The sequence below is a fragment of the Dermochelys coriacea genome, chromosome 19 (genome assembly GCF_009764565.3).
Source record: "Dermochelys coriacea isolate rDerCor1 chromosome 19, rDerCor1.pri.v4, whole genome shotgun sequence".
NCBI lineage: Eukaryota > Metazoa > Chordata > Testudines > Dermochelyidae > Dermochelys > Dermochelys coriacea.
In genome coordinates, this window is record NC_050086.2 from 6,956,406 (window position 1) to 7,096,999 (window position 140,594).

Genomic DNA, 140,594 nt, shown 5'->3' on the forward strand with positions numbered 1-140,594 from the left:
GGGCCTTTCCAGCAGCAAAGCCATTTTTATCAAGAAAATAGTAACCCTGGTGAAGGAAGGTATTTTGTTGACACGTTTTTTTTAAATAACTTAACCCTTTCTTCTCCGATTCCTAAGAAGCTTAAATGTATTTTCAGGAGGCATCTTATATTGACCCCTTTGATTGATAGGAGAGCCGTAATTCTACGGCGCCTTGGAGAAACTGGAAAGCTCTCCAGACCTGTAGCTGAATATCTGTGTTTAATGGACACTGCTTCAGATTTATGCCACTCCTAAAATACCCATAGTTACTGTGCCCTGAGTTTGGGCTGTGGATTCAGAGGCCTTAGTCATCCTAGAAAAGTTTGCTGGGATAGCTATATCAGTATAGCTGTACTGGCAAACCCACGTAGTATAGACACTTTATACCGGCATATGCTTCTGCCGGCATAGTTTAAACCAGTTGTCCAAGAGACATAAGCTATACTGACAAAAGGTCTTTTATGCTGGTATAAGGGCATCTACACTATACTGTCATAGCTTTATTGTTAAAAAAAAATCACACTCCTAACCATGCTGGTATAAGTCTTACATGTTGACTAGTCCTAATGTGTTTCCAGCGTGGTTGCTGGCTGCAACCCTGATCTGAAATCTTCTTCTGAACATGTAAGGTGTATTGTAAAAGTCCAAGTAGCTCAGTACTTCTGCCCACCAACGTTTTTGAAAATGAAACAAATATTTACTATTTAAATGCTTGTAGCCGGAAGGTATAAATAATCACATCATGGATTCTATCTATCTAGGTACTATATGGGCCCAATCAGTGAGGCATCTGACTACCTGTCCTGACACAATAAAAGTTCAGATACTAAGTCTGAGCTCCAAAATACCTACTGCCCCAGGGCTAAACCCTTGGACCCAGCCCTAAATGTGTAGCCCTATGACACAGCAATTGCTTGCTCCCTGGGTTACAGAACAGAACTCTTCATGCAGGGGACACACATGTATACAGTGCTAGCACATCAAAGGACTTGACCTGAAAGATAAGCATCAGGAAACCAGAAGAGTTTAAAGACTGTGAGAAATCCCTTAATATTCAAGAAACAGTCTACGTTTCTCAGTGTAACTGGGAGCCAAAAACCACCAAACCCCTGTTTTTTGTGAAGTTCCCTAAAACTGAAATAATTTGAGTTTTGTCTGAGTGCTTGAAAAAAATGCACCTTAGAATGGAAACTCTTCTTGGCAGGGAATCTGTTCTTTCAATGGCATATTTACAATGAAATATAAACAAAAAATTATCAACAAGTAGTAATTATTCAAGATTAGCTAATGTGGGAGCGGAGGTGCTTGGATATCTGTCAGGTTCATTTGCTCTGTATTGGATCTTAGGTTTATTTTAACAGCTGTTATAAGCAATCATGGAGTTAAAGCATTTAGTAGAACCTTCAGGACTGTTTAAATGAAATCTAATATAAATTCCCAAGGCTTCTATATGGGAAACTTGGGCTAATTGGTTTCACTTTCTTCCAAACCATTCAGCTCTTTTTCTCTCCTATCCTAGCCTATCCCCCCCATTCTTCTCTCTCTCTCTCTCTCTTAATGAAACATTTTCTCTAAGTTCTCCCAGCCCAAATGAAACTCTTAAGGAACTTTCAAAATAGGAGACCGGTTTGCCAAATCCATTGACTAAGATGACTATATTTATTATCAGTAAAAATGAAATTCCAGGTACGTTGCATCACATCAGCTACTGAAGAAAGGCAAAGCTACATGTCACAGCTGAATGGCACCTGAACCAAACGCTTCTCTCACCAGCTTTGGGAACTGTCTTAGGATTCCTGCTGCCTGCAGGTTTGGATACAGAGCATGTCATAGAGTCCTGAGGGGATAAGTGTCAGTTACATGATCAGGAGGAGACTGGCGAGGTTTGTCAATGGAAGGACAGCGAGAGCGATATCCCCCGAGCCCAAGGACTCTCCTTGTCAGAGCAGTACCCGTTCTGCAGCGCTGACCCTATTAACGCCTTTGCGTTGGGTCTCTGGGGCCAGGGTAAGTCTCTGGCGTTACTTGCTTGCCCTTAGACAGGACGGGGCGGCTGCCGTCCTTGGCAGCTCCTGGGGTACGGCCTGGCACATGGAGCAGAGGCAGGGCAAGCCGGAGCAGTGTCTGTAAAAGGGGCCCAGGGGCCCCGCTGCCGTGCGGTGAGTCTCTTGCGGAGCCGGTCGGCAGCCCAGGTACCCAGCTGCGGCTGCCAGGGAGCAGGCGGGGGGCAGGCTCTGCGCCCCGGCGGCAGGGTGCATGGGGCGGGCCTGGGGAAGCGGGTGGCTGCGGGGCCCGGCGTGGAGCTCGCTCAGCAGCCGCCTCATCTCCTGCAGGGAGCTGCTCAGCGTGAGGATGTAGTTGCGGGCCAGCAGCAGGGTGGCGATCTTGGAGAGCTTGCGCACCGCCGGCCCCTGCGAGTAGGGCATCACCTCCCGCAGCCCGTCCAGCGCCTGGTTCAGGTCGTGCATCCGCCGGCGCTCGCGGCTGTTCACCTTGAGCCGCTGCTCCTGCTGCTGCTCGTCCGACTGCTCCTGCCTGCTGGCCCGGGGCTGCCCCCCGGCCCGGCCGCTGGGGCTGGGCTCCCCGCGCCCCCGCTGGGGAGCCCCTGGCTCTCGGCAGAAGGCTTCGAACACTCGGCTGGGCAGGAGCTCGGGGCTGCCCGCTTCCTCCAGCTCTGGGGACGATGCTCGGCTGGACGTGGAGGCCACATCGGAATCCATGGAGCAGCCAGACGTGCCACCTGCTTCCCCGCAGCGGCTCCGGGGTGGGGCTCCCCACTGCTGGGGCAGCTGCTGCCCGGCGCAATCACAAGGGGCCCGTGTGCGCTGGGGCGGAGACAAACTTCCCTGCCTCCCCCCGTCCCCCTTGTTGGCTGGGCGAGTGTAGCCGGCTGCCCGCAGGGCCGGTTATTTATACAGCCCCCGTCACAAAGGGAACAATGGCGCCCAATCACCAAAGAGATTCTTCCCCTAATGCGGCTACCGGGCCGCCACTTTCCCCAGTTACCACCCTTGGCTGCTTGACTCTCTGCAGCGGAGGGGTCTGATCAGCCCCGTTGCACGGAGCGTGCAGCCCGAGATCTCTGCCATTTGTCCTTCTCCACCTGAGAAACCCCTGGCTCGCTCACACACACATTCCCCTCCACCCATGGACACAGTGGGCCACAGCCACACCGGGATATCGCCCAGAGTCTCTGCATCAGGGCCTGGAAGGTCCAGAAAACGCTTGTGTCAAGGGGAGCAGGGATAGGGCAAGGGGCAGATTGAGAGCTCACAAAGTGTCTGGAGAAGGCGTGGTGGGCATAGGACAAGGGTATCTTGGTCTTGAAACATGGGCCAGAGCCTCAGAGGGTGGGTGCAGTCCCATTGACTTCAGGGAGGTACGGCACTTTGCCCCAGCTGGGGACCTGGCCCACTGTTTGCTGGGAAAGCAAAGCTAGGGATCATCATTGTTTCCTCTAAACGGCACATTTCTTCATTACAAAGACTATAAGGGTGCTCCTGAAGAGGATGGCTGTGCCAGGGTCAGGAAAGGGAAGGCATCCTGCAACTGGGACTGTCACACTGCACCATGGTGTCCTCATTTGTTATAAAAGAGACAAGGTGTGTGAGGTAATATCCTTTATTGGAGCAACTTCTGTTGGCGAAAGAAACAAACTTTCAAGCTACATAGAGCTAGAGAGCTCTGCTTCCAGTCTGTGAAAGATAAGCAGTGTCACAACTAAATACAAGGTGGAACAGATTGTTAAGCATATGAAGTTAATCATGTTGCAAGAGACCATGCCAAATGCAATGGGAAGGTAACAATCGCTTAACAATCTGTTCCACCTTGTATTTACCTGTGACACTCTGATTACCTTTCCCAGACCTAAAGACAAGCTCTGTGTAGATCAAAAGCGGATCTCTTTTATCGGCAAAGATTGGTCTAATAAACGATAGTCCCTCACCCACCTTGTCTCTCTCATGTCCTGGGACCAACAGGGCTACAACAACACTGCAAAAACTGGTTTGTTATGTCAGTTTCACATTCATGCTATCTACTCTCACTCCCCTTGGCTGTGGCGGTAGAATGCAGCAGTATCTGTCCTGCTGTTGAAATGTACAAGAATACATCCCTGGGGTATACTCTGTTTTCTTATTGAGCTTGCAGTGAAGGGAAAATAATTCACCCATCAATGAGTTTGTTGGAGTCCCTCCATGCAATATAGAAAAAGGACAGTAAAGATGGGTCTCAATCTCTTCTGGAAAAGCAAGGGAATCTCATAACGTTTGTATTGCTTTGGAAAGAATAAACCACCACATGAAGTGGATGTGTGTTATAAACAGACACCTCTCCCCTCCCAACCCCCTTCTCATTATTATTTAAATTACAGTATCATCTAAAAAGAAAAGGAGGACTTGTGGCACCTTAGAGACTAACAATTTTATTTGAGCATAAGCTTTCGTGAGCTTGATGAAGTGAGCTGTAGCTCACGAAAACTTATGCTCTAATAAATTTGTTAGTCTCTAAGGTGCCACAAGTACTCCGTTTCTTTTTGCGAATACAGACTAACATGGCTGCTACTTTGAAAAGTATCACCTAGAGGCCCCATTGTGCGAGGCACTGTACATTCACAGAAAGAATCCCAAAATGCTTACAAGACAAAGAGAAGGATGGGAAATAGGCACAGAGGCTTTCCCAAGATCAGACAGCAGAACCAGGACTAGAACCCATGTTCCTTCCACTAGACCATTTGGCTGCCTTTCCTTTGCTGAACGGTTCACTTTGTCAAGTTCAATAGGTTTTGAGTTTTGTGAAGAAGGAAAAAAAAATCTTACAAACATTTTACAAGAGAAAACCTGTTTTTACTCTTAGGTCAACATCTGAGTTTGGAAAGCAGTTGGGGACCTGTGTGAAAGGAGGTTCAGTTCAGGTTGTCAGTTCAGTTCTTAGTGAACAGGTGTGTCCACATCACAAAAATGTCCACAGTATCTGGCACTAATCCATATCTTAGTTGGTAGCCTCAGTAGAACATTCAAGAATGAATGGCAATGGAGGCTGAAGTCCCTTCTACCCCTTGAAATGGTCCTTTTAGGTTGTTGCCCATTAGCAGGGCCGTGTGGGGAAGTTTGCACAGGGTTAAACCTCTTCTGTGAATTAATAGAGGGCTTCAGTCTCCAGGGTTTCAAAGCAGCACCTTCTACATCAATTAATTCAGATGAATGAATGAATGAATGTAGCTATGGTCACAAAAGTGATGGCAAAAGCAATGGCAACTTTATGCTCTATTATTTATTTCCTGTCAAAGACCCACTGGATTAAATTAAATTACTTGACAAGTCAACAACAAATCTTACTAGTTGCCATAACTTAAAGTGTTTCCTGGTCTCTGAAAATCAGTCTGGGCTCCTTTGGCTTCGAACATCATCTTCAAGTGGAACCAGCAATAACGATTCTGTAATAAGAATTCACCTACCACTTTGCTGATGTCGCAGGAAGGAGACCAGAATTCATCTTGTTCTTTGGCAGCAACAGTACACTAGCTCTGGAGTGCTGAAGACAATAAAATCTTCTTGTTAGTACATTAAGCATATCTGGGTCACATTTTATATTAAGATTCCATTTTAAAAAAGAATTAATAAATAGTTCACAGATGTTTTAATAAATCATTAATCAATTATTAGAGTGTTCAACACATCAATAAGTTACTAATAACCATGGTTTAAAACAATCTCTAATACCTTTATTGATGTGCTTATAACCATGTATAAAATATTCCACTCGTGTGCAATGCGCTTATAACATCTATTAATCATTTATTAACCCTTTGTAAACCATTTATAAATGGGATCATACTACAAAGTGTGACCCATATATGACGTGAATAACAGACAGGGGCCAGGGGCCAGTTTTACCCTTTTCTAAGCATCTCCGCACTTCCAGGCTCTTACAACTCCCCTTTAGGAATCATTTGGAAGATTTTAGTTTATTGGCAGAGGACATATGACACAGACAGTAAACTATCTAAACCTTGTCCATTAAAAAACAAAACAACACAGATTTAGGGGCCCATCTTGCATGAAGCTTTGATTGAGCAAGGTAGCTAGAAGCTTTTAATTCTATATATTGCTGTTTATATCAAGCTTTTCTTCTGAGTTCAATCAGGACTAGTAAGGTCATAGGATTGACAATGATAAACCAGAGATTAGCTTGTTGAGGAGTCTCACTTTGAACACCCTGAGCTTAGATCCTTCCTAAACCTAAAACAAAATGGGCCAAATTCATCCCTGATGTAATTCAATTCACTTCAGTTGGGTGACACCAAAGATAAAACAGGACCACAGATTTTAATTTTATTCTTGCAAAGTCCATAAGGAAGAATTTTGCCAGCACAGATTTTCTGGGTGTCCCCTTTAAATACATGACCTACACAAATACACATCAAAGATCTTTGCGCTTTTGGGCTGTTGACAAAAGACTTTATTGGCCCTCTTGGAAGCAGTCATTAATGTATAAAGACAAATTTCATGGTTATTTAGAAGCTGAATTTCTCTCCTTCCAAAGGTTTTATTTCCCCCTTTCATTTTGATTTGTAATGACTAAACTTGGTTTACAGGTGGGGATTCTGAAAGCCCAGGGTTTATTTCACACAGCTGCTTTGTGGGCATGTGTAATATGGAGTGATATACAAGCCTAATTAAGGTATAAAAAACAAAACAAGATCAGACAAGTAACAAAGAAATAAAGCAAAGATTCTGAAAGCTGAATGTACCAAAAGCCTACACTGGTAATTCAAAACGTATTTTAAATCCATTCTTCACTCCCAGGTAAGGATCCCAAGAAAAGCTGATCGAACAGATCAAAATGAAAGGAAAGCTCATGAGTGCAGGGGAACTAGCTGATGTGCTATTGGGGTGTATATTAATTGGGTAGTATCCCTTTAATTATTTATGAGCCCTCCATGGCCCATTAAATCCTTACTTTTCAGATGAGACTTCCAGCAAGAGGGCAATCAGAATAAATGTGGTGGTAATTTTTGTGATGTGGACACTTGTCCACTGGTAACTGGACTGAAGCCACTAACTTGTTTCATACAGGTCACTGGATAGCAATTCGGTGATAACTTGAAATCACTACTGACCCAGGCTATATGTGAACCAGCGACATAATGAATGCAAAGCTCTATATACCACTTCTAAAACCCAGAGCTATTCAGTTCTTAGATATCTTTTAGACTTCTAATGCATAGCTTTGAGGATACTTTCTAGTTATACTTCTTATAGAAAACCCACTTAGATATATCTGTATTTATTAAGTGCTGTTTTTCAATAAATATAAAACAATCAGGAATTATCATTGGAGCTATTTGTTACATTTTGAAAATAGATAATGAAAAAGAAGGAAATTTAGTCTGTAAAATATTTATGGTGAAGCCTTTCTCCCCATTTATATCTTTAATGGATTCATTCCACTGAGGGGCCTTAGCTTCCATAGATGAAGAATGCAAGTTAGTTCTGTGGTGCCGATATAAGGAGAAAGTCAGAATAGAGGGTCTGATTCTGCACTCCTTATTCATGTTGACGAGTCTCACAGTCAATTGAACTATTTGCATAAGTAAGAACTATTCTGCATAATTAGAAGTTGCTGAATCAGGCCCATAATGAGAAAAGTGTTTTGCTTCATGTGGCCTTTGACAAAGGGAGCTGAGTTATTGCTCCAGAGTAAGCTCTCCAAACTGCCCTGGATATACGCTGTCAAACTCCTTCCTCTCTGGCCTCATTCTTTCATGAGTGTTCTTGTGCTTGAAGTCGTCTTTCCTTTCAGCTCATTAAGATCACTTGATCGCATTTGTCCTAGCAACCTGTGCACAATGAAATCAACACATCTGTGAGTTAAGGATCTTGGTTCTGACATCTGTCCTTTGTCATTGGTCATGCTATGCCCATCATCCTCTGCATATCAGTGACCTAAGGTCATCCCTGTACAAACATGGTGTGTTGGTGGTCAACCATACTTTTGTTAAACAATTAACTGTAGCAACTGTAGGGTGCACAAAGTTGTCCAGAGACAGTCAGTGTATGCTGCATTAAGCCTACAGCTCTGAGAGATCCTCCTGGTGTTGCAGAAATACTCAGACAAGAGATTCCAGGCCATATGAAATCCCAGCTCTGGAGAAGAGTGGAATGGAGTCACAGAGGAGATAAAATATCCCCTCCAAAATATATTAAAACAATTCTGGAGACTTGACTAATTACATTATGTTTAGTTGAAAGTGAACTTTCCAAGTGTAGGAGAATAAGCCTTGTCTAATTCTATAACATAGCTCCTCTGATAGGATCTGAAGGGATTCTTGGCCTGTTCTCATTGTCCAACAGCAATATTAGGACCTTTTGGGAAGAACAGGTCATAAAAATGGGGAAATGGTAGGAATCCTCAGAGCTCCCATCTAGGGAACAGAACCACTCCAAACCCCCTGCTTTCTAAAAGGCAGAAACTAACCTATTATATGATTTCAACCCTCTAAGATCTCAGAATCTAATGAAACAAGAATGAGAGGACTCTGGATGTTGCAGGGTCAGGGACTATAAGGCAGAAACTAACCTATTATATGATTTCAGCTTAGTCCTGCCTTGAGTGCAGGGGACTGGACTAGAAGAATTCTCCAGGTCCCTTCCAGTCCTATGATTCTTTGATTCCTAACATACTAACAGTTGTATTTCCAACTGCATGTGCCTGTTAGCATTGAGACCCTGTGCCTTAAGATGTACTCAACAGAGTTGGAGCTGGTGTTACCCTTGAGGACTGTACATAGAAGAACTATGTTCTCTGCTAGAATTAAATTAGGTGAATTTACTCCAGACGCAATCTGGAATTTTCCCTTGACTCCCTTTGAACAAAGAGGTAATGAATTGTAACATCCACTCAAGTCAGGTAGATGAGCACTTTTGATTGTAACTCTTCGAAATATCTCAGAATCTAATTAACCAAGACTTGAGTGGACTGTGGATGTTGCAGTGTCAGGGACTAAAAGGCAGAAACTAATCTATTATATTATTTCAACCCTCATTCTTTTACTCTTGCTGCCCTGCAGTGGATCCTTCCCCCTGGTATTGAGATGTAAATACAAAATTAACAATTACAATAAATGTCTGCCACACATCCACCCTTGATTCAGGCACTGTAGCTTAGAGATGGCTGGTATAAATCTTCATCTATCCATAAAAAAGTGACAACAGATTGTTCTTCAGCCCTTATTACTACAGGAAGACTTGTGTGGAAAGGTGGGTTTTTCATTGTGCTATGAAATGAGTCAAGTGAGGGCTCAATCTGATCTCTTGTGGCAATGAATTCCACAGCTGAGGAAACCACTGCTCAAATTATTCTGTTCTCAGATCCTGGAAGTTTCACTCTGGCTTCCAGAGGAACAGTGGCAAAACATGAGGGAATGAGCATTGGGCCATTAGAGTTGCTTCCATTTTCTTTTTTTAGAACAGTAGCAATTTCCTTCTTTGAAATCATCTGAGCAAGTTTAGTATCTGTGAAAGGTATCAGAGACTCCAAGAGACTTAATTTCTCTGTCCACAGAACTGGCGCAGCACAGCCAGCAGCCGTGCAATCTTCCTCATGTAGCCACATCAATATCCCCCAACTTTGACTTGCAGTGCTCAACTCTGGGGTCTGAAAAAGATACTAGTTTAGTTTCCATCCCCATTCAGTTCTTGGCCACTCTGTTGAACCTAACAATAATGTTTACGGAGAGCAATTGTGAGGGTGGTTCTGTGATGTGGACATTATTCCCCTAGGAACAGGACTCAGAATACCAGCTCATTTCTGGTTGTTTTGGGATCCCTGAGGAGGGAAGAATGTTACTGAACTGAATGTTACTGAACATGTGCCAAAAGAATTGTGCTGTCCATGTTGCTGGCTTGGCATCTCTGCTCTTCTCCAGAAGATCCTCCTCAGAGACTATTGTGACAAAGTTCCTGCTCTACCTCAATGGGTCTTGTGCTTATTGGTGGATTTGCTTGCCTTGGAGCTTCACGGCAGCCCTCAGCTTGGCTGTTTTTCTGAACCCACAATCCAGGTCGATTCCTCCCATGTCTGACCAGGAGTTGGGAGGATTTGGGGGGAACCCAGGCCCGCCCTCTACTCCAGGTTCCAGCCCAGGGCCCTGTGGAATGCAGCTGTCTAGAGAGCCTCCTGGAACAGCTGTGTGACAGCTCCAACTCCCTTGGCTACTTCCCCATGGCCTCCTCCCAACAACTTCTTTATCCTCACCATAGGACCTTCCTCCTGGTGTCCGATAATGCTTGTACACCTCAGTCCTCCAACGGTCCGCGTTCTCACTCTCAGCTCCTAGCACCTCTTGCTCCCAGCTCCTCACACGCACACCACAAACTGAAGTGAGTTCCTTTTTAAAACCCAGGTGCCCTGATTAGTTGATTGGCTGCAGGTGTTCTAATCAGCCTGTCTTAATTGTCTCCAGAAAGTTCCTGATTGTTCTGGAATCTTCCCTGTTACCTTATCCAGGGAAAAGGGACCTACTTAGCCTGGGGCTAATATATCTGCTTTTTATTACTCTCCTATAGCCATCTGGCCCGACCCTGTCACATTTTGTATTCTGCAGCAGTATGAAGGAACAACTCTTTCATTTCTACAAAACAAGCCAAATTAAATGCTTCCAGAATAATCTCTTTTTTCACTAAATCCTGCCTGGGACCTAACCCAATCTGTTACATGCTGGAGTAAACACTGATATTTCCAAGTTGTTCACAGACTGGGCTTCACATGCGAGTTTTGCTGACAAGGGAAGAGGTTAAACACTGCAAGGGTATTCTGAGTCAGGCTGCCAGTTAACAACCAAAGAAGAGGGCTGTGAAGCTGGAAAGTGTGTCTTTTTCAACAACAGAAGTTAGTCCAATAAAGGACACTCCGTCACTCACCTAGCCTCTCTAATTAACAACCTGACAACCATAGTGCCCTCCCCATTTGGGGAAATGGAACCAGATACTCTAGTGGCTCCCAGTTCACTGGGAATGAGGACCAAAGAGGGAAATTCACAAAAGAAAACACAAACGAGAAATTCCTTAAAACTAGCCAAACTGTGGATGAAGTAGTTAATGAGCTCTGATATGACTGTATCAGGCTAACAAAGGCCTTGTATTCCCAGATGGCTGCTGCTGTAAACTGGCTGGCTACTGTCAAAGCTGAATGGCTGAATGAAGACATACGACTCCCTGCTGTGTGTCCCCTTCTGGCATATACCCTTTCTTTTAAATCAAACACAACCAGGAGAACAGGGTAACTCTCGCAAAGGAACTCCAGCCAGAGGCATGTAATGGCTGGAGAGGGGGCTGGTGTCACTTTTCCTGCCAACACAGGGATGCTCTGAGGCAAGAAATAGATTAAGAATTCTTTAACCAACTGGCCTACCACAATTATCTTTTGTTAGGGCAAATCCTACCTGTTTTGTGGGGAAAAGAACCCCTCATTTATTGTCATACATCCTTATTACTGTTTTGCAATAAAATAGCCTTTCCATTTTAAGTGGCCTCATGGCTTGCCTATAAAATTAGCATTTCTGTGGGGCTCAGTTTCTCACTTTGCAAACCTCTTCTTTCCTCTCCCTTTTTTCAGAGTAGCAGCCGTGTTAGTCTGTATTCGCAAAAAGAAAAGGAGTACTTGTGGCACCTTAGAGACTAAGAAATTTATTAGAGCATAAGCTTTCGGCATCCGATGAAGTGAGCTGTAGCTCACGAAAGCTTATGCTCTAATAAATTTGTTAGTCTCTAAGGTGCCACAAGTACTCCTTTTCTTTTTCCTCTCCCTTGTAACACTTTACTGCACTTAGCCAAGGGAGGCTCAGATTCAGAGCAAGGGAAAAGTTAGCCTGAGATAAATGGATCTGATGAGGAAAGATATATTTTAACTGATTTTGGAGACACATCAACTTCTGATATCCATGAAGGAGGCATCCTTAAAATGTTCGACATCATCTCATGATTATTCTGCCGGATGACTTTATTGTACTCCTGAAGAGCAAGTTTTTGCCTTTGGACTCCCCCGTATTTAAAATGCATGTAATATGGTCAAAACCAAGACTGCTCCCTATAAAGGATGTATCCCTTCACTACCCCGTGCAAAAATTACTCCGTTTATACTCTGGCCCAGGCATCCATGACAGTCTCAATCTGCATAATCATTCTTCATTTTTGCTTTATTTTGTTAATTTACAGGTCAATTCTGTTATTCAAGAAACTATTCTGTCCTCCTACCATGGCACCACTGCTGTAGCACTGCCAGAGGGGAGTGGAACTGAGCATTAGAAGATACCTCTCCACAGAAAATGAAGGTGTGATTGTAGCACTGGTAGCATACCATATAATCTAGCTAGCACAGGTAACAGTAGAAGCTAACCCACCTCCCAGCAAAGAATTCAGTGCAGACTAGCAACCTGAGAACATCCCCCAGAGGCCTATATTGGGGCAGCTGGCCCATGCTGAAGCCAGGGCCACCAGGGCTTCACTACTATTGTTACACACATTAGGTAGATTAAAGCTAATGCTGGTATACTTACTGTGCTACAATCACACCTCCATTTCCTATGTAGATATACCCTAAGCTCCAGGACAGAAAGATGCAGTTTGGGAGTGGCAGAAATAGATCAGTGGTACTAGCTCTCCTGTAGCTGTCCCTTGCTAGCTGAGCTACTTTGATTTAAAAGAATTTGCTCACCCTGGGCATGATCCTGCTCCCTTTCAAGTCAACAGAAAAAATCCTGTTGATTTTTAATGGAGCTGGATCTAGTCCTTTGCGTCCCTAACTAAGTTTAGACAATTTTAAAAATGAAGAGAAGGGCACTAATGATGATTTGGCAAAAAGAAAATCTAGAAACTCCATCAGGTTCATTGCAGGGCAGACGAAACACTGCAGACAAAGTGGAATCCATCCTGGATAAGCAAGGCTCCAGAAATGCAATTAAAAGACCGAAAATAATGGTGCTGCAATTGGTATCAAGCAGAGAATGTTCCTGCAGAGACAGCACCAATTACTGACTGAAGCAGACCTGTAAATACTGAAGCTAATTTCTGGAGACAGGCAGTATGAATCTCCATATAATTAAGCTCTGACTCCCCAGAAATTGATCATGAATGGCATTTAATAAAGAGCTTGTTAGTGCATGAGTTAGGTAAAACTGGTTGTTAACAATGACGGATTCTGAGAATCAGAGACTTTTGCCCTTGCCTAACACAAAGCAGTGTTTAAAAAGAACAGAAAAGAGCACCTGTGGTGGAGTGTTGATAATCTTGATGATGGTTTTATGATTTTCAACTATTTTTAAAATATATACTGCAGAAAAGGAAAAGGAATAAAATAGTATCTAGTGTATAGAAAATGCTTTTCATCCTGAAGAATCCAAAAGCTTTTTAAAAATCAAATGGCATAGGGATCACTTCACCCATCAGTGAATGCAGTCACTTTTGGAGTGGAACTTTGCAGCTGTTTAACAGCGCAGAGCAATACTACCTGACAATTTAGGACAGCAAGTGAAGACACTATCCAAATAATATTGTAGGGAGATTTAAGTAGTAAAATTGTACAGTAGAGATCCAGGACAAGATCCTCAACTGATGTAACTTGTCACATCTCCACTGGCTTCAATGGAGTTATGTAAATTTGCACCAACTGAGGATATGACCCCCAAACTTATATTTGATGAGGACACTGCTTAACATCTCTTCTGTTGCAAAAATACAATGGAATTTTAATAATAAATAATAATTTTCATAACCATACACAGTCAGGAACTCAGTTTTGCTTCTCATCTGAAATAAGGCAGTTCCCACAATGTAGTACCCACTAGCACCAGGATAAAAGTTTCATTCCGTATTGACTCAGTGCTTGATCCTGCATTGCTGTCTTTGGAGTTAAGATTGCACAAAGAATGTAGAACTGAACCCTAAGTGCAAAGAGTGCCACTTACTGAATCACTAAGTCTGTTTCTTGGAACACCATGGCTGGGTTTTCCTTGTAAATCTCCCATCCAAATACTGACCAGCCCTAAACATACTTTTGCTTGTGAGATCTGACAAGATCAAAATAAAATGATACATACTTTCTTCAAAGCATGTGCAGGTATCTTTCACCTTTGTTGCTAGCATGGATCTATAGTATATGTTGCTTGGGCTTGTAATTAGTAAAGTGTAAAAAGGTTTCCTACTGCATGAGTGAACCCATCTTTCATAAATCCAGGGGTGCTTTTGAAATGTTAAAATATATTTCAGTGATTGCACCAACACCAAGAGTGTTAAGCTGATGGAAATTGTGTTCTCTAGAGGTATAATCAGCCAGTGAAAGTTTAATCTAATGGTGTAATGTTAGTAATGTGATAGCCTGGTGGAGAGCCTTGGGGGGAGGAAAGGTAGAGTTTCTATGCCATTAGAACCAAGTGAAATTATCTCCTGCCTGCTTGTACAAATATATGTATCCCTCTTAATAAACTCACTTATTATTTTTTCTCCAGACTCTCTTAGTAACTCTTACTGCAAAACCAAAATATACCAATTAATGTATTTTTAATATAATGGAATGTAAAGCATGTAGAGGCTGTAGTTTCACTGAGGATTCCCAAAGACATAATAAATAAATATTAAATATTTAGAGTTTGGAGATGATAACAGTTTCCAAAGCAGTTATACGTGATCATATATTGTTGGGAATATTAAAGTAAATTTAAGTCAATGATGACTTATTAGCAGGTAGAGTTGAAAGGTTATAAAGAGGTCATAGAAGGTCACAGACTGATTCATTCTACTTGTAGGGGGCAGCATGTAGATTTTCACAGGAGAGAAAGTTTCGATGTTCTTTTCCATTATAGTTCTAAACCATGCTAGTTAATGTACCACTCTGCCATGCTGGGAGAGGATGACTGTTAATAACTAACATATAGAGCACCAGGAAGAATAATCATCTAGACTAGAGACAGACAGAGCACATCCGCATTAGAATAGACACAGTGGGTACTAGCAAGATAGTTAATATAAAAGAGGGAGGAGAGAATCATTTTGTATTAGACTTAGAATGATTCTGTAAGTAGGGAAGAATTTAAGTATGCTGGAAGCTATTCCATATATAAACAAATTAACATTTGCCCTCAGATTGGTTTGTGAGTGCTCCAAAACCTTTTAGGACAACAATCTCCCATCCCATTATCAGACTTCCAGGATAATTATATGATTTTTCAGAGAAGAATTTTCCATGTGAAGTTCTTAAACAACTAGTCTATTTGTCCTGAATGAACACCCAGAAAAAATGCCTCCTGGGTCAGAAGGAAGGCCGACTAGTTTGGGGGCAGCGAATGTGCTTTTATGGAATTCAGATTAACTGCACAGTAAAACTGAGGAGGCTCTCAAACTCTGAAAATCTGGTGTCTAACAACTTTAGAGACTACAATTCTAGTCAGCTGCACTTTGAAGCAATGCGGCTGGCCAGGAGAGCTGGTAGACTTCTTTTTAGCCAATGGGTATTCTGTACCTAGCCTAGCGTGAAGATTAATAGGGATCCAGCTTTATTGTAATATTATAGACCTAAGATTTATGTTGTATGGATTCAGTTGGCTCCACTGATCAACTATTTTGCCACCAATCTTATGAATTTTCATCTGGCCTACCTGAAGATATGGCACATTTTACACTTCCCGAGATAGGATCGCTGAAGAGTAAAGCTTTCTCCTTTATAAGCTCTATTTTCATAAAACTTTTTGTATTAAAATCCATTGTATTTCTAAATAAACAAACAGATTGGTGGTAAAGGAAACATTTGAAAAGTAGCAGGAGTAAATAATGAAAGGGTTAAGAATGCTGATGCTGTATTTGGAAAGATTTTTTGCAGAGGAGCAAGGGCTGAAGTCGAGACAGCACACTTAGGCCTTTGTACATATAGATACAAGATCAACAGCCAACCATCGATATGAGTTATTGTGAATAGAAACCAGGACCTATCTATCTAGGTCCATATTCTGTACCCATTACTGTGGTATTTAACCTTCTGCTTCCCAATAGACCTCTGTACAAAGTGAGCTACAGCTTAGCTAGTAGAGAAAGCTGATAAACATTTGAACAAGAGTCTGATACTATTTGGAGGCTTGGAGCCTGTTAATGATGCTCTTTAATTGGTAGGAGGTGTCACTGATTTCCCATTCAGACTGTAATTAACTAAAGAGGACAGATCCTCAGAACCAACCATTTGGAATGGGTTGTTGCTAAGAGGGCTGGGGCCTGTAATGCCATCTTTACATTGTCAGGTTTCAGAGTAGCAGCCGTGTTAGTCTGTATTCGCAAAAAGAAAAGGAGTACTTGTGGCACCTTAGAGACTAACACATTTATTTGAGCATAAGCTTTCGTGACCTACAGCTCACTTCATCGGATGCATTCCGATGAAGTGAGCTGTAGCTCATGAAAGCTTATGCTCAAATAAATGTGTTAGTCTCTAAGGTGCCACAAGTACTCCTTTTCTCTTTACATTTTCCTTATCTTCAAGTTGTTTGTCCAGTCCCAAGGAGGAATTTAGAGCAGCCTCAAGCCTACCAGCTGCACAAATTGCAAAGTGACCATTCCAGGGCACAGTAGTGCTCTGACCACACCTTAATTTTCCCCAGCCTCACTCATTATGCCAGGGTAAATCAGTTAAACTGGTTTGATAGCTGCTTTGCACCTCCGGAACAGTGCAAAGAGCACTGTGGGCCAAGATTTGGCCTACTACTTATTATTTGAATAGCAAATCGTTGGTATTTTATAAATGAATAATAATAAAAACAACAATAACAATAATGCGTTCATTAAAATCTGAACAGAAAATCAGTGGCTCTTCTTACCAGTCAAAATTGTGTCCAGTTTAGTCATTGGCGAGATGAAGGATGGTTAAGTTGTAGGGCTTCAGGGATGGCACTGTCTGGGCTGACGGTGTTGTGTAAGAAACATTTGGTTTTCCAGCCAGAGAAGGAGGAAGTGCAGAAGTGGATGTAACTTTGCATTCTCTTAAGGTCAGTCATGGAGTGATTATGCAGCCGAGGAAGTGCCTGCTTGCTTGCTTTCTCAACTACAGGAGTGAATGCAGAATTTATAGGCAGCTAAAATGTGAACATTTTATAATTTTAAACAAATAAAAAGAAGACAAAAAAGAGAGGGTCCCTGGAATCATTATGACCCCTACCCTTCGTGAGCACGGAGTTAGAGTGGGCCAGAGTCCTTATTTTCAAACTTCTGAAAGGTATTTAGAGTTTTCCCCACAGGACATAATCGACAACCCAGGAAATGTAGGGACTGATCCTTCATCTTACTCATGTAAATAGTCCCATTGGGACTACTCTAGTGAATAAGGGCGCAGGATCAGTTCCTTAATTTTTAAATAAATAGGGAACTCAGACAGAATTACTTTATACAAAGGATAATATATTGAATAAGTTACTGGGCCAGAAAAAAGAAACAAAGAACACAGTTTATTTTCAGAAGGGATATAAAACTTTATACTTCAGCACATAAGACGACCAATAATGGATGGCATTTAAGAAGAAACGTCTCTGGATGTTTTGCACTCTCCTATGAAGCATCTGGCCACTGTCAGAGACAGGATACTGAACTAGTTGGACAACTAGTCTGATCTGGTATGATAATTCCTATATTCCTGTGATTTGGGAAGGGTAGTTCATGAGAGTCATACGTTTCAAGATCAAAGTGTTGATCACATGGATGAATCTATTCCTCTTTCACAAATAAATTAGTGCAAGTGAAGAAATACATGAAGAGATCGAGGTTTTGTAAAGTTTTTAGTTATGCTGCATCATCCCACTGGATACAAGGGACAATGGCCATGACCTTCAAAGCACATATGCAGTATTGTTTTAGCTGTGTTGGTCCCAGGATATTAGAGAGACAAGGTGGGTGAGGTAATATCTCTTATTGGACCAACTTCTGTTGGTGAGAGAGACAAGCTTTTGAGCTTCAACAGGGCTCTTCTTCAGGTCTGGGAAATATACTGAGTGACAGCTAAATACAAGGTGAAACTGATTATTTAGCATATGACAGTACATTTCCCAGACCTAAAGAAAAGCTGTGTGTAAGCTCAAAAGCTTGTCTCTCTCAGCAACAGAAGCTGGTCCAATAAAAGATATTACCGCACTCACCTTGTCCCGTCAAAGCATGTGTACGTCAAGGATGCGTATTTAACTTCAGAGTAGCAGCCGTGTTAGTCTGAATCCGCAAAAAGAACAGGAGTACTTTTGGCACTTTAGAGACTAACAAATTTATGTGAGCATAAGCTTTCGTGGGCTACAGCGCACTTCATCGGATGCATAGAATGGAACATATATTAAGAAAATATATATATACATACAGGGAACATGAAAAGGTGGAGTAAGAGACTAATTAATTAAGATGAACTATTATCAGCAGGAGAAAAAAATCTGGCAATTTTGCAACAGAAAAGCTTCAAAAACAGACTCCAAGGAGAAACTGCTGAACTTGAATTAATATGCAAACTAGGTTTCAGAGTAGCAGCCGTGTTAGTCTGTATTCGTATTAACTTGGGTTTGAATAGAGACTGGGAGTGGCTGGGTCATTACATGCATTGAATCTATTTTCCTTTGTTAAGTATCCTCACACCTTCTTGTCAACTGTCTAAATGAGCCATCTTGATTATCACTACAATAGATTTTTTTTCTCCTGCTGATAATAGCTCATATTAATTAATTAGCCTCTTACACCACCTTTTCATGTTCCCTGTATGTATCTTTACATATCTTTATATATCTTCTTACTATATGTTCCATTCTATGCATCCGATGAAGTGGGCTGTAGCCCATGAAAGCTTATGCTCAAATAAATTTGTTAGTCTCTAAGGTGCCACAAGTACTCCTGTTCTTTTTGAAGATAACTGCTGAAATCCTGGTGATCTCAGACAATATGTGCATGTCCTTGTCTCCCTGCACTGCCCTCTGAAAATGGCAGCAGAGCTAGGTCACTTGCTGCTCTGCTATTGGTTCCCTGCCTGCTGCTGCATGCTTCTCCTCTCTCCACTGGGATTTGGAGGCCGCGTAGGAGAATTTGAGCAACATTAACTTATGTGGCAAACAGTGATGTGATTTCTTACTGGGAAACATGCCATGTAAGAGCATCTGTACCCTGCTTCATTTTCCTCTTCCCGCTGGCTTAGCTCTCCTCCTCTTTCTTGCAAAGTCCCAGAACTCTACAGATTTTCTTCATTGCTGAGTGACCAGTGTGTATTCTGTGAAGGGTATGTTGTTTACGCATTGCTTATTAGTGAAGGGAGTTCACAATTCATCTTATAGCAAATTCATAAATTCATTTATCTGCTTAGTGGAAATGAGGAGTGTACAAAATTCTTGCTTATTAATTGAAGGGTAGATGAAGATGCAGGAAGATGGGAATAAAGTAAAATAGTAAAGGGAAGGTAGAGAGAGAGAGAGCTGAGGGACTGTGGAGAGGAAATGTGCGGGGGAAGTGTGAGAAATAAGGGACTGGAGCAGGAGCAGGAAATTAGGTCTGTCAGGGAAGATTACTGGAGTGGGTGGGGAGAAAGAAGAGGAATTTGGCAAAGACTAATACTGTAGGAAGGTATAGATTTGATAGGGAGAAAAAATTACTGGACTACAAAAAGAAATAATATACTGAGGGAAGTATGAAAACTGATGGTGAGGAGAAAAGTGATTATATATGGGGGTAGGGTTGGCAGACGTCTGGTTTTCCCATTTCAAAAGGGGACTCTGGCGGCTCCTGTCAGCACTACTGACTGGGCTGTTCAAAGTCCGGTCACCGGTGCAGTGGGGCTAAGGCAGGCTCCTTGCCTGCCCGGGCTCCACGCAGGTCCCAGAAGTGGCCGGCATGTCCCAGCAGTCCCTAGGCACAGGTGTGATCAGGGAAGCTCCGTGTGCTGCCCCCGCCCCGAGTGCGGGCTCCGTACATCTCATTGGCCAGGAACCGCAGCCAGTGGGAGCTGTGGAATCAGTGCCTGAGGACGTGGGCAGCACACACTGCGCAAAGCCGCCTGGCCACGCCTCCACCTAGGGGCCGGACATGCTGGTTGCTTCCAGGAGCAGCGAGGAGCCAGGACAGGCAGGGAGCCTGCCTTAGCTCTGCTGCACCACAGATGGGGGGATGGGAGGAGCAAAGGGGCAGTGATGTTAAAGCGCTGCCACGGCAGCACTTTAACATTGGCTGAGTACAGGCCGGTACTGGCTTCTTACCAGTACGCTGTACCGGCCTACTTCCACCCTTGCCTGAACCCCTCATTTCTGGCCACCCAGGAGCCTGTACCCCCAGGTGGAACCCTCACCCTCTCCTGGGAGAGAGCAAGCAAGGGAGGGGGGAATGGAGGGAGTGGGGGCGGGCCCTCAGAGAAGGGGCGGGGCAAGGGCATTCAGTTTTGTGCGATTAGAAAGGTGGCATCAATCTATATGGGGATTGATGTGTGTGTAGGGGACAACTGACATTTGGTGGCTTCATGAAGCAGGACTCTAAAATCCCCGTCTATAATAGTCTGTATACGACTATTTTCTTTTTTCCTTTCATTTTCTTGCCGGTGACATTTAGCCAGGTTTGGTGCATCGGGATGCACAGCTCTGGGCGCATCTATGCTTTAGGCTCCCTGGGGATGAAAGGGAGGTGATAGTCAGTCCTGGTGATGTAAAGAGCACACCAGGGAGACTGAGGCCACTCCCCAAACAGTCATGCCGCCTTCCCCCATCCATGCATGCTGGGGGCCCCTATACTCCATGGAATCATAGACTATCAGAGTCGGAAGGGGCCTCAGGAGGTCATCTAGTCCAACCCCCTGCTCAAAGCAGGGCCAATCCCCAATTTTTGCCCCAGATCCCTAAATGGCCCCCTCAAGGATTGAACTCACAACCCTGGCGTTAGGAGGCCAATGCTCAAACCACTGCGCTATCCCTCCCCCCGCAGTGCTACTGGTCTGCAGCGAACCCCCAGCACCCCCAGCCTGCAGCCCAGGAGACCGGGCCCTCGCGGTGCATGCTGGGATGTGTAGTCCCTTTCCCTGGCCCCTGCCCCGCGACGAGAATCACAGCAGGGCACTCCAATCCCGGAGGCGGCCGAGGCGAAGGGCGCATGCTCGGCAGGGGGTGCGGGCGGGTGGCCGGGAAGTGCGCACTCTACCTTGCTGGGAAGGAGGCACCGCCTCTTGGCCTGTCCCGCCGCGGGGTTGGTGGGTTGGGCTCGGGAGGTGCGGCGAGGAGGCGGGCCTGGCCCGGCGCGTGCGTCAGGTTCGGTAGCGCTGCGCGAGGGGCCGGGTAAAGGTGAGGGTGAGGGTGGAGGTTCCCTTTTTTCATTCGGGAGGGGACGGGACGGGGCAGGTCGGTGCGGGGCGAAGCTTCTGCCGGGTTCGGGGTGTGGCTGGGGGGGGGTCGCTGAGCGGCATGAATCCCCCCCCCCGCACTGCACAGAGCTGGGGGCGGGGCTGCCTAGGGGCCCCAGCCTCACTCCTTTCCCCGCAGGGAGAGGGGCGGCAGGGCTCAGTCCCGGGGGGGGTTTCCTGGGGGGGGGGGAGGCGACGGACCCGAGACAGCACCGACCCTGCGGAGTCTGCTGGGCTCCCCATCCCGGGGGGGGGGGGCTGCAGGGACTCGGCCCTGCTGAGATGCCCCATGGGTGTTTGTTCTGCTGGGGTGGGCAGGGCTGGCTCCTCTCCAGCAGACTTGGCGTTTCCCACTTTAAACCAAGGGGGAGACTTCTGCTCCAAAGAACATAAAACCGGCAGTGCCAAATCATGCCCATAGACTGCCAGAAGAGCGCCTGGCCGAAATGCAGGAGCGGGAGTAAAATAAGCTGGGTTCCTAGCGCTACCACAGACTTTCTGTGGGATGCTTAAGCTCAGTTCTTCAATTCCCCTACCTGTAAAATGGGGATAGCGCTTCCAGTCCCACAGGAGCATTGTGAGACTTCATGCTTGTAAAGTTCTCTGAAATTCTCAAGCGGAAAGCCTTAAATAAGTAAAATGTATTGTTATGTTTAAGCCTTTCCAGTTTTCTTCAGCTTTTCCACCAGAGGTGCTCCTGAGCAACCAGCCTATGCCAGTTTCACCCTTGACTGCAAATATCAGAAAAATAATAGCGTCTGCTTTTTTATAAAGAATAAGGGATTAATGTCAGTGGCGGTGCATGTAATCTCATCCAATGAGACAACTAGTACATAAGAAAAAATGTGAACTTTGATAACTGAATCTTCAAAAACTGTTCTCAGGGCAGGTTGTAATTTTACCCTGGAATCAGTTTTACTGAAAGCATTATTAAAAGCAGATACCATTTCAGACTATCTGAAGTTTAGAATTGTTCTGACTCTTTGGAGCACTGTACGCAATCACTGCATCTTTGCAATGTGTCTGTGATAGGTTGGCTGAGTTGGGATATAGGATACTAAATTTGTCAAGCTAGTGCGTTGTCCACTAAGAAATGACCAAGGCTACTCTATTTAAATTTCAAAGTAGCAGCCGTGTTAGTCTGTATTCACAAAAAGAAAAGGAGTACTTGAGGCACCTTAGAGACTAACAAATTTATTAGAGCATAAGCTTTCGTGAGCTACAGCTCACTTCATCGGATGCATTTGGTGGAAATGCATCCACCAAATGCATCCGATGAAGTGAGCTGTAGCTCACGAAAGCTTATGCTTTAATAAATTTGTTAGTCTCTAAGGTGCCTCAAGTACTCCTTTTCTATTTAAATTGTAAGCTCTTTAGAGCAGGGACCATCTTTTGTTCTGTGTTTGCACAGTGCCTAGTACAATGGGCTTCTGGCCCATGAGTAGGGCTCCTTGGTGCTGTGGTAATGCTAATAATAATTGGACGTGGACTGTTGTAGTTGGAATGTTACAGTGACTTCAGGTTTAAAAAAAATTATTCCAGTTTTCCAGAGGCTGAATATGACTATAGGCCAAGTTGTTGGGGAGAGGGAGGGAGGGAAAACAGTGATAGGCTTTAATTGATTCCACAAAGGGAGAAGAATTTCTGCTCTAATGTTCTCTTTGTTTCTTCTTGTCAGTGATCAGAAGCAGCAATAGGAGAAATGGAGATGCAGTCATATTACACGAAGCTCTTGGGAGAGCTCAATGAGCAAAGAAAGAGGGACTTTTTTTGTGACTGCAGTATTATTGTGGAAGGCAGGATCTTCAAAGCTCACAAGAACATTCTGTTTGCCAATAGTGGCTACTTCAGAGCCCTATTGATTCATTACATTCAAGACAGTGGGCGACACAGCACTGCTTCTTTGGACATTGTTACTTCAGAGGCCTTCTCCATCATCCTAGATTTCCTTTATTCAGGGAAGCTGGATCTTTGTGGGGAAAACGTTATTGAAGTCATGTCAGCAGCTAGCTACTTGCAGATGACTGATGTGGTCAATTTTTGCAAAACTTACATCAGGTCATCGCTAGATATTTGCAGAAAAATAGAGAGAGAAGCTGCTTTCTATCAGGCTGATAGTGGAAGCTCTAGTTCTGCCAGAGAGGGCACTTCTTATGGTACAAAGAGCCAGTGCTCTGCCTCCATCTCTTCTCTGCAAGAAAAGGAAAGGATTTCTGATTGTCAGAGAGATCCTCCCTGTGGTGAATGTAGCAGCTGCCACCCAATGGAACTTGTGGTGAGAGACCCTGTAAGCAGTGATTCTCCAGATGACATTAATTCTTCTCTGCCCAAAGGGGTAGTAGAACCAAAAGTAGAATTTGATTCTGATGAAGTGGAAGTAGAAGTGGGTGAACGACTACAGCAGTATCCAACTCCATTATCTCTTGAGCAGATGGAAGAGGGGCTGCACAGTGGCCAGGCAATGGACTTGGCCTGCAATAACTACCATATGAAACAGTTCCTGGAGGCCCTGCTACGCAACAGTGCAGCTCAAAGAAAAGATGATGTGGTTCATCACTTTGTTCGGGGCTTTGAGGGTAGGCCAGAAGATGCAGGGGTGGCCATGAGTTCCATGATGGACATTCACAGCGACTGGTATGGTGAGGATACAGGTGAGATGAGAATTCACGAGCTGTAGATAATGATTGTATAACAGATGAGGAAGCTGCTTATTTGTATCATTTTCTATGTTAATTGAACGGTTATTCTCATTCTTGTTCAGTATACTTCACAGGAAAATATTGCTGAATTTTATGCAACAGCAAAATAAACTATTATTCTGGACTTCAAAAGAAAGCTGCACTCATTTTGTTCAGTGCAGCATTTGGAAGGTAAGTATTTCTGATCTAAAAACTTGTATTTGAAATAGGTATTTTGGAGTCTAATGTTGGTGACCATTAGTTTAGTAAATGGTAGCATAATTAGGGACAACACTGGAATGAAGGATGAATGTAAGAAAAGCTTTACCTCTTATAACTGTTAGTATTATGTGTGACAGGTTCGGTCACAGAGACCCCTTTGGGACTTTCATCTGATGTGCTGAGATTTACCTCTGAGCTTGTTTTCCCTGCCAGCTTGGGACTCCAGAACCCTGCCTTGTTGAGCCACACATGCTAGCCTGCTGCAACACAGACCCAGGTCTGGTCCATGCCCCCCCAAAGCTGCAGACTTTAACCAAAAACTGCTCAGCAGATCACCTATCTCAAGCACCCACACACCCGGTTCCCAACGGGATCCAAATCCCAAATAAATCCATTTACTTTGTATAAAGCTTATACAGGGTAAACCCATAAATTGTCTGCCCTCTATAACACTAATAGAGAGATATGCACAGCTGTTTGCTCGCCCAGGTAGTAATCACTTACTCTGGGTTTATCAATAAACAAAAGTGATTTTATTAAGTATAAAAAGTAGGATTTAAGTGGTTCCAAGTAATAACAGACAGAACAAAGTAAGTCACCAAGCAAAATAAAACAAAACACGCAAGTCTAAGCCTAATACATTAAGAAACTGATTACAAGTAATATCTCACCCTCAGAGATGTTCCAATAAGCTTCTTTCACAGACTAGACTCCTTCCTAGTCTGGGCCCAATCCTTTACTGTACTACAGTCCTTGTTCGTTCCAGCAGGCATCTTAGGTGGAAACTAGGGGTTTTCTCATGACTGGAAGCCTCTTTGTCCTGCTCCACCTCCTTTTATAGTTTTGGCAGAAGGCGGGAATCTTTTGTTTTTCTGGGTCCCCATCCCTCCTTCTAAATGGAAAAGTACCAGATTTAAGATGGATTCCACTATCCTGTGACCTGGTCATATATCCTATGTGACCTCATTCTTCATTACCCATGGGCTGGCACACAATACACAGGAATTTTTCAAGTAAACAGAGCCATTTACAACCAATTGTCCTAGTCAATGGGACCCATCAAAATTCTAAACTACCATTAATGGCCCACACTTTGCAAAATTACAATAGGACCTCAGAGTTATACTTCATATTTCTAGCTTCAGATACAAGGATGATACATGGCATACAAATAGGAGGAATATATTTAATAAGTTAAAACATTTGTTATGATACCTTACAAGAGACCTTTTGCATAAAGCATATTCCAGTTGCATCATATTCACACTTATAAACATATTTCCATAAAATGTATGGAATGCAATGTCACATTATGAACAAGAGTTGTTATGGATTGAGAAAGAAAAACTGATAGCCCCATGTTGGTTATGCTATAAACACTGAGAGGCAGAATATTAACTACACTGCATATTTTCCCTCTAGAGACTTCTCCATTGCTGATCATTGGGGCTTCTGCTTTCACTAGCCCAAATGCATGCTGGGATTTCTCAGCACCAGCAGGAAGGCTATGTGACAGCACCTTCAGGGACCTGAAGGAGAAAAAGCTCATGTAAATATACACATTTCCTAAAATGGCCATTAACAATTTTGGGTCTTCATCTGCTTGTAATAAAGTTGGAGGACTATTTCTTTTCCCGAACACTGTCTCTGTTTACCTTTCAAAAACTGTCCTTTAAGGTGGGCTCTACTCCTTGCCTGAAGTACACCTCAGTTCTCATAGCCATTCATAATTCGCCAAGTTAAAAAATAATGATGCAGGCAATAGGAGTTATTCACAAAGATAGTGTATGCTGTAGAAAGTAAAGCTATGTTTATGCCATCACTAGCTCAAGCATACAAGTGTGTTCTTAAAACTACTTAGATTTCAGTGGGTCCGTAAGGAACTCTTACTGTGTAGTGAATCAGTGTTCATCTGATAAAATAATTAACTATTAGTCAGTTAGCCTAACTGAAATATTTAATGGCAGTATTCTGTTACAATAACATCTACTGCTTCCAAAATGCTGTAGCATAGCAGACATCTAATAGGATAACATTATGTTCCATTGTGGTTTTTTTTCAAATAAAACTCTTCAAATTGTTAATCTAGCATTAAAAGTGAAAATACACATAAAACCTGATAAATCATCAATAATTAACAGAATTTGCTAGAAACTTTAACACTAGAAATATGTATTTTAAATATGCATTCAGGGTTCTATGTTTCTCTTAAAAAAAAAAAATTGACGTCACTAGCACCTAAAGTAGAACAGGAAACTATTCTTTATGCTGGTTTAGGTTCTTGTGATGTATTCAGCCCTTTCAAGGGAGAGACAGAAAGCTGATCTCGGGTCCTGGTAGCTAAAGTTACGGAATGAGTCTCAGATATCTTGTTTTTGAAAGTGTGTGTGTGTGTATTTATATGTGTACACATGAATTATTAGGATCTTACTGATTTTGATATTTATTGAAAAAGATTTTATTTAATCTTTGAGATGCCAATACAGCAAAGGACTATGTGTATGCATAACTTTAATCATGCACTTAAGTCCCATTGACTTCAGTGAGGCGCCTGACTTCAGGGGGGCACTTTAACATTAAGGATGTGTTTAAAGTACTTTACACACTGATTCAGGAAAGCAACACACACTTTTTAGTCTCTTAACATCCTAGCCATGTTACAAAGGACATCTCTTGTCAGTCATGTATTGGCTACCATCAAGAAGCTCAGTAATGCCAATTTTTATTTAAAAATGTTATCTTCAAATACAATTCTCAATTTTTGCATCTTCTCACATGAATTTTATCAATGTTTAATTGTATGTGTATATTCTGAATCTAGGCATATTTTACTGGACAAACAAACAAACAGCAAATATATTGGAGAGAAAAGACTCCTGTTAGTCCCAGTAGAAAGCCTACTAAGACTTGAATGGGGACAGAGGCATAAATTACCTCTAGGGATGGTCCCTCTATGTCTAAATTGAGGCCCATTATTATAGCATATTGGAAAACTTGATACTGTCTGTGCACTTTTCTGTGGCTAAATTAAAGACTTTAGTTTCTAGTGCTGTTAATATAACACCTTTTTCAAAAATAAATATGAAAATAACAAGCTTTCAATGGCTCACATATTGAGTATAGTCTAGCAAACACATCACACCAGAAACCAATTTTGCCAATTTATTAAATTTATTTTAAAATTGCCTGATTTTCAAGGGTGCTAAGAACCTGCAGCTCCATAAGCTTTTAAAAAAAGACCATAAAATTAAAAAAAATAAATAAATCATCCAAGTAAGTCAAATACAAAGAGGAAAAATATGTGAGTATTCTGGCCCTAGCTTGCAGGCAAGGATTGTAACGAGCAACCTAGCTAACTTTGTTGAATTGTCTAAAATATATTTTCTTTTTAAAAGGTGATGTGTTAGTTGTGCCAATCAAGCTCCACAAATGCCCGTTCTGTCCCTACACCGCTAAGCAGAAGGGAATACTAAAACGGCACATTCGCTCTCATACAGGCGAGAGACCCTATCCCTGTGAGACGTGCGGCAAACGCTTCACCCGGCAGGAGCACCTTCGGAGTCATGCTCTGAGTGTAAGTTTGATGAAAGCAGATATCTGTCAGAAACAGATTTAAAAATAAATAGTAAGCTCCTGTGTTCAGTGTTTCTCAGTCATTCTGCTGATGTGTGTAAAAAATGTATATGTATCACATTTTGATTTAAGGCTGTTCTAAAGTACAGTAGAAGATAGAATGATTCTGCTGCCAATATATAAGGTTAATTGGGCAGTGGTTAAGACTTTGAAATTGACATTTAATGCAGTACAACTATTTTAGTCCGAAACCTTTGTTCTTAGAAAGGCGATGTGATCATTTGCCCTGCAAGTCTGCTAAATGCTGCTGTGTGTTTCACCTTGGAATATGTTTCAGAGTAGCAGCCATGTTAGTCTGTATTTGCAAAAAAGAAAAAGAGTACTTGTGGCACCTTAGAGACTAAATAATGCTCAAATAAATTTGTTAGTCTCTAAGGTGCCACAAGTCCTCCTTTTCTTTTTTACCTTGGAATATATGGAAGCAGCATCCCCAAACAGGGTTAAAGCAACAAGATAGGCCAACTACTTTACAATGATGTTTTATTTCTCATTGATCAGGTGCACCGATCAAACAAGCCAATTATCTGCAAGGGTTGCAGAAGAACGTTCACAAGTAGCCTATCGCAGGGATTACGACGCTTTGGCTTATGTGACAGCTGCACTTGTGTAACGACTACGCATGAGGATTCAATGCCCATTAACCTCAGTCTGATGGAACCTTCATCAGAAGGTCAAGAAAAGGGTGATACAGACAATGATTGGCCTATATATGTCGAATCTGGTGAGGAAAATGATCCAGCTGATGACGATGATGCAGATGATAAGCAGGAGATCCATAGAAGCTTATCAGACCGAGAGGCACTTATGTAGTAACAAAAGGAGGGTGGGCAGATTTAAAGTGTCTCCCCTGTGATTGGTCATTCTACAGCAGAAAACTGCATATTTAACCAGTTTTGTGGAACTGTGTGTTTTTATTACTAAATTCCAGTTTTGATAGAACTGGTGGGAAGAACTGGATTTTGGAATATTGAAATATTTTTTAACTTTTCAGTGCTGTGCACTAGAATTCTGAGGGAATTTCCTGTCCTGGGTGAGCAGAGGCTGTCTCCTTGCAATCACCTGTTGTGCTTCTGTACCCTGGCTATGAGGGAAGGATAACGCTCTTTGCAGGTGAAGGATCATCATGATTGTTTGATACTGAGTTTCCTCCCACAATGCTGCCATAGTCCCTCAATCCTGGTCTCAAAGGGGCACCATCATCTTTCTAGGAAGAGATGTGAAGAAAATAAATGTAGTTTTCATCCTTAACCTTGGACTTCTCTAAACTATTTTGCATTCTCGTCCATCTTATGCTAGGAAAGTCCTATCTGAAACTGTAAATCCTAACTGTTTGTTTAATTTTAAAAGTTTAGAATAGGATTTGACCTGGAAACTATGGTAAATTACCAGGATAACAAATATCCTACAGAGGGACGCAAATTCAGTAGAGAATCTTCACACGTGTGTGTTTGTTCCTATATGTACTATAGAGAGCAAGCTTCTATTTTTGGGCAGTTTTCACTACATTTCCATCCCTGGAGAACAACAGAGCTTGGGCTATGATTCTTCTGGTCTATCTTTAATGCCCATTAGACAGTAGTCCAGGCCTGAGAACTACACAGAATACTTATTCTATGATCTAGTAAAATAGTGTCCAAAGTGCACCGGTCACTGAAGCAAGACTAAGTGCACTACCCACCTCTTTTCATAGAATCATAGAACTGGAAGGGACCTCGAGAGGTCATCTAGTCCAGTCCCCTGCACTCAAGGCAGGACTAAGTATTTTTCAATCATTTAAAGTAGAAGTTATAACCTAGCAATCTACAAAAGTGGTTTCTTTGGTAGATTCAGTAGTCAGATTTACTGCTGATCTAGCCGAAGTACAATTCCAAAGAAAAATCTGGGCTACGTATATAACACCATCCATGCAAACTATTTTTCAAGAAGTCAGGTGAGACCTCTTGTAAAATTAGAGACTTCCTGTATGCAAATCCCTTTTCCTAATGAGTTTTCTTCTTATGTAGTCAAAAATAGTCTTTGGTGATTCCTATGATGGTTTGTACCCTTTCATTGTCTTATGAAATCATCCAGGTACTGTCTCTTGTTAAAATTCCAACTTGGAGCCTACATTTTCCTGGTTGAATAGATACAAGTTGGCTTTTGAAGGAGGTGAGATTACTTTACTTTATTTAATGTACCTGTCCAGTACCAAATTGCTGTAAACTATGAAATTAGCTGGGAAACTGTAAAGAGCTCTTGGTAAGCTACTGCTAAATTTAAGACTAAAGAAGATACAATACTGAAGGATTCTGTGAAGTGAAGGTGCATACTGTATGTAGATAGTACTTTCTAACTTTGTAAATGTTCAGTGAAAAGCACTGTACTTGAGCCTCACTTTCTAGATCAAGAGCTAGAACAGAAGATTGCAGACAGACATCACTGACAAAGAAGATCGTCTCACTTAAAAAGACAGTTTTCATTTCTTATATTTTACAGAAGACTTTACACTGAGCAAACATAAAATGGAACATTTTTATATAAAAAGCATCTGATTTAATCAGTCATTTTCTGTATACCTCATGCAATTATTTCACATATTGAATAAGAACATTCTGCCCCACAGTTCAGCTTTTTTATTTGCTTCATCCTGTAGTAAGACAATAATCCTGGTGTGATATCACAATCTACTTGTACAGAAGTGATTCTGATATCACAAATGCAGCATTATGACTTCATTGCAAGATCAAATAGGATGAATAAAAATGAAACAAGCCTCTGTTTTTCTTTAATTACTAGCAAAGTAGCAAAACAAAACAAAACCAACCCCTCCTCCCCCCCGAATCAGAGGTAGATAGAGTTGTTTGAAATGTCTCCCCAAAACTCGAAGTCTGTCTTTAAGTGCTATCTTTCTGGAAGATATTGTATTTCTTGCTGGGTTTACTTTCTGTAACTTAAATTGAGAGGAGAAACGCACCTTTAAAAATAAGCTATTTATATTTGTTTTTTAGTTTGTTACAAAACCTCTCCAATAGTCCTTATTTCATATTGTTTGTAAATTGGAGTTGGTGTCTGAACGATAATGTCATAGTTTCATCAGCATAGCAAATTAGTATGAGGGCCAGATTTTCAAAAGCAACCACCAGCAACTCCCATTTAGGCACCTGAATGAGTGTCTGGATCTACAAAAGAGCCCTGGCCACTTCATTTAGGAGCCTAAATGGGAACTGAGCTCTCCAGAACATCCAACTTCAGTTTTGGGCGCTAAACACTTTTGAAAATTTGGCCTATAGGGTGGGCTTCTAAATCACATAAGCGCTTTTGAAAATCCTATGTATAATCTCATGAGGGTGGTCTTTTCAATAACTTCTCCGTTACTGCCCAGCCAACCCAAGTTCACGATGGTATTCTCTATCTGCTTATCAGTTGAGCAAAGGACTTTGTGTAAGAACATTTTAAAAGGAGTCTTCATACTTTTGACAACTGAAGACTGAGTTGCATAATGAAGGTGGGGTAGGAATGTAAATAGTCATCCTAACTTTTCATCAGCATGGCATCCTGATCTCTATGGTCATTCTGGCAGAGAGGTGCCACTTCAGTGTAAATATTAGAGGCCAATAGACTTGGAATATTCATTGGATATGGTGCTGGATAGTGTATTACAATGCATCTTTCTGGTTATTTAGCTTATCAGAGAAACACTGTAGAACTATGTTGAGGCATGTATTAGTGAACTCTGAAATTATGAAGACCTTCAGAAGAGGAAAATCAGTGCTCTTGTGAAGGCATGTATGCAGTGGATTTAAGAGCTGTGGGAAATACTGCAGTGACCTTCAGCTGTTTGAATTCAGCCTGCTTCATTTGGTTTTAGAAATTTTTCTTGTGTGTCTTGTGCATAGAAAATGGAACTGTGTTAAGTTTTGTGTAACGTTGGGGCAAGGGGTGGGGTGGGGTGGGAGAGAGATTCCTATCACGTTGCAGTTTGAAAGTGACCAGCAAAATTGCAATTTCTGTTGATCTGTCATAGCGTGCCACTTTGTTTTTCAGTGGGTCCTTAATTCAGCCTCGGTGTTTAGTAGAAAAGGTTACGCTTTATTCAGTTTCTTGTGACAGATGTTAATGTAGATCTATGTTTGCTGTGCTTCCCACCCAATTCCATGATGTTTCCCTGAAATCTTCCATGTAAATCCAGCCTTTACAAGCTTTGAGCAAGTGACACTGCTGTTCTAAAAGAATATTCATATGGTGCTGAATGAAGAATCAAAGAAAATGTCCTTAGTCTTGTTTCTAATGTGATCTTTTCTCTCAAAGTTTTTAAAAGGCCACGAAAACTACATATCTTAAATTCTTAGCTCTGCATAATTTACACTGTTTAGGAATATACTTAATTTATTTGTTTGCACATAATTGCACTGTTTTTCACTAAAGAAATACATGCTGCAATGATATTAATGGTGCATTGAACTTGTAAATATTAATCTTCCGAACCTGAGTCATTTCATTTGTCTGAAATTTGAACAGTAACTCTATAGCTGGAGTCCTTTAACTTAGTCTACCTAATTAACAGACACTCTTATGAGCTGAGCCTTATTTGAACAGCTGATTTAACTACATCAGTGGATACCTGGAGGAGTCTGGAACCTATTGGCCTTGTGTAGAAAGTAAACCTAGTTCAGGGAGGTATGCTTTATAAAACATACACCAGTTGACTAAATTGAGGAAAGTTAAGGCTCAATACTCAATTTTTAATTCCGACATTCAATCCATCCACTGCTGGCAATGGGCCCTATGCAAACAAAAATCAAATTAATGGCAAGGAAAGATTAAAAGGATGCTATCAACTTTAAAATCTAGTCATTTTTTTTACAGGTTTCAGAGTAGCAGCTGTGTTAGTCTGTATTCGCAAAAAGAAAAGGAGTACTTGTGGCACCTTAGAGACTAACAAATTTATTAGAGCATAAGCTTTCGTGAGCTACATCCGATGAAGTGAGCTGTAGCTCACGAAAGCTTATGCTCTAATAAATTGGTTAGTCTGTAAGGTGCCACAAGTACTCCTTTTCTTTTTTCATTTTTTTAAAGAGTTTTCAGGTACTACTGATTCTTCCTAATAACTTTTATGGTTTTACAATCATAGTTTCGTTTTCAATTTTTATTTTTTTAAATAACTTTTCTTTCCCCTGTTGCTGGGGGGGGGGGGTGCAGGAGGGAAGGGATCCTGCACAACCCTCTGGGGAAACAGTGAAACTGACTGTGTTGTCAAATGCACATAATAAACTGCAAAAAACAGATAAATAGTTTCCCTCCTAATCTCTTTCTGTGATAGTAACCTCTTGGATGTTACTTGTAACAATAATAGGTTTTAAAAAATCCAGATGAATCATTGATTTTTAAAAAAATCAAGAGTATTTGGTCCCTTCGATTAAGTGAAAATTTAAGAAACCCAGTTTACTTTTTACATTTCTCCCAGTTTAGACAATGAAAACTTTTGTTTATTTGGTGGTCTCAGTGCTGCAATGTTTGGGTTTCAAACAGTGCACGGGAATTGTTAAAAACATAAGAATGGCCATACTGGGTCAGACCAAAGTTCCATCTAGCCCAATATCCAGTCTTCCAACAGAGAGAATGAATAGAACAGGCGGTCATTGAGTCCACTCCCAGCTTCTGACAGAGACTAGTGACCCTCAAAGCATGGCATTGCATCCCTGCCCATCCTGGCTAATAATAGTCATTGATGGACCAATCCTCCAGGAACTTAATTAGTTGTCTTTTGAACCAGTTATATTTTTGGCCTTCACAACGTCCCCTGGCAACGAAGTTGTCTATACATTGTGTGAAGAAGAATGTTTTTTTGTTTCTTTTAAACCTTCTGCCTACTAATTTCATTGGATGACCCCTAGTTCTTGTGAAGGAGTAAATAACATTTCCGTATTCACTTTCTCCACACCATTCAAGATTTTATAGAGCTCTATCATATCCCCTCTTAGTCGTCTCTTTTCCAAGCTAAAACGTCCCAGTCTTTTTAATCTCTCCTCATACAGAAGCTGTTTCATACCCCTAATCATTTTTGTTGCCCTTCTCTGTACCTTTTCCACTTCCTATATATGTAGAGAGAGAGAGAAAAAATATTTTTTTTTTTGAGATGGGGAAACCAGATTCGCATGCAGTATTCAAGATGTGGGTGTACCATGGATTTATATAGAAGCATGGTATTTTCTGTCATCTTATCTATCCCTTTCCTAATGGTTCCTAACATTCTGTTATTTTTGACTGTCACTGCACAGAGTGGATGTTTTCAGGGAACTATCCACAATGACTACAAGATTTTTTTGAGTGGTAACAGCTAATTTAGACCCCTCATTTTATATGTATATTTGGGATTATGTTTTCCAATGTGCATTATTTTGCATTTATCAACATTGAATTTCATCTGACATTTTGTTGCCCCGTCACCTAGTTTTGTGAGGTTCCTTTGTAATTCTTTGCAGTCTGCTTTGGACTTAACTGTCATGAGTAATTTTATATTGTCTGCAAATTTTGCCACCTCACTGTTTACCCCTTTTTCCAAATCATTTATGAATATGTTGAACAGCACTGGTCCCAGTATAGAGCCCCGGGGGACACCACTATTTACCTCTCTCCATTCTGAAAACTGGCCATTTATTCCTACCCTTTGTTTCCTGTCTTTTAACCATTACTGATAGATGAGAGAGCTTTCCCTCTTATCCCATGACTCCTTACTTTGCTTAAGAGCCTTTGGTGAGGGACCTTGTCAAAGGCTTTCTAAAAATCTAAGTACACTGTATCCACTGGTTCACCCTTGTCCACATTTGTTGACACCCCCCCCCCCCCCAGATAATTCTAATAGATTGGTGAGACATAATTTCCCTTTACAAAAGCCACGTTGACTCTTCCTCCAACAAATTGTGTTCATCTATGTGTCTGATAATTCTGTTTACTATAGTTTCAACCTATTTGCCTGGTACTGAAGTTAGGCTTACCATCCTGTAATTGCCAGGATAGCCACTGGAGTCTTTTTTTTTTTTTTTTTTAAATTGGTGTCACATTCACTATCCTCCAGTCATCTGATACAGAAGCTGATTTAAATGATAGGTTACATACCACAGGTAGTAGTTCTGCAATTTCATATTTGAGTTCCTTCAGAACTCTTGGGTGAATACCATCTGGTCCTGGTGACCTATTACTATTTAATTTATAAATTTGTTCCAAAACCTCTTCTAATGACACCTCAATCTGGGACAGTTCCTCAAATTTGTCACCTAAAAAGAATGGCTGAGGTGTGGGAAATTCCCTCACATCCTCTGCAGTGAAGACTGATGCAAAGAATTCATTTAGTTTCTCCACAATGGCCTTATCTTCCCTGAGTGCTCCTTTAGCACCTCAATCGTCCATGAATATTGTTCAAATGTTTAAAACTAACTTTTATCATTGAAATTCTTAATGTGAGAAAACATTTGTTGGTCACACTGTAAAAGTTTCTTTGCAAACTAAACTTTGGAACAAAATTTAAATCGGGTGTCCCTCTTCACTTTGATGTACATTATAAACTTAAATGTATGTTATGTTTATTTTTTATCTTAAAGCCTTACTAGAAAGTGTAAAGTACTGTTAACATAATATGCCATAATCAGTTCACTGTGTCAATTTTTGTCTGTTTCAATCAGTGTTTGGACTGTTGCAGACTCTAAATAGGTGGAGGTGTTTAAAAACATGTAATGGAGCCTAAGATTGTTCTTCAATGAATGTAGGTAAGTAGTGAAATATAGTTCCAATCCTGCCAATGGCTCCATGCAGGCATACAAGCCTGCCTAAATGGATCTTGTTATAAGGTCAGGGCCAGAGTTACTGTGTTCTCTGCTGCCAGGGTCAAGTCGAGCACTCTTTAAAACACAGGCTCTTGACAATGACTGTAACACTTTGTTTCTTCTTAAATTTTTGTTTTAAGATGGTGTATACACAGGAACAGAATAAAAACAACAAATACAGTATGTCGCCACTTAAACATTCATCCCAAAATACCCAGAGGCAGTATTCCACATCTTAAACTAAGGACCTGCAAAACATGATGCAGAATTTTTTTTTTTGACTTACAAGAAAACCATCGAAGTACATGAAACCATACTTTTTTCATGCTTGTAACTTAACTGCTAAGACTCAGATCCTGTAAAGACTGACACACACATTTAACTTTATGCACATGCATGGCTCTATTCGCTATGAGACTAGTAACATGCATAAAGCTAAGCATGCATGTAAGGATTAGGGTCCAAATCCAATTGAAAAGTTCTCCAAGCTCTTGAATGGTGAGACTGAGTATGCATTGAACTTTTAGTTATTCAGCACCTCTGAAAACCGAAGTTTATCATGTGAACACTAAAACTTAATTTTAGTGTAATTGACTGTGTCACTGATATTCAGATCAACTTTCTTGTTTGAGCACAAATAGCTAATGGGGTGGCGGGGAACCAAAAAACCCCAAAAACCCTAAAACACACTACGTATTGTTCACATGTAAACTTTAGAAAGTTTGCCTTAGAATAGCTAAGATGTTTTAAACTTTTATTGCTGGGTAAGGTGGATAATGTGACATCTAGTGGATCAACAGATTTAGAATACCCTAGCTTTTGGGACTCAGAAGGTCCTATCGGCAGGTATTAAACCAAAACCTAGAATGTTCACTAAATCAAGAAATAATTAATCCATCAGCTTTTGAGCCTGACATTGGAACTTTTTTGGCTTGAAAGCTTCTGACTCTAGTGCCAATCCTATAAATTCCTCTGGGTGCACATGAGAGCCTCGGTGGGTCAAAATACTCGGGCAGAAGTCTGTCCATTGCATCCTATGCTGTAAATTACTTTTTGACCCAGTAAAGGTTGTTTTGTACCTTTTCCACTTTCCAAGCCCAATATAGCTGCAAACATTTTCTGCAGGTTACTGGGTAATGCATCATCTTGAAATTGATCAACTGGTTTAACCAGAAGTAAACCTTATTATAGTATTAATTGCTATAAAGAAAATATTTTGTTTATATTCTGAATCTGCTTGGTGCCTGAAATTCTTCAGTTATCTCCACTTTCTCTGTAAGTCTGATTCTTGGTATATTTTTCACTGTTTAACTTGTTTTCTCTTGAATTAACTGTTAAATTAAGAATATAGGAGAAATTTGACTCTTGTTTTAAAAAGTTCTGTTTCACCATGTATAGCAAATAAGGTGCAAAATTAAAAAAAAAAACAAAAAACACTAAGGCAACCTTTTTATCTTGGAAGTGGGAGAACTGACATCTTATCTCCTGGTTCCATAAGCACTGAGGGACAATAGTTCTATGTGGGACATGAGTCTCACTGTGTAGATCTAAAGCTAGGGTCTTTTCAGTGTCTGACTAAAGATACCAGCACACTATCTAGAAAATTCAGTGTGCTATAGATGAAGCAATGCTAGACAGGCAGAACTTCAGAGATTTATAACTGGCCATTTTCCATGAGTTGCTAATAGGAAAGTGGCTATGATATTTTGTCATTGGCTGCCAGGTTTCCAAGCGTATCTGAGACTTGTGTGTATGTCAAGGTGGATGAGTAAAAAAAAAAAAAAAAAAATGAAACCAAAGTTAAGAATTTATGTAAACCACCACCACAGCAGCAATTTACCCTTGTTAAGGGATGGGGAACAAATCTTTAAGTGCTTTTTGTAACTTTTTTTTCTACAGTGGTGCATTACTGAATGTCCTTATGGTATGTTAAATTGTATATGTACTATATATGTTTATATTGTTGTATGTAGTCCAGTTCTTTTATAGCTAAAGAACAAATCAAAAATTAAATATTATGCTAACAATGAGAACATAGTATGATTTTGTTCCTCTTCCCCTAGATATGTTAGGTGTATGATTTAAGTAGATGGCTTGCTGGTGCCCGGTGGGATTTTCTGAATCGGTGCTAAAAGAAAAGGAGTACTTGTGGCACCTTAGAGACTAACAAATTTATTAGAGCATAAGCTTTCGTGAGCTACAGCTCGCTTCATCGGATGCATTCCGATGCTGTAGCTCACGAAAGCTTATGCTCTAATAAATTTGTTAGACTCTAAGGTGCCACAAGTCCTCCTTTTCTTTTTGCGAATACACACTACCACGGCTGCTACTCTGAATCAGTGCTGTAATTTGTCACAGTGCTTTTCTTGAGGGGTATAACGTTTCAGTGGGAATTAGAATGGAAGACACAGTGAGACGATAAACATTTAATTATCTAATTATTTGCAATTCCCAGTTCAAGGGAAGTGACACCATGACAATCCGTATCCCAGCCATGCTAATAAATAGCTTCCAAGAAAATGAACGGACAAGTTGACTTGTGTCCCCCTCCCGCTCCGCAATCGTAGGCCCTGCAGGGAGAGTCTAGAGTTGGGGGCGGGGAGGGGGGAAGAGTTGCCCAGTCTCTACAACGGTGAACAAGAGAGGGCGTTTCATTTTGAAAGTTGAAAGGGACCCTCCCGCTTCACATCCAGCCACGGAGCCTTTCGCCGGTGCCCTAAAGCGCTGCCGGGGGCTGCCTGTTGAAAAGGAAACACGTCGCTGTCCCGGGAGAGTCTCTCTGGAAGACTGGGCAAATGCAAAAGCACCCAGCCCCTTGCCGGGTGGCAGCGCGGGCCATGCTGGGCACGCTGGACGTTCCTCCCCTGCGGGGGAAGGCGCATGGGGCGGAGGGTGTGTGTAAAAGGGCCCTTAGGCAGCGCCTTCCCCCCCGGGCAGCCTGGGGGACTGCGGGTGCGAGAAGAGGACACTGCAGCCCACGCCGGCGGGAAGCCGCTGGGCTGGTGCCTGCCGCCATCGGAGCGTCGCCCCTTTCATTGTGCCCCCAGCCCCCGGGCGTCTCTGTCCGGCGCCCACGTCAGCAAAACCCCTTTTGTTTCTCTCGCGTTCGGGCTTCCGCGGTTTGGGGCGGCGGGACCCGCCGCTCGCACGGAAGCGGCGAAGAGCCCGGCCCGCGGGTGCGGGGATCCCGCCTCCGGCTCGGCGGCCGCCGCCCGCGGAACCCAGCCGGTAAGTGGCGGCTGCGCTGAAAGGGCCCCGGGCCCGGCCGCGGCGGACCGGAGGCGGGCTGGGGCCCTGAGGCGGGCGCTCCCCGCAGCCGAGCCGAGCCGAGCCGAGCCGCGCGCGCAGGGAGACCGAGGCGGGCGCCATGTGGCGGCCCGGGCGCTGCTGTGAGGGGCCGGGAAAGGCGCGGGGACGGGGACGGGGACGGGGAGCGGGCAGGGGCGGCAGGTCCCGGGCGGAGCCGCGCGAAGGGAGGCTGCTGACCGCGGAGCTTGGAGCGCCCCCGTCCCGAGCCGCCGCTCGAGTCCCCCCGCGGGCACGGACGCTCTGTCCGCTCCAGCCAGGCGGGCGGCAGCGCCCGCCCTGATCGCGGCCCGCGGGCTCTGACGTCCCACGGTACCGGCCTGGCTTGGCGGGCGGGGCGAGCCGAGCGCCGTCGGGCGTCCCTAGCGCTGCCCTCCCGCCCCGTGGCGGAGCAGCCGATTCATAGAATCATAGAATATCAGGGTTGGAAGGGACCTCAGGAGGTCATTTAGTCCAACCCCCAGCTCAAAGCAGGACCAATCCCCAATTTTTGCCCCAGATCCCTAAATGGCCCCCTCAAGGATTGAACTCACAACCCTGGGTTTAGCAAGCCATTGCTCAAACCACTGAGCTATCCCATTCCGCCTGGGCGCGCGGGTCAGCGGCAGCCTCCGTCCCCGGCGCCGTGGGGCGGGGAGCCCGGGTGTCCACTGGGAGTCGGTGCGGCTGCCGCGCTGGTCCCCGCGGCCAAGAGAGGGACTGTGCGTTGTAGCGCCGCTGGTTCCTCGGCGTGTCCCTGCAGAAGGCGTCTCCAGCCCAGCCCAGCCCATCCTTCCTTCTCTCCACCCGCTTCCCTGTGGCGGGGGACAGACGGAAATATCCCCCCCTCCACACCTCACCGGGGTCTTACACATGCGGTTGAGGGAGCTGGAAGAGAGCATCTGGACTCCAGTCAATGTGAGAGCGCCACAGCCCTTCAATATCTGCTTGTTGATGGTTCTGATTTATTCTGCTGTACTTGTATATCACGAACATTTGCGAGCAAGCTACTTGAGCCTGCTCAGGGATGTCTTCTTTGCTCATATGCACGTGGAATACATCTAGCTTCTCGCTAATAAATGTGTTGTTCATTTCTTACATAGAAAGGCAAGAAGGCTGAAATGGGATTTTTAAAACGTCGGTAATAAACAGGTATGTGTTTCAGACTTCGAAAGGTGCTTCCCAGACACAATAAAGTATGCCATCTAGCCTCTTCTGATTTGAAATTCGTTTTTAAGGCGTCTGATACAAATATTACTGACATCTGGACAAATCCAAGGTTTTAGTTCAAGCAGTAGTCTAAGGATAAAGAGGTTATAGCATCATCGGTGCAGTATTATAGCCTCTTCAGGACAAAGACCTCATCATTTTGTTGCCAAAGATTTCTGTTTCCAGCCACCAGTGAACATCACCACACATGTTTAGCAAAAGCTAGCATTATGTTTCTCCATCTTCAGGTAAGGAATCCATGTTGCACCTGCCATGCATTGATATTCATTCTGTTGTAATAGTAGTTCATCTTCCTGTTGTGTGTGGGTGAGTAGGGGGTTGCTTATTTTCCATTTGTGACTTGATTAAAAATCATTGTCACCTTAGGTTCTTAAGTCTTCCAGATATTCTTATTGGTTTTCTTTTTTGTTTGTGTTCACTTCTATATAATAGAATAAAATATTTTTCTTGATTTAATATGATTGTTCAAAAATAAAATTATTTGAAATTTTAACCATGAATATCTGCTTTTTATGTCTCTTTAGATTTAAAATAGAAATGTTATGGAGAGTATTCTTCACCTAGCTTCCGTTTAACACAGTTACATGGAAGTAAAAAATCTATACTTTCTCTTTTGCATGCCTCATTGAGAGAAGAGTACAGTAGTCAGGAGAATACTTGTAAGTGTTGAAGAAGAACCATTCACATCACCAGCATCCCATGTAATGTATAGTACTATATAGTCTAGTCACTCACTAGATGATCATCCCAGTTCTCTGTACTACCATGCTAGAGTTGCAGATTCATCTTTTCTGGTCTGACTCTCTGGATTAGTAGAGAATGGCATTGTGGAAAGAAAAAGGACCATTTAGACTCTGTCAGAGATGTGGAGAGCAACTACTTTATCCAGTGGGGGGGGAATAGGAGATAGTGCATGTGCACTAAAACAGTAATCTGACATACTGCTTTAATTTCCTGATCATTGATGTCTTCTGAACATGCATTGTGAGATTCAAAATACATTTCTGAACTGTGACGATCATGTTCATAGTCTGTCTTGTATTACTTAGTTTTCATGATAGTTTGTGATGACTGTCATTAATACACTGCTGTTGAATTTCACTCTATTTTTAAGAGCAATAAATTCTAGATTTTTTTCAAACACTACTTCATAAAACTTCCAGTCATTCAAATTTTATTCCCAGTATGCTGCGGAACCTACAAATTTATACAGTACCCCCCAAACTGTACTATTCCATCATAGGGTCTCTTCTGGCTTTTATATTTTTAAGGGATAATTTCATATCTGTTCACTAAAAATATTGGTGTGGGGCAATCAGAGTAATCCTGTAGATGACCATTTAATACATGTGTTGGATTTACAGCACCTATACCTTGCTTTATGAACTGGTCGGACTGCAGAATTTGCTAGCTCCTGGTGAGAGAGCACCTTTCATTGCTCTGCAGTGATCTCTGTGTAACTGAGAAAGGAGCAATGTTGAAAAATACTAAAGCCAGTCCTATATCCAGCCCTTTTTGCCAAAGAAGGTAGCTCTGACATGAGCTCTTGAGGGACTGGGTAGTGGAGAGAAAATTCTGGTGGTAAGGACATAGTAGACTGCTACTTATATTTTCTTTCAATATAAATTGATATTAGAGTACCTAAAATGGGATAGTGCTTTTAAAATATTCTATTTCAAAATAACGATATTAATTTCAGTGGCTAAATGCTGACAGTTTTATGTTCCAGCATCGCCCACCCTGTATAAAAGACTCTTCACTTTGGACACTTCTGAAAAACATTACTCAACTAGATTTTTTTGGTCTCTTCTTAGGCAACGAAGTTGAGAAATTACTAGTTGTGTATTAAAAGTTACGTTTGTGTAGCGCCATTCATCCCACAGGAATCGATAAGACCTTTCCAATTTATATATTCAGGAATAACTTAACCCGCTGGTAAGTGTTACACAACAACTTTTTACAATACACATCAATAATGCATGACAATTTAGAATAGGAATTGAGCAATAAAATTATCCACTGAAATGGAGGGTGACTTTAGGAAGGCGGAATGTAAATATCCCAGTGGGAATGTGACATGACTCTACGGGCTAGGACAATTTAATTCCTACAAAAATGGAATATTAGTGATCACAAATGGTCGGGTTCTCTGAAAGGCAACACCTTCCACAGAGAGTCCCATAGCATCATGCTAGTGCATTGTTCATTATTGGTTTTGAAAAAAGATTACCACTTACTGAAATGACAACATCACTTGTGGCAGTACCTGGATTTTCCCCAGTTTCTTACCAAGTACTGACAAAACCCCAATCCTGCTTAGTTGTGAAATCTGTCAAGATCACATCGTGAGGTGGAATGGCTACTGGAATACCCACAGAGGTAAAATCTTTGCTCTGCCAATCAGATTACTTCTTTCATACTGCACATTTTATAAATATAATTTTCAATTTTTTTTAGAGTAGTTCTTGTTTGCCCTTCTCTGGAATGGATATTTCTTCTCATCAATCTCGCCTCCTACAGCAACTGAATGAGCAGCGCAGGCAAGACTTATTCTGTGACTGCAGTATCCTGGTTGAGGGGAAGGTCTTCAAAGCACATCGAAATGTGCTGTTTGCCAGTAGTGGTTATTTCAAAATGCTCCTTTCTCAGAGCTCAAAAGACATGAGTCAGCCAACAACTGCTACCTTTCATATGTTCTCCCCTGATACTTTTATGGTCATTCTGGACTTTGTGTATTCAGGCAAGTTATCTCTTACTGGTCAAAATGTGATTGAGGTAATGTCAGCTGCCAGCTACCTGCAGATGACAGATATCATTAGTGTTTGTAAGACTTTCATTAAATCTTCACTGGACATCAGTGAGAAGGAGAAGGATCGCTACTTCAGTCTTTCAGAAAAAGATCTGAACAGTAATGGAACTGAGAGTCCATGCTTATATAGCACAGAATGGAGAGTAGAAAGCAGTCCCTCACATTCTCAAAGGGACTCTCACGTAGGAGTATCTATAATGGGTGGAAATTCCTGGAGTAATTGCACCTACTACTCAGCTTCACAAAGGAACACCCAACAATCTCACTTGACCAAACAGACTCAAAGACGGCATTCCATAAAAAAACGTATCAGGCAGCTTGGATTGCCACAGTCCACTGATGTCCCCCATGGTAAATCAAGGAAACTTGGAAATAGAGCTTCAGAGCCTATTAACCACATTTCTCAATCTGACGAGCAAACTCAGCTTGATACAGAAGTTGACTTTGCCCATGCTGGGTATCAACATGGTCTGGGGTCAGAGGTGTTGCCAAGGAGCTTGCTAGAGACCCAGCAGGAGTATGAATCATCTAGATCAGCCAACAAGTCTAAATCATCAAAAGCAGATGAGCTGTATGCAAGTATGCCCACAATTTTAGGTGTTATGGGGAGTTGGATTGAAGGTAAGAGTGAACTAAACATTTATTCCTTCACTATCAGGGGTTCTTAAATGTTTTTTTCTGCTGAATTTTTGGTCCAGAAATTGATTGAACATTTAACTCAATAAAAATGATCAGCTCTAGAAACTGAAAAATTAGTTACAGTTATGCAATGCAGTGAAATCTGGAATCACCTTTTTAACTAATGCCCGATAGTAACTCCATGGTTATATTTTCAGATTGCAAATCATTCAGACATTCCCATATTGATAAATCATTGTAATGGCTTTGAATTCCTGATAAATGAGGCTCCCAATAAAATAATTAAAGTTGCATTTTATATTGTTGCTATGAACAGATTTTTATTTATTTGTCCATATTAATTTATAAACTCTGTCAGGCTCATTTTAAAAATTGCTATGAATCATCGTGTGATAATTCTTACAGTAGCAGCGGCCAGTCAGTTTCTCATTCTAGAAAGACATTATTAACTTTGTGTCTTGAATTCCCTTTTAAGGAAGTGCTGTTGCCTCACTGAAAACTTTAAAAATTAGTTCCCTATAGAAAGGATTATTCTAATAACAATTGTCCTGCATTTGTTACTTCTAAGGACAGATACAACAGACCTTTACCAATACTGAAGGCCATGATTAGTTAGCAGTGCTAATGGGGTGCTGGAACTAGGGGTGCTTGGGGTGCAGGAGCGCCCTCATTGCTTGAAGTGGTTTCAGACATATATAGGGATTACAGTTTTGTTCAATGGCTTTCAGCACAACTATTACTAAAATTGTTCCAATGCCACTGAGTGCTAATACCAACTTCTACATGAGGAGTTGTAAAGTGATGGACTACTACGTGGAACAGCCTCTATCAGAAAGATGATCCTATCAGAAGACTAAACATCTAGTTGATAACAATGAGTGAAAGAGTGCATTGTATTAAATGTAGCTGATATGTGTCTTTGACTAGAGCAGAATGTAAACTGGCCACTAATTAGTTTAAAGAGAGTCTTCAAACTTGTAGGTTCTCTCAGGTATGCTGTAAAGATACTGAAAAAATACATAGCACTCCTTCAGAAAAGAATATTTCATGTTGTTGTCCTTAATTTCTTAACAGGATTCTGCAAATGTATAGTTGCCATGGTGAAAACGCACCTTTCAATTGTTATCAATGCATGTACAAATATGTTATTATATGACCCTTACAAGCAGAAAAACAACTATACAAGATAGTGCAAAACCCTGTTGTGATTCTTTACTGTTTAGAGTTTTATAGGCTCTTTTTGACTTCTTAATTAGACAAGATTTCCTGCTAATTGTTTGAATTTGAGGAAAAATTAATAATTGTTTTTGACAAATCATCCAGTTTTAGCAATTAAGGGTGGACTGATCCTCCAATCTACATTGTCATATCTCAGTGGATGACTGCTGCACTTCACTGACCTTGGGTTCAATAATAAAAATGAATTTAATCAATTTTTTAAAATTCTAAAGTACACTATATATTTTTTTTAAAATTCACACAAATTTCCCTTTAGGGAGAGAAAGGGAGAATGAAAGAACCATACGTGATAGATGCTAGTCACATCACTTAATGCGCTACCAGAAGGCACATACACCACAGTGATGTGTGTGATATAAGAACCTGTATAGGTGGAGCTGCTACTTTAAAGGCATAAAGTTCTGTTCTACAATTAACTGAGCACATCATTACAGGAAAGGCAAGTCTTAATAAGGAGATCAAACTACTGTACCTTTGGTTAGAGTTTGTAATACCATATCTAACTTTCAGGTGCTAAAACTTGTCAAGTCCTAGGTTTTTTTAGCTTTTGTTGCTTTCAAAAAGGGAGTACCATGGAGTTGCAACAACCTATGCCCAACTTATAAAGAGTTCATTTGTCAGGTAATTAATACATTTGAAAAGATTATATATAACGATGTCTTGATGAATCCTTGCATAAGTCATTCCTTTGTCTTTATATATTTTCAGGATTTTTCCTATTATGTAGCTTGAATTTCCTTTGATAAGAAATTAAGGGTGTGGACATACAACTCCAGGTAGACCTTCTATATACTTCCAAAATTTAAAAACCACTATATTTAATAAGATATTGATGTCTTCTTTGGCACTTCATTCCCCTGTGTATGTGACCTCTTTTGCTAGACACTGCCTCCTAGAAATTGACCAAACCTTTTGCAATGAGAAAGGGTTCAGTCATACTCTTCTGTTGCAAATATGCATCAGGCTGTTCTTATGACTGATATATTCTAAATCCAAAGTTCTCAAACTGTGGGGCGCGCCCCCCTGGAAGTGTGGGGGGACAAGGAATGTATTCTGTAGGGGCATAAGAAGTTGCTCTGCCTTCAGAGCTGGATGGCCCGAGAGCAGTGGCTGCTGGTGGGGCACCCAGCTCCGAAAGCAACACTGCCACCCAGCGGCAGTGCAGAAGTAAGGGTGGCAAGCTGCTGGCCAGCTGCCCAGCTCTGAAAGCAGTGCCACTGCCAGCCGCAGCAGAGAAATAAGGGTGACAATGTCATGCCACCCTTCCTCAATAATGTCCTCTTCTGCTGTAATGCAATTTGTGCATCTGCGTGGTGTACTGAACTTTCACAGTAGACAGAGCTCCAGAGAGAATGACACTAGCAAACTGTTTCTGATTTGATGGGCAAACTCAGGAAAGTGGTACAAAACTAAAACTAACTTGGCTGCAGAATAAAATGGGCTTATGTTTTTTTATAATGCAAAGTTAGCAGCCATTTCACTGTTGCCCACCAAAAAGACAAAAAGGGAAATATATGTGTTATTGAATATGCCTGGCAATGCTGTAGTTTGAATTACTCATCTGGTAAGACAGAGAACAAGCTGTATAGAACTTCTCAAATAGGACAGGAATTGATCAGTTCCTTCTCTGTCTCACCTGCTAGCAGGAAGATAAGTACATTTTTCAAAGTTTTCCATGAACAGTCCACAGTTCTTTTAAAAAAATCAAAAGGATAATAATAGTCTTTTCCTGTTCATTTATTCTCTCATTCTTCTTTGGCATGCAGAGTACTAAAGCAAGATTTGTCACTTAAGCTGCTTGAGCTGGTAGGGACTGGCAGCATTGCAGAAGCAGCATGTTCAGCCTCGGGGCTACCCTCATGACTGATACAGTAGTGTCTGACTCGAGAAAATTCCTTCTGCCTTAGTTAGTGTTACAGGGTCATCTTAGTCAGACCTCCATCAGATGCATAACAGTGCCTCAGTTTCCTCTCTTCTGTGCCTCTGGGATAACCGCGCAAATAGAATTTCAAAACAAAATCTCCCTTCTGCAGTCTGGTTTATTAATATACCAGTTGAATTCCAGTATTTGCACTGGAAAGTCTTTCCTATCCACACCTCATCCTCTGACTTCTACAGCCCTCCCAGTGAGGTCTGTGAGTAGTTATTCCATTTTAACCAGGTTCTCGACAGCCTTTCTGCCAGGGTCTATGAAAAGTTATTTCAGTCTTTCTTGGCTGCGGGGGTCCACAATATTTCTAAGCAGTCCCTGCCCCATTCAGGCTCTTTTCCAGGCCCTTGGCAGTGGAGGGCTTAATAGCTATTCCTCTTCAGTCTGCCAGTGAAGAAACTTCCTGATCCCCCATCCAGATCTCTTTCAGGCTCTTCTGTCAAAAGGACTTGCTGTCCTCCTAGTCACAAGTCTCCATACTACCAAAGGGACTGAAGCCCTGCAACAAATGTGCTTGCCCTTAGTGGCCCACCATGATGCTACACTTGGCTATAGAAGTTTGCCATTAGGTATATCTTGAGATTAATTAAGGGATGGATGGCAGCAGGGAAGTCTTATACTGAGGATTGAGAGACAGAGTTTCATGATTTAAGTATTTCAGAGAAGACAAAAACTGTCATTATCTTACTGGATTTCTTTTTCTATCACTTACCATCACCAAGACTTTTCTGTGTGAACAGAAGCTATTCTTTATCTATTTTATTCTGTTTGCTTGATTCATTTACTGTTGTCACTATCTAGTGTTCATGATATGACGATTGCTTCTATAGTAACAAAATCCAATGTCAGAAACCTTGGATTGTGTCAACACTACTGTACACAATACAGCAGGAGAGTAAGACTGTCTAGAAAAAAGACTTTCTGTGTACAAATATGCTGGTAAAACATGATGGGAAAATATCTGATTGGTATGTGACTAGTTAATGAGAGTTTTGATAAAATATATTATCTAAAGGTATGCAAGTAAGGCTGTGATTCTTTCATGCTGTGGGTAGTTATGTTAGAAATTCAGTGTTGATTGGAAAGATCTGCAATTATTTCAGTTTTAAAAAAAAGTTGTTTTCCTCCTGCTGTTTATAATCAAAATATCATTAATATCAGAAAATCTGATAAATGTGGTAAGTCTGATACACTTCATTAGGGTTTTGAACTTTAGTTATTGCTTTTCTCCCACTACTAAAAAGAGCATGAAACTTTTAGAAATTAACAGGACTGTTTTGTAACAGATGATGTGAGGTTCAAGTGCCCATTTTGTACCCATATGGTGAAGCGGAAAGCAGACCTAAAGCGTCACCTTCGTTGTCATACAGGGGAGCGACCCTATCCATGTGAGGCATGTGGGAAAAGATTCACCAGGCTAGAGCATCTGCGTAGCCATTTTCGAACAGTATGTATATTTTTTTAACATATAACAGATTTTTTAAAAATGTGTGTAGCATAAACCTGCCAGTCACTTCTGTAAATAATCAATAGGGTGACCTTTAGACTGTTTGCTTCTAAACATTTCTAAATAAACCATTGTGTTGTGATTATTGCTTGGATTTGAAGAACTCTGATTATTAAGATGAGCATGGTGCTTGTTTCAGGAGTAGCAGCTGTGTTAGTCTGTATTCGCAAAAGAAAAGGAGGACTTGTGGCATCTTAGAGACTAACAAATTTATTTGAGCATAAGCTTTCGTGAGCTACAGCTCACTTCAGAATACCATGGTCAATTATTGTACGTTATTCAAATACTGAAAAGAATATATTGAATAACTAATGCTCAAATTAAATGATAGACTGTTTTCCTGTTCCAGTCTGGTATTTTAAAAGGTTTCCCAATGTTTATCTTTTCTCCCTCTTGCAAAATGTTATGTCCCTGAAATGACCCTGTTGTGGGCAAACTCCTTTTAAGCTTCTCTGCATCATCTGACAAAACACCTCAGTATCAAAATCCTGTTATTACGTTCTCTGTCTCGTTTGAAGAAAGACCACTAATTATTTATAACTGTGAAGTTGTTTGTGAAGTGGACATTTTATTTTTTTTATATGGGATTATGATGAGACTACCAACAGGGAGGGATAGCTCAGCGGTTTGAGCATTGGCCTGTTAACCCAGGATTGTGAGTTCAAACCTTGAGGGGGCCATTTAGGGATCTGGGGCAAAAATTGGGGATTGGTCCTACTTTGAGCAGGGGGTTGGACTAGATGACCTCCTGAGGTCCCTTCCAACTCTGATATTCGATTCTATGAAAAAAAGATTTAATTCCTAGTTTTCATAGGGGGAAAAAAAGCACTGAATGTTGTTGACTAGCTCCCATCTCTTTCCAGTAATTTTTGCATTCTCTCCCACCTGAATCATGTGGTTCTAGTAACAGCCTTTCATCTCTACAACACCAGTTCACATCTATCTCATTTTGATAGTGACCAAGAAACATACTATTCCAAAGCTGTGTGGTGATCTATGATTAAATGAACTGATTTTCTCAGTACTGTTCACAAAAATCAAAACCAACATTTGTACTAACTGAAAATCTTGCTGGAAGTCCCAGCATAGAGACTGAGGACTTAGTAAGTATGGAAACTGAGTTACTTTTTCAGTCTCAGAAATAGTCTCTCCAGGCCAGACTCAAGAGCTTTTATTACTGGATTGTCTAACCTTACAGAAGAGTTAGATGACATAGCAATAGAGATTCCTATCTGCCTAACCCCACTTCTACACCATAGTTTCTGTTGTTGCTACAACTGGTGTAACTCACCAGTGGCAAATAAGTAGAGTCCGTCGCGGATACAAACTTATATCCTGGAAGGATAATTTGTATCCACGCAGGACTCTAATATGAGCCCTAATTTACCAAGTGTAGACCAAGCTATTGGCAAGATGAGTAGTGCTGGGAAATTTGTGCCACTCCTGTTTTTGGATTAATAGAGGACTTATATCAATAGCGCTGACAATCTAGCATTTTTTCAGAAGCTCTACATCCTATTTAGAATGTTCAGCAGATATCTTTCTCAACTTAGATGCAAATATAGTACTGTGCAATTGATATTCTTCTCAAAGATTCTTCCCTGAATATGTAACAGATTTATTAAAGTACATGATGTAGTTTGTCTCTCCTTATGAAAGGAAACTGGTTCTATTACATCACAGAATTGTTAAATTTAAGATATAGAATCTGAAAAATAATGTGTATTTTTGTGCTGCTATTGGATAATATTTTTAATAAATTTAAATTTTCAGATTCATCAGGCTTGTAAACCAATATGCAGAAAGTGTAAGCGCCACGTGACTGACATGACAGGGCAAGTGGTGCAAGAAGGAACAAGGCGCTACAGACTGTGTAATGAATGTCTGGTTGAAGCTGGCATAGAAAGCATTCCTATTGACTTGGAGGCTGAACAATCACTTGGGTTTTCACCAGAAGAGGACAAGGATTCTAGGTGGCACTTTGGTGAAGAACACAGAACTAAGGAAGTTGTGGAGGAGGACTCTGTTGGTTTAGTCATCCAGGAAGTTGATGATAGTGAAGATGAGACTGAGAAAAAGGAAGTAAAGCCAAATATTAGTTAGTTGTGAATTAATTGAGAATTAGTAAATCTCACCATTACATTAATTTCTTGTGTCTTGCCCAGGAATCCCCATATCCCCAGACTCTTGTTAACACGCAAAGTTCTGTCATTATGACTGTGATATGATCTTATTTGCATGCTTTGTATTCATCAAGACACCAACATCTGTGACACTGGAAAGAATCCCAAGACAGAATAATGAGCAATTCACCTTTGAACTACTAGAGGGATGAATAACTTTTTTTTATTAAAATATTCCTTAAAGACTTTAAATGAAGGAAAAAAAACATTAATTCTCACCAATACTTGCTCTCTCTTTAAGAAACATTACACCATTTAAAAAGCAATAATTTTTGCACAAGTTCTAAGTTTAGTTACTCTTGTTTATATTTTTTCATTGGATGCATTTTTCATCCAGCAAAATAGAATAAGAATTAAAATACTCTGCCACTGTGAAGCAGGAAGGGAATTAGAGGTTTCAGAGTAGCAGCCGTGTTAGTCTGTATTCGCAAAAAGAAAAGGAGGACTTGTGGCACCTTAGAGACCAACAAATTTATTTGAGCATAAGCTTTCGTGAGCTACAGCTCACTTCATCGGATGCATTCAGTGGAAAATACAGTGGGGAGATTTATATACAGAGAACATGAAACAATGGGTGTTACCATACACACTGTAACGAGAGTGATCAAGGGAACTGTGTTACTCAAACTGCTCTGTAGCCAAGGGATCCATTAAACTTTTCTTATGTTTTGTATTTTGAAAGAATCTCAGTATAAGCATATGGTACTTTTATTTTCTTATTTTGAAAAAATCTGTTACAACTCATCCATCAAATTTATCTTTCAAATAAATGAGTTTATATTAGTCTTCCTTATTACAGCAATTTGTGTTTGTATTATTAGCTGCACAACTTTTATTTAACAAATATTACATAACATTTAAAGAAAAAAATATACCGTATTTGAGTTCTTGGATTTTCAGGACAAATATACTTTACATAAGGCAGAGCTCTTTTAACTTTTTCTGGTGTTAATTCTACTTTTATGATACCTAAGTGAAACCAAGAAAGACACACCTTGTAAAATGTATGCTAATATTTTTTATATTAGCAGCTAACTGAAGAGAAGGAGATTTTAATCTCCTTTTTCTAGAGCTAGTTTACAAAGATAAGACTATCTGTCTGGCCTCTGAGCTACTACTCCTCATATTGTTGCAAGTAGTTCCACCCCCAGCAGAGCTCTTCCTACCGATCAATCCTCTCTGGCTCCCAACTCCAGAAGAAATTTTCTTAGCCTGAAACACTAACTCAAAAACTGAGAAATATGAGACCTGGCACTAAATAAAACAACTATACAAATTAATACCTACGTGGTTTCCTTTGCAGAAAATGTATGTACAAGTAAGAACAAAAATCTCCCTGTCTGCAAGAAGCCAACAGTTCAGAATGTGGGCTATTCCTAGCAGTATCCCAGGTGAAACCCTTAGCTGGTTTACTGAAATAAGAGATCTGGGAAAGATCATAGAATCATAGAATATCAGGGTTGGAAGGGACCCCAGAAGGTCATCTAGTCCAACCCCCTGCTCAAAGCAGGACCAAGTCCCAGTTAAATCATCCCAGCCAGGGCTTTGTCAAGCCTGACCTTAAAAACCTCTAAGGAAGGAGATTCTACCACCTCCCTAGGTAACGCATTCCAGTGTTTCACCACCCTCTTAGTGAAAAAGTTTTTCCTAATATCCAATCTAAACCTCCCCCATTGCAACTTGAGACCATTACTCCTCGTTCTGTCATCTGCTACCATTGAGAACAGTCTAGAGCCATCCTCTTTGAAACCCCCTTTCAGGTAGTTGAAAGCAGCTATCAAATCCCCCTCATTCTTCTCTTCTGCAGACTAAACAATCCCAGCTCCCTCAGCCTCTCCTCATAAGTCATGTGCTCTAGACCCTAATCATTTTCGTTGCCCTTCGTTGTACTCTTTCCAATTTATCCACATCCTTCCTGTAGTGTGGGGCCCAAAACTGGACACAGTACTCCAGATGAGGCCTCACCAGTGTCGAATAGAGGGGAACGATCACGTCCCTCGATCTGCTCGCTATGCCCCTACTTATACATCCCAAAATGCCATTGGCCTTCTTGGCAACAAGGGCACACTGCTGACTCATATCCAGCTTCTCGTCCACTGTCACCCCTAGGTCCTTTTCCGCAGAACTGCTGCCGAGCCATTCGGTCCCTAGTCTGTAGCGGTGCATTGGATTCTTCCATCCTAAGTGCAGGACCCTGCACTTATCCTTATTGAACCTCGTTAGATTTCTTTTGGCCCAATCCTCCAATTTGTCTAGGTCCTTCTGTATCCTATCCCTCCCCTCCAGCGTATCTACCACTCCTCCCAGTTTAGTATCAGATGTCTTAGTATTAGACAGTATTAGATGTCTTAATCTACAATCCCTGGGACTCTGCATTCAAAGGGTACAGATGCTAACATCTATTCTGCAATGTAGAGTGAAAGTGTGGATTGATCACCAGGGTCCTGTCTGACAGATTAGTGCCATGGAAAAAGTAGTCATGCTTTAAGGAGAATGGAACCTTGCACCCAGAAAGCAAAAGTATTCCCAAAAATCTTCCTGAATATTCCAGTCAGGCACACAAGCACTAGTTCCTCATCCCCACAACCCTTGCGATCTGTGCACAACTATGTGATTGGATTTTCAGAAACAGTTAGACACAACGTGACTCTTGAAAATTTAACCAAACAACATGTAGATATCTATGTGCTTATCTACTGGTTTAGATGCACCCTGTTCAGTTCCTGATAAGTGAATGAGCACCCAACTCCATTGATGTTTGATGTGAATTCTGGGTGTTCAGCATCTTTCCAGATCTGGGCCCAAGTACTAGGGCTTTGAAAATTCAGCTGTTAATTTCCAACCTAGATTAAACCTATATAGAAAATATTGAGTGTACAAAACAATTAGTTTCAGAGGGAAGTTTTCCCTAGATGATGATTTATTTTTAGCACAGTTTTAAAAAAGAACTAGGTAAGTTCACGGAGGTTAGGTCCACCAGTGTCTATTAGCCAGGATGGGCAGGGATGCAAAACCATGCTGAAGTGTTCCTAACCTCTGCTAGCCAGATGCTGAGAATGGGCGACAGGGGATGGATCACTTGATGATTACCTGTTCTGTTCGTTCCCTCTGAAGCACTTGGCATTGGCCACTGTTGGAAGACAGGATACTGGGCTAGGTGGACCATTGGCCTGTCCCAGTATGGCTGTTCTTGTGTTCTTAAAAATATCAAGGTATCATTTAGAAAGATGAGTACTGCTTACCTAAATTTACAGATTAAATTAACTGTAGAAAAATGAACTCACATGCTACAAAAATCTGAGGACACATAAAAAAACGGTTTAAAATTTGAATGGATAGGAATGAAAGATTCTAAAGTATTATACTACCTTTCACATGTTGAGTAACCTTTAAATACTATCACAAGGTGCCCCAGTTTTTGTGGAAAGAGAAAGCTTATTCTTCCTGTTCTATGACATTACTTAGTTTCTGCTGCATAATACAATGGTTCTTTTGTTGCAAGTATAGTTGAGACTTATGGTCCAAGGCCCCAATCCTGCAAACTGCTCTAGGTCTGCACAAAGCCCCGCAAAAATCAGGAGGCTCCTGATGGGTGCAAGGGGTCTACATGCACAGAACAACTTGCAGGATACAGGTTTCAGAGTAGTAGCCGTGTTAGTCTGTATCTGCAAAAAGATCAGGAGTACTTGTGGCACCTTAGAGACTAACAAATTTATTTGAGCATAAGCTTTTGTGGGCTACAGCTCACTGCATCGGATGCATGCAGTGGCAAATACAGTAGGATGATTTTATATACACAGAGAACATGAAACAATGGGTGTTACCATACACACTATACGAGAGTGCTATTAGCAGCAGGAGAGAAAAAAAACCTTTTGTAGTGATAATCAATATGGGCCATGTCCAGCAGTTGACAAGAACGTGTGAGGAACAGTAGGAGGGAAAAATAAACATGAGGAAATAGAAAAGGAAGGACTTGTGGCACCTTAGAGACTAACAAATTATTTGAGCATAAGCTTTCGTGAGCTACAGCTCACTTCATCGGATGAAGTGTAAATTTAATCTGGTATTTAATTTAAGCCTAATTTAATCTGGTATTCCTTCATTTGTATTATACAAATATTTATGATGGCACACTACAGAACCAGGAACTGAAGTTGTGGAGAACAGCAGTTCTGTTAAAGCTTCCAGTACTACTGTTTTCTTGGGTCTTATCGTTTTTTTTGGCACTTGCAGATTGATTATGCAGATGATTTTTGACCTTACAGGGCAGATCCATATTCTGCTGTCTTCACTCGTAAAACCCCCCGTTTGAGTAAAACGTGAGTTGTTTTGTTGAGAAAATTTGTGAAGATGATACTAATCTAAGTACTTGGTGTTAATTTACTTACCACAAACAAAGAATTATTTCTCCTTTTGTCACCCAGCTGCCCATCATTTACACATACATACAAGGACTCACAAACCAGTACCCCAAGGGTTGAGTTAGCCACTGCAAGTTGTGTTTTTTAAACAGATACAGAAAGAATGTGCTCTGTAGAACTAGATATATGATTCTGCATATAAGGATTACAAGGATATGTCCAATAAATTTAACGTATGTACAGTCTCTGTGTCTTTTCTTTGCCAAACAAAATGATATAAAATCTGGCCCTTCTGCTGGCAGCTAGTGTTTTCATCTCATGTACAAGATCATATTAAGCTTTTATTATGGCAGGAAACTGGGGCATCCCGCCAACCCTGGGGGCTCAGCTAAGAGTGAAAAGTAAGGATGGGGGCATCACAGATTCTCCTGAAGTGTCTGGAGTATGGGAAGGATGTAAGTAGACCAAGGTTTCAGAGTAGCAGCCGTGTTAGTCTGTATTCGCAAAAAGAAAAGGAGGACTTGTGGCACCTTAGAGACTAACAAATTTATTAGAGCATAAGCTTTCGTGAGCTACAGCTCACTTCATCGGATGCAAGCAAGGGGTGAGAAAGGACAGGGCCTCAAAACTCTACTGAAGAGCATGTCAGGAAGAGAAAGAAATGGGACATCAGGGCCTAAATCATAAAGTGTGTGTGTGTGTGTGTGGTGGGGGGGGGGTTAAGGACCATTTGAGGCATTTTGGGGCCTTGAGGGGCAAGTGGGTGTGAGGCAGGACAGGGCATTACATTCCCTCAGGGGAACACGCCGGTGTGTGGCAAATGGATCTCGGGCACCCAAACCCCAGTGGTAGGCAAAGGTGTGAGAAGGAAGCATCTGGGGCATCACGTTCCCTCCAGGGGAGCATGCGGGGCTGTGGGTGTGAGAAGAGGAAAGCGCCACCCTGGAAGGGAAGCTCAGGCAGCGGAAGCTGCTGGGTTGTGCCTGCGATCGGAGCGTTGCCCCTTTAATTGTGTCCCCAGCCCCCGGGCGTCTCTGTCCAACGCCCACGTCAGCAAAACCCTTTTGTTCTCTCGCGTTCGGGCTTCCGCGGTTTGGGGCGGCGGGACCCGCCACTCGCACGGAAGCGACGAAGAGCCCGCCGCGGGTGCGGGGATCCCGCCTCCGGCTCTCTCCGGCTCGCCGCCCGCGGAAACCCAGCCGGTAAGTGGCGGCTGCGCTGCCCGCCGGCCTGGCGCTGGGGTTCGGGGGCTGAAAGGGCCCCAGAGCGAGCCGCTCCCGCGGGCTCTGACACGGAGCGGGCCGGGGCCTGTAGGTGGGCGCTCCCGGGCCCAGGCGGTCTCCGGGCCGAGCTTCAGCCCCGCGTTTGCCGAGAGACCGAAGCGGGCGCCATTTGCAGCCCCAGGCGCGGCTGCGAGGGGCCGGGATGGCAACAAAGGGCTGGTGGGAAGCGGGTGCGGGGCGAGAGCAGGCGGACGGGGAGAAGGGTTAAGACGCAGGCAGCCAGACCGGGATCGGGGCCGAGGCGGCGCGGGCAACGCCGGGCGGGCGGCAGGTCTGGGTGGGTGGGTGGGTAGGGGGGGGCCGCACAAAGCGGGAGGCTTGAGCCTGAGGGGAACCCCCGCCGGGGCGAGCGGGTGTGGGCGCTGCAGCCGCCCGGGCAGCCCACAGGGCCCTGCCGGGCTGGAGCCCCGCGGCGGCTGGCCCGGTGGGGGCCGCCGGCTGCCCGGAGCTCCTGTGGGGCACGGTGCGCCTCGGCCCCGGGGAAGGCGGGGCGGCCGCGGCCCAGGGCACTGCGGTCTCCACTCGCTGCTGCCCCGCTTCGCTTGGCGGGCGCGTCTCGCGCCGTCGGGCGTCCCTGACTCCCGATGGCTGAAGGACCAATTCGGACTGGCCGCGCGGGTGAGTGACGGCGCCCTCCGCCAATGGCACGGCGCGGCAGCCCGGCCCGGCGGCTTCGGTGCCCAGGGCGAGTTTGTGCCGCTCTGGCGGCGGCGGCTCGGGTCCCCTCCGTGCAGAGGAGGTGACCGTCGTGGTGCTGCCTTTGCTCCTCTCCTCCCTGGGCTCATGCGGGCTGTTCCTTTGGGAAAAGAAGGAATGGTCGGGGTGCGTGCTGCACTTCCGAAAGTCAGCCGCTTGTAGAATTGGGTTCAGCAACTCCGGTTTACGTGGAGCATGTCAGGACTGTAATTCTTCTTTATTGTAGAGCAACGCTTCCTGTTACCCCCTTTTTTTTTTTTTGGAATGGAGATTTCTTCCCATCAGTTTCATCTCCTGCAGCAACTAAATGAGCAGCGCAAGCAAGATTTATTCTGTGACTGCTGTATTCTGGTTGAGGGGAAGGTTTTCAAAGCACATCGAAATGTGCTGTTTGCCAGTAGTGGTTATTTCAAAATGCTCCTTTCCCAGGGCTCAAAGGAGACAAGTCAGCCAACGACAGCTACCTTCCAGGCATTTTCTCCTGACACATTTACAGTTATTCTGGATTTTGTGTATTCTGGCAAACTCTCTCTCACTGGCCAGAATGTCATTGAGGTCATGTCGGCTGCTAGCTATCTTCAGATGACTGATGTTATTAGTGTTTGTAAGACCTTCATTAAGTCATCACTGGACATCAGTGAGAAGGAGAAGGATAGATATTTCAGCCTGTCAGACAAAGATGTAAATTCCAATGGTGTGGAACGCTCATGCTTGTATGGTGCTGACTGGAGAACAGAAAACAGTCCCCCTCATTCTCACTTAAATCCTGATCAAGGGACTTGTGTGATGAGTGGAAATGCTTGGAGCAATTTCAGCTACTATCCAACTTCTCAAAGAAATTCGCAGCAGCAGCTGGCCAAACATGACCAAAGGCAGGAATCCATTAAAAAAACTAGACATTTAGGATTGCAACAATCCTCTGACATTCCCCATTATAAATCAAGCAAGCTTGAAGACCGATCCTCAGACCCTACTAGCCACATTTCTCAATCTGAGGAGGAAGTCCAAATTGACGCAGAAATTGACTCTGCCCATGCTGGGTACCAATATGGTCAGGGGTCCGATGTGATGCCAAGGAGCTTGGCTGTGTCACAGCAAGAGCATGAATCACCCATTCTTCTAGCAGTCAAAGTCTTCAAAGCAGATGAGCAATATGGCAACATGCCCTCAATTTTAGTGTAATGGGGAGCTGGGCTGAAGGTAAGAGTTGGTCATTTGTACATCTCCCCTCAGTTTCTTTCAAAAATGTTGTTGAATCTTTACTGTATGAAAGTTACAATGGACAATTTATATAACACTCTATTATATCACCAGCTCTATCAATGGGAAGTATGTGTGACTGTACCCAAAAGGCAGGGGGGAGGGAATACATTCAGCTGCATTGCCTAAAAAAAACAAAGATTGGAAAGTAACATTCCCTAAGTGGTACAACTCTGTTACGGCTACCTACAGTATCTTTCTACTTTAAGTCACTAACCTTTGAATTGGTTTCTCAAGCTTTGGAAGGATTCCAAAATGGGGTGAGTTTCACAGAATTAGAGCTCTCATTTTTTTCCTCTCCCACTGTAATTCTGTTGCATTAACCCCTATGCCCTTAGGTAGACACAGAAACAAAAGCCGTGTATCAAAGGTATGCAACAAACTATTAGGGACCTTGGGATAGGTTCTCAGCTAGAGTAAATTTGTAGCTCCATTGACTTATATTCCCTTTATTTTTGCTATATCTTTTTTGAGATATGGTGACCAGAACTGAACACAATATTTCCTAGTGCAAGTGTACCATCTGACAGTATTATCTTTTTACATTTTTTTTCAATCCAGTCCTTTTACATTCTAATACTTGTTGCTTTACCATTGACTTCTGCTCAGTATGCAGCATTGCTGAGCTGTCCACAATGATTCCTAAGTATTTCTTTCCTGAGGTTTTACAGTTAAAGTGGAGCACCGTAAGGTGTACACACAGTTCCAACTCATGACCTATGAGCTGTTTATCCGATGAAGTGAGCGGTACTCCTTTTCTTTTTGCAAATACAGACTAACACGGCTGCTACTCTGAAACCATACTCTCAGTAGTTGATTTTAGCCAAAATTCTCTTTTTAGTAGAGAGAATATCACAAGAGACTACTAGTTCTAGCTGGAACCAACGTGGGGTTGTTTTTTTCCTAGGAAAGGTATGTAGGGTCAAAGTCTTAAGTTCTTATAGAAGTATTAGAATTTTGGCAGAGACTGGCAGCTAAATCAGGCCAGCCTCTTCAGGTCTCAAACTTTGTGATTTTTTTTTTTTAATTTATTTCTGTTGATTAAAACTTCTCATACGTCCATGTTCCCAAAACATCTTTTGAAATTATACTGAAATAATTGGACTCTCTCATGAGTTTTTGCTTTATCACCTCTTCCTTTGGTCATAATTATTGTGCATTACTAATTGTATTGTAATGTTCTGCTAACTACTGGCAATACAGGCAAAGTCTTCCAGAGAATACATATCTTTAAAAAACTCAAGTTTTAAATGGTAGGCAACAAAACACTAGAGATCAGATATATGATGTCTTAAGATTTACCAACCAAAGATTCCTGTGGAAGGTGAAGGGTGTCAGAATGCGGTTTATTTTATCTTGTTTCACATTCTGGGAAGGCACTGGCTTCTACTTCTGCTCTGTTGCATGAATCTGAGGAGCAAAGATGTTGGGATTCCGTCCAAGACCTCTTCCACTTGACTTATCCAGAACAACTCATCCAATTCTAGAAGAAAACTTCATCCAGTTTTCTGGAAGCCAAAAACCCGGTCTGACTCTAGCTGGTCACTCAAGTTACTTTTTTAGGATGTAACAGCTCTATGCCCACGCTAGCCAGGCCCAGATGCAGGGGTTTTAGGTACAGGATTATACCACAATTCTACAGCATATCGCGCAGTACATGGTTTCCTAGCTACTAACATTTATGCTTCTTGAATCTAATTGGTTTACACATTGTACGAATCGAGTAAGGACCAATCATGTTGCAGATTGTGTAAAGACCAATCACTTATGTCCTCACCTGATTTACATTTCAAGCTTATCAGTTCAGCATGTTCCCACTTATCTAGCCCAAAAATACCATCTCCAGCACATAGCTTGTCACACCCTTGTTTACAGTTTAGCCTTGCACTCAAATCAAGCTATATGCAAGTTTACTCATGCCCAGCAAGATCTATGCCAATTGACGAACAAGATTCCCTGCTAAACTACTTTACTGTTAATTGCACATCACAAGTCAAGGAACACTCCCCCTATGGCCATCATGCGTTTGTTTTTTTTTTTGTTTGTTTGTTTTTTTAAAAGAGCCTGTGGAGGAAGAGAGGAAGGTCATGGTGATGACAACTTTATAATGTGGTGGAAGGGCATAGGAATAGGAGAAAAGATACCTGTGTTCTATTTCCAGCGGTACTGCTGACTTGCTGTATGATCTTAGGCAAACCGTTTAGGTCCCAGTCCTGTAAATACTGAAGTCAATAGGACTATCCACATGCTTAATTAACTGTAAGTATTAAAAAAGGGTTGTGTGTGTTTTGGTTTCCTTTTTTTTTTTTAAGGATTGGGGCCTAAAGCTGTTTATCTCTAAAATGTGGATAATAATGCTTATTCCTTGGTGAAAAACATTATGAAAGTGCTATGTAGTTGTTTGCCACTGTTAACCTAAAAATTGGGGGCGGGAATTAATTCCCTGACATATTTTGTTAATTATTGCTAAGGCATTTCAAGTTATTTTATTTTTGAGGCATGAACTTTGTCTATTTACGCCTCAGTTCTTCTGCCTTGATCTGCTGGCAGTGGAGCTGTACAATATAAGTAGTAAAAAGAAAAGGAGAACTTGCATCCGATAAATTTGTTAGTCTCTAAGGTGCCACAAGTACTCCTTTTCTTTTTTGCGAATACAGACTAACACGGCTGCTACTCTGAAACCTGTCAGTATAATTAGTAGAAATGCTAATCTTTCAGACGCTAACATTACAAAGGTAAAGCAGTACTTGTGGCACCTTAGAGAATAATAAATTTATTAGAGCATAAGCTTTCGTGAGCTACAGCTCACTTCATCGGATGCATCCGATGAAGTGAGCTGTAGCTCATGAAAGCTTATGCTCTAATAAATTCGTTAGTCTCTAAGGTGCCACAAGTACTGCTTTTCTTTTTGCGAATACAGACTAACACGGCTGCTACTCTGAAACATTACAAAGGTAGTTAATTTTGAATGGCTGAAATAGCTATCTTATCAAACTCCATTGTTACTATAATCAAAATGTTTGTCCAGGCTGGCTTATAAACACTAACCCTTCAGTGGCTCCCTAGTTTTATCCTGCAAGTTTGGTCAATATCCTTTATTTTTATTCTTATCCATTGTAATATAGCCAATTGTCAAGTCCTTTTCTTTTTTTCCACTGCTACATATTTAACATGAAAAAACGATGACATCCTGTGGAACTGAAGGGTTGACTTTGAAAGATTTGTGATGTTAATGCACTGCTTTTCATAGTCAACATAACTTATAAATTAGAAGAAGTATCTTTTAGAATTTGTCATATTATTAGACCTGTTACGATTTTTTTCAGATTTTTAATAGGATTGTTTTGTAACAGATGATCTGCCCAGGATGAGATTCAAGTGCCCATTCTGCACCCATGTGGTGAAGCGAAAAGCAGACCTAAAGCGCCACCTTCGTTGCCATACTGGAGAACGACCTTATCCATGTGAGGCATGTGGAAAAAGATTTAGCAGGCTAGACCACCTAAGTAGCCATTTTCGAACAGTATGTATTTTAGACAAAGACTGCATGGTTTCATTTAATGCATGTACAAGTGTATGTCTTGGAGTATAATGTAGTATGGATGCATGTTATTTTAAGTTACTCAATCTGCTTGGCATGATTATGCCATTTTTTTTTTTTTAAACGGCACTCTAGTGGTTTAAAAACATGTCAACTTGAAATTTAATCCTTTTGAAAAGAGATGAATTTCATCCTTGTTTAAAGGGCCTGCAAAAGGGCTATGTACAATTTAAGACCTCCAAATAGGGTATAGGCCTTGTGTGAGCCCTTTGGAGATGGGTGAATGTTGCTCAAAAGGAACTGAAAGTAGTTTTTGGCACTACGCCTACCCCTATCCATTTTTGTCTTAAAAATCACTTCTCCCTCTTCCCTGTTGCTCTGTGAAAGACTCCTATAAATGAGGAAACAAACTGACTAACCAATTTGACTATACAAAAAGTAAAACTGAAAATACAGAATTTTTCTTAAGTGTTAGTACAGTAATAGGTAGACTTGCACACAAGTGTAGCTCTTTTTAAAATTTTGGCTTTGTTCCTTTAATCCCTATTTAATTGTTTTTTAAAAATAAGTTCAGGGATAAGGTAAAACTGGTGGTACTGGGGGAAATAAGCTGTAATATTTGAGAAGAGATCTGGCAGGATGGATGGAGGACCTAGAGCAGGGGGTGGGCAAACTTTTTGGGCCGAGGGCCACATCTGGGTGGGAAAATTGTATGCAGGGCAGGGGGTTGGGGTGTGGGAGGGAGTGCAGGTTGTAGGAGGGGTGTGGTGTGCAGGAATGGGCTCAGGGCAAGGGATTGGGGCAGAGGAGGGGTGCGGAGTGTATGAGGGGGCTCATGGAAGGCGGTTGCGGTGCAGGAGGGTGTGGGGTATAGGAGGGAGCTCAGGGCAGCAGGTTGGGGTACAGGAGGGGTGCGGCAGGGGGCTCGGCAGGAGGTTGGGGTGCACAGGGGTGTGGCGGGGGCTCAGAGCAGGGGGTTGGGGTATGGGGTTCAGCAGTGAGCTCATGGCAGGGGGTTGGGGTGCAGGAGGGGTGCAAGGTACAGACAGGGGGCTTAGGGCAGGGAGTTGGGGGGGTGGGGGAGCAGGAGGGGTTCGGGCAATAATAAAGCCAGAACTCAGTTCACTGGGGGTGGTTAGAATTTTTCTGTGCTGCCTGGATTCTTAACATTAACAGTTTAATTTCTCAACCAGGCCTGTCCTTGAGGACAGAATTATAAACTTTAAACTGAGACAGAACTTTTCAAAAAAGGCAAGTGCTCTGTAGTGTTGAGATCACAACATAGGGTTTTCAGCTCCCCTGTGAATCTCCTTTTGGGCTACTCAGTAGGTTTGTTTAAAGCAGCCTAAATTAATTTTTTTTATAAACCTGTGAAGCACAAAGTTGTCAAATGATGTCTGACTGCTTCTTCACAAAACAAGAACACAGAACTTGTTTGGCTATCCTACTCTTATGGAGGAAAATACCAGCTTTTATCCATTTCAATTTTCACAGATTCATCAGGCCTGTAAGCCAATCTGCAGAAAGTGTAAGCGCCATGTGACTGAGCTGACAGGGCAAGTGGTCCAAGAAGGGACAAGACGTTACAGACTCTGTAATGAGTGTCTGGCTGAAGCCGGCATAGACAGCATCCGCATTGACTTGGAGGCTGAACCACAGCTTGAATTTCCACAAGAAGGGGATAAAGATTCCAGGTGGCACTACAGTGAAGACAACAGATCGGATGTGGAGATTGTAGAAGATGGGTCTACTGACTTGGTCATCCAACAGGTTGATGATAGTGAAGATGAAGCAGAAGAACAGGAAGTAAAGCCAAATATTAGGTAGTAGTGAGTGAACTGAGAATTAGTAAATATCCCCTCTTACTTTGACTTCCAGTGTCTTGACCATTAGCCCCCAACCTGTTGTTAATATACAAAGACCTACTATATTGGCTTCTTATGAACTTGTCTAAACTTGCATGCATTTATGGACATGCCATTGAGTCCATTTAGAATTTTGTTACTCCAAGTATCAATATTTTGCTTCATTAGAAAGAATCCATCTTGCGATGGAATAATGGATGAACAATGAAACTGAACTACTACGATAACTTTATAGCAGACAGTGAGTCCCTTCTCAAACCTTTTTCATTGTGGGGAGGAGTAAAAAACACTTTAAAATTTCACATTTCACTGTAAATTACCCTATTTTAAAACTTTTATAGGCGGCGGGGGGTGGAGGGGAGCGGAGTTTATATCCAGTATCACCTGGTGACAGCTAAGTATAACAGGGTAGCCCAGTATAGAACATAAACAAAATCTTCTTTAAAATCCAGAAATGAGGGTGCCCTTCCATGGAATTTAATAACTTCTTGATATCAAGTTTAGAGAAGCCAGGAAAAACTTTCAGAAATATTGTATATAAAATGTTTTAGATGTGATAGCACATATCTGGAAAAGCACTTTTTTGTAAAACTTCTAATAAGAAAAAAACAGTAGCAGACCATTCATTCAGGAAAACTTTTTCCCAGAAAATAAACTAATGGATATAACTTCTAGTCAATGCATCACAGATCAAGTGATGTCTGAGAGAAATCATTCATTGATATCGCTAAATGTCTTCTTCACTCTGAAAATCTGGAATACTCGTTCTTCCCATCAAAATCCACTCAGTCTTTTAACTACTGAAGGAAAGCAATTTTTTAAAATAATGAATTTTTGTACTTCTCAAAAGTGCCAGACTGACATGACTGAGAATTGTATGTAGTGTAGCTGTAGCTGTGTCAGTCCCAGGATATTTAGAGAGACAAGGTGGGTGAAATAATACTTTTATTGGACCAACTTATGTTGGTGAGAGAGACAAGCTTTCGAGCAACACAGAGCTCTGACCTGAAGAAGAACTCTGTGTTGCTCGAAATCTTGTCGCTCTCACCAACAGAAATTTATTATAATATAAAATATATTACCTCACCCACCATGACTGAGATTTCTTAGTTATAAGAACAAGTACAACACTACCAATGGCAGTTCAAGCTTCCCAAAACTACTGTAAACACCTTCAAGGGTGAAAAGGGTTGTTTTAGCCTTCATGCTAGTTCCTTCCTTGTCCCCTCATTACATTCTCAACAATGGTGTCACAGCTAACTAACCTGTACACCTGGTAATTAGAAACTGAACTAATGCCAACTAATTTTACTCTAAGCCACTGAATATTTTGGTCCATAGTGATCTGTACTCAATTTGAACTGGTGAGTTAAAGGTAAAAGGGTCCACATACTTAATGTTCCCGATGTCATTCAGTCACCAAGAGGACCTTGTAATCTTCTTCTAAGCTTTCTCAGTGAACAATATACACTGAAAATATACATACAATTTGTTACTTTGTCTACAATTAGAATACAAGAGGTGATTGGTGCCGACCAGAGAATGCTGCTGAGACAAAATAAGCCACTTTTACTCTCTGATATATTGAGTTAACCAGCACTGCAAACAGGAAACAAACACATGCATGCTACTAGTGTGCTTTTCTACAATCTCATCTTGAACAGAAATAATCTGTAATTGGATAATTTAAAGATAATTGGACATAATTATTAAAAGCTTCATCCTGCCCTCATGGAAATTACTGGTGTTATCATTTATTTCAATGGGTGCAGGATTATGCCCTAAATTTCTGTTTTCCATAAATCCTTGCTTGTCTGAATTTTTCTCTGATAGTAAATTGCAGGTTTTATCTCTTTGCACTATATCAATAAGCATGCTTGCCTGACGTCTAGATTAACTACAGCAACATTACAAAAGTGTACTATTGTAACCTCTCTACCCATTTACATCTTTACATAAGTGGATTTCAAGTAGTGCTTTTTAAAGATGCATAATCTTAATTTAATATCTGCATTACCTGAGAGAGCAGCATTTTCTTTTTGGGATATTGATACCTAGCAGGAATGTTAAATGAAAACCTGGGCAATGCCTTCCTGGAGATCATAGTCTGGGTCCTAAATTTCTACACTGGCAGAGGTTGAGAGCAGTCCAGAAGTAGCATGCTCATCTTCTAGGGAGAGGAATACCCTCTTTTCCTTTGTCTGCCTCAGAAACAGTGTTAATTGCCTCAAGAAGAAAGTCTTGTCCATTCTTTTTCATATGGCAGAATGGGATGACCAGAGGTGGGCTCTGATAAAACAGGGAAGTGAAAGGAGATTGCTTATAGGCTCCTATAGCCAATTTTAATTACAATTATTCCAGATTTTCTCCTGCTATCACCTGTCTAAATTTGTTTTATGTTCCTTTTCATGCAGAAATTTGCACAATGGGTTTGCTCTGAAACTGCACAGAAAACTCTTGAAGTTTTCCACTTTGACAAAATTCCTGTAGTGGCTGGCAGAGGCAAGAAATCCAAGCAGATTTCTTCCGTTTCTGTCAGAACTCCTAATACACTTCAATTAAAACTTTGTAAAATATTCCATGACCAACCTGAACTAACTTTCAGACCTAACAAAGGAATGTGTATAGAGAGACTGAATGGCTTCAGAGAGCAGTTCATTTAGTAGTTTGCTAACAGAAACCTGATTTACAGGTAAGAGGGAAAACTCCTGTTCAATCAGTAGTCAGCCACAATAAATTCCAGGTAGTAATAAATTCCACTGTGCCAGAATATTGAGCGATCACAGTAAGTGATGGGGAGAGGGCTTTAGGGACACGCCCATAACCTGGGCTACATCTGCTGACGATGACATCTAGTGTATAGCCTATTGCAATGGTTTTCAAACTGCGGGTCACGACCTAGTACTGGGATGCGGTGGCTCTGGTCAGCGCTGCCGACCGGGCTGTTAAAAGTCCCTACCTGTTCTGACAGTGCGCTGTGCCACGGAAGCAGCCAGCAGCAGCTCCGGCTCATAGGCAGGGGGGCCATGGGTCTCTGCGCGCTGCCCCTGCCCTGAACACCAGCCTGGGCAATGGAACCTGGGGGTTGGGGGGTGCCTGTGGGCGAGAGCCACACAGCCGCTTGTGCGCCTCTGCCTAGGAGCCGGGCCTGCTGCTGGCCGCTTCTGAGGTGCAGTGTGGTCCGCAGTGCCAGGACAGGCAGGAAGCCTGCCTTAGCACTGTCGCTGACCAGAAGCCACCTGAGGTAATCCCAATCCCCAGCCCTGAGCCCCCCCAAACCTGGAGCCCCTTCCTGCACCCCAAACCCGTCATCCCCAGCCCCACCCTAGAGTCTGAACCCTGATCCCCCCGGACACCCATACCCCAGCCCTGAGCCCCCCAAACTCAGCCCCCCTGCACCCCAACATTGGCCCAGAGCCCCCTCCAACACCCTGAACCACTCACCCCTGCATCCCAACCCTGAGCCTCCCCCATACCTCGAGCCCCTCCTCCCCTGCTCAGTTGGGTCAGGGGCATCAACACTTTTCTTCAACTGAGTCTCCAGAAAAAACGTTTGAAAACCACTGGTCGATTGGGTATGTGGGGTTTTTCTTTTTAGAGCATAGACATACTGGTGTGAGTCAGGATATTTGATTAGATGGACATTTATCCATCTCCAGGAGTGGTCAATAGCAGATGCTTCAAAAGAAGGTACAAAACCCCTGTAATAGGCAGGTCTGGAACAACCTGCTCACATGAGGGAAATTTCTTCCTAGCACTAGGCAGTTAGTGACTGGCTGTGTCCTGACGCACAAGGGTTTCTACAGTTTTATACATTTATCCAAGATAATGTACCCAGATGTTCTTATTTGTCATGTCTAATCCATTTTGAAAATTTTATTAAGCTATGAGACTATCTTGAGGCAGTGATTTCAACAGGTAAACATGTTTTGTATTTTAAAGTATGTTTTATACTTGCCTTTTTTAATTTGATTTATTGTTCACGTATTTTTGTACTGCAAAACAGGGTAAACAGAAGTGCCTGACATTCATCATTCATCATTTTACATACTTTATCATGTTCCCTCTGTTCCTTTTCTAAATGTAAATGGTCCTAATTTTTTAAACATCTCCTCTCATGTAAACCTTTTCTCTGCATGTTGGGTAGTAATGTCATACAATTCTTCTCCAGAAGCCCCCTCTCCTTATGCCCAGAAAAAAAACTACAGCCTGGCTGAGCAAATTTTAATGGAAATGGGGCTGATATCCTGCTGGCTTCATAGGTTACTTTTTCTATTGAACAGTCCTATCTGGCAAAATCAACTGATTGTAATACTCCCTTCTTGGTACTCTGCCAGACTACAGATAAGTCAGCTGACTCCCTGCACTTCTAAACATCTTGAGAAGGCTGTTCACAATTGTTGCATTGACTTCCTCTCCTGTCAATGACATGACTGGGATATGGGCGGTCATGCCTAATGGTCAGGGCTATGGGAGTACCCAGGCCTGGAGGTTAGAATGGAGCCAAGTTGGAGTCAAGATTCAGGGCCACGGGACATGTAGGGGCAGAGACAAGAGCAGAGGTGAGGGGCACAGCCAGAAGCCAAATGTCAGATCCAATGGGTGAGCCGGAGACTTGGTCAGGAAGCAGACCCAGACTTGTCAAGGGCAGGGACAGGAGCAGGCCCAGGAAGCAGGATCAAGCGCAGTTGCAGTTAGGGAATGCGCTGAGCAGTCAGCAAGGTCTGGGTATTGCTGTGTTAAATAGTAATTAGCTCTACCCCTCCATCAATTAGGTAGCCTGTTAGGATCAGCTGTGTCCAGTGTGTTGTTAGGAGACTGTCCCTGCTGCAACTGGCTCCTTGACAGTACTTCCCCCATCCAAGGGCCTGGTCTTTCTGGCTTCTTGCCTTTCACCAGGAGTATGAGCTCCAGAGCATGAACATTCCCAAGATTGTTCTTTGTGGCCATAATCCTCCCACTCCACCAGGTAGTAAAGTCAATCTTGGATTTGCTTAGACTCCAGGATTTCTCAGACTTTGTATTCAGCCTAACCCTGAACCTTCATGGGAGAGGATAATGGAGTGGAGCAGCCAGGGAAAGGATTTTCTGTGTAAGGTTTCAGGGGGTCATGTGAAAAACTGCATGGACTTTCAGGGATTTGGGCAGCTGGCTTCGGCATACTACCCAGCTGATTTGTTCAGTAATCTTGAATGGACCCATGTATTGACCGTCTAATTTGGCATATGGGTGGGAGGATCAGAGATTTTTAGCAGACAGACTTTATTCCCCCACAGTAAGTGTTGGTGCAACTTGGTGGCTTTGGTTAGTATGATGCTTATATGTTTCCTTGGCAGCTTCCAGATGCTTTGTAAGTTCCTGGAGAACTTGGTGAAAGTGAATAATGAGATCTGTTGCAGCGGGAACTTGAGAGTCTGCAGGAGTGACTAGATTGAGACAAGGGAGATAACTAATGGGTATAAAATCAACTGTGTTTGATGGAGGTAAGGATCGAGTTACTGTAAGCAAATTTGGCATATATCAGGAAAGTGACCCAGTCTTCTTGGCGGTAGTTAAGGAAGTATCGACAGTATTGCTCGAAGATTTGATATTACCTGCTCCATCTGCCTGTTGGTCTGCAGGTGGTAGGCTAAGCAGATGAAGAGTTTAATTCCAGGAGTTTAGAGTTTGCCCCAGAACTGGCAAGTGAATTGTGGGCCCTGATCAGACACCATTCTAGTTGGCAATCTGTGGAGATGAAAAACATGGTTTAGGAAAAGGGAGGCTGTTTCCTCAGCGGTGGAGAGAGTGAAAAGAAATAGTGTGCCATCTTAATGAAGAGATCAACTGCAACCAGGATGACCGTGTAACCTTGGGAGCGAGGTTGTTCTACAATGAAGTCCAACAAGACCACGCAGCAGGGCTGAGGTGGGGTGGGCAGAGGCAAGAGTAGAACAAGCAGTTTAGCATGTGGACACTTGCTACGAAAGCACAGGTTGCAAGAGCTGATTTTTTTTTTCCATTTCTTTTTTTCTCCCCCTCGACCACATCACTACTCACCCCTGGCCATCAGAAACTTTGTACCACCAAATTCTGAGTTTTATGGAGGCCAAAATGGTCAGTCACTGGTATACCCTGGCAAATTCTCAACACTTCAAGTCTGGGTTGACATTCTGGAATGTAAAAGCACTTCTCATGATACAGTAGACCATTGAGCAAATGGAAATCCGAGTTGAGCAGGGTGTCGGAGGTATCCCGCCTCTGACAGATTTTGGCCACTTGCTGGTCTTTTGGGAGTAGTCTGAATAAGGGACAGCAAATCCTGGGCTGTGGTTCCACAAAATTAGCTGATTGTAGCACAGTGGCTCGGGAAGCAGTGTTCAGTTCAGTTGTCAGTGCGGGAAAGGGCATCTGCTTTCCCATTTTGTGACCCAGGGTGGTAGGTAATGATGAAATCCAAACCTGGTAAAGAAAAGTGGCCAATGGATCTGCCATTGATTAGGATTATGAGCCATTCAAAGATATTCTAAGTTATTTGAGTCAGTAAGGACCTGGACTGGGTACCAACCCCCCTCCAAAAGATGTCTCCATTCTTCGAATGCTCTTTTGATTGCGAGCAGCTCCTGGTTCCAGATACCATAGTCTTCTCAGCAGTGGTTAGTTTGTAGGAATAATATACACAAGGATGGAGTTGGTTATGGGGGCCTTCATTTTCCAAAAGTACAGCCCTGATTGTGAAGTTTGAGTATCTGTTTCCACAGTAAAAGGTTTGGCGGAGTCTGAACGCACAAGAACAGGAGCTGAAGTGAAACCTTTATTTAGCTGATCATATCTCTGCCAACTAGACAAAACAAAATCGTTTTTGGAGGAGCGCAGTTATCATTGATGCTAGCTGGGAGAAGCCTTTCATGAAGTGCCAACAAAAATTGCTAAACCTCCTTGACATCCTTTTGGGGCATTCCACCTAGTGATGGCAGACATTTTCCATGGGTCCACTGTTAGGCCCCCTGGAGAAATTATGTAACTGAAGAACTTGTTAGTGTCCTTGTCCGACTTCACCAGAATGAAAAACTGAAAAAATGTGAATTTGACAAGGCAAACATGTTGCTCATGTACCTTCTGGTTTTTGAAGAGAAGAGTATCATCTAAATAGAGAACAAATCAAACCAGCATGTCCCAGAAAAATTTATTTACAAAATGCTGAAATGTGGCCAGAGCGTTACTCAGCCCAAATGGCATATCTAAATACTCAAAATGTCCATATTAAGTGTGGAATGCTGTCTTCCATCTAGCATTGGCCACTAAGAGCCAGAATTCCACAGCAAGCCTGGTGACAGGCCTATTCACCTGGCATAGGTTCTGAAGCACGCTCTCAGAAGTGCAGGGGCAATTCAGGTCATCGAAAACGTGATCTTGGTCTGCAACATCTGCAAGGTGTCCATTACCTCTGTCAGGAAGAGAGAGGCTCTAATGGAGTTCAGCCTCACAGCCAAGCCCAGTCTTTGGTCTTTCTCTCTTGGGCTTCTTAAACTGTCAAGGACACAACTGGGCCATGGGCTTAATAGTCAGAGCCATGGGGGGAAGCTAGTTTGGAGTTTAGAGCAAAGCTGAGCTGGAGTCAAGAATTGGGGCCATGGGACATATGGGTGCAGAATTGAGAGCAGAGGGTCAGAAGCAGGGATCAGAAGCCAAATGCCTGAACCAATGGGTGAGCTGGAGACTTGGTCAGGAAGCGAAGCCAGGGATCAGAATCACGGGTGTCCAGGATGAAGAAGGGTAGGAGCTGAACTGGGCACAAGAGCAGGTGAGGCAGGAGCAGGCACAGAAAGCATGACCAACCATAGCTGCAGGCAGGGAATGAATTGAGCAGCCAGTGAGCTCTGTCACTGAATTAAACAATAGAGGTAAGGATCGAGTTACTGTAAGCAAATTTGGCATATATCAGGAAAGTGACCCAGTCTTCTTGGCGGTAGTTAAGGAAGTATCGACAGTATTGCTCGAAGATTTGATATTACCTGCTCCATCTGCCTGTTGGTCTGCAGGTGGTAGGCTAAGCAGATGAAGAGTTTAATTCCAGGAGTTTAGAGTTTGCCCCAGAACTGGCAAGTGAATTGTGGGCCCTGATCAGACACCATTCTAGTTGGCAATCTGTGGAGATGAAAAACATGGTTTAGGAAAAGGGAGGCTGTTTCCTCAGCGGTGGAGAGAGTGAAAAGAAATAGTGTGCCATCTTAATGAAGAGATCAACTGCAACCAGGATGACCGTGTAACCTTGGGAGCGAGGTTGTTCTACAATGAAGTCCAACAAGACCACGCAGCAGGGCTGAGGTGGGGTGGGCAGAGGCAAGAGTAGAACAAGCAGTTTAGCATGTGGACACTTGCTACGAAAGCAAGTCTGCCCCTCCATCAGTCAAGAAGTTCTATCTATCAGGCAGCCCCTGTCAGGATCAGCTGTGTCTAGTATGTTACTAGGAGACTGCCACTAACTCCTACACCCACTCTAATTGGGTTTCTGTCCTCTTCACTCAAGCTGCTTTCACCAAAGTCTCCATTGACCTCTTCCTGAGCAATTCTCCATGCCAGTATTCCATCTTGTTTTGACTTGATCTTTTCCACTCCCTTTTGATACTGTTAATCGCTCCCTTCTCATGGACATTCTATCCTCCACTGGTTTTCATAATACCATCCTCCCCTGGTTTTTTTCCTACTTTTTTTTGACCAATCCTTCAGCATCTGTTTCAGCAGATTCTCTTCCCTTCCCTCTACTGCCCTCTAGGGAGGACCACCATGGTATTGTCCTGAGCCCCCTCTTCTTTTTCCCCTATACTTTGTCATTGGGAGACCTCATCTATTCTTCTGTATGGTGATTGCTCTCAGTTCTAGTGTGGAGAAATAGACTCCCCTTCCTCTGTTCAATCTCTCATCACTCACTGGCATTTCATTGTAGGCGGCCTGCACTCCTTTCAAACTTCGTTGCCAAAACTGAATTATAAACCTTTTTTTCCACCACCCCCCATCTCCATTCCTGAGCAACACCTCCATTCTTCCTGTCACCTAATCTGCAATCTCCAGGTCACCTTTAATATATTTTTTTCATTTTCTCCCTGCACATACAGTCCATAGCCAAATCTGTCACTAAAATTCTGTCTTTCCTATCTCAGCAGCCAGATCACTTGTCCATGCCCTAGAATTTGAAGAAAAGACTGGGGAAAATGACCACCAACCACAAGAGGAACGAGAGACAGTGAGCCTCCCTCTGACTTCTTAAAAGTGTATCCTACTTAGAGTGAGAAGTATAGAAATCAATGCAATGAATGGTGATTTAGTGGGTTAATGGACATTTTCCACATAATTCTCAGTGGAAAAAATTGGTAGATACCACTGGTAGGACTACAAACCTATTGTTTTCTCACACACATCCCATTGTCCTCTATATACCCATCACTTTTTATTAAAGGCTAGACACACACACCATGTTTAAGGGCATGCCCCAAATGCTAAATGATTAGTTGGGAAGAAGCTTCAGGTTTGAGCAATTTATTTCATAATTGTTCACTACAGGGTTTTACTCCATCCTCCTGAAGCATTTGGTGATGCTGCTCACTTTGAGTGACTAGACGGATTATCTACTGGTTAGATTCAGTATGCTAATTCCTATTTTCCTCTGTCTCCCTCTTTCTCCACATCTCTCTCTCCTTTCTTGGCATAATCGCAATCATGGTCACACAGGAGTACTAATTTGGAGCATCTTGCAGTATGCACTGAGTAGGATCATGCTATTTGAACTATCTGTACAGTAGCTATGGTTCACAAGCAGGCTAGATGTTAAATCTGTAACAGTCTCAACATCTGAAGATCTTCTAGTATGCAGATCTCAGCTTCATTGTTTCCAGGACACTTCTAACAAAATAAGTTAGAAAGCAAATGCAGAGTATAGTCTTCATAATAATGTTTTTTTTCCACCTCGCCTCAGAAGAGATGTTTGTTCTTGATTTTTCTTAACAAGAAACTGTCATCATTCTAAGTAATGAACATACTTTGGACTTGTACAACCTTTCAACAGAGTGTTTTAAAGTGTTTTCAGGAATTGTTATGTAACTAACATCCTTCAATTCCAATCAGATTAATAGTTCCACAAAGGGTAACTTACTTAAATTGACTTTTAAAGATGAGTTACAAAAAACAAAACAAAAACCGGACACTAACTGAATATAGTGATATGCTGAATTCCTTGCTTACTAAGGATAAGAGGAGTGTTCAGCAAAGTTATTTTGAATGCATCAGTTGCCCCAAAGCTGCATATTATTATTCCTTCTCTTCTACAATGTATTATATTATACCTGCTATATAAGTTCATTGAAAGAGAGGCCTTTTCAAGACTAGGAGAAAAAGCACCTTTTTCCTCAATCAAGCTATCTTAACTCTATTGAAAACCCCACTTAATACTGTTTTCCCTTTGCACTGAGCAGTTAGCCAAAATTCAGGGATTTGCAGAGTTGTTTTAGGATCAGAAATCGGTGATATGAGTCAGATACAAGTCTTAGTGTAATATTGTTTTGCAAAAAAAGTACATAATGTCTTGTTTCCCTGAACACAGTAACAAACAACAGCAGGCAGTTTCTTTTTTCAGAAATCCCCACTCTGCCACTCCCGTGATTACTGTCCCCAAGAAACCATGTCCCTCTGCTTCCTTTCAGGGTCATATTTGCAACTCCTTGTCCCATCTGGCTTTTTGTCTCCAACACACACTACCTGTAGCTCATATCCTCACCTAGATCCTGCATTTGCAACCAGGGTTAGCACTCTATACAAGTTAGCCTTGACCTGCCATGTGACGTGATACCTGGGGCAGTAGCCCCAAACCTTGTAGCTATTCTTATTATATAAAGGGGCTTGATTGCCCCTCCTTTTGAGCTTGAAAATGCTTGGCACACCCATAGGCTTCAAGGAGGTCCGAGATGGTCTACAGACTCAAGACTCCAACACAAGTAGCCATAAACACCTTTCAGCATAATTTGAATATAGGTTTTAATATTTAGGCTATAACGTGACCTGCAAAAATCAAACTAAAGGTGTTTGACTGTATCTGTGTTGGTATTAAGTGGGGTTTTCAATTGATTTAAACTTGCTCCATTAAGCTAACTTAATGCGGGGGGGGGGGGGAGGGGAGTACCCTTTTCTCCGAATCCAGACAAGGCCACAAGTAAGCATCAGAGAAGTTAAGGTGGGCTGTGGGGTTTGAAGACTAAATTAGGGTACAACAAAATAAGGTAACTAAAACCATTTGGCTTCAGTGGACTATGGGGGTCAGACAACACTAACACATTGCATGATTTTGTTCTACATACAGTAGGAGGCAGATGTGTGATTTCTGACCATTTAAAAAGAAATTTAAATTATACATTGAGTGCCCAGATAGTTTATTTTGTGTCTTTCAGTGTTTATAAACACATTATCTAAAAAACAGTTGTCAGTACAGTACTTAAATACTTTTCAAACTAACTATAACATAGATTATAGGGATTCCAGCTGAGATGAAGCATTAAAAAGGGATGCATCCGATGAAGTGAGCTGTAGCTCACGAAAGCTTATGCTCTAATAAATTTGTTAGTCTCTAAGGTGCCACAAGTACTCCTTTTCTTTTTATTAAAAAGGGAATCAGCTGTCAATTTCTCAATTGATATAGAATATCTCAGGAATGATCAAGGAAGATGGGCAGAACACTACTACTACTGCGGGAACACTACAAAAGAAGGGATGCATGATCTGAATACCCATTTGCTAAACTAAATTATGGACAGAATGAAAGTGACCTTTTTATAATTCTAGCAAGAAGTGTACAGCTGGGAACCTGAAACTTCCAAATCTCATCTACTAAACTGTGCTTCAATATAATCTCTCCCCTCCGTGTATTTCCACTAAGAATTTTTGGGCCATTATTTTATACAGTGCATGCATGTCAATTGTCCATACTTATGCTAGGCAAAAGCAAAATCAGAACTAATTGTTATGCTAATAAGCAGAGGTTTTTATACCATGTTACTTGTCTAAGAAGTGTTTCCAGTATTGTTTTTTCAAAGAAAAGAAATACCTAAAATCAAACTAGCACTGTCTTTTATTATGCACCTATGACAGGTTTCAGAGTAGCAGCCCTGTTAGTCTGTATCCACAAAAAGAAAAAGGAGGACTTGTGGCACCTTAGAGACTAACAAATTTATTAGAGCATAAGCTTTCGTGAGCTACAGCGCACTTCATCGGATGCATTTGGTGGAAAAACAAAACAAAAAAAGAACCCCCCCCTTTTTTTTTTCCACCAAATGCATCCGATGAAGGGAGCTGCAGCTCACGAAAGCTTAGGCTCAAATAAATGTCTTAGTCTCTAAGGTGCCACAAGTCCTCCTGTTCTTTTCGTATGTGACACGTACACTCTCCCCACCCAAGAAACCCTGGATATTTGACATTTTCACCTCGTTGAACAACGACCGCGCTCCACTTATGGCGGGAACCGGCGGAACGGGCTGCCGGGGGCGGGGGCGGGGGCGGGAAAAGCGCGCAGGGCAAGGCGAGAGGAAGCCGCTGGGCTGGTGCCTGCCGCCATCGGAGCGTCGCCCCTTTCATTGTGCCCCCAGCCCCCGGGCGTCTCTGTCCGGCGCCCACGTCAGCAAAACCCCTTTTGTTTCTCTCGCGTTCGGGCTTCCGCGGTTTGGGGCGGCGGGACCCGCCGCTCGCACGGAAGCGGCGAAGAGCCCGGCCCGCGGGTGCGGGGATCCCGCCTCCGGCTCGGCGGCCGCCGCCCGCGGAACCCAGCCGGTAAGTGGCGGCTGCGCTGAAAGGGCCCCGGGCCCGGCCGCGGCGGACCGGAGGCGGGCTGGGGCCCTGAGGCGGGCGCTCCCCGCAGCCGAGCCGAGCCGAGCCGAGCCGAGCCGCGCGCGCAGGGAGACCGAGGCGGGCGCCATGTGGCGGCCCGGGCGCTGCTGTGAGGGGCCGGGAAAGGCGGGGGGAGCGGGCAGGGGCGGCAGGTCCCGGGCGGAGCCGCGCGAAGGGAGGCTGCTGACCGCGGAGCTTGGAGCGCCCCCGTCCCGAGCCGCCTGGCGCGGTGGCCTGGTCACGGGCAACTGAGGCGGGCGAGAGAGCGGGGCGGGTTCCTGCCTCGGGAGCCCGCCCGCCCCGATCCCCCAGCGGGCGTCTCGCGCCGTCCGGCGGCCCCGGCTCCCTGTGCTCGAAGGGCCCCTGCGGGCGGGTGATGGACAGCGCCCGCCGCCAATGCCGCGGTGTGGGCGCAGGGGTTTCTGTGCCCGCCGAGATTTGTGCCCCTCCGCCGGCTCCCCTCCGCCGTCCTGGTCCTGCCGGGCAGAGGCTGCCACCGTGCGAGCGACCGGGGCTGGAGGGGGGCGAAAGCCGCCCGCTGGGCTTCTCTCGGCCGTGAACCCGCCCATCTGTGAAAGGGATGGGCCGTCTTTCCCCTTGCTGAATCTGTAACGGGGTTTGTAAAGTTTTTCAGGTTTCCGAGTAGCAGCCGTGTTAGTCTGTATTCGCAAAAAGAACAGGAATTTGTTAGTCTCTAAGGTGCCACACGTACTCCTTTTTCTTTTAAAGTTTTTCAGTGAGTTTTGGTTCGGTTTTTAGGATATACATGCACAGAGCTGGAGCATCCAACTGAGGCATCTCATCTGCTCTATCACAATAAGAAAAGGAGGACTTGCGGCACCTTAGAGACTAATAAATTTATTAGAGCATAAGCTTTCGTGAGCTACAGCTCACTTCATCGGATGCAGTTGGTGGAAAAAACAGAGGGGAGAACATTTTTCCACCAAATGCATCCGATGAAGTGAGCTGTAGCTCACGAAAGCTTATGCTCTAATAAATTTGTTAGTCTCTAAGGTGCCGCAAGTCCTCCTTTTCTTTTTGCGAATACAGACTAACATGGCGGCTACGCTGAAACTTCCAGCTATTGGCTCTTATTACCACCTTCCTCAGCCAGACGGGAGAGCCAGGTGTATCCCCCATGTAGGTCCTTTCAGCCTGCGACCAAGTCACCCCCGTGTTAATCTAAACAGCCGCCGCTCCTTGCCCAAATGCATCCGATGAAGTGAGCTGTAGCTCACGAAAGTTTATGCTCTAATAAATGTGTTCGTCTCTAAGGTGCCGCAAGTCCTCCTTTTCTTTTTGCGAATACAGACTAACACGGCGGCTACTATGAAATCTATCAAAATAGTGTCGCTTCTCTCTTCCTTATGCTAACGCCGGCCGATCCTTGGGGTGGGGGACTACACGGTGTCGTTGCGTCTCTTTATTAAAGAAAAATGTTCTTGAAATTGTGCAGTAACTTCGGTTTACATGGAGCATGTCACGATTGTAATTATTCTTTATTGTAGAGAAACGTTTCCTGTTTACCTTCTTTTTGGAATGGAGATTTCGTCCCATCAGTTTCATCTCCTTCAGCAACTAAATGAGCAGCGCAAGCAAGACTTATTCTGTGACTGCTGTATTCTGGTTGAGGGGAAAGTCTTCAAAGCACATCGAAATGTGCTGTTTGCCAGTAGTGGTTATTTCAAAATGCTCCTTTCCCAAAGCTCAAAAGAGACTAGTCAGCCAACCACAGCTACTTTTGAGGTCTTTTCTCCTGACACCTTCACAGTTATTCTGGACTTTGTATATTCAGGCAAACTGTCTCTCACTGGTCAAAATGTGATTGAAATAATGTCAGCGGCTAGTTATCTGCAGATGACAGATATTCTTAGTGTATGCAAGACATTCATTAAATCCTCACTGGAGATTAATGAAAAAGAGAAGGATCACTACTTCACTCTCTCAGCCAAAAGGGTCAACAGTAGATTTGACTGCCCACCTTTTTATAGGTCAAGAAGGAAAGTTAAAAGCAACCCCATCCGTTCTCACTTAATTCCAGATCAAAAGGCAGGCATGGTGAATGAAAATTCCTGGACCAATAACAGCAACCACTCATCTTCACAAATGAATGTCCAACAGCAAGAAACACAATTATCCAAAAGAGGCCAAAAGCTTGGCTCAGTGAAAAAACGCCAGAGGCGTCTAGGATTGTCACAGCCCCATGACTTTCTGAAATATAAATCAAACAAACCTGATGAGGTCAGTGAAAGTTGCAGTGCTTCAGAGACTAACTGCACTTCTCAATCCAAAGAGCAAATTCAGTTTGACACAGAGAGTAACACTGCTCATACTGGGTACCGATGTGATCAAGAATCAAAGGTGATACCAAAGAAATGGTCTGTTGCTCAGCTGGAACAAGAACTTTCAAGAACTTCCCATGTGTATATGGATTTAAAAGCAGATGAACTGTATACCTCTATGCCCACGATTCTAGGTGTAATGGGTGGTTGGAATGAAGGTAAGAGTAGATATAATTTTATAAGATGTTTGTCTTGAGACTTTTCTCAGGGTTCTCTTGAAAAAGATTCTGGGTGTCTGCAAAACCTTGGGAAAGGTGTATATGCCCAAACGTTAAGCTTCATTACACTTCCTTAATTCAGTATAACACCTAAGGAATAAGGAGAGAGAAGCAATATAGTCTAGTGGGTGGGCATCTAGACTCTGAGCCAGAAGACTTGAGATAGATCCGCAGCTGGTGTGACTTCAATGGAGCTATGAGACAGTTTACACCAGACTGAGGATCTGAGCCCTAGTTTCTATTCCTGGTTCTACCACTGTTCTGCTGTGTGACCTCAAGTAAGTCACTTCATCTCTCTGTCCTTTCCCTCTTCCCCCCTGCTATATTGGTCTTGTTTATTTAGAGAGTTCCTGCCCCAAAGAGCTTGCAGCTTTTCATGCTAATGTACCTATAGCACAATGGAGCCCCAGCCTGGGTACCACTAAGTGCTACAGTAATAGCTTGTGCCTTTAAATTATTAGACCTAGATCCTTCATATACTTACACATGAGTAATCTTATTGACTTCAGTGGTACTGTTCAGGTGCATAAGTGTGTTTGCAAGATGGGGTTCAAGGGGGTTTACCGTATGCAATCAACAGTAGAGATAATATAACAAGTACAGTATAAGAAGAAAGCAATCAGTGTGATCAAATAAATTAACAGCAATTTGCATTAAGCTATAATCACATTATTGATGATCCACACTTTGCAAAATGAAATATTTACTATTAAACATTTGAAGTCTATATTCATATTGCATATATTTAAGAAATGTTGCAATTCACAGTAACTTATGCTTTTCAATAATTCTGACGGCAAAAGCTACTGAAACCATTGAAGGTTCAGAAGCATTCCTCAATGAGTTACGCTGCAGGAAATGTCTTAAACATTAGTAAAACAAGGAGTACCAAATGGGAGAGGGAAGAGAAGAATTCTCTGTATTCATGTGTACAATACTGAAAATATTCACAGATTTTAAGGGGAAACAAAACAAGTTGGTTTAAAAAACAACAATGGGGTCCTTATGACCAAAAATCCATATTAACTGCTGTGGCTGTACGACTGCTGACAGGCTTAGATCTGAGTCACAACTGTGCCTAAAGGAAATTTAGAAAACTGCTTAGTATAGTTTTAGTAGTAGCATGGTGCACCATCACAAGTAAGAACCAGACTTGATTCTTGGCTTTAGCCTTTTCCTGAATTGGCATGGATTGCCATTATGCCAAGTGAGAAGCACCACATTAGCCATTTAGCTGTTTCTGTCTTGAATGTCAGGCAGATCCCTTCTCCATATAAGGCAGAGGGGGAATTGAATGTGGGTCTCCTTCATCTCATGAGTGCTCTTGCCACTGGGGTAAAAGTTATGATAGTTATCTTTCCTCCCACCCATGGGAACTATTTGGTGAATTCATGTCAAATATGTGAATAATTTCAGGTTGACTGAAACTACATTTTTTGACAAACTACTCATCTGAAAAAAATTCAGTCAGCTCTACCTGGTACCAGCCTACTTACTACCTGAGGGATTGCCTCTCTCTCCATGCCTGCTGCAACTGCTGTGATCATGAAAGGTGCTTTAGCTAGACCCTCTTCCTCCCCCGCCATTATAAAAGAGAAGAAATGTATTCTCTGTGAGGGCTCAGACTCAACTTGCTTCCCCACCCTTGGTCCAAAATAGTCTGAATTTGATGACTTTCTGGATATACTGCAAAAGACCTCTGTTTAAGAGGATTTTTGGAGAGGCTTAGAATATGCTTTCTTGAGGAATGGGGATTAGGTGGCTGGCAAAATTCTGTGGAATTTATTTTAATGCTGCTGAGATCTAGTTGTATAACTTACATTACGGCACCTTGCGTCTTGGAATGATGTCTTTATTTCAAATTAAGCAAATATTCATCTGGATTCTAAACAGTACCTGAAGCAAGAGTCCAATCTGTAAGCATCTGAAAAATCTATGCATGTTAAGGCACCTCTGTATGTATGTAAATAACCTAGTTTAAGATCAGTCTGCCTAGGACAGAATCCACTGTCTAAATCAGTTCACCAAGTATTTGACTTTTTATTAAGTTGGAAAAATTATGCAGTGAGAGGAGAGAAGGAGGGTTGTGGTTGTGTTTTGGGTTTTTTTCTCTCTCTTAAGTGACAGATTATAGGAAAAGCTAACTTTGCTTCAACAAATCTGTCTAGGGAAGAGACTATTGATGTTTACCTAACTAATAGGATTTTCTCTGTAACAGATGATCTACCTAAGATGCAATTCAAGTGCCCCTTCTGCACCCATACTGTGAAACGGAGAGCAGACATGAAGCGACATCTTCGATGTCACACAGGGGAACGACCTTATCCGTGTGAGGCATGTGGGAAAAAATTCACAAGATTAGAGCACCTACGTAGCCATTTCCAAACAGTATGTCATTTGACTAAAGACTGGCTTTCTTGAAAAATGAAATTATGTTGGCAACAGCAGTTTGTTGTCCAAAACCAGCCCCAGAGAGTCATTCATCTTACTAAAAAGAAAAGGAGTACTTGTGGCACCTTAGAGACTAACAAATTTATTTGAGCATAAGCTTTCGTGAGCTACAGCTCACTTCATCGGATGCAGCTCTAGCTCACGAAAGCTTATGCTCAAATAAATTTGTTAGTCTCTAAGGTGCCACAAGTACTCCTTTTCTTTTTTGTGAATACAGACTAACACGGCTGCTACTCTGAAACTCATCTTACTGCTCTTCAGTGGCCTGTATAAAATAATTTAGTGGTCTCACTTGTCTCAGTTTAGGAACTGGACAAGCATCTACATCACAACACTAACCATCAAATTTACCATTAAAATTATCATGTGAGGTCTTTTGGCACAATGAAAAGAAATGTGAACTGTAGCTGCATGTGCTGCACCTATTATGTGCACAAATAGGACTGTGGTCTCAAAACTTATGGACTTATTCTTCAGTGGAGACAAATGCCTTTTACATGTAAAATAATATTTAGAAATAAACTGTATGATAACATAGCATTTTCTAAAAAATCCCCACTAAAACAGTATTTAAAAGAAAGGGCCATAATAAAAAGCACAACGGGTACAGTGTAGAAAAATTGCCTTCAAAATGACTGAGATGGAGTTGTGGAGAACAAAGTAGCCACAAATTGAAAGTAGATAGCAAAAACTAGCTTTTAATCTACTTAAGAGTTGGAAAATGTGAGTGTAAATCAGGTTTGAAGTGCTAAAATAATAGTGTGGCATTTTCATTACTTTAAGTATTCCATCTTTATTTGTCTTGGTGCACAGATACACAATGCCTATGTGAATACTTGGACCCCCTTAATAACTTGGTTTCCAGTTTAAATAAAAAGATGGTTGTACCACAGAAGCAGTGCATCCTGTCCTAGGTGTGCATTTTCTTGCATAAATATGTCTGGAAAGAAAAAAGCTTTCCCCTTTTGATAAGCAGATACAAAACTAATAAAAGTATGAGTATTTTAAGAAACAAGATGAAAATCAAAGATAGTTAATGATCCAGTGTACTTGTACTATAGAGACTTTAATAAATCAGTGCAGATCTGTTGGTTCTTGCTCAAAGGCTTGTTTATAATCCCTTTATTTACTTTTAGGATGATCTAATGCATTTCTCAGTTTATAAAAATATTACTGTAGATGTTCTTAAAAAAAAAACTAAAGAAAACATTCTATTAACCCTTCTTTGGATGAAAGCTGATTTTCTATTTTAAATCTCTATAGATACATCAAGCTGGCAAACTAATCTGCAGAAAGTGTAAGAATCATGTCACCGACTTAACAGGACATGTGGTTCAACAAGGAACAAGGCGCTACAGACTATGTAATGAATGTCTAGCTGAAGCAGATATTGACAGCATTCGTGATGACTTAAATGCAGAACATCCTCTTACTATCTCTCTCGGAGACAAAATTTCTGGGTGGCACTTGGATGAAGAGCACAGATCAGATGTAGAGATGGAGGATGAACCTGATAAATTTGTCATCCAGCAAGTTAATGATAACACAGATGAGACAGACGAAAAAGTGAAATCAAATCTTAGATAGTTGTATTTGGAGTGAAATCTATTAGTGCTCATCTCATCACGGACTTACTACATCTTGCCAATTAAGAGACTATGATCTACTTAATCATTAATAGATCCTTTTTAACAATACTGTATGGGAGCAAAATAAGGCCTACAATCTAGTGTGCACGTAGTTCCAGACATCCCTTTGTGTCCATAGGAACTTCTTTCCAACTACGTTTTTTGCTACAATGTAAATATCCCTGAAAATTGGCCAGAAACAACTGAACATCTGGAGACCTATTAAAATGACTTATTTTATGGTAAGCCAAAGACCCACCTCAAAGTTCCTGTTTAAATGAAAGCATGAACCATTTTACTTCCTTTATTTCAAAGCCTTTGTTAGAACAAAGTTGTTTAAGATGTTCTAAAAGTCATTTCTTCATAGGTTTAATGTTCTGCCAGCTGCATCAAAGCAAGAACTACTGAATCAGTTACTATGAAAAAAACTACTAAAGCCAGTAGTTAAAATACATATTTTCTGTAAATACTGTATTTAACCTATATGTACACTTATGAAAAGTTTACATTTGATACTTGTAATAAAAATTTTAAAAACTAATTAGAATCTGACTAGTCTGCTTACTAAAGTAGCATTTTCTCAAAAAATGCTACCCATTACTAGTTACAAGAAAAAGCATTTAAGAATATCTATATAGAGTAGGTTACGGAATAGAACAGCTACATTTGGATGGAGTGAGTTTGCATCCTCAAATAAACAACAGGATTCACACTACTGAAGTTTTTAAATTTAGACTACCTATAAACAGAGTTGCTTTGAAATAAGAATAGTAGAAGTGCAATCTTTACAAAGGGTTTTTTTGGTTTTTTTTGTTGTTTTTTTTTTTTTTTTTTTTTTTAAAGTGTTCAGGACTTGCATTAAACTGCCAGAGGATTGGTTAGGCACTTACAATTTAGGAATACAAGTCCTACTTTCAATTGGATTTGTGACATAAATCCTTTCATGCATATTTGGAAGTCTTTGTTTTCAGTCTATAAGATGTCCAAAGGCCATTGGGCACTCAAAGCAAAAACCACAGTATATTAAGTAAAGTGACAAGTGAGGGCTAAAACATACATTTAAAATACAATTTAACTAATTTTAAAAAAGTGTTGTAAACTTAAATACAGATCATACTTCAATAATTTGATTTGACTACACAAGGCAAATGGTAGTAGAGAATTGAGCCCCTAATCTACATTGCTGAGCTGTGTGAAAGGCAACTTTCCCTGTTCCTGGATCTGTCTCTTTAATCCTTAAGAACTATCTTTGTAGAAAGAAAAGGAGTACTTGTGGCACCTTAGAGACTAACAAATTTTAGAAAAATTTGTTAGTCTCTAAGGTGCCACAAGTACTCCTTTTCTTTTTGCGAATACAGACTAACACGGCTGCTACTCTGAAACCTATCTTTGTAGAATGCTCAGTTATGTGGACTCAGCAAAACCTTTAGATCCTAGAAACACTAAATTCTTAGTGCTAAGTGCTACAACACTTCAAAAGGGAAATGCAAAAAAAAAACCACTACTGGCAGTGGAGAATGGGGGGGGCTCATGAGTGGGGAACGTCAGCCTTATGAAGAGAAGCCACAGCTCTCTCCCATACCCACTTCCTAGTTTTCTCTTTTCTCCCAACATAACTGCAGGAGAACAATGACTTTCATGAGTTAAAGGTAAACAAAAGGTTCTTGAACAAGCTTTGAATAGGAGGCTATAGACTAAGTATCAACAATGGACCTGATTCTCAGCTGTATCCCAGCCCCCTTCACGCTGCTCCAGTGACCTGAAGTGGCAGCAAGCCTGGCAGAAATGGCCTTTAGAGAATTACACCCTGCCTGCCCCAGGACAGTTCTATGCCACTATTTCCTTATAGGCCCCAGTGTAGGAAATGTCAGGACAGAGATGGAGTGTAACCAGAGCATGCTTGTGCTGTGGTTATCATCAGGTACTGAATTGCCCCTACGGGGCATATCTATTGCAGCTGGAGGCTGAGTAGACATGAGATGGCTAAATTTCAACGGACTGAACAGGCCTTCAGACAGTCTACACTAGAAGTCTGCACTAGAGCTAGTCTACACTAGTATCTCTGGTGAAGATACTCTATGCCAACAGGAGAGAGCTGCTCCCACCAACATAGCGCTGTCCACACTGACACCACTCAGGGTGAGGAGGCCTATTCATGCTCCTGAGCAACATAAGTTATAGCGACATAACCTGTAGTGTAGACAAGCCCTTAGAATACAAGGGGTGCAAGTAGAATTTGTACCTGTTTTTGGCATGTCCATTCTCCATTCATTAAGGCCTATATATTTTAAATGAGTATTTAAAATATAAAATTGGTTTGTTTCTTACCTTCCAAAGTTTTACCCAGCAAGTGTCACACCTCCTAAAAGCAAAGCATTTTCTTGCATTATTACAATAACATTTTCATATAGTATCTTTTACATACTCTCAAAACACTTTTACAGTTAAATGAAAGTAACTAGAAAAGGGGAAAATATAACTTTTAATTTTAACAGGTATTAACTATGGGGATATACCTCCAGAAGAGACTTAAAAATAGCTGAAGTTGAGGTGAAAAGATACACAAGGCTGTTCTAAACCCAAGGAGCTGCAAATGTGGTTCTTATCTACATTAGCAAATTTCTTATCCGTTGTTCAGCGGCTTCTGTGCTTCCAGTGCATAGACCAATATAGACCACATGCATGCATATTTTTAAAAAACTATATCATCAAATGCCAAAGTGGCTAGATTTTATGGAGGGGCAGAGGAGACCAGTGCTAAGATAAGTGAATAAAGGAAAGAGAGAGCATGTGAGGTCGTTAACAGTAAATCAATAGAAGGCTTTGAAATCAAGATCCAAGTTAGTCAATGGGGTAATTCTGTTGAAGTGAGTAGATGGAGTTACTTCATGGATGATTTAGGCCATAGAGGACATTTTTTTCCACTATGCACTGAAACAGATGAGGATCTAGTAGTATCTGTGATGAGTATAGGGTTACACTTGTTTTAATGACAGGTTTCAGAGTAGCAGCCGTGTTAGTCTGTATTTGCAAAAAGAAAAGGAGTACTTGTGGCACCTTAGAGACCAACAAATGTGTGAGAAAGTAGACAGAAGCATTCTGCACAACCTGAAATCTATCAAACCTACACTATTTGTAAATAATAGAGCATTCCTTTTGCATTTAAACTATTTTTTAAAAGTTTACTCACATTTATTTTTAACTACCAGACTGTAGATGTTTCATTTTGTTAGATACACATTTACATTTGTGTAGTCATTTGTCATTAATAAAATCAACTACTTTTATTTTAAAATAGTGAATTTTCATAGCTTTCAATTCTTTACAGATAAATACACTTTGACAAAAGATTTTTTTAAAATTAAATTATTGCTATATTGTATATATATTTGAATTCCTTTCAAATGTATTATGATAAATATGGCACAAGTGAAATATAAATGGAAAAAAGACTGTCCTTTAATATTAAAGATATAACAAATGTCAAATTTCACCTACAAACACAAGCCCTTCATCTGCAGGGGAGCTACATATGCACCTGTGAGGTCAGCACTTTCCACCCCTCCCAAAAAATAAAAGTTATTGCATTTAAATATTTTAAAATATAACATGTTTTCAGAGTATAGATTTTTTCAAAGCCAGAACAGGTTGGGTATGACCAAAAATCCAACAGATCTTTGGAGTTTATTGAGGAAGGGGGCTCAGTCCAGTTGTTGGTGAAAATGTGTACGTCATAGGAAAACATCAGAATTGGCAACCATGTTGATAGTTTCAGCAGTCTAAAGACTGCATGGGAACCGAAGCTGAACTACCTTCCCTATTCCTTGAGATGGTCCCCGTGGAATAGGCCTAAGCGACCAGTCTGGATGGGAAGAAGCTTGTACTGCTATTGGTTGTGGTGCATTTATTTTTACAGACAGAGTCTTTCACTCTCCAGAGATTTTGTTCAGGAACCCCAAAATACACTGAAAAAGACCTTTGCGGAGGGTGCCCATGTGGTGGCGAGGGAGAGCCTTCGTTTTCATATTTGCAAGCAGACCGTTGCACAGGAAATCCATTTCAACTTTAGTAATGAGGTGGGCCCATACCAATGCCAGGAGTGCCAGTTCCCTCATTCAGGGCCCGGCTGAATGATTCCAAGAGGACCAATTTCAAGTCTCTCCTGACTTTTCCAGATGGTTCCACTGAATGCCCACCATTTTCCATGTTTAAAAAAATAAATTAATATCTAACATTTCACATTTTCTCCACAGAGACATTATTCCCCCCCCCCATGATTTACATTTAAAACATGCTGACACCCCCTACCCCCTTGAGCTCAACCACCACCCACTCCCTGCCTCTCACAGGTAGTGCCTTTTATTGCAGGAGAAATACCCCAGCCTCCTCTTAGGGACACCCTGCCTTTCTTACAGCAACAGCCCACCCTCCTGCCCTCTGCTTAGCCCACCGCCCTTCACAGGGGCACTGGCTACTGTCTAGTTACAGGGGCAGTTGCCCCCCCCCCAAATACTGTCATACAGAGATAGTACCTCTAGTTCCAGCACCTATAGGTGAGGCTGCACCCCCTGGCTTTGATTTCCATCAGACAAGGGTTTAGTTTTGTTCAATGGCTTTCAGCGCCCTCCCCCGCACCATACACACTAAAAATTGTTCCAGCACGGCTGGCCTCACCCCACCTTCCCCATTCTTACCTCTAGCCCCATCACGGGCTAGCCTTTGCCACCCTGCCCCCTCTATCCCCTCAGGATGGGCCCCAACCTCCCCTACAGGGCCTTCCGCTCACGCTTCCACTGCTGCTGCCCCTTTAGCTTTTCTCAGACTGGGGACCGTGCTACTCCCCCCACACCATGCCAAAAATCAACCCGACATGCCACATCCAGCCCCCCCTGAAACTCCTTCAGGCACCCACGGGAACTGAACCCGACCTGCCCGAGGTTGCTCTCGTGATAAAATTCCAACTTGACCCACCATTGGCTGAATACAGCCACCTGCCAGCCAATGGGAAGTTGGGCTAACTAACCTGTCTTCCTTCCCCCTCCCCTGTGATAGGTCAATTAAGATGACTGATTGACAGCCACTTGGTCCAATAGAACTCCTTCCTGATTAGCGGCCTTGAGTGGGCGGGACCTGACCCAGCGCTCAAACAGCTCTGTGGAGTAAACAAAGCTCCGCAGAGCTTCCCGCCAGCCCCGCGTCAACTCCACGCTGCTATTGGCTGAACAAATGGGCAGACCATTTTTGCCCAATGGGGTGATGCGTTGCCTCGAGGGACAGGGGCTGGCCTGGGTGGGAGATTGTCCCCGTTCAGCCCCTGGCCCTCAGAGAGGTGATGTTTTTTGGTTCCACTCTTATGGTATAAACCCTCCCAAACAACCCGCTCTCTGGCTCCACCCTACTAGCCAGCGCTGGCCCAGCCGTGTCCTGCTGAGGGCCGGCTTCCCTCATGGCCCAGGCCGGTTCCCCCCTGCCTCATACTGTACACCGTATTACACACCCACCCCACTCGCATCAGCTCAACTAGTTCTCAGGCTCGCGCACGCACACATCCTCACTCCAAAGGGCAAATGGGACATCCCCCCAATGCAGCCAGCTCTGGGGTGGAGGACAGCAGCAGGCAGCCAACACAACTGTACATCTTGCAACAACCTGAGGGAGGGGCAATTTAGCCAATACGTCATTGCCCATGTGTAACAGTTGCAGAGGGTCAACTGGAGGGAGAGGGAAGGAAAGTGGTGATGGTATTTGCCCTGCTCCACATACAAAACTAACCGCACCACTTTCTCTCGCCTCCAGGAGATGCTGCTCTCGGTAGATGGTTATAACACCTGCACAATTAAGTCAACTTTATTTCACACTATACATATGACTAAATTGAAGAGATTTTTAAATGGACGTGTGCACAGTAACATGATTGTAAGAAAACCCGTTCCTCCCTTTAAAGGTGGTCTTAAGTGAAACATTTTAAAAAAGAAAGCTGCTTAAAGTGGGCAGCCCTTTCTACACTTTTTAATTATTTTCTCAAAATACAATGGAAGAAGAGAAGGGTACTGAACACAGTATTAACCTTTCCTTGTTATAGTACAATAGACTCTTCTTTTTTGAGGTAGTGGGCAGTGGGGTTCGTTAGGGTGATGTCCCAGTTTTATAGGGACAGTCCTCATATTTGGGGCTTTGTCTTATATAGGCAACTATTACCCCCAACCCCCATCCCAATTTTTCACATTTGGTGCCTGGCCACCCTTGTTCTGACATGCTATACTGAGCCTAACAGAGACAACTGCAGATAAGATGTTACTGATACCTGTCGGTGATTTGCTCCTTCCCTCTTTCAAACGTCCCACTTCCTATGCTGATAATAAAAGGAGAGCTAGTAAGCGGTCATTTCAAAAAGATGACAAATTATCCTGCTTGGGTCCCTATATGCAGTAATGTTCAAACAGCAAAGGACCATCACTCGCACAGTTAACTTGTACACTACTGTGAAAGATACAGGTCCCAATTCTAGTTTGCCCCTGGCAGCATGAAGGTGCCTTAGAGTTGCTGAAAATATAATTTACTCACTCCTGCCCCCCCAAAAAAACTCCACTTGCTGTAATTATTCTCTTTCTCCTCCCCACTAACACACCCACAACCATTCCTTGCTAGTAAAGGCCAACCCAAAATATACGTTAGCATTTAAAGAAAGACAAAGGAACTTCCGCACTGTTTACATGCGAGGTCTCAGAACTGTATAGCACAATGAAGAAAGGTGAAGTTTACACACACTTCTCCGCAGGAAAGGTGTTCAGTCATAGTTTGCCTCCTGCATGACAATGAATTGTCCTACAGTGGAGGAATGTTCTGTACTGTTTCTACGGTCTTAAGAAAGAAGTAGCCAGTTTATTGACTGCCATCACGGGAACAGGAGAGAAGTGCACTTCATATTCCAAGATCTAATTGTTCTGGGACATGCAGATCCTGGTATACTCCGTTCTACCCCAGAAATGGTGAATGCAGCCTCTGCTTGTGGGAAGGGCAAGAGGAAACACTAGTACTGTACTGCACTCACATGGACACATGCTTCATTACAGTAGGAGTTCACCAGTGTTCTATGGAGGAGATATAGCACCACCTATTGGCATCTTTTCACTTTAAAACAGACAGATAAAGATGACTTTTATCATGGTAAATCCTTTCGTTAGGCCAGACTAGCAGCAGAGATCTCAAGGTATGTCTACACACCAACTAGAGACTTGTGGCTTACCTGTGCCAGCCGACTCAGGCTCGCAGAGCTCTGGGTGAGGGGCTGTTTCACTGCTGTGTAGACTTCCAGGCTTGGGCTGAGGCCCAGGCTCTGGGACCCTGTCTAGTAGGGGGATCCCAGAGCCTGGGCCCCAGCCTGAAAGTCTACAGAGCAATGAAACAGCCCCACAGCCTGAGCCCAAGTTGGTTGGCATGGCCCAGCCATGGGTTTTAGTTTGCTGTGTAGACATGCCCTTGGAGGCTTTAAATAAAGTGAAACAGAGATGCCACTTTGGAATGAGCAAATTAAAATCTATATCAAAGCAGTGCAAAACAGAGGAGACGTAGTTTCTCTAAAAGAAGGCAAAAAAGTGTTCAGATCTATGACAATCTAGTCTTCTCCCGCTCCTGCTAACTCAATAAAATAATATTTTTGGCTAATAAAAATAACCCCCTTTTGATTTCCCCACCTACATCAAAAGGAACCCAGTTCCAATGCTGGCCTTTAAAAATCAATATAAAGTATCAGTGCTACTGAGAGACTCCCTACAAATCCCTTTCTTTTTCACCAGAGAAACCTAGCTCTCTTTTCAAGATATGCAGTTCCTAGCCTGGTTCACCATCCTCAGAGTAAAATCATAGGTGGCTATTCCCTGTGATTCCTCCTCCCAGCTGATTGAGCATCTTGTTGGCTCTAAGTATTACAATACATTTATAGCCAATTGTTCCATTATTTCCAGACAGATGACAGAGTTTGTGTGGGACCTTTGCCAGTAATGACAAGTATTCACTCCTTTCAGCAGTTTTCTTCTTGTTTTATATATCGATGATCACAAACACTTCTGGAGTCTCTTCTTCATAGATCTGCATTGCTGAATAAGTTATTGCCTTGACCTCAGTACCCTAGAGGGAATGTGCACAGCAAATTAGAGTTTGTAAACCATGAGCCCCAGCAGTGGCTCTGTATGAATCACAGCAATACATGAATATTTACTGGCTTTCTGGGAATGCTACTCAATTTACAGTAGTTTTCAAACCGGGGTATATGCACCCCTAGGTGTATGTGAGCTCTCGTTGGGGGGGGTACATAAGAAAAATCCTGTAGTGACAGACAATGCACTTTATTTAGTACAGAGATTTTCAAACTGTGGCGGGATGCCCCCTAGGGGTGTGTGGAAGAACATTTGGGGATGAGCGGGGACACCAGGTGGCTTGGGCCAACGATGCCAGGCAGCTCAGGGAGGGAGTGCCACCTCCACCCCCTGCCTGACTTCTGTGAAAACCTCCAGAAGCTGTTGCTAAATGGAAGGCAGAAATTGGGGAGGGGCACATGATCCCACGTACCCTTCCCCACCTATGTCAGATAGGGGCATACAGTAGAGTATATTATTTTGAAAGGGGTACAGAGCCTAAAAAGTTTGAAAACCGCTTAGTTTAAAAAAAAAAAGACTCCTTCCCCAGAAGCACAGCTGTGCTGCACTTGTTAGGAGTGTAAAGGTTGAGACATCACCATGTAGTAACTGGTCTAGATCAGTGACTGATGGGAAAGTAGCAGAACAAAGTTACTTTCTGCACAACACCAACTCCCATCAACTAGCCACAACAGAACACCACAGTTTGGGTGATGTGGGATGGAATCAGGAAGGATTATATTAGTTTATTACTGAATCTCTAGAGAATTTACAACAGAACAACCTAATAACTGTAATGCCAGTGTAAGCACCCTGACTTTGGATTGGTCTGCATTTCATTGGCTCAACTAGACAACGGACTTCTCATTGCTGCTAGCTCATGAGTGATCACCCAGACACTCAACGGTTTCAGGAGTACTAATTGCTGCATTCACAAACGGCAGTTAGTGAGCAAGGGCTTTGGTATCAGAGGCAATACTGGCATCTAATTACACAGAAAAGTTTGTAACTGGCTCTCTTAATAACTTAGGAGAAAAGCCTTAGTCATACCCATGAAACTGTAAGATGCAGAGCAATTGTTACATACCTGAGGGTGTTTGGGTAAAGAGAACTCTTCCCCCCACCTTAGGGAACAAACAAAAAACAAACCCACAGATAAGTATGAGGAGATTGTTGAAACTTTGGTTTTATTCAACAACTATCATTGCTGGAATCACCAATGCAAGTGAGGAAATCCACTTTATGGCAAAGGTCAGATTAACTCTCCTCGTAGTTCTCTCATAGCGTAACTACTGAGGTGGTGTGGAGGATAGTTACTCCCTCAGAGAGCTGAGCCATCCCAGCAAATACACTAGTTATTAGTACCTTGTTTGTTTAAAATATATAAAAATCCTCCAGTTCCAGGCTTTAGCCTCTTGGACAATTTTACAAGCTATTAACAGAAAAAAAAAAAAAAGTAATTCAGGGAACAACATACTACACCCTCTCTAGTAGTTAAACATGTAATTCCCACTGTAGGGGAGAGAATGGCACACCATCCCTTGTGCTCCATGGAGGGGAATTTTTCCAACTAATTGCTGGAAAGGTCACTCCCATAAGCCAGGATTGCTAGAAGAGGTGTGGGTGGAAGAGAGAAAACATGCGGCCTAACCACTGGCTCAACCCATGACATAAAAGAATAGGGGTGGGGCTCTTCTACAGAATTCCTCTGATCTTGGGCAAGTCACTTAGCCTCTCACTGTCTCAATTCGCTGATCTGTAAAATGGGGATGATAGCAGTTCTACCCCTCACAGGGGTTTTGTGAGGATAAATATGTTATAGCCCGTGAGGCACTAAGATAAAGGGACCCAGAGAAGTATTTAAGATAGCTAGGAGAGAGAGGAGAACAAACAAAGCCCATTTTCCTTTCACTTATGCATTAGAGATTCACTCTTAAAAAGGATTCTATAGGGGAACTGTTAACAGGAGGATTGAAGTTATTCTGGTTCTTTCAAGTCTCCTCATGCAAGTACAATACACACAGTGCATCGTCAGCTACAACACTGAAAAGCTAATCCCCCCCCAAAAATCCACTGAATCATCAACATGTATAGATGTTGTCCAGTGGGAGTGAAACTGGGCATCTACGGCCTTTTCTAGATTAGGGCTACATCCACACCAGGAAAATGTATTAACTAACCACGTGCTAACATTCTAATCTTAATAAGGCTGCTATAGTTCAAACACTTTAAACTGGTCAAGATAAAACTTAAGGGGGAGCCTAAGGATTAACTCCATCAGGTTAACATGTTCTGAAGTACAACGGCTTTGTCTCAATTAGAATTTTAGAAGAGGTTAGTTAGACAGAGCTAGCTCAATCTAACCTCACACCTTTAAATCCTAGTCTAGAGAAGGCCTACAAAACAGAGAGATGTTGATTTGCCTACAGTCCCTGTATTGTATTAAGTAATTCCCTGAAGTTCTGGGCTCAGATTATTTTTATTTCCGGTCTGCTTCCAAGTCTTTGATAGCAACTGGCTGAAACGCATCAGAATAATAAGTAGCAGTTATACAGTTTTACAAACATTAGCTGATTAATCCTCATGAGAGAGAGCGCATGATAGATACTTAAATTTTATAGACACAGATAGAAGGACTTGCCCAAGGCCCCCCCACTCCTTCCTAGTCTTTATTCACTGGTTTTCAGAATTTCGCTTTTAAATGAGATGGTGTTGATTACTCACCCAATGGACCTTATTTTGTACCTCATTCGGTCAATGTGAAGCACTTTCACCTCCTGCAAGGAAAAAAAAGTCGCTATTAAGAGGACTTCTCATATTGATTTATACCACCGGATGAAGACTCCCAGTGAACATGCCTCAATACAAAGCCAATATTCACATCATCATCGGAACCTAAAGCCAGCGTTTGAGCAGCCTCAGAGACACACTGGTGTTCAGAATTCAGATGTACATAGAATAGTTATTACGGTATAATGGCACCTATTTATTAGCCTTTACAACAGCAAAACTAAGAGTATATGCCTTGCCTCTCCCTATCCTTGCGTCTACAATCCCCCCCGATGCGTTGGCGGGTCTAAGTGTTTTGTTGGTTCCATCTTTACTGCCCCAGATACTGCTGTACCTAGGGCAGGTATTGGTAGGGAATAGTCCTGTCCTGTAAGATGGAAGAGACTTACCCTGGGTACGAAGAACTGGTCAGCACTGAATTTATACAGCCACTCATTCAAGAAGTTATAGAGAAGAGAGAGCAGGTCATGTCCTACAGGATAGAAGCAGAGAGAGAAAATGAGCCCGGTCAACCGGGAGCCCGGTCAAGAACTTCCCAAACATTCTTTTAGTCCATATCAAAGGGGCAGTTTTCTGATGACAAAGTACTAGAAGATTCAGATTTCCTCCATGTAAATCTGGATTTAATAAATTGGTACCAATACTACATCTACGGAGCCAACTGAGATTGGCTCCTTAGATGTAGTACTGACCTTTTTATTTCAATGCACTTCTCTTTCAACGAGTTCATACAATAGGCTCATTACCTTCTTACCTTCTGCCTCCACTTCTATAGTATCCAAGGGTTCAACAGTCTCTGTATCTGTCATGTAGCCAAACATGGCCATAGCACACTGCTCAAATGTCTCTTCCAAGGTATCTCCCCAGGCATGTAACCTACAGACATCAGCATTACTCCATCATACAATAGTAACAAAGAAAGTGGGGGGGATGCAGATGAAAGATTGGGGTGCTAGTATAAGTGGGAAAGGAAGTGAATGCAGAGAAGTGCAGATCTGCCATTACCTATGAATAGGGCATTTGGGAAGAAAATTAGGGAAGCACTGTTGAAATACTGCAAGAGGAAAGGAGCTTCCTTTTGGAGGGACAGAGTGGGAAAGTAGAAAATACTTTACTAAAAGTGATGTCCTTCCTAAATATGGACAGTTGGCATGCATGGACCACTTAGAAATAAGAGGTAGACCACTTGGAAATAAGAGGTAGCATGAACATCTGAGGTTGAAGAGAAGAGACAAGGAGCTGAAGAATTAAAACACCTCCATGTAGCTTAGACTTATTTCAGGAGCACTTTAGGCATACCTTTGTGACATTCTGTACCTTGGGGGAGCATCCTGTAACCCCCCATATTCCTCATCTGTATATAATTGTGATATTACATATAAAACATGCCTTGTAAGGTATCGGGGGAAGATTATGATCTGCTGAAAGTCATTTCTCTATGCATTAATGATATACATATATGGAGGTGAAGTTATGAGAATTGTGTTGTATGGTTGTCACTAAAACATGCTGTAAATTGGGGAATTAGCCAGATGATAGCTCGCCAGAGGAAACAGCAAGGAAAGTAACCAACACCCGGGCAGGATGTCAATCAACCCATCAACTACCATTGTCCAGCAAGGGAGCAACAATTCAATGACTCACTTGCATGAGGTCACACCAGAGGAATTGCTCAACCTTGCCTGGAGACTCAGCAGTGCCCTGAGACATGCCTGGACTTGTGTCCTACAACACAGGGGGCCCAGGCTTGGCCTTTTACTCCTTCACCCACCTACGCTGCAAGCAACAAGGACACTCTGAAGACTCCAACTGAGGGGACTGGTCCAGATGTCAAGGGTGAAATCTGTGTACTATGAACTGCAATATCCAGTGGGGTGAGAAAGACTCCTTAATTTAGTTGTTGCCCAGTCTAATAGGGTTCAGAGTTTAGACCGCATGTTTATATTTTATTTCTGTTGGTAACTAACTGACATTTTGCCTATCACTTAAAATCTATCTTTTGTAGTCAATACATTTGTTTTACTGTTTATCTTTACCAGTGAATTTGCCTGACGTGTGTGATAAATCTGCTCAGGTTTTGCAAAGGCTGGTGTATGTACACTTTCCATTGATGAAGTATTGAATCCGTTACTAAATTTGCACTGCCCATTTTGAGCAGTGCAAGACGGTATATTCCTGAGGTCCAGTGCTGGGAGCTCCTGGCTCAATGCTGTCACCCCACCAGCTCCTGAGCCCAGGCCCCAGTCTGTCCCCCCAACTAGCTATTCTGAACCCTAGTCTGTGACCTCCTAGCACCCCTGTGTGCCCCACTCTCTGTCCTAACCTGGCTCTGCAGGCAGGGTGCAATGATGAACTTCTACTCCTGGGGGAATTCTGCGCCACTGTGCATGCACCGAAAATTCATTCTGCCCTAGAAGTGCTGCAGTTCCATCTTTTGCCCACCAGAGGCTGCTGTGGCACCAGAACAGCCAGCTGTGTTCAGGTGCTGTTGGCTGTTCTGGTGCCACAGCAGCCTCTGGTGGGCAAAAAGTGGAATTGCAGCACTTCTGGGGCAGAATGAATTTTGGGGGAGGGGGGAAATTCTGTGTATGCACAGTGGTGCAGAATTCCCCCAGGAGTAAATTTCTGTGTGTAACCTCACTAAGATTAATGCTTCTATCACATTTGATGTAAATCAGGAGTAATTGTGAAGTCAACAGGGTTGCATCTATGTAAACTGATGTGAGAGGAGAATTGGGCCAAATATATCCCCTTTGAGCTTATGGAATGCATACCTAAGCATGCTGGGATGCAGGGGTGCTGGAACTAGGGGTGCTGGAGGTGCAGCAGCACCCTCTGGCTTGAAGTAGTTTCTATCATGTACAGGTTTTACAGTTTTGTTCAATGGCTTTCAGCACCCTCACTATAAAAGTGATTCCAACACCACTGCTGGGATGCTAGATATTCTTTGATTCATTTAAATGATATGGTTTCTCTTGGGAGGGCATGGGGGGATATATTTATCTATTTCTCTTTTGATAAGTTTGTAATGGGTTCCTCAGGGTGCAGCCTGGGACTGTGGGACCGCTGTGCCCCCTAAACTCTCCAGCCTGGGCTGTCTCTCATAATGCCTTGCTAGTGACCAGCAGCAAACCCCTCTAGGAGCTGTGATCACTCAGCACAACCTCATGTGGAGCCCCACAGCCAGCTAGATTGCATGAATGCTCCCAGAGCCATTCATGAATCACACAGGAAAAGGCACCAGTCAAATCCCTCTAGCTGAATGGGAATTGGGATGCAAGGCCACATGGGGACGGGGGAGAAGGGCTGCAAGGACACAAGGATGGGGAAGAAGGCTGCAGAGACCCATGGGGATGGGAGGTGTGGGGAGATGGACAGATGTGCCCGACTGAATGAGAGAGGATTTGGGTCAGCAAGGGTTTGCATGAGGGAGGCGTCCAAACTCCTTTACAATCCAGCCTACCCCTCGCCCCCCAAAACAAACAAACTGTTCCATACTTCTTCCAGCCATATCCAACAACCCTCCAAGTTCACTTCAGGCTCCTTCCCTCTCCCTCAGCTCCTCAGTTACCCCTGATTTCCCCAAGCCTTTGTACTGCTTCTGACTGGTGCAGGAAATACAGTTCTGTATTAAGAAAAGAAGTACTTGAGGCACCTTAGAAACTAACAAATTTATTTGAGCATAAGCTTTCGTGAGCTACAGCTCACTTCATCGAGTTCTACTTCTACTCACTACTCTGAGTTCTGTATTGTAATTTAAATTAATTACTCAAAGTTCTGTGCTAATATGCCTAGTAAGGAATCGGTTTGTCAAAAAAAAAAATTACCAGAATCTTTTTTTGGTTACAGACAAACTTGCTGACAGATATTTTGAAATCAATTACCAAAATAATTGAAACTGGCATGATTATACTGTGATATTTTGACAAATAAAATATGCAGAATATCAAAATATTGTGCACAGAATTTAATTTTTTGGCATAGAATTCCCGCAGGAGTAGAAATTGCAGCTGTAAATACTCACTGCACATCAGCTGTGTGATCCAGATCTGAGGGAGTAGAAGAAGAATAGTTATGAGATCATCATGGTGGTTTAAAAATAAGCAATAATATGGAAGAAAATGTCAGGCCCTGTTAATAACAAGGTAATTTTTTGTGCTTGTTTTGACACTGAAACTCCAGTTAGTGTGTTAATCTGATTAATTAATAATGACATTGTAAAAGATTTAATTCAGTGTCATCAACACATGTTGACAGAACAGGTTTTTAAAAGAAAACCACAAAAAGCTAACTTGTTTCCAGTGAAACCACCGATAACATGGTACAATTCAGGGCAGCTGCAACAGTGTTCCCCTTTTGTGGTCCACCAAGGGCACCCACTCTTACACCTCCAGCTCCCAGCCATCACCTCTCCTGGGGAGAGACCCGCATCTCTCTCCCCTTCCTGAGTGGGGTTTTTCCAGGTGGCACAATTCCCTGCCTACACGGTGTTATTACCAGCAAGTCAGGCTGCCTAAATAGACTAGGGTCTGTGATTTGCTCTCATCCCAGAAGCTACAGCCAGCTTAACTGCGCACAGTTATGTTCTTACACAACTCTTTCTAAGTAAGCACTTTTACTCTTAAGGTGAAAGCATTACACAGAAAGACACAATTAAAAACAAATTCTACACATGCGATAATAAGTTTACCAAAGATCATCCCCACCCCTACTCCAGCAGAGGCTCTGGTAGGAGTTAGTCCTTCAAACCCCCCAAAATGTTTTGTGGTTACAAGTTCTTAACAGCTTCAGCTCAGTACAAGCACACCCATGCATAGGTCAGTCTTTCCTTTATGCAGCCAAGTTGTCTAACTGTATCCACTATTTTTTAAAATCAGTTTTTATTGATTAAAATGCTATTCTAGGCCATTCCAGCTTTTATCCACCTCCAATTAATCCATTCTTCGGGTCAGCTCGTCAACATTCAGCCCCTCCCTGTGCTTGTACTCTGACTCCCACTTGCAGAAGTCAAGCACAGACCACGTAACCAAGTTAATTTTACAATTAAAGTGTACTCCCACCTCCACTGTAGGCATAATACCCCAGAGAGGACTGAGCTGAATAAGAAAAAAGCAGCTGGTGGTACAGAATGTATTTTGCTGCTTGCATACAACAAGGTGTGGTGGTGTAATTGATAACAATATTCTGCACCATAATTTTGAAGCATAATGTTGACGGATCAGGACCTGATACAAGAAGTTGGGGAGAACTTAAGAATGGCCATACTGGGTCAGACCAAAGGTCCATCTAGCCCAGTATCCTGTCTTCCGACAGTGGCCAAAGCCAGGTGCCCCAGAGGGAATGAACAGAATAGGTAATCATCAAGTGATCCATCCCTTATCGCTCATTCCCAGCTTCTGGCAAACAAGAATCTAGGGACACCATCCCTGCACATACTGGCTAATGGCCATTGATGGACCTATCCTCCATGAACTTATCTAGTTCTCTTTTGAACCCTTTTTTGAACCCTATAATCTTGACATTCACAACATCTTCTAGCAAAGAGTTCCACAAGTTGGCTGTGCTTTGTGTGAAGAAATACTTTCTTTTGTTTGTTTTAAACCTGCTGCCTATTAATTTCATTTGGTGACCCCCTAGTTCTTGATTTAGGAGAAGGAGTAAGTAACACTTCCTGATTTACTTTCTCCACACCAGTCATGATTTTATAGACCTCAATCATATCCCCCCTTAGTCGTTTCTTTTCCAAGCTGAAAAGTCCCAGTCTGATTAATCTCTCCTCATACGGAAGCTGTTCCATCCCCCTAATAATTTTTGTTGCCCTTTTCTGAACCTTTTCCAATTCCAGTATATCTTTTTTGAGATGGGCCAACAACATCTGCATGCAGTATTCAAGATGCAGGCGTACCATGGATTTATATAGAAGCAATATGATATTTTCTGTCTTATTATCTATCCCTTTCTTAATGATGCCCGACATTCTATTTGCTTTTTTGACGGCTGCTGCACGGAGTGAATGTTTTCAGAGAACTATCCACAATGACTCCATGATCTTTTTCTTGAGCGGTAACAGCTAGTTTAGACCCCATATTTTATATGTATAGTTGGGATTATGTTTTCCAATGTGCATTACTTGGGATTTAACAACATTGAATTTCATCTTCCATTTTGTTGCTCAGTCACCTAGTTTTGAGAGACCTTTTTGTAGCTCTTCACAGTCTGCTTGGGACTTAACTATCTTGAGTGGTTTTGTATCATCTGCAAATTTTGCCACCTCACCGTTTACCCGTTTTTCCAGATAATTTATGAATATGTTGAATAGGACTGGTCCCAGTAGCAGCTCCTTGGGAACACCACTATTTGCCTCTCTCCATTCTGAAAACTGATGATTTATTCCTACCCTTTGTTTCCTATCCTTTAACCAGTTATCAATCCTTGAGAGAACCTTCCCTCTTATCCCATGACAGCTTACTTTGCTTAAGAGCCTTTGGTGAGGGACCTTGTCAAAGGCTCTCTGAAAAATCTAAGTACACTGTATCCACTGGATCCCCCTTGTCCACATGCCTGTTGACTCCTTCAAGAATTCTAGTGGATTGGTGAGGCATGATTTCTCTTTACAAAAAACAAAAAAACAAAAAAAAACCCACATGCAGACTCTTCCCCAACACTTGATTCCCACTGACACTAGTAACTCAGAGGATCAGGCCCTAAATGCCTTCAATTACATGGCAGCTCCCTAGTATAGCTGCACTTTGTAAGGCATTAGGTTTACATTTGAAAGTGTCATTAAAAAATAAAATTCCAAACCTGTGCAGTTAAAGCAGAAACATGAACAGTCAAAAATATTGGTCATCAGCCACTAACTGATCCAAAAAAAGTGTATACATGCACTGTACAATCCATTGCAGATAGATCTCTTTGTACAGAGTAGTCCAGTGAAAGAGTTAACAAGTTGTGCTCTGCGCACTTACAGTGGAAGATGCAGACATTAGGCCCGATCCTACAAATACTGCCCGTCAGCCCCTAGAAGTGGAGACAGCTGCTGAGTGAACAGCACTCTTGAAAATCTGACCCATAATTCTTACTACCTTTAGTAGTCCCATTGACTTACACCTAGTGTTAGCGTGATCACACCCAAGATGGCACAGTTTCTCCATTTTATTATTGCCAGTGCAGTATGCTCCAAATCCTGATTCCTCCTTAAGATTCTGAAAGTCAATTTTAAGCAAAACCTTTCTCTTTCTTAAAAGGCTTTTACAGCTAGGTTTTGGGACGTGTGTGTCAATAAGGGTTTTAAGAGAGGACAGTGCACTTAACAAATAAAGAGTATGATGACCCTAAGTAACAAAATCTAATTGAGAGCAAAGTTAAGGGACAAAAGTAAGTGAGCTAGCACTTGAATGAAAACGTTAGTTATTTAAATCAATAGGGGAAACCTAGAATTGGTGTATCAGTGTTGTTGCATTGTCAAACAACATAAATTATAGAACCGAATTTCAAAGCAAAGATTAACACAGTCTATACCTCCTATCTCTAGCTAGGACAGATTTCTGCCAGCTCTTATGAGATATTAAAAGGTGTTTACTGCATCAACACAGCAAACAAGTGATGATGACTAGATGTCTATGACAGTTTCTTCTTTTCCCTCAAGGCTGAGAAGTGTCATGTGTCCGGTATATTCTGCAGGCTTAGTGCACAAGCCTTTTCTGTTCATTTATAGCTTTTAAGCAGCCAACACCCTAATATGTGGCATTAACTTCTAAACCATTAAGAAGGATTACAAAACGAGGAACCCACAATATAAAATGGATCTTAAATTATGTAATATTAATTCTTTAACACACATGAAATTTTCTACATCCACAATTTAGGGATCTAGAATTTAAGTCAACTCACAGTAATAAAAAAGGAGTGTGAAATTGTTTGAGACTGATCTAAACTTAGGTCTAAAATAAGTAACATGCCATAGATCATTACAGCTGAAAACCACCCTCTTGGTTCCATAATCACTTACCTGCTTTGTGAATAGTTTCCCTACCAACTATCTCTGACAAACAACAACTACAGAGTCTAACTCATTTCAGCCAGAGAATAAAAATCTTCTCTGATTACATAAGGAAGATTGGCTCCATTTTGACAGGTGGAATATGCTGCTGTCATTAGGCTATACTAAATTTAAGAGCTGAACAAGTCCTGAAATATATGTTAATAAATTACACAAACTACTCTCCCAAATGGGCACAGCCTAAATAAAACTGCAGTTAGACCCAGGTTGCTTCCTGTAAGTGCCTAAAGCTATTAAATCAAGGCAGGAAGGAATTCCTAGGGAGGGAAGGGGGAAAAAGCCCAGGCAAAAGTCTTAAAGCAGCAGATTAAACACATAATGCAAAAACAAAAACAGAAGAACATGTAGTGAAGAAGATAGAAAAAATACATTACCCAGCTGAGATCTCAAGCATTTGTTTAGAGCTTAGGAGGAGTGTTTCTCTGGATGCTTTTGATGAATAAGTCATTGTATATTTATTTACATCACAGAAAGGCACAAAATAATTCAACAAATTAGGAATCACAAACCCCGACAGTTAATTTACAGGCATGCACCCGCAATCTGAAAGTGAAAACAGCATGCAGCACCCGTGTATTAAGGAGACTCACCTTTCCACAGTCCCCCTCACCCCCACCCCATGTCCAGCACCCCATGGACTATGTCTGGACAAGGCTAGGAATACTCACACTCATATTTCTTATTGAGGGGTGGGTACTTGGCTTTAATGGCCTGCTGGCTCGCTGTCAGATTATAGTCCCTGTAGTTATCTGCCATGATCACTTTTGTGCACACTACTCACTTCCTGCTTTATAAAAATGGCCACCTCCTTCCAGGCTGTCAGGGAAGTTTCCACACGTGATGCTGGTGTTTAAAGAGAGAGTTCTCTTTTTGTCAGGCCAGTCTTTGAGGAGAATCAATAGCAATTTTGGAAGAGATCTTTCATTGTAACTAAATGTAGCTAGCACCACAACTGTAGGAGGCTATGGAACTTTGATATTTCAAATGTGCCTCTCTGAATTCCCATGCCACCAAATCCTTCATTCATGGGGGAAATTTAAACCTTGATTCTGCAAAGATTTTACATGTGCGTTTAACTTTATGCGCTATGAATAGTGAACATGAATGGTGGGTAAAGTTAAGCACGTGCATAAGTCTTTGCAGATTGGGGGCCAAAACTTGTTAACTCCTTGGAGCAGGAATAATGTCTTCCTTTATGTTCTGTACACCCCAAGCATGCTATCAATGCTCCATAAATAATAGAACGATATTAAAACCAAAGTAACTAGTCAGTTGTATAGGAGGCCTGCCTGAGCTTGCAAGTGTCAATGCTTTCAACTCCCCCTGAAGTTAATGGCATCTGAGGGTATTCAGCACTTTACAGAACTATGCCCAGTGTGCATATAGTAATCTAAACATAGATACGTTACAAAACAAGCCCCTATAAAGCCCACCAAAATCACAGCAGCTGGCACAAATGCAGACTCTGTAGCTCTCAACCATGTCACTACAGCAGATAAAAGTGAAATCTGTTCTTTAGGGCAGCAACTGTTTGTTGGGCCCCAATCCTGAAAACACATGCAAATGCTTAAGTCAATGGGGCTCTGAATAGGATCTGGTCCCTAGTGAACAAGGTTGTCAGGTCCCAATGAAGAGTATAAGTTTCCTAAAATCAACCTGTTTGCAGTTTCTTCAGACTTTCAAGCCAGGTTTTAATTTGAAAGGTAAATGGAAATAAACTTCAGGACCAGAAAACACATATCAACCGCAGGTTCTGTAACCAGGTATTTGTCCCCCAACTGTATCTTCCCCTTCCCCACAGAGTGACCAGCCTTGCTCTTTCCTTAAATTGCTTGCATGTGGAAGGAGCTATCTGCAGATAAATCCAATTAGCATCCTCAACAGCTGATGGAAATTGTACTGGTTCAAAACAGCATTGCCAGCTCTTGTGATTTTATCATGAGGGTCTCACAATGTGTAGGGTCTTCTTAAAGACCCAGGTTCTGGAATCATGATATTGCATGATACACCTCTACCCCGATATAACGTGACCTGATATAACACGAATTTGGATATAATGCGGTAAAGCAGCGCTCTGGGGGGACGGGGCTGCGCGCTCCGGCGGATCAGTGCATCAGCATGTCTGGCCCCGACACCCTGCTCTGAGCGGTGTGTTAAGGGTGCCGGGCCGGGGTCTAGGGGTTGGATAAGGGCAGATGGTCTCAGGGGCCGGTCAGGGGACAGGGAGCGGGGGGGGTTGGATGGTTTGGAGGTTCTGGGGGTGGGCAGTCAGGGGATGAGGAATGGGGGCGTTGATAGGGCATGGGAGTCCCGGGGGGCCTGTCAGGGGGCAGAGAGCAGGGGGGGTTGGATGGGTTGGAGGTTCTGAGGGGTCAGTCAGGGGTTGGGAAGTGACTATTAATAACAGAAATGTTTGAGGCCAAAGCAAGTTCGATATAACGCGGTTTCACCTATAACGCAGTAAGATGTTTTGGCTCCCAAGGACAGCGTTATATCGGGGTAGAGGTGTAATTTCAACTTTAATTTTTTAAAGTAAATTTCTAGCCCTTGTGGTTGCAGAGAAAATCTTGAAAATGTGAAGCAAGGGATCCCTAAAGAGCCAAAAGGCAAGAAAAAGGACCTAACATTTAATATTTTAAAAAACCTCATGATTTTTAAAACAATCTCTCAATTTTTATGGGCCAAACTGATTATTTTTCAACGTTTGGGGTTGACAACGCAGGGCTAATAATGTTCTGAATTAAAACATAAGAGAGGAAATCTATAAATAAGTGCATATGTGAAGTAAAATAAGGGTATATCTTTTTACTTTCAGTAAAAGGGAAGGACTTTTTGGAAGGACTAAATAAAAAGCTCTCATAGTGCTTTTTTATCAGGAGATTTTAAAAGAGGTCAGTATCATTATCTCCACTTTAAAAATGAGGAAATGGAGGCTCAGAGATGTGCAAGTGACTTATCTAAAGTCTCCAAGTAGAGTCAGAAATAGAACCTGCATTTCCTGAGACCTAGTCTCGTGTGTACACCTCTAGACCACATGCATTTAGTAGCAGCTAGTCTGCTTTTTAAAATTGGGATTAAGGACAGAGTACTGTCTGTGTCTATCCAATGTACTGTTTTCTATAATGTCCATCTCTGTTGCATCTAGGTGGTATATATGGAAAGGGGAAAGTATTGACTAGGGTTGGATATAGTCCATTTATGTCTTGCTGCCATGGAGAGAACTAAGAAAATAATCAGGAGACAGAAAACATCCAAACATAATCAAAAAAACCTTAATTTTGTCTGTAATATTTTAACTCTTCGGTGAGGAAGGGCAGTAACAAGCTATCTAGAAAGCAGATTAAAGGTTGAATTTGAACCTTGTTTCTCAAATTCCATAATTGTCTGGATTTTAGGGTGTTCCGTACTATTATCTGATAATAAATTACAGTGACTTGTAGACAAAAACTTTTATTCCTAGGTGTATTTACTTCCCTTAGATGTAGTATGTAGGGACACACAAACTTTATAAAAACAGAGGTTTATGGGCAATTTAATTTGCATAAAGTGGAGCAGCTAACAGTTTTTCTGCTCTCTCCTAGATGCAGCATGGAGATCTCAAATGTCTGATGCAGCACCTCCTTAAAGAACATCTTGGAGCACTGCATGGCACTGCACTCTAGTCTCTGCAGTGTAGTGCTGCACTATTTAAAACTGCTTGGACAACATGCAGCATTCCATACTGGGACCTAACATATGTATGTGAACCATCTGCCTGTATTATAGATGGGTGGTTGTTCATTGCATATTCCTCCTTAGTGCACTTTAGCCATTACATGATACAATATTATCATAGATCCACAGGATCAGTGCTACATTCCCTGTTTTGGAACAGCGTCTTGGAGGAATCCCTTTGAGCTGCCAGACCCCAAGGGGTCTCACTTGTCTCCCAGGGTAGACCATGCATCCTTACCATCTCCTGAGACTAAACTTCTGGGGCTTCATCATTTCTGCTTCACACTGAGCTCTGTTCAGCAAGTCCAGCTGAAACAGGGTCCTGATAGAGACTTGTACACTCTTCAGGGACTAGTGCACTTTACCAAGTAATTACACTGACACTAACATCGCATTTTCAATACAGGAGGGTTTATTAGTCAGCTGGAACACAGAGTAGGAAGTCCTAAGGTTAGCATACAGAAATGAAGGTTAAAGCATAGTCCATTATGGTCAGCCCAGAGCACCAGCTAAACAGTAGTGAACCCCATTTTCAGACTCTCTGTCTCTGACTTCCTTCCTCAGCTCCCAGGTAACAAAGCCCCAAGCTTCTTCCAGGAACCATCTCTTATGTCCCCACCTCACACCTCCCAGTCCTTTGTTCTCCAGCTTGGGTCTCTGCTCAGCTTCTCTGTTGGGGCAGGGTCATTGGTTGCTAGGTGTCAGTGTCCTGGTGAGTGGCTTTCATGGGTTCCTGGATTTTCCATTCTTTGCCAGTCTTTTTTAATGACACTCATCTAGTCCACTCAAGTGACATAGACACGGCTATGTCTTAGGCTATTTCTACACTACCACTTCTGTCGGTATAATTTATATCGCTCCTGGGTGTGAATAAGCCACCCCCCAACCAACATAAGTTACACTGATATAAGCGCCAGTGTAGACAGGGCTATGTCAGCAGAAGAGCTTCTCCGACCAACATAGCTGCTGCCGCTCATTGGGGGTAGATTAAGTTGATGGGAGAGCTCTCTCCCACTGGCTAAGAGTAGCATCGGTGCAGCTGTGCCAGTGTAAGCTCTCTAATGTAGCCTTAGCCTTCCCTGAGAGCAAACACAGTCCTTTTCCCCCACTGGGTAGCCACACAAAGTATAGGGGAAACTGAGGTACACATAGGATTCATAAAAATTACAAAAAATTCCCACTGTGTCACACTGCTCACTATAGCGGTGGTGAAAAGAAAAGGAGTACTTGGGGCACCTTAGAGACGAACACATTTATTTGAGCATAAGCTTTCGTGAGCTACAGCTCACCTCATCGGATGCATATATATAGCAATATAGCGGTGGTAGTGCTGGTTGTTGAGTGGCAGGAATTACATGCAGGCTTTACCCTTTGGTCACTCACTCAGATGACCCCAATAGTGCTGGCAAATAGGGCACACCTGTGCAATGGGATGGGCCAGCCACTCCCATCCGGGATGGGACCAATGTACATAATGCAGCGCCAGGCTATAGGCTTGGATGGCGGCCCATCTGGAAAGGGTCTTGAGGGACGGGCTGTTCATGGCCTCCACAGTGTCACCTGTGGGATGCGGTGCAATCGCTGATCCCACCACCCGGGGTGACCCCAACTAATGCACGCACGTGGGGCTCGAAGCGGACAGTCTGTGGTGTCTGTATGCGAGTGGCCACTGACTGGTGACTGGCCCTTTAAGAAGACCTGGGCGAGGGAAAGGGTCCAGGCCGCCCAAAACCCTGGAAAATGGCGGCTCCCAGGGGAACTTCAGCGGCACCTTCGCCACCCACGTGACCGGAGAGCGCGCTCGGCGCCCTCTGGGCCCGCCCACCCGCGGTCGCCTCGGCGCTACGATTGGCAGCGGGGGCCCGGCAGCGGGCTGTGATTGGCGGCAGATGGCGCGAAGGGCGCGCGGCGCTGGAGCCGCACGCAGCGGGCAGGAAACAATAGAGCGGCGGCTGGCGGGGACGGAGGGAGGCGAGGAGCCGGCTGGCCGCACCGCCTGCACCGGCGCCATGGCGGACAAGGAGGGTAGGCGAGAGCGCGGAGCCGACGCGCGGGCCCCGGCCGGCCTGGGGCCCCTTCCCTCCCTCTTCGCTGGGGGGCGGCGGCTCGGCCCCTTCCCCGGCCTGTGGAGAGCCTGCGCCGGGGGGGAGGGGCCCGGCTCCCGGTCCCCCTCCCCGCCCGCCGGAGCCGGTCCCCTGGTGGGAGGCCGCCCTTGCCGGAAGGGCTGGGGGTGGGGCCCCGCTCCTAGGCTGGCTGCTGTGGAGGCGGCCCCTAGGTCTGGGGGGGCGGGGTCCGTCCCCGGGGTGTCAGGCCGCGGGCCCCGCGCCGCCTATGGCGGGGGGGGGCCCTGTCCCTAGGAGGCCCGGGCGTGTCAGCTGTTGGGTGCGCTCCGGCCCAGGAGGCGCCTGCTCCCCCTCGGGCCCCCTAGTCTGGGGGTGTCAAATGGGGGAGGGGGGGGCTCTCGGAGGGGCCCTTCTGGGGTTCGCCACCGCCCTCGTAAGGTCACTGCCGTGTCCTGTCCCTGTGAGTGTCAGGACCTTCCGCACCCGCGGCAGGATCCCGCAAGCTGCACTCGCCCCTGGGGCTGGGGTTGTCTAGGGCTGTGCTTTGCTCATCCAGCCCAGCTGCCCTGGGATTCCCATTTCCTCCCTAGCCGCCTGCTGCTGCTCCCTCTGCCCGTCTGCGAGGTGATTGTTCATTGAAGAACTTCCTACCCTCTGCTTACAGGGGTTCATTACTTGTGATTCCCCAAATCGCCCTGATCGACTAGTTTAACTCTCAAGGGCCCCAGAAACTCCTCTTTTACACGCATGGGAGTATCTTTGCTGGGTCTGGATTCTATCCCCATCTTTATTACTTCATTTTTATAGGCTTCCTGGGTTGCTCAAGCCTAGATAATAAGAAAGGAGGGAGATTTTGGTTTTCATGTTCAGTGAAAACATTAGAGGAAAAAATGCCATTCTAAATTGTGGAAAGCTTTGTGCATTATCTTTAGTGAGGGTGAGTTGGTTTAGGTTCAACTCATCTGTCACACAAGGAAATGCATAGGAATCTATTGGCTGACTTAAGGCTACATAGCCTTGTTGGGGATATTTCTAGTATGAACTGAGCCCAGCTAGGCACTGCTCTTTTGTATTCCAGGCATATTTAATTTTTATTGCTTCCTACATCTGTGTGACAATGGATCTTTAAGTATTGGTTCTGGATCAGTCTTATCTGAAGAGAGAGAGGTGATTGTATGTGCTGCAGGGGATTTTTAATCCAATAGTTGTCTTTTTGGTAGAAGTATGGTGTAAGTATCAGCAATGTAAGACAGATAGCTAGTTGTTAAATGCCCACTCATTGTCTTCTTGCCAGCTTATAAATGTACTTGTCCATATTAATTTTGTGCATTTAAAAAAAAAAACTTTAGCAGCCTTTGACGATGCGGTGGAGGAGCGTGTGATCAATGAGGAATATAAAATTTGGAAAAAGAACACTCCTTTCTTGTATGATCTGGTAATGACCCATGCTCTGGAGTGGCCCAGCTTGACTGCTCAGTGGCTTCCTGATGTAACAAGGTAAATTAAGCCTGTTATTTTGAATGAGGAGGGAGAAGGTGATGGAAGAACAAATTTGCTATCACATCTCATTGCAGTGAGACTGTATAATTGCTGTCTTCCATGACCCAGCTGTTTGTGCTCTTGCCTTATGAGTAGTGAGTTGAGGACTGTTATGGCCTGCAGAATGTTAGCCAATACTTCTGCTCCTCCTTTTTGGTTTAGAAACGAGCTTCTGTTTGACAGTCTTTTTTTTTTTTTTTTTACCTGTATTCAAAATATCCAGTTGTGTTCTGCTCTTCCCCCACCACCCTGCACCAGACAAAAGCTTCAGAGTAAAAGTAAACCGTTTACATATGTCCATTGCCTGCTTCCTTGTCTGCACGCAACCACTGTCATCCCCTTAATTTCTGAGCTAATTTATTTTCCATCTGCTGCTTGCAGAAAGTGCTAATGAGCCTCAAGGTTTTACTCCACTAAAAGCTCCTTGGGGGTATATCAGTGATGCTCTAGAGGGGCAAAGAAAACAAGTAGGCTTTGGTGTTGTGAGGACTCCAGTATGGGATCTGGAAGCAACCTTGTTTGTAGTGAGGGGATTTCCTATCTGAGTAGGAGGGCAGGGACAATGCTAAAATGAGTGGGTGGTTGTGCTGGTTGTTCTGTAAGGGCTAAGTTCCAGGCAATGGTTCATTCTGATGAGCTGATTCTCTCTCCCTTGATTACTCATGTAATTTCCTTTTGTTGTAGACCTGAAGGCAAAGATTTCAGTATTCACCGACTAGTCCTGGGGACCCACACTTCAGATGAACAAAACCATCTTGTGATAGCTAGTGTTCAGCTGCCCAATGATGATGCACAGTTTGATGCTTCACACTATGATAGTGAGAAAGGAGGTAAGAGATAAAGGAGATGAACAAAGTGGAGTTTTAACCTTTTTCTCACTAGCTCTTGGCCTTTTCTTAGCTTTGGGTTGGTAAAGTACAGATATTTAATTTAATTTTTTTAAAAAAAAAAACTTACACTACTAAATCATCAGGAAAGGATTCAGCTTCTCTCTCATGGATTTCTACATAGTACCTCTAATCGATATGCTACACTGAATGAAATTTAATTTTCACTTAGTAAAATGTAACCTTTTTTTCTTGTAACAGTGATGAAAAGAAAGGGGGGAGGAAGATTTAATGCAAAATGGTGGGGTACAACTGTATATCCATTATGAGATGACTGAATTCTACAGGTTGACTTTTACATTGCATAAAGTATTCCTTTGTAGTGGCTGTTTTCTTAACCTGGTGAAAGCGTCCTTTTCCTCTGCCCTAGAGGGGGTGTAATGTTTCAAATGTCAGCAGGATTCAAACTAAAGAGAAGAATATTTGTGCCAGCCCCTTCAGAATAAAAAGAATGATTGTACTTTGTCCAGTTAAATAGTCAAATACTTTGGGTTTGGATCCCATGTTTTCTGCAGCCTTGTTTAACTGCCAGTGTTCCTATTTGTTATAAGGAATAGCTATTTTAGTCAGTTTAATCAATTGTTCTACGTGACATATATCATTTCCAATCCAGTTGTTTGCTGTGCACTTTCTTGCTAGAAGCCAGGATTGTGCAATTGACATTTTGATCTTTTGATTTCTCAGTATTCTTCATGAACAGGAGTCTATCTAATAAAATACTTCATTTTAGTATTTGTTTTCCAGAAATGTCAAATCTCAGTAAAGCTGCTTCTTTTCTCCTTGGTATCTTAATCCTTTTTATTTTTCATGATGGGTATTGAATCATGATATTTGAATACTGTTTCCAATTTAAAGTGAGATAGAGAATCTCTTCACAACAAAACTTTTAATCATGGTCCTAAAATGGTTTTGGTTTTAATTTAATAACTTTCACATTAGTGTCTCTCAAGGAATATACCCCAAAATACTTGTTCTCAATTTTGTATTCAGATGCTAAACAGCTTCAAAAAGGTTATCAACTAATTTTTTTAGTCATCTTTCTATAACCCTGATATACTTGCTGCTACTCATTCTTCCACATGAGGCAGTATGGCCTATTGAACTGAGCACTAGACTAGAAGCCAAGAACACTTGACCTAATCCTAGCTGGGGCACTAATGAATGCCTTGTCTAAACACCCATGGCAAGGCCTTCTATTGTGGCCTTGGGCAGGTTGCTTAATGTAACCTTTCTACCTCAGTTCCACTCTGTAAAACAGATTTGTTTGCTGCTATGGTTCATCTAGCTTCTATTTTAAGCATATGTTATTAGTTGTAAATGAGAGGCGCATAAACAAGAACTTTGTTTAGTTTATTACAAGAACATTAAAAATAACTAAGAGTTCATATTCCTTGTTAATGTCCCAGTACTATAAAGTACATTCATCACAAAAGAAAACCTTGCCCTTTTACTGTGAGTTCAGTTGATGAGATTTAGTGAATTAATAGTTTTCTATCTAAAAATTTAAAAATTTCTCTGAAAGTCTCATTTCTTGCATTCATGGGCCAGATTCCAATGTGGTTTCATTATCATTCAGAAATGGAAGAGAAATCTACTGTGAATCCACTCATAGGAGTAGGTAGATTGATGCCAACACTGTGGAAGAGAGGTCAGGAACTCTGTCCAGGGATTCTGTCACTCTGACACCTTTCTCACCTCTGGTCCCCTGCTGCCAGATCAATGGTGGTAGGTCCTATTCTCTTTCCTAGACTTGGGGTTGCCTGCCAGATTTTTCATACAAGGTTCTGTATCTTCTTCAGGGAGCCTTGGGGGTAGGCTGAATTGGTCCTGTCTGCAGAGGCAGGCTGAACTGTTGAACAAAATTGTGCTGTAGCTCCAGGCCTTGAAGGACAGTATGATGCTTTTGTTAAATAAAGTTTGGTATCATCTAACTGGGCAAGACTCGAACTGTGTTCTGTTTAGGAACAGATGTGTTCTAATGGATCTCCCAACATACATCACCTATTTGTAGAACAGATAGGCTCTTTTAAAACTATTAGTCTTGAACCTTCACCAGTAATAAATTTGTTGTGAGTTTCTTAGCTGAAATAATTAGCAGAAGCTTCTAGTAATAAACTGTCTTTGGGGGTGGTTTGGGAGCTAGTTAGAGCCCTGTTGGGTTGATGTAACAACAACAAATGTATTTTAAAATGAAGTATTTGAAAATCTGCTTCTCCTGGCTTATTTTCTATGAATATTGCTTCAGAACAATGAATTGTCCTATAATCTATGTGGATACTTCCCTGGCCTTGAGTTCTCGTATTCTGTTTTGAATGACATGCTCAGTTCACTGTTAACAGCTATCTGTTCCTTATTTCCAGAGTTTGGAGGCTTTGGCTCTGTTAGTGGGAAAATTGAAATTGAAATCAAGATCAACCATGAAGGAGAAGTGAACAGAGCACGCTACATGCCCCAAAATCCATGCATCATTGCCACAAAAACTCCATCCAGTGATGTCCTGGTCTTTGACTACACCAAACACCCCTCTAAACCAGGTGTCTGTAGCTCTCCTTTGCGATAGTCCAGAGCTGAGCACAAACTCTAGTGGATAGGCCTTATGAATCTGTGTGTGTGTGTGTCTGTGGGAAGGGTGAAACAGCCCAATAGAAGCTTAAGAGTTTGTGTGGGATACATCTTGGTTTTTAACTCTTAGAATTAAAGCTGATTTTTGTTTCTCTTGTAGAAGACTTCTCCAAGGAACTAGTTGATATGTGTTCTCAGTGGCTGCCTCACTGAATGCTCTGTCATGTCTTGTTTAGAATCTAATTTTTAAATATTTATGTATTGTCTGAGTGGGGCAACACTAGCAGTTCCTCACTAAGGCCGTGTTGGGAGTTTACCTGTTGTGGTAATGGAGGATGCTCAGTGGCCAGTTGGAAGCTGTTTTGTTTGCTAGGTGGCTAAGCTGCTGTCCTGGCTAACAGGGATGTAAAATCAGCAAACAGCCTAGGTAAAGTAGGAAGGGGGGGTAGCCTTAAAAACTAATTTGGCCTCTTTTGGGAGAAGCCAACGAAGATCATTGCTAATATCAAAATGAGTGGGTTTTGGGAACTTAATTGAAAACGGACCCTACTAATGCACTAAGGAGAATGGTGCAATGTAACCCTGTTCCTATTTTGATCAACCAGCCTGACAAATTACTTCTTGATTTACAGATTGTAGACATGGAGAAAAGACTGTCTTTATGTTTTTACAGCACCTTAGCATAATGGAACCCTGGTCCAGAATTAGCTTCTCAGTAATAAATGTTTTGAAATATTATTCCTCCTTTTAGCAGTTTAAGAAAACATTAGTTCTAACTTTTTTTTTTCTTTAGCCTTGTAGATTGTCTTGGTGCATTCTACAGCTTTTCTTAAAAATGAAATGGTCCCACTGCTGGAGAAAATGCTCAAGAGACTAAAGTGGAAATCCTGTTTAAAATGTGAAAGCAAAGCTTGAGGAAGCACTGTAGAACTTTTTCATGGTGGTCTGGGGTGGGCTTGCATGAGTGGAGTTGTTAGGAACTGAAGTTTTCTCACATTGCCTTTGCAGACCCTTCTGGAGAGTGTAACCCTGATCTGCGTCTTCGTGGACACCAAAAGGAAGGCTATGGACTATCATGGAATCCAAATCTGAGTGGGCATTTGCTTAGTGCTTCTGATGATCACGTGAGTATTGTAAATATATATAGAATGCTGTGCTTTTAGTTTAACAATTGCTTTTTTGGGGGTGGGTGGGGGGAAGTGAGGAGAGTTCCTCTATCTTAAAGATACACTTTTTCTTTAAGACCATCTGCTTGTGGGATATTAGCGCTGTTCCAAAGGAAGGTAAAGTGGTGGATGCAAAGACCATCTTTACAGGGCACACAGCAGTAGTGGAAGATGTATCTTGGCACCTGCTCCATGAATCTCTTTTTGGATCTGTTGCTGATGATCAGAAGCTCATGATGTAAGTGGGTAGTATCGTTATTTGTAAAGTTGAGAACATTTCCCCCTTTCTTTTGATGTTAGACAAAAGTTTATATACCATCACGTTCCCTCTCTTTGTAGTTGGGACACCCGGTCAAACAACACCTCCAAGCCCAGCCACTCTGTGGATGCTCACACAGCTGAAGTGAACTGCCTCTCTTTCAATCCCTATAGTGAGTTTATTCTGGCTACAGGATCAGCTGATAAGGTATGGTCTGTCTTGAATGTGGACAGATGACATCCTTTAAGCTCATGTTCACACAACTATATATTGCTAACTCTGGTAAAAGTATCTCTTGCCTTTTAATTTTATTTTTCCTTCTTTCTGAATAGACTGTTGCTTTATGGGATCTGAGAAACCTAAAACTGAAGCTGCACTCTTTTGAATCTCATAAAGATGAAATATTTCAGGTACAGTAAAATGGTATATTTTTATGGAATTACTTTGATTTTGTTTCCTGCAGTTGAGGGGCCTCCAACCTACTGACACCCTGCACAGCGTTAAAATATATTGATTAAAAACTAGTCCATTTCGTTCCTTTCCTTCCACTGTTCTTATTACTAAGGATATTTGCATTAAAAATTTGTAGCGGTTTTTGACAACTTTATGCGACTCTCTCCACAGTAACTAGTTGCAGTGAGGAGCTGCAGCAGATAGTGAGCCCTTTAAATGTGGGAGAATACCAAACCTTTAAGGAGTTAAAATGATTGGGAGAAAGGAACAGGTTAGATGAGAGGTAGCTTTAATAGCCTTTTCTCAGTATCACTAGAGAGAAATGTTAGCAATACAGAGTAGAATTAAATTATTCATGGTGGTAGACAGAAACAAGGCGGTGTGCTGAAATGTCTGCAGCATGTTCATCATCTGGATTTGTCCCTCAAGGAACGCTGCACCTTCTTAGAGTACAAACTGGTGACCAGTAATGGGGATCTTCAGGATCAGTTAGAGACAGTGAGCAATTGGGAAAGCAGGACACCTTTTTTAGACAGGTTAGCATCTTCAGCATCAGAAGAGATGGCAGGTGAAGATAATTGTTCAAGAGCAGCAAAATGGAAGACAGTGATTTGAAAGAAAAGAATATGCAGGGGTTTGTTGGGTAAGATGCTTACTATCATTGAGAACTATAACAGTTTCTAAATAAAAGGAGTACTTGTGGCACCTTAGAGACTAACAAATTTATTAGAGCATAAGCTTTCGTGAGCTACAGCTCACTTCATCGGATGCTAAATGCATCCGATGAAGTGAGCTGTAGCTCACGAAAGCTTATGCTCTAATAAATTTGTTAGTCTCTAAGGTGCCACAAGTACTCCTTTTCTTTTTGCGAATACAGACTAACACGGCTGCTACTCTGAAACCAGTTTCTAAATAGAACACTTGATGGCTTTTGCATGCATTGTTGGAAGATATGTGCTTAGAACCCTACACTCTTCCCTTGATCTCTGGCCCAGCTGCTGGATTAAGTAGCATTCCCAGGAATAGTTTGTCCTCCAGTTGGAGGCAATAACTCTAGTATTTGGGCTGGTATAAACAGGATTGTGGGACTTCTTCCTTTTTCCCTCTGTTCTGCTTTTTCTGTGCTCCATGTAATCTTGCCTCCTATTTCACATGAGTGCATGGTTTGTTGTCACAGATGGGAGGGAAAGCAGCCTCCTTGGGGGATGCTTACTGAAAAGCACTGCATCCTCCAAGAGAAGGAAGACTGGATGTTGCAGCTCCCTGGAGTCTGAGTACATCGCCTCATTCATGCTTTAGGCATGCCGTCATGTGTTCACAAGCCTCTCTTCCATGTAGAAGCATTATCAATGGAAAATTCATATTTTGAATTGATTCGTCTACAACTTGAAACTGGAAAATCACATTCATGAGAAAGCAGATGTAGCTCCACTAACTGTCTCATGCATCACTTCTTAAGATTAATCTCCTTTCTGATGTGCTCTTATTTGTGCAGGTTCAGTGGTCTCCTCATAATGAGACTATTTTGGCCTCCAGTGGTACTGACCGCAGGCTAAATGTCTGGGACTTGAGGTAAGTCCTAAACTGGCAGTGTTACCTGCTATTGTCTTTCCTGAATCAATTCCCTTGTGTCCTATGAAAACTGTTTACATTTTTCTCATTTCTTCTATAGTAAAATTGGAGAAGAGCAGTCCCCTGAAGATGCAGAGGATGGCCCACCAGAGCTGTTGGTAAGTTTCTCAGACCATAACACTGGATTTGATGTGCTTTCCAGCTCTACACTGTAGATCTGAATACTCTTTTTTGTATTTTTTCCTCAATACTAGTTTATTCATGGTGGTCACACTGCAAAGATATCTGATTTCTCCTGGAATCCCAATGAACCCTGGGTAATTTGTTCTGTATCAGAAGACAATATTATGCAAGTCTGGCAAATGGTAAGTGTGTTTTGGTGATTGGCATGCGTGTGTGTGTGTGGGGGGGGGGGGGTGTTTTTGTTTTTCATTGTTTGGTGGCTGTGTGGGGAAATGACACTATCTCAGATCTATTGAGCAGAGTAGAATTCCCTGCTCTGATACAGACTTGCTGTGCAGTACTGAAGCTGATTTAGGTTTTGGTTTTTTACAAACATTAAAGAAACTACTTCATGTCTCTCAATTCCAAAAATGGGGGTGGGGGGGTAGAGATGATATAAACATTCCCTTCTAGTATTTGGAACCCACACATTATATTAGTGTGTATGCAAGCCAAAGGAGAAGTTGGAAACTGATGGGTCATTGTCCAAAGTGAGTGAAATGCTTACAAATGATAAATAGAATAAATGGGGCTGGGGAAATTAATTTTATATTTTTTACATAACTCCCATTAGAAGCATAGAAAAAGAAACTAGTGTGTTTAAGTGACTTATACCCTGACAATCCCTTTTTTACCTCCTGCTTATCCACCTGGAAATGAGTGGAATAACCACTTCACAGGGGCTTTGGAATGATTGTGTTGAAGTGCTTAGAGATCTTTTGAAAGGCACTGTCTGAGAGTAGAGTATGTGTTAAATGTATGGAAAAGATCTTTTTATTGTTTTTAAAATACAGTGGGATTCTCGGTGATCTTCACTTACATGATTAGGGACTTGCCTCCTTAACTGTATTATGTACAAACTACAGTCTTTATAATGAGCCTTTGTTTAAGGAAATGCTGTGGAAAACATGACCATTATGAGAAGGTTGTTGTAGTTATAGTAACACTTCTGTAAATGCTAAATGGCCTTGAGGGATCTAGGGTGAGAGCTCAGTATGTGGAGATGAGCAACTGCTGGGAGTGCTCCAGTTGAATCCCTTTAACTTGGATAAATGTTGTCTTAAGTGCTTCTCCAATTCCCCATCCTCTATCTGTCTTGCAGGCTGAGAACATATATAATGATGAAGACCCTGAAGGAAGTGTGGATCCAGAAGGTCAAGGGTCCTAGATGACTGACCTTTTACTGTTTTTATAGTCCTCTTTCCCTCTCTTCCCTTCCAGCCCTTATATTGATTTAACACTGGTTTTGAAACACACATAGACTTTGTGTTCAGCCTTCCTTATGTAGATACCATCAACAATGCTTTTAACTCCAACAGTGAGGACCCTAACTTAAGGGCTTGGCCCAACTGAGCTGGTACTGTGCTATAGCTCCTTGTTTAAATTTCCTACAGAAGTTGATTGTGTATTGAGCTGGCCTAAGATGCCTTCATGAAGTGGAAAAAAAACTCACTTGTTTTTCTCTCTTCTGCTTATATGCTACAGCTGCAGGTTTTCTGGTTAACCTTAACCAAGGTTTGAGGGGTGGAGCCACCTAAGTGTGTGCCTGAGATGATGCAGTTCAGATGTTGCAAGGGGTTTTAATCTGTGAGCTGTTGATAAGTGGAGAGTGGTGTCTTTTTTTTTTTTTTGTCCTCTTTGGTAAAACTCAGAATATCGGGATCATTTTAGTCTGTGTGCCAGTATTTTCAAGTGCAGATTCTGACTTCAACCAGAACTAGCGTTCTTTCCTAAATTCTGGGTTTTCACTTTCTCTTCCCCGTTTGGTGGGCAACACAGAATTTTGGATACAGTAGCTATTCCTGCAGATCATTGTTCACCACCATGTAGTTTGCTCTATTGTGTGTTCTGGAGCTGTTTTCATATTTTCTTTCCTTTCTGTGAAATGGTTTTTAAAACTTGGGACCACCAAGTTGTAAAGTTGTATGTTTTTACCTGACTGATGTACCACAGATGGCATGCCCAGTAATCTGAAAACACCATTTGGTAGCTGGTATATGTAAAACAAAATATTAACTAAATGTGGATGAGCAAATTTTTTTTTTTTTAAGGAGTTAGTCCTTGACCACTAGCTTCTGCACATTTCCCACTAGGGTGACCTGTTCCACCAGTAGGCTGTTACTCTCCATGACTAATTATGTGTAAGTGCTTCAGATGGAATAAATTTGTTTTTCTACATAAATGGTGTGCTGCTTTGGTGTGTGTGTGTGGTTTTTTTAAAGTTTATCTTCAGGAAAAGTGCATTCTCAAGGCGAAATTGTATCTCTTACAATAGAGGTGCTTTCTGAGCAGCAGTGTATGGAGACATTATACCTTCTAGGAGGTTCTTTAAAAGATGTGACCTGCAAATCCTGCCAGGAGAATGCTGGTGTGTAGGAGGCAGGAGTATGGCTACTCCTCCACATCAGCCTCTGGGGCTATTAGCATTGGCAGCAGTATCATGTAGCATCTTCTTTGTGCCCCCTGCAGCCAAAACATGGCTGTCGTGTTAGGGGAGGAATGAAGGGTGCTCTCTTGCCCATTCCTTCTAGAGTACATGTAGAGAGCTATCCATAATCTAGCCTTCAGAAAGTTCTTCTGTTCACACCCTCTCAAGGACAAAGTTCTAATGGCGTGGCAGCCTTGGATGGGGGGAAGAGTCCCAAACCTTGATATTCATGAGGTCAAAAAATAAAATTCAAGCTTTTGTAGCATGCTTTACCTTTTTATATAAAGCTTTGTGATTCTGATTCATTCAACATTAAGGTAAAGCTTGGCCTTCAAGAAGTCATGAGCAGACTGTAGTAACCCTTTTCAGAATTACACCTGAGTCTGAATCTCCCCAGGTGCTTTGAGTGGGGCTCGCTCTACACTACAGATGCTGTGGTGCTGCTGCTGTAGTGCCATGGTGTAGATACTTGCTACAATGGTGGAGGGGGGGTTCTCTCTTGCTGTAGTTAGTTCACCCCTCCTACAGGCAGTAACTAGGTTGATGGAATAATTCTATTGACCTAACTGTGTCTACACAGGGGCTTAGAGGTCTAGTTAAGCCACCCTCAGGAGTGAATGTTTCACACCATATGTCAGTTTAAGTTTTAGATAGAGACCAGGTCTGGGTCTTAAATTCCTCCCCTCTAATGATTAATAGGGTGTTAGGTCTACATCCTATGATTAATGTGTGAACAAATTTACAGCTGTTTTGATTTGATCATGTGAGCATGTTGCATTCTCCCTGAGGCAGAATGTGCTTTGGGATATACAAGCAGCCTTTAAAACCTGAAACCTTACTTTCAAGGTGAGATTTTTATATAAAGTGGAAACAATTTATATGGGAACTCAGTTTATGGACCCTACTAGAACATATCACAGTACAGCAGTCACCTTTTGAGCTACACAAGAAACAATCCTGTTTACGGTACAACAACAGTTCTTTGAGGTGTTTCTTTGAAACAAAGAATAATTGGCTTTCTATATGACCCTTTCTGTGCAGGCTTATACGATCCACCTAAAAAACAAGATCAGATATGCTTTCCAAACACACAGCAAAACATTTGTGGCACCTTAGAGACTAACAAATTTATTAGAGCATAAGCTTTCGTGAGCTACAGCTCCCTTCATCAGATGCTGTAGCTCATGAAAGCTTATGCTCTAATAAATGTTAGTCTCTAAGGTGCCATAAGTACTCCTTTTCTTTTTGCAAATACAGACTAACCCAGCTGCTACTCTGAAACCTAGCAAAACATTTATCATTCTTCTTTATATGTTCATTGTTTAGTGCAAGTGTATTTTTCTGTGCCCTCCTGGAGGACAGCAGCTTTATTCTTTTCTACCATGCTAGAAGATCACCAGAGCAGCACCTCAAGAAATATAAACAAGCAAATGATTGTCTGGTATTCCTGACTTTAAATAGTTGCTATGCATTATTTAGGAGGGGTTGAGGAGGGAGAGGGAAATGTAAGTGTCCACTGCAGATACCTCAGTCTTTCACACTGAGCTCCTCTGTATTTATTTTCTGATTAAAATAAGGAAAGTCCATGGGTCAGTGTTGGTCGACTTTTTCTTCTGAGTTGCAAAGATGACCATAGATTTCTAAGCAGCCCCTGCAAGGGAATAAAGTAAATTTAGGCCACCAGTTCTATGAAATAATCTGGAGAGTTATGGGAGGAGGACTTTATTTATGAACACTCTAGTGCTGCAAAGTGTGCAGGAATAGCACTGGATAGCAACCAGGTTGGCCAACTAAGCATGTAGAACTGTGAGATTTGCCTCCAGAATGCAGATCAACTTATCCTTAGCACAGAGTCTGACAAACAAACTATTGCTATGGCAGAGAGGAATGGAGTTGACATGCAGGCCACAGGCAGAGGAGCAGACAACCCACACTTTCAAATGTGGGTGCCCAATTTTAGGTTTCTTATTTAGATATCTCAATCCATATTAAATGGCTTAACTTTTAGTGGTGAACACCTGCAGCATGTGTAAGTATCCAGGAATTCTGACTATTGGGCAACTTTTATTTAGGTGCAGATATGGACTTAAGAGTCTAAGATTGATAATTCACATTTGAAAATGTTGGCCTTTGAAACCTGTGATTCAGAATAATCTGGCCTACATCTGTAGTGTCCTAAAGTCTTTGCTATCTGATACCCCTTCAGAGGGGTGCATATAACTAACTCCTTCTTTGGCAGTCTAAGGGAAGCATGATATTTCTCTGGAGTGAAGGAATATTTTCTGAAACTGAACAAAAGGAAAAAGTGTGGGGGAAATGAATGCTACAATAAAAAAAAATTACTAAATACCTCCAGAGCTGGTACAACCTAAGGAAGGAGTAAGATGTTTCTAAGTGAAAACCTTGAGAAGCGAGACCAATGATTGTACTGATGCAAATCAATGTATTTTTGTTTGAAATTCTTGGCATTGTGGAACATTTCCATAACATGAGGTGTCCTGAGGAAAAATTAGCTGTAGTGGTATCTTGGCTAGAAGGGGAATCCCCCCCCCCCCCGTGGATATTCTCCATCACCACAAACTAGTGCATTTCCCACACTTTTCCAAAACTGGGGCTGCCTTCAGGAAAATTGTGACCCCACTGCAATCCTTCTGTGTTGCTAAAGGTCTATCCATCTCCTCCTGCTCTCTGGTAAATACTTGAGTTCCAATCCCTCCCCTTTCTGGCTGACACTAATGGTATTGTGCCTAGTTTGTACAGTAAGTGCTTTCCATCAAAGTAGTACTGCGCTGGCCCCCGGCTTGCATAGGAACTAGGAGCCTTAGGCTCCTTCTCAACCAATGTCTAAGGCTGCCCTTGAGAACTACTTAAAATTAAACTGACTTGTAAATAGATAGCTCCTGGTGCAGGCTGGTCATCAGCTCTTCCAATTCTTGATTCTTGTGTTGCTGAAGTTGGACCGCATTTTTCAGCTCCCTTAGCCTCTCTTCCATCTCTTCTACCTGTTCCTGTGGACAAAGAATGTCTGATGTGTAACTCTGAAACACCGTACCTGGGAGATGAAGGTTAACCAGCTCTTAGTGTTGCTTTCATGGGGAGGGGTGGGAGGGAGAGGTTTTGCCCTGTTTACAGCCATCAGTATAGCAGGTCTGCCTGGTTACATTATGGGTTTACACAGTTGCAGCTATACTGATGGCTAGCGCCACCCATTGATTAATTCCCCAGTATAGATAAGGAACCTAGTTTGCCTAGGGAGGAAGTTCTATTCTTGGCTGAATGTGCTAATGCATGTTCAGTAGGCTCATCTGTATGTATGGGATGTGTCTCAGCTCATAGCGCGTAAAGAAGCAATAACTGAAGTTTTAAAGTAGCAGCTGTGTTAATCTGTATTCGCAAAAAGAAAAAGGAGGACTTGTGGCACCTTGGAGACTAACAAATTTATTTTGAGCGTAAGCTTTCATGAGCTACAGCTCACTTCATCGAATGTATCCGATGAAGTGAGCTGTAGCTCACGAAAGCTTACGCTCAAAATAAATTTGTTAGTCTCCAAGGTGCCACAAGTCCTCCTTTTTCTTTTTGCGAATAACTGAAGTGTAATACAAACAGGAAAATTGTGTGTCTCAGAGATCTAATCTATTTTTATCTTAATGTAAAATTTCCAGGCACTAAAGAAGAAATTAATGGGGAAAGTATGCCCTGAGTTCTTGTGTGATGTGGAAATAGCAGGGAGATCATCTGAATCAATCTTCAGCAAGCCCTGTCCTTTCAGAAAGCTGAATGGGAAAAGAAATCTAAAATTGATGTAAAGCCATAAGCTGGTCTGGACATAGATGGCTTGACCTCTTCATAAAGAGCCTGCAGCATGTTACCTTCATGCATGATCAGGGGAACTTGCCAAAAGCTTTTCAACAGCAGCGTTCAGAAAGGCTATAGGGATTGAAATCCAAGTCCAGTTTTAGAAGCCACTGGCTGCCTTGGCTTGCTTTAATTTAGCTGAAAAGCTGTAAAGTGAAATGGGGGTAAACGTTGTGGATCATCATCTAAATGCACTCTGCAGATATTTAATTGCTTTTCCTTTCCTTACAAAATGGGGGAGAAATGCTTAACATCGGACATTTCTCTTGTCTTTATAGATAACCTGTGGCAAGGGAGGCAGCCCAATCCTGTGCAGAGTACTTGACACTGTTACTGTACTATTTAATGCAGAGGAAGTCAGCCAGGCAGTGCTTTCACTGGGTCCCAAAATGTTAGGTAAACAGCTGTATCAGGGCATTCAGAAAGGCTTTAACTTGTAAAGGAGCCCCAACTTCATTTACTAGATGGCATAGACTATTAATAGGGGTGTTAAGAAAAGCAGAGAGAACAATACTGAAAATAGTCTGCCATTATAGGCCTTGACAGTACATTCTTCCCTTTTTGAATTTTGTGGGTTCAGGTTTGGTCTCAAAAAGCATATTCCAGAAATAGAAAAAATTAGGGAAGGTGTTTAAAGACAGGGGAAGTATTTCTATAGGAAAAAATTAGAATTGGACTATTATGTTTAGAGAGGAGGTGAATATGATAAGGTATAGAAAAAGGGTCGGCTAGGGGGCTTCTGTTTATCCTCTCATAATACAAGAACAAGATAAAGGAAATGCAGCAGATTTTAAAATGGAAAAGGAAACTTGCACAACTCATTGAACACTGCTAAGAGTGTGGCAAAGAACTTAGTAAGATTCAGAGAAGGAATAGTCATTTATCTGAGTAATATCTGCTATTGCACCAACTGGGATAAAAAATGTTTAAGAGGCATAAACTGTCACATTTCAGGGCATAAATCAACTATTAGCTGCATTTGCTTAGAAAGAAATTCCCTCTCCTTTCCATTCCCCAGAGCAGGTTGTTGCATAAGTAGCCATAATGAAGGTTTATAGCTTTCTTTAAAGCTTCTTCTAATGTTGGCAATTGGAGGACACCGGACACTAGACTGGATGGGACGTTAGTCTAATCCAGTATGGAAATTTGGAGGAAAATCATTTTTCTCTCTAGGTGGGGGAAAATGGCACAATTGAAACAATTGAGAGGGGTCTATAGCTCTTCCCATCAACATCAGTAGTTTAGTATTAACACTGTGTTTGGCTTAGGCATTTATAATGGTGCCAAACATCTCCACAACTGGTCCTTTGTGTTACTCAAACCAGTTGCTAGCAAAGGCTTAAATTTTCAAGATAATTGACATCCACTCTCTGGCTTTGCCAATGATGGACCAGTGAGGGCAATTCCAATGTGTCTTACACAGCAGCCTGAAGCTCACCAAGTTAGCAGCCCAGTGTCTTGACAACAAGGTGACAAGATAAATAACAGGTGTAAACCATTTAAGGCTTTATAAACTAACCAGCACCTGGGACTAATCCCAGAAGCAGATAGGGTACTCTGAACACTAGTGTCTTCATAGAAGCTCGCTTGTTATAAGAGGAGCTGCTGTATTCAGCACAAAGTAAAGCTAATAGGTGCTTCTCGGGCAGCCCCAGGCAGAAATGTGATGTGCTGCAAGTTGAACTTTTTGGATACATCTCTTTGTTTCTGAGGTGCTTATCTCTGTGGTATTTGAATATGCATGTCTCTAAGGCAGAAATAAATCTGCAGGTGTGTTACATATCTGTAAGCTAGTGTGTGTCTGTATGTTGGATATGCAGTAGTGTTGTATTCCTGTTGGTCCCACTTTATGCCTGTGTATACATAGACATGTTCTCCTGGGACAAATCTAAATAGAGAGAGGGCCAGATCCTCTGGTGGTGTTAATTGGTGTTGCTTCATTGAAGTCAATGGAGTTTCACTGAATTATACAGAGGATCTGTTTCATTGTGTCACATAAGTCAGTCAAAGCTTGGAGGCTTTTAAAAAAACAAACTTTTAGCAGGACTTGTATTGGACATCTGATTTAAATGCAAATACGTAAGACAATTGCTGCAAGTATAAAAATCAACAACTTTGGCACTACACTGCTTCACAGGCTTTAAACTAAAAAGAAAAGGAGTACTTGTGGCACCTTAGAGACTAACAAATTTATTAGAGCATAAGCTTTTGTGAGCTACAGCTCGCTTCATCTGTAGCTCACGAAAGCTTATGCTCTAATAAATTTGTTAGTCTCTAAGGTGCCACAAGTACTCCTTGTCTTTTTGTGAATACAGACTAACACGGCGGCTACTCTAAAACCAGGCTTTAAACTCACTCCTTGACAATAAACATGCATGTGATAAACTCATGCTGGTGTGCTTTAGGCCCTTAATTAATATTTGCTTTTAAAGTAACACAGCTAAAGTTATTTCTGCTCCACTGTGCTTCACACACTGTGCTAGGTAGGGATTGGCTTTATTTGGAGGTGTTATCTAGGTGCCTCATGTTTGAAGAGGGGATCAGTTACTGATCCGGTTAAATCAGAAGAATATTCCCTTTGGCTGCTCATACTGATGAATCCCTAGCAATATTGCCTGGTGTTCTCTTTATTTCTAGCCTCTTTTCTGCCTACCTAGCAGCTGCCATTGCTTTGCCTTGCCTCCATCAAGGAGAGGGGACATCTGTCTTTTCTGGGCTGCTAAATGTATTGGCAAGTAGAGGGTGTCTGACTTTCTGTTACCCCTATTATTCCCTGCCATCTTTTCCCTTGGCTCTGAGTGCAGTGTCTTCTATATCCTAGTTTCCACAGGTTTCAGAGTAAGATTCCCAACTCTTGTGTGTAAGGTACTTGTCTAGCACCAATCACTGTAGTATGCAGTTGCTGAATCCAGGAGCCCCAGACCGCCTACATGGAAGCAGCACAGACTAGGCCTAGACTAGAATGGTGTTTAAGCTATTTTATAAGCCCGTAAAGCATACCCTGTACTGGAGAACTTCTTCGTCCCGTTTTTGCTTAATGAGCATGATCTGTTCTTCCAGACTTCTGTTCTGCAGCCGCAGCCTGCTGGCCTCTCCCTTCAGTGGTCGCAGTGTCTCCTTCAGCCCATGAATCTCTCCCTGTGTTTGTTGCAAAGCCTTAGCACTGGCTTCTCTCCTTTCTAAAAGGCACACAAGCTGTGGCTCATAGTGTTTCTCCAGGCCCTGGCGACTCTCTGCCACAAAGCTCTCGAACTCCATGGAAAGCCTTCGGCTCTCCTGCAAGTAATGGCTGTCCCCCCGGTATTGGGGCATTTCCAGGCGCTGCCTGAACTGTTCCTTCTGCTTTTCACAAGTCTCTCTCAGCTGCGATATTTCTTCTGAAAGCTGGCTGACCCTGGTTTCCAGTTCAGCCCGATAGACTGCATACTGGGCCATGTCATGCCGTCTGGTTTCCAGCTGGTACTGGCAAGCCACGCACTCTCTGGTCACCTTGAATAGCTTGTGCTTGACTTGTCGGATCTCGATCCTCAGATTGTCCCGCTCCATCTCCACCTTGGCCTGGAGTCTGTAGGCTGCCAGTATCTCCTCATGAGCTTGTCTGATTTCTTGAAGGGCGGGTTCCCGGAGCAGCATGAGTTCCTGGATGAGGTTATCTCTCTCCTTCTCCAGCTGCTCCACTGCTTCAATGCATACCTGGAAATGCTCTCCTAGCTCCTCAATGCTCAGAGTCTGGGACTCTGCAACATCCAAGTCCAAGAGAGCGTCTGCACCATCCACATGCTGCTCCAAGGGTGCGTCTGTGTTGTTCAGCTCCAGGGGGGTGTTTGTGACATCCATATGTAGCTCCAAGGGGGCATGTGCAACTTCAGGCTCCAACGGGGCATCTGTAACCTCTCCCTCGAGCTCTAAGGATGTACCTGTATCATCCACATGCATCTCCAAAGGGGCTTCTGAATCTGCCATCAGGTCCCTGGAGATGAGAGATGAAGTGTGAATCAGAACAACATTCACTGTGAGTTTCAACCTTCCCTTTCCCTCTCCGAAGTGTTAAGGAATGGTTCCTCAAACTGGTTCCCCTGAACCAGGAACATTTAATGGTGTGTTAACCTAAGCACCTGCTTCTGCTGCAAAGCCCCATCTCTGCTGCTCTTAGCTGCCTTTGCACAAGTAAGGCACCCTTCCTGTCCTTTACAAGAGACCATGCTCTCAAATTCACAAGCTTCTTCAAGCATGAAAGCTACAGTATTGATGCATTGTGCATGGTCTTACAAGAAGTTTGCCCTTAAAAAATCTGATGTTTGAGAAATAAGATAAGTGACATTGGCTCGAATGGACCGGGAAGAAGAGATTTGTAGTAGTAATTTGAAAACCAGCTGCATTCCAGGAGTACCCAGCCTCCCAGAACTGTAGAGCCACTTCTTCATCCAGTGGAATTGCAGGGAGTTACAGAATAAACAGCCCAGGACAATACAATGCAAAGTTGCACTAATATGACTGGTCAGGTAGTGTAAACTTCACTAATGATGCAAACCGTTATCCCATGGCAGGATGTGACCAGTGAGTGACTGCTGAAACACTGGCACGTAGACACTACGGTGATTGTTGCATTGTAAATACCAAGGTAGATATATCCTTTTGTTTCCTTGTTGCTGGTAGTAAGACTGTTTCTGATCCCTCCTTGTTGCTTCATAGGGACTAGACCAAATGATCCTGATCATTTACTCATTGTTTCTTCACACTACCTTGCGCCACAAGTACAGAATCCTACTGGAATGTCTGACTATGGCCATATGTACCCATAGACCAACTCAGCTAAACTTTTTTTGTTTACATGAGTGAAGGTGTTTGCTGATAGAGGTTGGGTGTGGAAACATATCTCTATTTTTCTTCCGTAGTTGATACATGAGCTGGTAGCTAGATGCTGTAGGGATGGGTGCATTGGACATGCCTAGATTCATATTACTGCTTGTCAAATTATATTTCTGTCAGATTAGGTCTATACTAGAAACTTCAAAGCGCTGCTGCGGCAGCGCTTTGAAGTGTGAGTATGGTCACGCGCAAGCGCTGGGGGAGAGGTCTCCCAGCGCTCCTGGTAATCCATCTCCACGAGGGGAATAGCTCTGAGAGTGGCTCCCAGCACTCGGAGCCTGTCCACACTAGCACTTTAAAGCGCTCAAACTGGCTGCGCTCATGGGGGTGATTTTTTTCATCCCCCGAGTGCAGCCAGTTTGAGCGCTATACAATGTAAGTGTAGACAAGCCCTTTAGAATTGAAGCTTTTTGAGGCAAGGACTGTTTTCTGATCTGTTTGCACAGGGCCTAGCACAGTCCCCAGCCTTGGTTAGGATGCTGAGGTGCTCCAGTAATACAAAATAATATCAGTATTCTTGCCTCTCCCACATGCTGTAACTGGACTATATGTGCTAAGTCTGTATCTCTTTTATTTTTAGGAGAGAATTTACTCCTCAGAATGATAGTCAAATGAGAGGCTTTTACTAGATGCTGTTGCATTGAGAGCTTGTATACAAAATGTCAGGCAGACAGCGGTTTATACAGTATGCCAAGTTATAGATTTTTTTTTTTTTCAGTAAAACCTGCCTGGTTTTTGCCATGCTGACACAGCCTTCGAGAGAGGGAATGTGCTGTTAGACTACATCCAGGCTCTCCAAGATGGCTGAGGATGGAATACAACATTTAACACAGAGTAGAGAAGCTTCAGCTTTCCCAGGAGGGATTCTTAACTCGCCTCTGCATCTGTGAGCTGATCATTCATCCACTACAATCTGTGTAAGTCCTTAATACACATTGTTACAAAATGCTTCAGTTATAACTAGTCTAAATGCATGTGCTTTGGGGTCGTGAGGAGAGAATGATCTATTGCAAAAAGGCTGTTACATTGTTTTTTAAAAAAAATTATACCCTAGAATATGTTCAGTGGGGAAGCTACAACCACACCCAATTTGGAGTAGAGTTAGAGAGGAAGAAAGCATGCTCGCTGCCAGCATGGATCTGAGCTAACGTCTAGTCACCTAGAAATAAATTAGTGTAGGCTGGCACCATAACAGCGCTCCCCTCTGTTCACTAAAACAGTTCTAAGATGAGAGAACAGATTATTTTAATGGATACGCTCCCTCTTTCCAAATAAGGCAGTTTTCTGAATTCATGACACATCCCTAGCCTCAGAAGCAGGGTGAGTGTCTCTTATTCCCTAAGGGGGAAGGGGAAAAATCATGAAAAGGTGAGGACAAAAGCAGAGACCTTTTTCAGCTGGTACTATCAACTTTTTGGCTAATTGAACCCCTTGGTGCTCATCTGCACGTGTGGGACTAAAATCAGGAAATAACCCCTGCCACACCTGTCCTGCTGTTGCAGGATTTAATCCTGAAACTGATCAACTGCCCAAGACCACACACTGCAGTCCCACCCTTCCAGATCTGGGTTTAGAGATTCACATCCACTCACCATGCCACCCCACTTCTCGTGTGTGGGTGGGTGGACATACACACTCTTTCTTTCCAGTTCACACGAGGAATCTCTTAACTGGCACATAACATCCCTTCCTTATGGTCCTGTGGTGAAGTACAACACATTCTTCAGCACAGACCAGAATGGCTGGTAGTCTGACCTGCATGTATTGACTAAGGCAAACTCCTTGCAGATCTTCTAATCCTGTCAAATGAATGAAGCTGCTGCCTGCAGGAGCCCTGCTGCCCTACATTCTGAGCAGAGCTGCTGGACTTTCTGGGTTAATCCCAGCATGAAGGGTGAAAGTGGCTGTGCTCAGGGAAGACCCCTCCCCACCCCTCCACTTTTGCCCCCTTTACCCCATCTGGTCCCAGACAAGGGAAAAGCACAGTCACAATTTACAATTGTTAGCTCTCACCTTTCTCTCCAGGAGCCCAATTCCTCGTGTTCTGGACTGGACGTGGGTGTAGCATGGGAGTGTGTATTTGCTATTAATAAATTGTTGGAAACCAGAGCCCCCTGGCCTCCAAGCAGCAATCTCCCTTTCTTTGCCTGGACGCCAGCTGCAATGCCAGCTGCAGGCTGACACTGGATCCCTCCCAGCTTGGTCAGGGAGGAGGAGAAGGAGGGCGGAGAAAGGGAGAGCTGGCTCCTTGCTCCAGATCATTTTTAGCAGGCGGCAAGTAACAGCAAATGAGGCTGGGTCCTTCCAGAAGTCCAAGGCAGGCTATGGGCCGGGAGTCTGGATCTAAAGCATGCCTATCCTGGGAGGCATTTGCCAGGGAAGGTGGTGGCTGGAGTTACCCTGTCCGAGACAGAGCACAAGCTCTGGGTTGCTGTACTCCTTTGATTTTTAGAAGGATTTGAAGTGATGGTTTTCATTGTGTAGCCTTAAGCCCGCCCCTTCCCTGCCCTTATTGGGCCCTCTTCCCTGACTGGCACAATACCCTTACCATCCCGGTCCAGCCATGGCGATGCTTGCACAGAGAGGCAGCTGTCTGGTGAGCAGTACGTGAGAAAGCAGATGCAGTGGAATGGGTGGGATCAATTGGAGGGTGGGGCGTAAGGGTTTGTGATATTCGTTCTGAGTTCTTGGCCTGTGATCAGTTTTAGTTGACTGGAACAGAAAATACTACAGAATTTTTTTGAAAAAAACCCAGCAAATCACTTAAAAATATTTTGAGATTAAATGGACTTTAGGGATGGGGCACTGCTAGGGTGACCAGACAGCAAATGTGAAAAATCGGGATGGGGTTGGGGGGGTAATAGGAGCCTATATAAGAGAGACCCAAAAATCAGGACTGTCCCTATAAAATCAGGACATCTGGTCACCCTAGGCACTGCCCACTGCTCTGGCTAGGATACCGATCTGTGAGTCAGGCTCCTGGGTTCAGACTCACTAGTTGATCTAGAGCTAGTCACTTTAGATAAAATTTTCAAAAGCACCTAAATCATTTAGGAGCCTAAGTCCCACTGATGTTCAGTGAGATTTAGGTCCCTAAGTTCCTTGTGACAATGAGGCTGTGTCTACACTACAGGCACAGTTACCACACTGTAGCTCTGCCACTGTGACACAGTAGTATAGAAATTTCTTACTGGGGCTGAAGGAGTTTTTCTGTCACTGTAGTTTAATGCACCCCCTGAAGAGGTGGTAGCTAGGTGGTTTTTACACCAGGGCTTAGGTTGGCTTAACTACATCTCTTGAGTGTGAATTTTTCACACCCCTGAGTGATGTATCTAGGTTGATCTAAGTTAGGCCTAGACCAGGTCTTAGACTTAGGCCAGGTTAAGGTGACCCAGTTACGTCACTCAGGGATGTGAAAAATTCATACCTCTGAGCAATGTAGTTAAGCTGATCTAATGCCAGGTGTAGACAGCACTAAGTCAACAGAAGAATTCTTCCATCAACCTAGCTACTGCCTCTCCGGGAGGTAGACTAACTACAGCAATGGAGATCCCCCTCCTGTTGCTCTAGTGGTGTCTGCATCAAAGTGGTGCAGCTGCAGCATTTCTAGTGAAGACATAGCCTATGTCTACACTACAGCCTTCTGCCAGCATAGCTCTGTTGGTCAGGAGTCTGAGATTCCCTGACTGAGCTGTGCTGGCAAAAGTTTGTTGTGTGCACACAGCTGTACTAGTAAAACTACACTTTTATTGGGTTAGCTTGTTTTGCACATGGGCGAGTGGATTTGCCACACTAGTATAAAGCACAGCTTTGCCAATATAGCTGTGTCCACACTAGGTCTTTGCTGGGTTAGTATTTGTAGTCCTATACTGGTAAACTGCTCCTGGAGTAGATATAATCTTAGGCTCCTAAATCACTTACTTGCTTCTGAAAATTCTATCCTTTGTGCCTCTCTGTCTCCATGTGTAAATGGGATTAGAATGACTATGGTAAAGCACTTTGAGATCTGCAGTTGAAAAGTGACTAAGTGCCAGGTGCTGCTGCTATTAGGAATAATTAAGTTCTCTCTCCTTTGTCAGTGCACTTCAGTCTTCCCCTCCCAGCTGGCACAAGAGGGAGCTCAGTTGTGGTTCCTAATAAACCTGCCCACCCCCGCAGTGCTGCTCTGACAGTAACATTCTCCCTGTCGTTTGGAATGCAAGGGGGCTTTGTTGTTTCAAGATTGCACCCTTTCAAATATATTCCCATTTACTAACATGGAATACCAATATACAAATGTGCTCCCCTCATGCTTAGTCTCCTCTGCAATGTGGCTATTCTGAGCGTAATGCAGAGAGCACGGAGGAGAGATGAGCCAAGCTGTGCCCACGAGGTTCTGCTGCTGCAGATGCCCTTTCCTTTCCAGTGGTGGTAAATCTTCGCCTAGGTAAGTCCCTAGCCTGGCAGTTGTCTCTCTCCCCCTCCAAGTTCTCAGGGCATCAGGCCAGTCTTGGCCTTGCTATATCAGCTGCAGCAAGCTCAGAAGTGGAAGAAGATGCCAGCTACTTTCTAATGGTACTTGCATAACCCTGTGATGATGGTCTTCCCAATATAAAGGACTGCTCTATAAAACCATCAGCAAAGGAGTGGAAAGATGTAAAACTATAGATGTATAAAGATTGTCACAAGGTATACCTAGCCCCAGGAAGGAGATGTGTCATACAGTCAAGTCTATAAGAGGCCAGAGTTTACCCTTTGCATTTGCAGACCTGACAAGTCTTGGAGTTTCTGCTTTTTGGATTAATTTTAAGACCGTTTTAAAAGATTCTCCCTCTTGCAATTAAGGGCTTTGTTGTGTTTCAGTGAGATGTTCACAGCCTCACTAATGACTTCTCAACACCTCCTTCACTTTTGAGATTGTCAGGTCTTGACAACCTTGTATTCCTATTGTACTGATAGGCCTTGTGATCTGCACGCCTTTACATTTAAAAAAAAATATAAATCTGTAAATCAAGCAATAATCTATGGGGGGAATTAAACTAGACCTTACCTTTGCTGTAACAGCCCTGTTTGTGCCCAGTCCTCAACATCTTCCCCAGCAGTTGCTGGCTGGCTCTGCTTATCTACCTACGAATTGCCAAGCAACACCCACCACACTCTTGAAACATTCATAAATGTCAACGTAGTCCCGAATGTCAGCTTCCCCAGTCTTGCTAATCCTCCCTGGGCCAAACACTAGTGGAAGGATCAGGTTACCCATCCCTCGTTTGCCTTCAGGTTTCTAAGTTCCAGTGAAATCGGGCTAAATCAGGCTTGCCAATATAAGCACTGAAGGAAACACAGCTTTAAGTGACAAATATTTTTGTTAAAAAAGATCCTTTTTTCAGTACAGTCTGCACTCCTTCTCTTCCCCCCCCACTCCCCCCCAAAGCTCCCCTATTTGTGGAGTGCCTTTTGACTCAATAGCACAGGAATGCTATTAACTTGAACAAGGTGGGTGTGTGTATAAATATACAACTGTCCAAAGCTGTCAGGGGGATAAAACCGATGGGTCATGTGCGCTGGGTAGAAAAAGCTTTGTATGGGATGAAATTAAAAAAAGGTTACTTCTGAAATGCCAGCTTTATACCTCTTTCTTTATCCATTAAATATTTCAGGGGAGGGAGGAATGTGGAAAAAGTTCAGCTGTGCTTTCCTTCTGGATTGGGTGAGTTTGCAGCTCTTCTCCTGTTGGGGATCTGTTTGTGAGTATAGCTAGGCAACAGTCAGCTAGGGTGTCATCAGGAGAGGAAGGGGCATTACATCTGATATGCCCTGGGCTACTGATACAATGCAGCTTGTTACTGCAAATCCAGAGAAGAGATCTCAGTAACATTGTGACCCCTCATAGCTGCAGAGATATGATATCTTTTTGGGGTTGGTTAAGTAAGACTCCCCACATGTGCTTCTCTTAGGCCTGGTTGTTTGTGAAGTTAATTCAGGTCTGAAGATTGGGTGGATTCCTGTTTGTATGGAGCAATCTGAAAAACGCTCGTGTGTTTGTGTGTGTGTGTGTGTGTGTGTGTGTGTGTGAACTAGAATAGTCTGTACTTTGCTCCTGTAAACAGCACCAGTGAGGACTTATCAGGAACACTGCTAAAACCATGAAGGAGAAAAGAAAACATATGAGCATATTGCAAAGACTAAATGTTCCTCCTTTTTTAAAAAACTGCAGTGTCCCTGATTGTCCCTCTTGTGGTTGCAGATTTCTCTGCTTTGAAGCTGATGACCTACTAAAAATAGCTAAGTACCACAGAGCACAAAAATAATACTTAGTTCACTCTCTCTCTCTGTCTGTCCCACTTTGCTGGGGTTCACATTTTTCCTTTTAATTGTGCCTTCTTTTCCCCTCTCCCTCTTCAAAAATTTCACATCTTCTTCAAATCCAAACTGTGGGTAGTAGGTTTAATAAATGTTAGACTAGAGTGACATGGTTCTAGGCTCCTGGGTTCTGGACCCAGCTTTGCTACTGGCTCACTGAAAGATCTTTGAAGAAAGCATTTAACTGTTTGTATCTCAGTTTTTACTTATCTCTCTAAAGGGGATAATACTTACCCCACAGAAGTGTTAAGAGTTATAATCATTGTCTCCTCTTTTCTCCTTGGTGGGACCATTTATCTCGCATGGTAAATACTGGTTTCAGAGTAGCAGCCGTGTTAGTCTGTATTCGCAAAAAGAAAAGGAGTACTTGTGGCACCTTAGAGACTAACAAATTTATTTGAGCATACGCTTTCGTGAGCTACAGCATCCGATGAAGTGAGCTGTAGCTCACAAAAGCTTATGCTCAAATAAATTTGTTAGTCTCTAAGGTGCCACAAGTACTTCTTTTCTTTTTACAGTAAATACTATCCATATAAAGTCATTCTGCCTAAGTTATTTTCCATTGTCCTCCTTTCTTAGGTTAAGTTCATGTCCTCTGTCTGCTTCTTGTCTCTGACACTGACTTGAGCAATTTTGCAGCCCAGATCCTGTCTAGTCCCCACAGAATTTCATACACCTCAGTGAGTTCTCCTCTAGTGGCCTATCCTGCTTCTCACTGGAGTTTCCCCATTGATTTAAATGGGAGTAGGATGGCTTTCTTTCCCAAAGAATGAAGAGCTTTAAGGATCCCTTGCCCTCTGGACTACAGCCATGGCCCTTTTCTCTGAATTGTCTCAATTTCTGTTTTTCCCTGCTGCGTCCAGGGGGGCAGAGTTTTCCTTGAGAGGCCTGGGTAATCCCTCCAGCAGGGGTAGCATCCTTTCCCCATCCCTGTATGTAACCTAGCAGTTCTTTTGTTCTTTTACTGCATTCTCAGCCTGTGTCAAAGGTTTTAAGATCTTATGTGCCACTCCTCCTGATTCTTCTGCTCTTCAGTGTTTCATAGAGTATCGTCTTGTGGATCTGTTTATTTCCTTTCCTCCATTGCATGTCCCTAGCATCATTACCGTGTCTGTTTTCTGTATTGAATAACAACATCCGTAGCGACCAAAACATTCTGAATTTTACTGAACTCTTCCTTTCTGCTGAAAGCTCCCTTCCTCCCACCCAGCCTTAACATCAGCAAATTCTACCAGCCAACTGCATTTTCCTTCTTCCAGGTCATTAAACAAAATTCATCCTTGTTTACTGATCTCTGTGGCTCTGCACTAGCTAGCTGCCTCCATTCCCAACTGCTTCCATGTGCTTGAGCTGTATGTGTTTGATAGCTCAACCGGTTCCTAATGTTCTCAAGCAGAGATGCTAATTAACTGTATGGATTAGTCTTTTGCAAGGTGCTGTCTCCAGAAATGGCCTAAACATTCAGGAAAAAGATGTCCACAGCTTCCTCCTCCAAACTCTTCCACCTTCCTTTTCAGACCTCACTCTCTGATCTCAGTTTCTGAATTAATGTGTACTGTTCTTATCCTAAAAAGAAAAGGAGTACTTGTGGCACCTTAGAGACTAACAAATTTATTAGAGCATAAGATTTCGTGAGCTACAGCTCACTTTATCGGATGCAAAGTGAGCTGTAGCTCACGAAAGCTTATGCTCTAATAAATTTGTTAGTCTCTAAGGTGCCACAAGTACTCCTTTTCTTTTTGCGGATACAGACTAACACGGCTGCTACTCTGAAACCTGTTCTTATCCTATTAATCCTTTCCTTGTCATGCCATTTGCTGAAGTCAAACTCATCACTCTTTGCATTTTCCTTCCACTTCCTTAATTCCATTCTGCTGCCCTGTCCAATCCTTCTGTATATCTCACAAAGAGACTCTTTAAAATCTCTTGACGCTTTCATTGCTAGCTGGGGCCCCCCCTCCTTCGGACGTAGCAATTCTGTTCTTTAAAACTTTCCGTTCCCTCTCCGTGTCTTTCCTTCCGTTGCTTCCTCTCACTATTTCCAGCACATCCTGCATTCCCCACTTTTATTATTTTATTGCATTCTGGCTGAACCCATGATGTGCTAGGTTCTGTTCACTTGCACAGGAATATCCAGGGCATGATTCTCAGCTGCAGCATTCCTACACTGGGGACAGTGTAACTGACATGCAAACCCATACTCCCTGCCCCACACAGCTCACAGTCTCTGCTGCAGTTTGCTTGTGTTTGTGTTCCCCAGACTTTAGACCGCCTAACTCGATTGCTTAGGCCTGCAGCATTGCCAACTCTGGAGCATGCTGGCAGAACTTTGTCTGGGGCAGGAGCCAGTTACCTGGTGATGCAACCCTCCTAGCAAATTGGAGCCCTCTTTTTGGCTGTAACGCCACTTACCCACTTCCTGGGGGGAAGAACAACCAACAAGAGCTGCTGTAAGCAGTGCACTCCTTCTCACCCTGGCTTGGAAGGGCTGCAGTGGGGTCCCCTCCCCACTTCCAGGCTGGAGAGAGGCCAGCTTTAGAGGGTCTTCACCTTCCTCTACCCTGGCCCTGTGCTACAGCTCTTAGTTCCTTCCTCCCCTAACCCTCCAGTGAGAAGTGCTGAGCACAGGGGCAGAGGAAGGTGAGGAACCCCTAGATCTGCCCCACCCCACTGCAACCCTCCTAGGCCAGAGGGTGGGGTGAGGAATCCAGGAGGAGCAGAGATGACTCTGGGGGGCCTGAAACAGTGGGAGAGGGGGGATGATCTGCTGGGTTGGGTCTGGGGGACAGGATTGATTGCTGGGCACAGGATAGGCAGACATGGGGGGTGAGAGTTCTTGTAGCAGGGGCCAAATTATCTTAACCAATACATTTGGGAGTGTTGGCAACCCTGATTGTCACACACACACAGACACCAGGTGCAGGGGTGGGGGATTCAAAAATCAAAAGGCTGACTGAAAAAATTTTTTCATTGAGTTTTTTGAGGTGTGACTCATGATTTTTGATCTCTTGAGGTTGGCAATCCTGGCTCTGTGGATTGTCGCTGACTCCTCACAGAATGTTGCTAGTAATTCCTGGGCTGGGGCTGGGCTGGAAATGAGCCCTTAGGATTTTGAATCTGATTCTGTGGGGAAAATGTGACTATTTCATCCAGCCCTGCGTATATTTCCACGGAAGGCAGCTCTCCATGGGAAGGCTTTTTTGCATGATGTCCAGGCTCCTGCATCTTTCTCCATGGGGATTTCCCCTTCTTTGTCCCTGAACAAAAAGGCCCTCCACAGGTAGGTCTTTCTGCTTTGGCAACACTTGACGTAGTGTGTCATGAGCGATTTAGGGTGACAGGAGTGAACTGATTTACTGTACTGGGATGTTCTGCAGAAGTTTAAGTTCATCCCTTTGGCCACCAGAGGCCGCCAAGAATGCGAGTTGCATTTGTGATTTGCCTGGACAGGAGGCAGGTTTAAATATTACTTGGAGTTCCAAGGGGGAGGGGCAGTGCTGGGCCTTGAGCCTTCTTGTTTTCCAGTTAAAAATTACATCGTTTGAGCTGATCACTGATAAATTAACTTCAGTTCCCCTCCCCCCACCCCAGCTCTGCTCCTGCTGAGTGACGTGCACTGTACTGCTCCCACCTGTTCCAGACCACTGGGCTCAACAGCCATAAATCCCTAAGTGCTACCAGACATCATCCGGACTCCCTTTCAGTCCTGACTGTTATGTTCCAAGTACCTAGCAGTTGTGGCAGGGACTTTCCAAACCAATGGGCCTTATCCCCACCCTCTGGCTATCTACAGGAGTAAATATTTGTAAGGAACTGTAGAACTAGATTTCCTACTTCCCACCCCTCAGACAAAGAGGCTGTGCTAGGTACGAAGTGGGATTCTTGCGGGATGCAGTGTGGTGTAATGCATATTCTAGAGTCCGGACTACTAGGTTCTATCTATGTACCTTATGGGTTTCTACAGCATTCATCACAATAGTATCTATCTAGCTCTGTCCCTGAACTGCTGTGTGACCTTGCCTGAGTTATTGCTGCTCTCCGTGCCTCAGGTTCCCTGTATATAACACAGAGCTGGTTGAACTGCAACTGCTTTGGTATGCCTTGGTATCCCTGCAAGGTGCTGTCGATGTGCAATGCAGCATTATTACTAGGAGAGAATGCCGCTTCTGCTGAATTACCTATAGCAGCCATGGCTTGGATCAGAGAGGTACTCTCCTCCCACCAACTTCCTCCTTCACCGACTCCTGCAATGCTACAACTGCTTTGTTGCATCTCCGTCGTCCTGCGGCAAGGGGGGGATCTGGCTCAGATTTGATCAGAGCAGATGTCTGTAAACAACCAAATTACAACCAACAGTTGGGCTGCAGCAGCGCATGCCTGAGGTATCCAAATTCTGTGCAGTGGTGCTATCTGGAGAGCTTTGATCAGGAATCATGAAGGGCTGGCATTATTACCCTCCTTGGGTGATTTTTTTTCCACCCCTCCACCTTCTGCTTTCTATTTGTTCTTTCCACCACAGTTAGTGTAATTTGAGAGCTAGCCCCAGAAAACCAACAGTTCTAGCTTAGAAATTGACACCCCCATCCTGGCTGGAAGGGGAGAGAGGATGGGAGCAGCATGGCTGGTGTGATCATCAGGATCCACACACCCCAAGGGGAGAAGAGGGGATCTGATCATTGAGTTATGTATACAGACTGTGATTATGAACTTGGGGTAGATGGATTTGGAGAGACTCTGGAGTGGAAAGGCTCTTAGGGTCACCCTGCCAGGAGTAACGAGGCTGGTGGAAGTCAGGATGAGCCCTTAGACTTGTGGGTTGGCTACTGATGTCAGGGCTCTGAGCCACAGCAGCATATCATTAAGGCACCCAAAGTTACAAGGAAGGTGGTTGCAGAACCCCTTACTTGTCTGGGTGATCCCCAAAATGTCACATGGGGCAAAGGGCTATTTCTGTAGGTTCATGGGCAAAGCAGGGTTTCTGAGGACAGAGTAGATTGAAAGCAGTCATATCTCATCAATTCCCTGAGTAAAAGAGCTTGTGAGGAAGAGTACACTGTACTCGAGGCTGTACACTCCAGTAATGGCCTCTCTCAGCTGGAAAGAGGAAGGATGGCTCAGTGGTTAGGGTACTAGCCTGGGACTCAGAAGACCCTCAAGACCTTGGGCAAGTCACTTAGGGCCAGATCTTCAAAGGGATTTAGGCCTCTACCTCCCAAGTTAGTCTCCTAAATACCTTTTAAGGATCTGTGCCCTAGGCTGGTCTACATTACAAAGTTTACAAACAGTGTCATACCCTCTGTGATGTAATTAAGATGACCTAATCCCTGGTGTAGATACCACTAGGTTGACAGAAGAAGTGTTCCCTCAACCTAGCTACCTTCTCTCAAGGTGGATTTATTACGGTGATGGATGTAGTATGGGTCTATACTACAGCCCTAAAGCTGCACCATTGTAGCATTTCTAGTGTGGACACACTCTTAGTCTTTTTGTGTCTCCCTTTCCCATCTGTACAATGGCAATAACAGAACTGCCCTACGTCCCAGGAGTGTGGGGAGGATAAATAAATGAAAGATTGTGAGGTGCTCAGATATTATGGTGATAGATGCCAGAAAAGTACTTTAGCTAGTTAGAGGCATGACAGGGAGGGGCCAGAGCACTGGCTCTAAGGGTATGTCTACACTTGTAAGTTATGCCAGTATAACTTTGTCAGTCAGAGGGTGATTTTTACCTATATAGTTATAGCAGTAAAAGCCCTAGTGTAGACACAATTATACTGGTATAAAAGTTATGCTGGTATAACTTATTCTGCCTCCCAGAATTGGAATAAGCTATATCAGTATAACTGCATCCACACTAGGTAGGGTTTGCCACTTTACCTCTACCAGTGTAGTTAAAGCAGTCCATCTTTTACCACAAATAGAGCATAAGGGAGGTCACGGCTCTTCCTATCCTATTCTTCTACATCAAAAGTCCTGCTGTAAGGGGTTCCCACCTCCCCCAGGAGGAGTCACTCTGCAAAATGGTGTTGCTTCTCGTAGCAAGAAGCTCCAAGAGCAAAGGTGCCCCCAGCTACTCCTACCCCAGCCTTCTGTGGGTCCCTGTATGGATCTATTCAGGAAGGCAGGCTGTGGAGCACTCTAGCTACCTCAGACTCCGCTTCTCCCTGCCGGAGTTAATGTAGGGAGTATTGTCAAAGGTGCTGGCTGTGGGGAGAACACATTCCCAGCCTCTGCTCTATCCCTCTTGATTAGCATTGATCTGTCTCCACTGAAATGTCAGCCTAAGCCCTGATGAAGAAGTTAGTAATGGAGAGATAAGGCTTGAACGTAATGTGTGAGAAAGCAAGGAAGGGGTTAAGCTGGGGAAAGATTGATATGATAGGCAAAGCAAACATCCCAGAGAGGATGGGCTGTGGCTGCTGGCAGGGCCTGGCCAGGTCCAAAGGGGAAAAGCTTTCTAAGAGCAGATCAGGATAAAGACTCTCTCCTCTTTGAAGATAGCTGGGGTGGAGCTCTGGAGAGGAAGGAGAAACTTACAATTTCACCAGCTTCCAAACATTACTTTCAGTCTTATTATTATTAATTATTTTATGTATTATTGTTGCTCCTGGAGCCTTAGTCCTAGACTAGGACCCCACTGTGCTG

At 42.8% G+C, this 140,594-nt stretch overlaps 8 protein-coding genes across 19 annotated transcripts; 5 read left to right on the top strand and 3 right to left on the bottom strand.

Moving 5' to 3' along the window:
• Window positions 1-1,653: 1,653 nt before the first annotated feature.
• LOC119845270 (oligodendrocyte transcription factor 3-like) lies at window positions 1,654-2,883 on the bottom strand. Its single transcript, XM_038377258.2, has one exon. It carries the CDS (start codon window positions 2,739-2,741, stop codon window positions 2,043-2,045), a length of 699 nt encoding a protein of 232 aa, XP_038233186.1. The 5' UTR covers window positions 2,742-2,883; the 3' UTR covers window positions 1,654-2,042.
• Window positions 2,884-21,224: 18,341 nt separating this feature from the next.
• Window positions 21,225-37,233, top strand: ZBTB8B (zinc finger and BTB domain containing 8B). Of its 3 annotated transcripts, XM_043505959.1 has the most exons (5): window positions 21,225-21,328; window positions 23,066-24,038; window positions 27,683-27,861; window positions 28,419-28,641; window positions 35,860-37,233. In XM_043505959.1, exons 2-5 carry the CDS (start codon window positions 23,090-23,092, stop codon window positions 35,883-35,885), a joined length of 1,377 nt encoding a protein of 458 aa, XP_043361894.1. In that variant the 5' UTR covers window positions 21,225-21,328; window positions 23,066-23,089; the 3' UTR covers window positions 35,886-37,233. The 3 variants fall into 3 exon arrangements, with proteins under 3 accessions (XP_043361894.1, XP_038233182.1, XP_038233184.1); XM_038377254.2 differs by lacking the exon at window positions 35,860-37,233 and having other exon boundaries at window positions 28,419-30,461; XM_038377256.2 differs by lacking the exon at window positions 35,860-37,233 and having other exon boundaries at window positions 21,291-21,385; window positions 28,419-30,461.
• A 1,580-nt stretch (window positions 37,234-38,813) lies between these two features.
• LOC119845374 (zinc finger and BTB domain-containing protein 8A-like) lies at window positions 38,814-50,965 on the top strand. The gene is made up of 6 exons (XM_038377605.2): window positions 38,814-38,947; window positions 40,108-40,893; window positions 42,049-42,169; window positions 42,692-43,664; window positions 48,138-48,298; window positions 50,132-50,965. Exons 4-6 carry the CDS (start codon window positions 42,719-42,721, stop codon window positions 50,459-50,461), a joined length of 1,437 nt encoding a protein of 478 aa, XP_038233533.1. The 5' UTR covers window positions 38,814-38,947; window positions 40,108-40,893; window positions 42,049-42,169; window positions 42,692-42,718; the 3' UTR covers window positions 50,462-50,965.
• Window positions 38,840-67,656, top strand: LOC119845373 (zinc finger and BTB domain-containing protein 8A-like). The gene is given in 5 exon segments (XM_038377600.2): window positions 38,840-38,947; window positions 57,111-58,058; window positions 58,061-58,084; window positions 61,498-61,667; window positions 63,180-67,656. Coding segments are annotated over 4 exon segments (1,437 nt in total). The 5' UTR covers window positions 38,840-38,947; window positions 57,111-57,148; the 3' UTR covers window positions 63,513-67,656.
• ZBTB8OS (zinc finger and BTB domain containing 8 opposite strand) lies at window positions 50,302-102,832 on the bottom strand. 4 transcript variants are annotated; one of them, XM_043505969.1, is made up of 7 exons: window positions 102,691-102,832; window positions 97,985-98,009; window positions 94,715-94,836; window positions 94,350-94,432; window positions 93,895-93,947; window positions 85,364-85,397; window positions 50,302-50,426 (listed from the first exon to the last, which is right to left on the bottom strand). In XM_043505969.1, the coding sequence occupies exons 1-7, from the start codon at window positions 102,776-102,778 to the stop codon at window positions 50,394-50,396; spliced, it is 438 nt and encodes a 145-aa protein (XP_043361904.1). In that variant the 5' UTR covers window positions 102,779-102,832; the 3' UTR covers window positions 50,302-50,393. The 4 variants fall into 4 exon arrangements, 3 of the variants coding, with proteins under 3 accessions (XP_043361904.1, XP_043361903.1, XP_038233626.1); XR_006278220.1 differs by lacking the exon at window positions 50,302-50,426 and adding an exon at window positions 83,334-84,278 and having other exon boundaries at window positions 84,419-85,397; XM_038377698.2 differs by lacking the exons at window positions 50,302-50,426; window positions 85,364-85,397 and adding exons at window positions 86,174-91,162; window positions 92,258-92,294 and having other exon boundaries at window positions 102,691-102,828.
• Window positions 76,089-83,571, top strand: LOC119845385 (zinc finger and BTB domain-containing protein 8A-like). 3 transcript variants are annotated; one of them, XM_038377629.2, is made up of 4 exons: window positions 76,089-76,339; window positions 77,905-78,896; window positions 81,175-81,344; window positions 82,671-83,571. In XM_038377629.2, the coding sequence occupies exons 2-4, from the start codon at window positions 77,936-77,938 to the stop codon at window positions 82,992-82,994; spliced, it is 1,455 nt and encodes a 484-aa protein (XP_038233557.1). In that variant the 5' UTR covers window positions 76,089-76,339; window positions 77,905-77,935; the 3' UTR covers window positions 82,995-83,571. The 3 variants fall into 3 exon arrangements, with proteins under 3 accessions (XP_038233557.1, XP_043361901.1, XP_038233556.1); XM_043505966.1 differs by lacking the exon at window positions 76,089-76,339 and having other exon boundaries at window positions 77,827-78,896; window positions 81,175-81,290; window positions 82,671-83,530; XM_038377628.2 differs by lacking the exon at window positions 76,089-76,339 and having other exon boundaries at window positions 77,836-78,896; window positions 82,671-83,530.
• A 4,452-nt stretch (window positions 102,833-107,284) lies between the features above and the next one.
• RBBP4 (RB binding protein 4, chromatin remodeling factor) lies at window positions 107,285-118,641 on the top strand. 4 transcript variants are annotated; one of them, XM_038377680.2, is made up of 12 exons: window positions 107,285-107,761; window positions 109,149-109,296; window positions 110,023-110,168; window positions 112,586-112,759; window positions 113,796-113,911; window positions 114,031-114,191; window positions 114,293-114,419; window positions 114,545-114,622; window positions 116,161-116,237; window positions 116,338-116,395; window positions 116,492-116,602; window positions 117,562-118,641. In XM_038377680.2, the coding sequence occupies exons 1-12, from the start codon at window positions 107,626-107,628 to the stop codon at window positions 117,625-117,627; spliced, it is 1,398 nt and encodes a 465-aa protein (XP_038233608.1). In that variant the 5' UTR covers window positions 107,285-107,625; the 3' UTR covers window positions 117,628-118,641. The 4 variants fall into 4 exon arrangements, with proteins under 4 accessions (XP_038233608.1, XP_038233606.1, XP_038233609.1 ...); XM_038377678.2 differs by having other exon boundaries at window positions 107,492-107,761; window positions 114,013-114,191; XM_038377681.2 differs by having other exon boundaries at window positions 107,507-107,761; window positions 109,152-109,296.
• SYNC (syncoilin, intermediate filament protein) lies at window positions 118,509-132,709 on the bottom strand. Of its 2 annotated transcripts, XM_038377683.2 has the most exons (5): window positions 132,641-132,709; window positions 129,625-130,011; window positions 125,743-126,712; window positions 121,771-121,895; window positions 118,509-120,538 (listed from the first exon to the last, which is right to left on the bottom strand). In XM_038377683.2, the coding sequence occupies exons 3-5, from the start codon at window positions 126,703-126,705 to the stop codon at window positions 120,478-120,480; spliced, it is 1,149 nt and encodes a 382-aa protein (XP_038233611.1). In that variant the 5' UTR covers window positions 126,706-126,712; window positions 129,625-130,011; window positions 132,641-132,709; the 3' UTR covers window positions 118,509-120,477. The 2 variants fall into 2 exon arrangements, with proteins under 2 accessions (XP_038233611.1, XP_038233612.1); XM_038377684.2 differs by lacking the exon at window positions 129,625-130,011 and having other exon boundaries at window positions 132,641-132,679.
• Between the last annotated feature and the right edge of the window lie 7,885 nt (window positions 132,710-140,594).

What these genes read in the sequence shown, in the direction of transcription:
- LOC119845270 (XM_038377258.2), bottom strand. Translation starts at nt 2,741, where the DNA reads ATGGATTCCGATGTGGCCTCCACGTCCAGCCGAGCATCGTCCCCAGAG.
- ZBTB8B (XM_038377254.2), top strand. Translation starts at nt 23,090, where the DNA reads ATGGAGATGCAGTCATATTACACGAAGCTCTTGGGAGAGCTCAATGAG. An exon ending in CTGGTATGGTGAGGATACAG is followed by an intron (nt 24,039 to 27,682) that starts GTGAGATGAGAA and finishes TCTTTTTAAAAG; the next exon opens with GTGATGTGTTAGTTGTGCCA. An exon ending in TTCGGAGTCATGCTCTGAGT is followed by an intron (nt 27,862 to 28,418) that starts GTAAGTTTGATG and finishes CTCATTGATCAG; the next exon opens with GTGCACCGATCAAACAAGCC.
- LOC119845374 (XM_038377605.2), top strand. Translation starts at nt 42,719, where the DNA reads ATGGATATTTCTTCTCATCAATCTCGCCTCCTACAGCAACTGAATGAG. An exon ending in TATGGGGAGTTGGATTGAAG is followed by an intron (nt 43,665 to 48,137) that starts GTAAGAGTGAAC and finishes GTTTTGTAACAG; the next exon opens with ATGATGTGAGGTTCAAGTGC. An exon ending in TGCGTAGCCATTTTCGAACA is followed by an intron (nt 48,299 to 50,131) that starts GTATGTATATTT and finishes TTAAATTTTCAG; the next exon opens with ATTCATCAGGCTTGTAAACC.
- LOC119845385 (XM_038377628.2), top strand. Translation starts at nt 77,867, where the DNA reads ATGGAGCATGTCACGATTGTAATTATTCTTTATTGTAGAGAAACGTTT. An exon ending in AATGGGTGGTTGGAATGAAG is followed by an intron (nt 78,897 to 81,174) that starts GTAAGAGTAGAT and finishes TCTCTGTAACAG; the next exon opens with ATGATCTACCTAAGATGCAA. An exon ending in TACGTAGCCATTTCCAAACA is followed by an intron (nt 81,345 to 82,670) that starts GTATGTCATTTG and finishes AAATCTCTATAG; the next exon opens with ATACATCAAGCTGGCAAACT.
- ZBTB8OS (XM_038377698.2), bottom strand. Translation starts at nt 102,778, where the DNA reads ATGGCAGATAACTACAGGGACTATAATCTGACAGCGAGCCAGCAGGCC. An exon ending in TACAAAATAAGGTCCATTGG is followed by an intron (nt 92,295 to 93,894) that starts GTGAGTAATCAA and finishes TTGTTCCCTAAG; the next exon opens with GTGGGGGGAAGAGTTCTCTT. An exon ending in CTTTACCCAAACACCCTCAG is followed by an intron (nt 91,163 to 92,257) that starts GTATGTAACAAT and finishes CATTCCCTCTAG; the next exon opens with GGTACTGAGGTCAAGGCAAT.
- RBBP4 (XM_038377678.2), top strand. Translation starts at nt 107,626, where the DNA reads ATGGCGCGAAGGGCGCGCGGCGCTGGAGCCGCACGCAGCGGGCAGGAA. An exon ending in CAAACACCCCTCTAAACCAG is followed by an intron (nt 112,760 to 113,795) that starts GTGTCTGTAGCT and finishes TTGCCTTTGCAG; the next exon opens with ACCCTTCTGGAGAGTGTAAC. An exon ending in ATAAAGATGAAATATTTCAG is followed by an intron (nt 114,623 to 116,160) that starts GTACAGTAAAAT and finishes TTATTTGTGCAG; the next exon opens with GTTCAGTGGTCTCCTCATAA.
- SYNC (XM_038377683.2), bottom strand. Translation starts at nt 126,705, where the DNA reads ATGGCAGATTCAGAAGCCCCTTTGGAGATGCATGTGGATGATACAGGT. An exon ending in AAGAAGTTCTCCAGTACAGG is followed by an intron (nt 121,896 to 125,742) that starts GTATGCTTTACG and finishes CTTTGTCCACAG; the next exon opens with GAACAGGTAGAAGAGATGGA. An exon ending in CAGGAGCTATCTATTTACAA is followed by an intron (nt 120,539 to 121,770) that starts GTCAGTTTAATT and finishes ATTCCCTTGCAG; the next exon opens with GGGCTGCTTAGAAATCTATG.